The sequence below is a fragment of the Leptodactylus fuscus genome, chromosome 11, assembly GCF_031893055.1.
Source record: "Leptodactylus fuscus isolate aLepFus1 chromosome 11, aLepFus1.hap2, whole genome shotgun sequence".
In the NCBI taxonomy this organism is placed as follows: Eukaryota; Metazoa; Chordata; class Amphibia; order Anura; family Leptodactylidae; genus Leptodactylus; species Leptodactylus fuscus.
Window position 1 is genome coordinate 1,640,873 of NC_134275.1, and position 117,237 is coordinate 1,758,109.

Consider the following 117,237-nt stretch of genomic DNA (forward strand, 5'->3'; position numbering starts at 1 on the left):
AAAACACAGCAATACCAACAACAAGGGCCATCTATAAAGCCCAGCAGGAACAGGATCAAGAGGAACAGAGTAGTCACAGAACAAAATAAAATAAACATAGTGAAAATGTCCACCAACCGCGAAACAAGTCCAAGACCACTCAACATAAAAGGATATTAACACTGTCCTGTGGGCAGATCAAAGACCGGCGGTATGAGGGCTCATGCTTCAATGGGAAGCTGAGCTGAGAGATCTGGTTGGCGGAGTGGAGACCCAGGCGGATCCGGTATTGGAAGACGTCGTGGAGATGAGTTTCGCCGAGGTCTCTCTCTGGAAGCAGCCGAAGAAGAACGCCTGGAACCGCGGCCGCGCCTGGGTATAGTAGGGCGGGAGGAATCCAGAGCAAGCCAGTTCGGGACTGAGACAGGGCGCACATCCAGGGAGGCAAACAAATCAGGCAAGTCCGCCGGGGAACGGACAACAATCGAAGACGAGCCAACACGAACAATCAAATGGAAGGGATGACCCCACCTATAGGAACCTCCACAGTCCTTAATCAGAGTCAACACCGGCTGAAGGGCACGGCGCATAGCCAATGTGCGGGATGAGACGTCAGGATAGAGCTTGACAGAGGTATTCTCAAAAGGCACCGATCCCATATCCCAGGCACACCTCAGGATGTGTTCCTTGTCCGTGAAGTAATGTAGTCTACACAGAACGTCTCTAGGATTAGCAGGGTCAAGCGGGCCAGAACGTTGGACTCTATGCACACGGTCCATCATGAAGGTAGCATCCAGCGGGCGTTGAGTCGCCATATTGAAAATGGTATTAATACGGCTGATCAGATCATCCTGAGGGCCTTTTTCTGGCACTCCTCGTAATCGAATATTATTTCTGCGACCCCGGTTCTCCTGGTCATCCAGGAGCAAGGCAATTTGTTGAAGGCGGGCCTCAGAGTGGGTTTGATTGCTCTCCACTGCAGACAGGCGTTGTTCCAAAGAGGACAGTGTTTGATCAGTAGCGTCAGCCCTAGTAGTAAGTTGAGACACATCAGACTGGATCGCACCGAGGGCCTGTGCCTGGGATTGTTCCATTCGGGAAACTACAGCATCCAGGTCCTGTTTAGTGGGCAGAGCTTGAATAAGGTCCCGAAGTAGCTGAAAGTCCGCAGAGGCAATATGGGCTGCCGAGCAGGGCAGGGAGGCCGAATCCATGGATTGCACGTCATGTCCAGGGAGGGTGGCAGACAGTGAAGGAGGTGGCTGCGATTGGCGAAGCGGAGGAGATGGAGGAGCCATGTCATCAGTGCCAGACCCAGTAGCCGAGGTTCCAGATCGGGACAGGAAGGTAGAGATTGACGGTGAGTGAGTAAGAGAGCGACTCGGCGTGCGGGAAGGAGCAGTAGAGGTGTTAGGACGTCTTCTGGACATATCACAATGAGAAGCGACCATAGAAAGTAAGGAAGGTACACTCGCAGTATCACCAGGCCTTACATGAGGCGGTCACACAGTTTCATAATCAAACCTGGTACCCATGAGGTGCAAAAGGAGCAATGGGAGAAGTGCTAGTTCCGTGGGGATATACTGCAGAACGTGGAACACACAGCAAGTGGAGGAAGGTGAGGAGCCCCCCCTGATGGTGGAGTAGGGGCTCAGCACTCCCTTCACACCACTGCAGTGCACGACAACAACAAAAAAAAAAAAAAAAAAATTCCCTGCTAGAAAGGTCTCTGAAGAGGGTAAGAAAGTCCAAAAAACAGTAGGGAGTACTCACAGAGTTAGCAGAATGTCCCAGCAGAAAGTGTCAGGATGGGAGCCAAACAGCAGGGGGGGGGGGTGAGGTGTCTCCACTTCAGGCAATGCAGGGAGGCCAGGCAGCAGGTAGAGTAAGGGGTTCAGAGAGCAGAAGAGTTCCCTTACACACTGCATTAACCCCTTCACCAGTGGAAGTGTTGTCAGTTAGTCCCAAGGGACACTGTCTATGTGTGCCAGATGTAAAGGGAGGGGGAGGGAGGCTCACATCAATAGTGCAGACAGAGCAAGGGTTCTCAGACCTTCAGCTATGGCCCTCTAGTATAGCAAGTTTACTGTTGTCCTGAGTGGAGAAGTATCAGTCCGTACATCCAGGTTCCCCTCCCCCCTTAGGCTGTAGCTGCAGTGGCTCCTGGTGTCTGCTGCAGGTGACGTTTATGTAGCAGAGCCTTGTTAGTATACTATGCAGCCTGGGAGGATGGTGGTGCGTCTGTGTCTCTCCCTGTGTGTTACCGACCTGAGCGCTTCAGCAGGCTGGGATCAGATGCAGGTCAGAGCCTTCAGGCTGACACTTCCAGCAGGCCTCTCCGCAGGATTCCCTCTCTGAGGATGATGTCCCAGTGAAGCAGTGCAGTCTGTAGAAGGCCCACTGTCCCCCTGTCACTGGGCAAGAGAACGGAACAGCAAGGCAGTGCAGTGGAGGAGAGGTGCTGCGAGAGGACTCTCCGTGTGTGTGCAGCAGCCGGAATCAAGATGGCGGAAGGCTTCAATCCGGACAGGTAGGCCGGAGATTCAAAGACAGCAGGCTCTGTTCGGAGGTGCCTGAAGTCGCCCCAAAAGTAGCTGTAGGGTTGGGGGATGTCCCTTGGAGCACAGGTCTTGAGTTTAGTGGCTTGGATCGGGTAGATGGTGATGGAGTAAGTCTGTAGTTAGCAGAGCTTCTATCTAGCACGTCTGCTCGTCTTCTCCTCACTTCTTATACTGGTGTGTACATAGTGTGGCCGCCATTTTCCAGGCTCTCCTCCTCACTGCGGCCTTCATCACTTCTTATACTGGTGTTACATAGTGTGGCCGCCATTTTCCAGGCTCTCCTTCTCCTCATTGCGGCCTTCATCACTTCTTATACTGGTGTGTACATTGTGTGGCCGCCATTTTCCAGGCTCCCCTTCTCCTCACTTCTTATACTGGTGTGTACATAGTGTGGCCTCCATTTTCCAGGCTCTCCTTGTCCTCATTGCGGCCTTCATCACTTCTTATACTGGTGTGTACATTGTGTGGCCGCCATTTTCCAGGCTCCCCTTCTCCTCACTTCTTATACTGGTGTGTACATAGTGTGGCCGCCATTTTCCAGGCTCTCCTCCTCACTGCGGCCTTCATCACTTCTTATACTGGTGTTACATAGTGTGGCCGCCATTTTCCAGGCTCTCCTTCTCCTCATTGCGGCCTTCATCACTTCTTATACTGGTGTGTACATTGTGTGGCCGCCATTTTCCAGGCTCCCCTTCTCCTCACTTCTTATACTGGTGTGTACATGGTGTGGCCGCCATTTTCCAGGCTCTCCTTCTCCTCACTGCGGCCTTCATCACTTCTTATACTTGTGTGTACACAGTGTGGCCGCCATTTTCCAGGCTCTCCTTCTCCTCACTTCTTATACTGGTGTTACATAGTGTGGCCGCCATTTTCCAGGCTCTCCTCCTCACTGCGGCCTTCATCACTTCTTATACTTGTGTGTACATAGTGTGGCCGCCATTTTCCAGGCTCTCCTTCTCCTCACTTCTTATACTGGTGTGTACACAGTGTGGCTGCCATTTTCCAGGCTCTCCTTCTCCTCACTTCTTATACTGGTGTGTACATTGTGTGGCCGCCATTTTCCAGGCTCCCCTTCTCCTCACCTCTTATACTGGTGTTACATAGTGTGGCCGCCATTTTCCAGGCTCTCCTTCTCCTCACTTCTTATACTGGTGTGTACATTGTGTGGCTGCCATTTTCCAGGCTCTCCTTCTCCTCACTGCGGCCTTCATCACTTCTTATACTGGTGTGTACATTGTGTGGCCGCCATTTTCCAGGCTCTCCTTCTCCTCACTGCGGCCTTCATCACTTCTTATACTGGTGTGTACATAGTGTGGCCGCCATTTTCCAGGCTCTCCTTCTCCTCACCTCTTATACTGGTGTGTACATTGTGTGGCCGCCATTTTCCAGGCTCTCCTTCTCCTCACCTCTTATACTGGTGTTACATAGTGTGGCCGCCATTTTCCAGGCTCTCCTTCTCCTCACTTCTTATACTGGTGTGTACATAGTGTGGCCGCCATTTTCCAGGCTCTCCTCCTCACTGCGGCCTTCATCACTTCTTATACTGGTGTTACATAGTGTGGCCGCCATTTTCCAGGCTCTCCTTCTCCTCACTTCTTATACTGGTGTGTACATTGTGTGGCCGCCATTTTCCAGGCTCTCCTTCTCCTCACTGCGGCCTTCATCACTTCTTATACTGGTGTTACATAGTGTGGCCGCCATTTTCCAGGCTCTCCTTCTCCTCACTTCTTATACTGGTGTGTACATTGTGTGGCCGCCATTTTCCAGGCTCTCCTTCTCCTCACTGCGGCCTTCATCACTTCTTATACTGGTGTGTACATTGTGTGGCTGCCATTTTCCAGGCTCCCCTTCTCCTCACTTCTTATACTGGTGTGTACATAGTGTGGCCGCCATTTTCCAGGCTCTCCTTCTCCTCACTGCGGCCTTCATCACTTCTTATACTGGTGTGTACATTGTGTGGCTGCCATTTTCCAGGCTCCCCTTCTCCTCACTTCTTATACTGGTGTGTACATAGTGTGGCCGCCATTTTCCAGGCTCTCCTTCTCCTCATTGCGGCCTTCATCACTTCTGTTTATTTTCATCCTTTTTTTTTCCCTTAATAAACTTTATTAATGCTCTCTAGACTTGTACATAACAAGGGGCCGTTGTGCGCCTGCGCTCGCCGCCTGTGGCGTTCTGCTTCCTGTTTACAGTCCCTCCCTTTTCAGAATTGCACGTAGGCAACAGGGAGCCGCCGCCATGGTGGCCGCGCAATAACAACATACGCCATTAGTCTGGCAGCGTCACCGAAGCCGAGCCAGGCCGGCCCCCCCGTGTCACCATGAAATATAGTGCACGTCAGTGACTGAAGCGGGGCCAAGTGACCTAAAAAGCGTCGAGTCTCCATCCGCCGCGTAACGTTTATAACACCTCAGCGCCCCGGGTGAAGAGGCGCCGCACTGCGCCTGCGCGAAACGCCTCCGCCCCATCTCCCTCAGCAGCGAGCGCTTCCTATTAACCCTTTAGGGACAGAAAGGACGGCTAATACAATAATGGCCGCTAATCCCCGGGGGCATTGTGTGCGGCCGTGAGGGGAAGTGCTTACACCACAGACACTGCCCTTTATGTGTGTGACACCCCAGCCCCCCAGTCAGTGAACAATAAGGCTCCAGTCAGTCACAGTGCCAGAAATGGCGGCCATGGCAGGAAAGCTGCAGGGCGCCAGTTACTGAGAGGAAATAAGAACTTGTGAGGTGAAATCCTAGACGGCAGCCATGACAATAGCAGGGTGACAACCAATATGGTGGCGGGGAGGGTTGTCACCGAGCCAGAGGGGAGAGGTTACCAGAGGACGGCTCAGTAACATCTACGCACTCATCGTATTCCTTAAAGTTGCGGAAAAGGCGCGTTTTTGGCGTTTCTTATATAATCTTATTCACACATTGCAGAATAAACAAGGCGCACGTACATCAGATGGCGGCGTAATACTTTTATCCATGGACAAGGCGCACGTACGTCAGATTGCGGCGTAATACTTTTATCCATGGAAATGGCGCACGTACATCAAATGGCGGCGTAATCCTTTTATCCATGGACAAGGCGCACGTACATCAAATGGCGGCGTAATCCTTTATCCATGGACAAGGCGCACGTACGTCAGATTGCGGCGTAATACTTCTATCCATGGACAAGGCGCACGTACGTCAGATTGCAGCGTAATACTTTTATCCATGGAAAAGGCGCACGTACATCAAATGGCGGCGTAATACTTTTATCCATGGAAATGGCGCACGTACGTCAGATTGCAGCGTAATACTTTTATCCATGGAAATGGCGCACGTACGTCAGATTGCAGCGTAATACTTTTATCCATGGAAATGGTGCACGTACATCAAATGGCGGCGTAATACTTTTATTCATGGAAATGGCGCACGTACATCAAATGGCGGCGTAATACTTCTATCCATGGACAAGGCCCACGTACGTCAGATTGCGGCGTAATACTTCTATCCATGTTCTTGCCGCCAGATCTCGGCAGAGATTATGCGGATAGGAAAGGACTTCACAATCTACTCTCCTGTCCACATGATTCGTGCGGGCAGCGCGCGGCAAGTACACGGACCCCATTAGTCTATAGCAGGGGTAGGGAACGTACGGCTCTCCAGCTGTTTCAAAACTACAACTCCCAGCATGCATACTTGCTCTGCTGTTCTTGGAACTCCCAATGGAAGTGAATGGAGCATGCTGGGAGTTGTAGTTTCACAGCAGCTGGAGAGCCGAAGGTTCCCTATCCCTGGTCTATGGGATCCGTGTGCTTTTACTGCACACCGCTTGCAGTTGAGTTTGGTATTCTGTTTGGGTGGTCCAACAGAATACCAACGCAGACGTGAACGAGGGGTAAGTCGGCCGTGTCAATAGCTCCCCCATTCATATGGATGGGTTTTAATGTAGCCATGGTTGTCACATGGTAGATTATGATGTGGGTGCGGAGTCTGTCAAACGTGATTGACACCGTAGTGCACGGTAATGCGTCATCTAGTAACATGGTGGACCCACTGACAGAAACATAACAGACCCCATTATAGTGTATGGGGTGCGCAGTGCACCTGTAGCACCAAAATAATTTGCTGCTCGGACACAAAGAGAATCCAACACAATGTTAGCAAGCGAATGGTAGATTACTCACTGTCGCTGTTACGACTCTATAATTTTAGGAAAACCGTATGACTATTAATGATCAAGTTAACTCATTCAGGAAACGCCAACCTGAGGCTTCTGGTCAGATCTCGGCTCTGCGCCGACTACTCTGTGGAACACGAAGAGAATTGTATTGGATGTGCCTCGGCCCGCTTCACATCTGCGCATGGGTTTCCACTTGGGGATCCCCCGGAAACCTAATCGGCATAGATATGTGGTTACCCCATAGACTATAATGGGGTCTGTGTGGATTCCAATTGGTTTCTGCATGAAAAATGCGAAGAGAAAAGTGCCGCATACAGGAGAGGGGAACGGAATGAGCCGAACGCAGATGTGAACCGGAACTTATTGATGTTATTCATCTTGGGGTGTATTCACACTGAGTAAACGCTAGCTTATTTTGTAGAGTAAAATTACACTTGTAAACTTTGCTATCCCATTGACTTCAATGACATTTTACAGGCGTATTTTTACACTTGTAAAAAAATATCATTGAAGTCAATGGGATAGCAAAATTTACAAGTGTAATTTTACTCTACAAAATAAGCTAGCGTTTACTCAGTGTGAATGCACCCTCAGGGAGAGGCGATTGATGATCACATGAATTAGTGAAGCTTGCCCCATGGCTGAGCTGTATGCTTTAGACCTTGTGCACATTACAGAAGCATACACATAATACAAATCCATAGGACAGGTACACATGGATGTATAAAAGTCCATAAGGTTTGTATGTCCATTAGAGTGACGGCCTTACATATTAGATTTCCATCATCTGATGAATACCTGGCTATATGACATGCAGTTGTTTGCAGCTGGTAATGGCAGACTACAGCCTGATGAAAAAAGATCAGCCATGTTGGATTTTTCTGCCCAAAACTCTAGGATTTGTCATGTTTTAACAACTGAACTCCCCCTGATCGGGCAGCTTAATTGTTAATATCGATGGAGGAAATGTTGCTATATATAATCCCATTATTAACTGGGCAGCTCCGTGGTGGCCAACCCAAATCTAATCAAATAGCGCATGCCACAATTCATCTTACCCGTTGGGAAATAGTTATGAGACTTGCAGCCTGCGCTACTGCGGGACCACCTGCAGCCTGCGCTACTGCGGGACCACCTGCAGCCTGCGCTACTGCGGGACCACCTGCAGCCTGCGCTACTGCGGGACCACATGCAGCCTGCGCTACTGCGGGACCGCCTGCGCTACTGCGGGACCACCTGCAGCCTGCGCTACTGCGGGACCACATGCAGCCTGTAGGTCTGGATCAGGAAAATATGTCTGTGATTTAGCCCTGACTGTATATAGCCTGTATACGGCACTGTATTACAGATGTGTCCCAATAGAAGCAATGCTTCTCGGGGTACGGCACCAGGACCACTGTGGGCGCCATCTTACTACCCTGTAATACACCTTTGTATAGCACTTTATTAGGTCGCTTTGTGCATTGCTTAACTAATAGTAAGAAAACTGGATCATTCATTGTTTTGGAATCAAATTATTTTGTGTAAATGAAAAATAAAACAAAACCTTGTTACATTTGTGATAACGGGGAAGTGACGGAGCGACGAGCCCACACTGGATAGGACAGGCCATGAGCAGCGGCCTCGTCCTATTAGGAGGGGATTATAAAGATTTCCATGTAATATGACATATACGTGACACTAGAGTAATGGAAGGACCCTCCGCTCTCCCTGAACGTCTGGGGGGGGCCAGGCAGAATATGTGTCTGAATCAAGGCTAAGACCAGTTTCACGAAACACATTTTAGGCTAGGGCTATAGGCCGTGACCTGTCACATGACCAAAGATCACTGTGTCGGCTTGTGACTCCCTAACTCATGTAAATGCGTGGCTTTGCACTGAATCCTCATGATGCCGTGACCGCCAGATAAAAAGATTGAGCGCTAATGGATATTTTGTGATGATAGGTCACGGTCGCAGCACCCCTTGGGGTCATGGTCACACACCCCTTGGGTCACAGTTGCAGCACCCCTGGGGTCACGGTCGCACACCCTTTGGGTCACGGTCGCAGCACCCCTGGGGTCATGGTCGCACACCCTTTGGGTCACGGTCGCAGCACCCCCTGGGGTCACGATTGCACACCCCCTGCCACTCATGTACATTGGTGAAGGCGTCGTAGGGCAATCTTTGTTTATGCAACACTAGTTATAGACAAAGCTGCCGTGCAGCTTTTGCCTTAGGGTGTATTCAGACTGTAGTTTTACAGCAATTTCTGCAACATAGACAATAACTGCACGAAAAATGTTTATTTGATTCATGTAACTTCACACAGCTTTGCACTTTTATTAGGTTTCACCCGTGCATTGTCACTGCAAATCTAAATATTGACCTATAGCCTTGTCCTAAGCCGTGTATGCGCCTTCTACAGCTAGCCATGAGGCCCTGCTCACACCACGTGACTGTCCTGCAGATCCGGGTCCCCGTCTTATTCTCTCCCGCCTACAGGTCACCAAAACTTTCCTTCCTCTTTCCGGCAGCTGTAGAGTTAACCAATCCAAGCCTGAGGCCGACCGAAAGGTGGCGCTGCGCCCCAGCAAGAGCCGACCGCTCCCTTGTGACCACCAGGTGGCGCCTGCGCGCCTCATTCGACTTCGAGCTACCGAAGAGCGAACAACTCGAGCCGACCGTGAGCCGCCTCCAAAGCGCCTCTTATTAGTGCCGTGAGCGCGGATTCTGGGCCGGGGGCTCCTACTTCGGTGCTCTTCCGTCTGGGGGCCGCGCACGGCTCTTTGATTTGGGATTTACAGGAGGCGGTGGGACGAGGCCCTCCCCCGGGAGGCGCGCTGTGTGGGAGACGAGGTAAGTTGTAAAATGGCGGATACGTGTGTGGAAGTTTTCTCGGCGCGGCCTTGTTGTTGAGGGGCCGAGTTGCTGCGGGTGTTTTCTTCGCTTCCTTCTCCTTTCATGGCGGTGTTGGGAGGCGAGATGGTGCCGGGGCCTGGGCAGGGGAAGAAGCGGCGGTGATGGCCGGGGGTGGGGGGAGGCGGAGAGAGCGGGGTGGGGGGAGTGTGGAGGACGCGGCCTTCTCCTCCTGGGCTTTGCCCGCTTTCCCGCTGCCGGAGACGTAAACAGTCGGCCCCATCCCCCTCCCCGGTACTGTACAGGCCTATGGCGCCTTCTTCCCATGCTGAGGCGGGGGCGGCCTCACCACCTTGGGCTCTGCGCCCCCTGCCCGGAGCGCCGGCGGGGGGAGACCTCATTTTGGCGCCAGGCAGAGTCACCTGAGGGTCGCCGCTCACTTCCCGCTGGAGTTGGTGACTTGTGGTCATTGGTGGGGGTCTCCTTTAAGAATTCCCGCCCAGACAGAGGTCTTAGAGAAATCTGGGCCCCCCTCCCCCAGTCTGGCCCCATCTTATACATTAGGGGGGGATCTGCCCTGAAGCCTGTGACTACTCACACGGTATGTTTTGGTGGCCATATTGGTTGACTCAGCCTTCCCCGGTGAGGGGTACAAAGAAGTTTTTGCAACTTGTTAGGAGTCTATGAGCAGGACCTGGCCATGGTGCAGACAGGGGGGCTTGTACACTCGTGGTCCGGGCTATATTTGGGTGGTCTGCAGGCCTTGCCCTTACATGACGTGTAACCGATAGCCAGACTGTAGCTAGCGTATATATATATTTGCTGTGAGGGCTTGTGGTTATGTGGCCTGTAACCTGTGGCTCAGCACCTGTTGTGTCAGGACCTGCTGGGAGTTGTAGTTCTACAGCAGCTGCTGAGACTGTGTATAGTGCAATGGCCTCACTACTGTGTATTGTGTGTAGTCCCATGGCCGGCCATTGATATCTATCTACTGACAGTATACGGATGGCTCACTCTCACGTCTTATTCCCACTACTGACAGTATACAGATGGATCACTCTCATGTCTTATTCCCACTACTGACAGTATACGGATGGATCACTCTCACGTCTTATTCCCACTACTGACAGTATACGGATGGATCACTCACGTCTTATTCCCACTACTGACAGTATACGGATGGATCACTCTCATGTCTTATTCCCACTACTGACAGTATACGGATGGCTCACTCACGTCTTATTCCCACTACTGACAGTATACGGCTGGATCACTCTCACGTCTTATTCCCACTACTGACAGTATACGGCTGGATCACTCTCATGTCTTATTCCCACTACTGACAGTATACGGCTGGATCACTCTCACGTCTTATTCCCACCACTGACAGTATACGGATGGACCACTCTCACGTCTTATTCCCACTACTGACAGTATACGGATATCTCACTCTCACGTCTTATTCCCACTACTGACAGTATACGGATGGACCACTCTCACGTCTTATTCCCACTACTGACAGTATACAGATGGCTCACTCTCTCACGTCTTATTCCCACTACTGACAGTATACGGATATCTCACTCTCACGTCTTATTCCCACTACTGACAGTATACGGATGGACCACTCTCACGTCTTATTCCCACTACTGACAGTATACGGCTGGATCACTCTCACGTCTTATTCCCACTACTGACAGTATACGGATGGCTCACTCTCTCACGTCTTATTCCCACTACTGACAGTATACGGATATCTCACTCTTACGTCTTATTCCCACTACTGACAGTATACGGATAGATCACTCTCACGTCTTATTCCCACTACTGACAGTATACGGATATCTCACTCTCACGTCTTATTCCCACTACTGACAGTATACGGATGGATCACTCTCACGTCTTATTCCTATTACTACAGCACTTTATTGCTATTATTTATTCCCTCAAGGCTTTGGCCTTCTTCATTCAATGTCACTTTTTATTGTCTGGGTAAGTGAGACTTGCACATTTCTGGGTCAGATCCTGTATTACAAACCATTCCAGAATTGTATACCTATTAGTGATGGGGTCGAGCCCCTTCCCATACAGCCACACCTACGTGTTTAGGATCTCTCCTTTTGTTATGGGATTACACCATAGCCTAATAAATAGAAGTCACATCCCATACAAAGCGCCCGCACATGACTCACTGCTTGGTTGAAGTTGGTTTTGGTCATTTAGGCTACAGGTCATCTGTATGTACAAGCTGTTATTTTTTTAGGACTCTTGGTGTCGGTAGTCTTCAGTATCGCTGCTCCCACTGCATGTAGGGCCTGAAATGAAATATTGTTTTTCCGTTCACTTAGTATTACTTGCAGCTGACTGATGTTGTCAAAGGGAGGGGGAAGATCGGGCAACCTAACTGCGTCACAGTGCCTGACGCCAGGGCCTTCAGGGATGGTCTGCTTGTTTGCTGCCACCCTCCTCTTGTGTTGCTTCCCATTTGCTGCCTATATTGGGTGGGTGCGGTTACAAGTTTGTCCCTCTTCCACTTGCTGGCTTGGTCAGGTCTCGTGAGGCTTTGCATATTTCCTTGCTAAGGAGCTGAAAAAAAAGCAAACCTTTCAGGCGGTACAATGCATTCAGAATGAGGAGAGTAATCCGTGACTGTGTGTTCTAGTCTACAGCGTACAGAATGCGTCGCCCATCAGTATATCGTGTGCAAGTGAAGAAGATGCAATTGTAGGTCACAGCGCCCAGCTTTGTCACTTGTCTGAATTATTTTCCAGCGTCTCAGCATGGGCTGGTTACAGCGATGGCCGCCTTTAGCAATGCACAATCTAGTCACTGCTTTACCTGAGGATTGTCATCACTTTATCCCATTCTAAGTCTTTGCATTCATTGCAATATTTCACAAAAGTGATGCTATAGAAGCGTCTGATGGAGATTGTCATGCTTGGTTGTCTTTTGTGCAGTCTTACATTTTTAGAAGCAAATAAGAATTTTTTTTTTTTTTTTGTTCCCATGCTCAGACTTCACCTGCGCCCATAAATCAGGTTTGTTTGTTTTTTTAACAAAACTGTCTATTCATCTTGTAGCCAACAATCCTAACATATGGCAACTTGTCACCGGTGTTTGTCATACGTATTAGTATAGCAAAGACTGAAGTCATGTGATAAATGTTTGCTGATTCGCATAATGCAAGTTTCAGAAACATTTGCATTTTTTCTGGCTAATACTTGTTCACATCTGTGTTTGGACTATTCCACCCCCTCCCCCCGCATGAAAAATGAGTCTTGCAACTAGCTCTTATCTTTCCACATTTTTCGTGCAGCAACCACATGGACCCGATTATAGTCTATAGGGCCCACGGGTTTCTTTGGGTAACCACTTGTTAACACATATAGGTTTCCATTCAGGGGTCTCTCCGAATGGAAACCAGAATGCAGATGTAAACCAGGTCTAATCCATAGTTTGTTTTTTTTTTTTTTTTTAAATATGGAGATTGTGAGCCCCATATAGGGGTGTGTATATATATATATATATATATATATATATCTCACAATGTTCATTTTTTCCTATCAGTATGTCTTTGTAGAATGGGAGGAAATCCACGTAACCACAGGGAGAACATACAAACTCCTTGCAGGTGTTTCACCTGGCGGGATTTGAACCCAGGACTCCAGCGCTGGAAGGCTTCCATACTAACCAGTGAGCCACCGTGTTTCCCCCTAGATTTATCCATGTTTGACCCCTGCCTGTTATATTATGTGTTAGAAACCAAATTCTGTATTGGTCTAAAATGTCAACCAAAGGCAGTCCTTACAATCTTACGCTAGGTTCTTACCTGAGTTCTGGTTTGTGGGGTCCCCATAAAGGGAATCCTAATTTGCTTAAGAAAGCAGTAACCTGCCAAAACCCACAGACCCCATAAACTTGCAGGACTTTTCACTCTGCATTTTTTAAGTGGATTTGGAGACGGAAACTCCGAAATGGAGACTAAGTGCTAGTGTGAACCTGGCCTTAACTGGAAAGCTACCATTTTGTATGTGTCTCCATTATTACGGAGGGTATGAATGGTGAATAAAATGACGGCCCCTTGTATACACCACCACTCCATTCACTCCTAGGGATGTAGAGACAGTTTGACCAACACGGACTAATGTGTATGTCTGCGTCAATGGCACAATTGATCACCAGACAATGTTTTTTTTCTATTTATTTATTTTTTTCTCCAACGATCAATGTTGTTTCTATTCAATGTGTATGACCAATTTCATGGTATGGGAATATGGGGGCAATACTAATAAGGCCTCTGATTTTTAGAGTGATGGGAAGTGGTTGTTTCACCCACAGAACTACAAAGCCGTAACAGTTGACTTGGTGGAATTGGTGCTGACCCCTGACAGTATTTGCAGTCATCGGGCCACAGGATTTGCCCACGTTTCTGTCTCAGGGCCTGTGTTGCGCCTCCTTTAATGTCATATATTGATGGAGAAAAGCTGCAGGCTAAGGAGCGGTGATAATGCATTGTTTTTTTTCCGCAGCATTTTTCATTGCATTTTCACAGATTTCTCAGTGGACTTTCTGCCCTTATACCTTTTGGGAAATGCCATTATTTCCATATTCTAATATAATGCAGTTTTAATAAACAAAGCTTTTCTGCTGCAGATTTTTTCCCGCAATGTATGGATGGGATTAGCCAGAATCCCATTCACGTAGTAAGTTCTGTAAAACACCGCATGTTCGCGACATGAGGCTTCCTCCTTACAGAAGGTTGAATCCGGTGCATGGAGTTGGTACGTCGAATCGCCTATAAAACCCCTTGCAGGACGACCACGGGTGAGATCAGTTTGCGATCCATGTTTTTCTGGGATAGTACACTGACCCATTCATTTCTGTGGACTCAAGCACGACTGTGATTTCTACAGATCGGTGTGTGGGCTGTGAGTCCGTGCCGCAAAATATAGAGCAGGTCCTATTCTGTTCAGTGTTTGTGGAACAGACTCGCCCATAGAAGCCTATGGGAGACTAAAAACCATGTAGGGCACATGATGAACTCCGCGGTTCATCTGCGTGCCGTCCGTATTTGTGGACCAGCTATGGATCTCATCTCCCCCCTTCTTTGCGGATCACATGCTGATGTCACACGGTCCACAAAAAAGGAGGGCTGGTTTGCGGACCCCAAAATATACACGGTCATCTGCAACTAGGCTAAACTTGCACATCCCAAATCCTGCTCTGACTCCTTCATAAAAGGCAGACAAGATCCTCTGATTCATTAAAAAGTTCATATGAAAGTAAATCTAAGAAGCTAAGCATCTCCTTATATACAACACCTAAGACTGTATAGTAGCATGAAACAGAGTGGTTGTATTGTGAAGCCTGGAGTTGGTATTATTTTTCGCTTTAACTCCACAAGTTACGGGGCATCGAGGAGGACGGCGACTGCTATGACCTGAGTTCCATTTTTTCTTGGACGTGTCGGTCTGTTTTTGGCCTTACATAAAAGTGAAATATGGCAGGCACACCGCCAGACCTTTTACAAGCCATCACAATCATTGAATGTATGAACATGGTATAGGATAGAGCGTGTCTTTTAGGATGGCTTTGTAGAACCCGATCACGCCCCGTGGCAGGCATGCAAAATAATTGAGGTAAACAAGGTCACAACAACTAATTGAGCTTTCGGTTTCTGTTATTTCCCAATCACTTGCCCCGCCTGCAGACGTGCCTGAGAAAATGCTAGCAGGGTTTGTTTTTCCATACAGTTTCCATACTGTACATTGCGAGAACTCCACCCGACACTAAACATTCCTGAGCACTTATTGCAAAAATATCTGACCCAGACAGCGCATTATGTGCACAGATAAGTCAAAAAGTTCAACATGTGACCCGTTATAGGCCTCATAAAGTAACCAAAACTAGACAAGCCAAGTCTATCAGACGTTTGGCACCTGAAACCTCTGAAAAAGTAGATTATTGGGATTGAGCCTGGTTCTCAGTGGGGGAATCGGGTTTGTGATATCAATCCCAATAGGTGATGGATCCCTGAAAAGAAAGGGGGACGCACAATCCTGCGCTGTATGTGGCAGACCCTCAGCTGGGTCATGTGATCCTGGTGGTATGGCTAAGGGTTTGGGCTTTAATATGAGTCTGAGTGTTGGCTCTATAGTTTCATTTCGTTGTGCCCAAATGTGTAAGTTACTAGTGCGTGTCTTATATCTTTTGCTGTGAAGGGTCTTAAGCAGCCACATTGGCACCGGTCCAGCTCCTCAACCCCTGGGAAGTAATGTCTGGCCCTACGTCTTTCCTTCATATTCTCTATTCATCGCTTACTTATTTGGTAGGATGGAGATGAAAGGGTTTATGACTACAGGATCAGATTGTAGTCTGTAACCAGAGAAACACATTAGTCTGCATGCATGAGCCATTACCTCTGCTCTTCTCCCAAGATCAGAGTCATGGTAGTAGTCATTTCCATTCTTCTTTAGGATATAGGATAAATACCTGATCCTTGAAGGTCTGACCACTGAGACCCCCCCCCCCTATATATCCTATAGGCAGAGAATAAATACTTACTGTGTCATAACCTCCTTATACCAGACTCCTTTACTTGTATTATAATACAGATCGTTGTGTCACAGATGCCAATAGTGATCCTGTAGTAGGGGCAGCAGGGTCAGATCCAGGAGTCATATAATAATCTCGTTATAATAGTCTTTATGATGAGTCCCAATGGTCTGTTGTCACCTTCCAAGGGACAGGTTGTAAAATGAAGCCTGGAAAAGGTCAGATGTGCCTGTAAATGCTGTTAATAGCTGTGGACCCTCACTCATCGAGGTAGATCAATATTAAGACTATATTTTAGGGCTATGAGATTTCATACCTCCCATCCCCTGCACCCGGATGGGTAATATACGCCAGTATAAGGCTGCTCTACATCTGTGCCAGGTTTTAGCCTTCATGGATGTGACTGTATGTTCTGACTGAATAGCACACCAACCTATTTATTCTTTAGTGAGTTGGACCTATAAAACAGGTGACCCTCACACCCCATAGACTATAATGGGGTCCGCTAGGTGTCTTCTGGTTTTATACTGAAGCCTTCGTGCAGGACTTTTCTCTCCTGTTTCTGCAATGGAGACTCCTGCTCAAATCTGAACCTAGTCTGACCTCAAGCACTGAAGGGTCTGCGGTAAGCTTGGCCATACACGCTACCATCATTTTATTTCCCATTCCATAGAGCCGTACATATACACGGTTGTGTGCATTTAGTAGAAGCGGGCCAGACAAAAGCTCCATTGAATATTGCTGAGCTGCCATTCTAAGCACAGCGGCACGTACAGATCCACATGAAGGGTCGGCTCACATGAAACTCCTCTTGTGGCAGAAATTTCGTGCTATTCCTCTTAATGGAGCGTGCAGTATCCCATGTGCTGGCCCCCACTTATATAACTATACAACTCCTATTCAGTCACAGAATAGTCCCGGGTCTGAGACACTTCAGGATTTCTTCTGTAGAATATGTCTGACATAATGTAGATTTATAGCTGTTACTGTAATACACAGGAGATTGTACTGCACAAATCCAAAGCCACATCGGGTCACAGGACGTAAAATGCCAAGTGTTTATGGCATTGTATCTTCCATTGGTTTGGGGGTTTTTTTACCATATTTTGGGAAATTTTCACCAGTAAGACTAACGTGTGTTTCTGGCAGTGTTAGTCTGCGATGTGTGGATGACATTACATAAAATCTCATTTTGCACCCCCGCTGTGTTTCTGAACTTGTGACGTCAGACTGTAAAGCTTTTGCATGATGTAAAATTTTAGATGTGTGAAGGCGCCGTAAGACTACTGTTATGTGCTCAGTATTATGCATCAGTGTTTGTAAGCCAAACCACAAGGGAATCTATAACGGGATGATCTGTGCCCCTCCTGTATTGGAGACACCCATGGTTTGGGGATTCAAAATGTAGCGGCCTAAAGGCATCTTCCCGTGGGACCGCAGCTTTGTAGAGACTTGTGGCATCTAAGGCCTGGTTCACATCTGTGTTCAGGTTTCTGTTCGGGGAATCTGCTTTGGGAACCCCCAACAGAAACTTATCCGCATTAAAAAGCGGTCAGCTAAGAAACCGTACGAACCCCATAGACTATAATAAGGGCTGTGCGGAGAGACAGGTGCTGCTTGCAGGGGAACAGAATGGCCCAAACATAGATGTGAACCAGGCCTTATTAAAAAATAAATGTTGTTGTTTTTCTGCCTGGATTGTCTTTGTGGCTCTGGATTAGCCACAGATTTCACCATTTTTCATGCTTTGCAATGCATATACCTTTAAATTCAGCCGAGTATAATTCACACGCTGCAGTTTTCACATCATGTGTAGATTTTTTTTTCCTGCAGCGCTTGAATGGCCTTTTACTAAAATGTCATCCATATTTTGGTTTCAAAATTGTCAATTGCAATCTTGGGCTTCACCTTAACTTTGATGTTTTCCTCTCAATAGTATTCATAATATCCATTATCATTTACTGTCTATGGCAGGGGTTGTCTGAGGTGACCTCAATGAAGGAGTGGGCATGACGCTGATATTCATCCCTGCCTTCCCGGTCTCTCATGAACATTTTGAGAAGAAGGTGCTTAATAAAAAAAAATCCATTATGTGTAAATGTACTGACATCTGCATATACTGTACAGCTGTACAAGGATTTTCCTATTAGTAACATTTATCTTAAGGGAAGGGGGTAATTGTCTGAAAGTGGGTTTCACCCCCAGTGATCGTTGTCCATAGTTGTAACTACACTTTGAAATGTTGGCAATGTTTCCTTATTACATCCACAGATCCCAAACATGTCCCCTAATATATGGCAGCATGAATGCCGAGGACACTGCTTGCTCAGGTCATTCAGCTTGCCGTTGGCTTGAGATTTGTGGACGTTGCTTGGAGTGCGCCATGTGGATATGGCCGGCTGACTTGTAGACTGTGAGAGGGGTTTAGCCATAAAAAATGAGGTTTACATGTCCATGTACACATTGTGATTGACAACCACATCTCAGACCCGCTACTACTCACTGTGTGTGTATTTCTGATGTAGTCCGAGGCTATGAATGTGCTCGATTTATATTTATTAGTAAGCTGTAATAGAATAGCCGCGACTTTCAGAAACAGATGAATTAAAATAAGATAGAAAGCAACGTTGAAGGGAACGTGCTGTAAGTTTTGCTGCTCCTGTCAGGGGAGGACGCAGACACGTGGCGAGTAGACGGTCCGGCTGTCTTTTGAAGGATCTTTTCTTAAGCATGCATATTGAGATTGTCTGAGCGTGCATCCTAATGTTCATGTCGGCAGGAGGGGGAAGTGCAGCCAAGCTGCCGCAATGTCAGTGTATCTCCGGGAAATCCAACCTGACCGATATCTCCTACGTGAGGTGCCCGTCCTGGAGTAACCGCATCAGGCCCATAGGGTTCACAGGCCTCTGTCACTAAGGCTGGCTTATAGAACCGACATTTGTCACCTTTTTTATTTTCTTTAACTTGCAGCAATTTAGTTTTCATAAAGGTCAATTAAAGCAGGATTGAATACGACTTACCTTTCCTAGAAATGGCAAGATTTTCACATCCTAATTTTGGAGTGTCCAATACTGATAACATTGAGATCCTACCTGTACACCCAAGTGCCGCTGGTCTCTGTCTATAGGATATGGATGTCCCAAGACCTACACGTTTGGATTGCACTTTTTGGTGCTGCTTGTTAAGGTGAGGTTCAGAAATTGGGGTAGATTTATTGAGTTTTCTAGCAGGTTCTTGTTGTGTACTGCCAGTTTTGTGACTTTTTTGACGTATTTGTGGCCACCCAGAAATTGATGTCACTTTTTCCATTAAAGGGGACCTTTCATGGTTTGGGGCACAGGCAATTCTATATACTGCTGAGTTCAGCGTTCTGTCGGCTTTCCCGATCTGTGCCCCGGGTAAAGCGCTATCAGTCCCGATACCGTAGCTCTTCACAGTCAGAAGGGCGTTCCTGACAGTCAGTCAGGTACGTCCTTCTCCACAGCAGCGCCTATAGCGCTGTGCTGTGTGAGCGGGGAGGAAAGCCCCCCTCCCCTCCTTATAATAGTCGTCTATGGATGAGCAGAGGGAGGGGGCGTTCTTCCACGCTCACACTGTACAGTGCTATAGGCGCTGCTGTGGAGAAGGACGTACCTGACTGACTGTCAGGAACACCCTTCTGACTGTGAAGAGCTACGGGACCGGGACCGCTAGCTCCTCACCCGGGGCACAGATCGGGAAAGCTGACAGTGCGCTGAACTCAGCAGTATATAGAACTGCCTGTGCCCCGGACCATGAAAGGTCCTCTTTAAGTGATATGACCCTCTAAAAAAAAAAATTAGCCGCATCTTGTTTTGGTGTAGTGGAGATCAAGACTGGCATAGAGAATCTCCAGTCTTGATGGATCCTCCCCAATAGTAATTATTTTTTATTATTATTATTATTATTATTATTATTATTATTATTATTTAGTATTCAGCCTATTTGCCAGTAGGTTGTTCTTAGTCAGGCCTAGGCCAGCAGTGATCTTTCTTTTTATTCATTTAGCTGGTAGTCCTAGTATATGGTATATAACTTTGTCTCACTTGTGTTGTAAAGTTGGTGGAGTGTGAAAACCAAATCCTAATGGCCAGTATATCATGGTTGTGTTACTTATTATAGGAGTCCTGTGTTACTGTAGACAGTCTCAGGGATCTGCTGGATATGTTTTGGTGGCTGCGAAGGATTTTACTGAACATAATACTCAGATTGGATGTGAACTTGACTTTTTATTTTCTTGCGTTTTATTTAGAAAGTAAATCCATCTAGGAATAGATTTTTTGGAATGAGATTTTTAGTACATACCATTGATTTGGTAAGAGATGGATCCTTGACAGGCGAATAAATTGGAGCATTTGCTCCTTTTAGCACATTCAGGGAATCACAGATTTTATTTATTTTTATTAATGTAGATTGTGCGCCCCATATAGGGATATATATATATAGGGATCACAATGTACTTTTTTTTTTTTTTTTTCCTATCAGTATGTCTTTGTAGAATGGGAGGAATTCGACGCAAACACGGGGAGCACATACAAACTCCTTGTGGATGTTGTTCCTGGTGGCTTTCGAACCCAGGACTCCAGCACTGCAAGACTGCAGTGATAACCACTGAGCCACCGTGTTGCCCCTGATCACAGATTTTTGACCTCTTCAATGGGTTTCTATATTACCCATTCTAGTGGATGATGTCAAGACCCTCCTGACATGTAAAACAATTGGTGAATCTGGCAGCTTCCATATGGTTATTGTACAGGTGAATCTGGCAGCTTCCATATGGTTATAGTTCAGGTGAATCTGGCAGCTTCCATATGGTTATTGTACAGGTGAATCTGGCAGCTTCCATATGGTTATTGTACAGGTGAATCTGGCAGCTTCCATATGGTTATAGTTCAGGTGAATCTGGCAGCTTCCATATGGTTATTGTTCAGGTGAATCTGGCAGCTTCCATATGGTTATTGTACAGGTGAATCTGGCAGCTTCCATATGGTTATAGTTCAGGTGAATCTGGCAGCTTCCATATGGTTATTGTTCAGGTGAATCTGGCAGCTTCCATATGGTTATAGTTCAGGTGAATCTGGCAGCTTCCATATGGTTATTGTACAGGTGAATCTGGCAGCTTCCATATGGTTATAGTTCAGGTGAATCTGGCAGCTTCCATATGGTTATAGTTCAGGTGAATCTGGCAGCTTCCATATGGTTATTGTTCAGGTGAATCTGGCAGCTTCCATATGGTTATAGTACAGGTGAATCTGGCAGCTTCCATATGGTTATTGTTCAGGTGAATCTGGCAGCTTCCATATGGTTATTGTACAGGTGAATCTGGCAGCTTCCATATGGTTATAGTTCAGGTGAATCTGGCAGCTTCCATATGGTTATAGTTCAGGTGAATCTGGCAGCTTCCATATGGTTATTGTTCAGGTGAATCTGGCAGCTTCCATATGGTTATTGTTCAGGTGAATCTGGCAGCTTCCATATGGTTATAGTTCAGGTGAATCTGGCAGCTTCCATATGGTTATTGTACAGGTGAATCTGGCAGCTTCCATATGGTTATAGTTCAGGTGAATCTGGCAGCTTCCATATGGTTATTGTACAGGTGAATCTGGCAGCTTCCATATGGTTATAGTTCAGGTGAATCTGGCAGCTTCCATATGGTTATTGTACAGGTGAATCTGGCAGCTTCCATATGGTTATAGTTCAGGTGAATCTGGCAGCTTCCATATGGTTATAGTTCAGGTGAATCTGGCAGCTTCCATATGGTTATTGTACAGGTGAATCTGGCAGCTTCCATATGGTTATAGTTCAGGTGAATCTGGCAGCTTCCATATGGTTATAGTTCAGGTGAATCTGGCAGCTTCCATATGGTTATAGTTCAGGTGAATCTGGCAGCTTCCATATGGTTATTGTTCCCTTTGCTCTTTTAGTGTTATTTGGCTTCTAGATTTATCATCCTCCTCATTCTCAGATCTTGTATTGTTTGCACGCCCTATATTTTTTGGAAGCCTGCATTTTAATGGGAGAATCAAAGAAATACAGACGAAAAGTCTGACCATGCAAAAAAGATCCTATTAATGTGCTCCCTCCTCTCCTGCCTTTCACAGCCGTTCTAACACTCAGAACAGATTGCAAATATAGGAAAAAAATATCATGGTGTGTATCAGCAGGATTGGTGAACCTTTGTATATTGCGGGTTGGTGCTGTGCCAGTATGATATTTGTGTTACTATTCGGGTTCGGGATTTTCCAATATCCTAGAATTGGAACCGTAGTGTAAAGATCAGTCAGAGGATGCTGCATATGTGACCCATAGCTATGTTTCTTCATCCTTTGTCCCCTCATACTGCCGCTGGGTTCTTATTATGTAACTGATAATGGTTTGTTGGCTTTTTTTTTTTTTTTTGCATTTACAAAGTATTCAAAATGATCTTTTTGGACCAGCTTTGCCATACAAAATTATCTTAACTATAAGGGAAACCCGTCAGCACGTCAGGCAGGCTTATTGGTGGCCTGTTATGTCCTGGGATCAGATACAGTCCTATAGTCATCTCTCCATGTATAAGTGTATATACAGCCACTGCCTGGACCACCCACCACTAGCTGACAGACCAGATAGATGAAAGACAAGTTATACTGAATCCTTTCTCACAAAACTATATGTCAATTTACTCAGCGTCTCCTGACGTGTAACATGAAGGCTACAGGTTGCATTTATAGGTTGGTAGGTTTGCTTTACGTTTTGTACACGGCATGTTCTGTCATTGTACACGTTGCTGATGGCAGTCACTATGGCTCCTCTCTATTGCATAGAGCAAATGCTATACCAAAGTATTCCAGATGGGTTTACTTGTGTTTATTGCAAAACATAATACAACAATCCAGTAAATGCCAATTCACTGCACATTTAAGATGTGGATATTATAGAAGTGGTTATAGACAGGTTTTAGAGTTTATTCTGTTCTGCCTATATGCTTTACAATATCTTTGCGTCTGTCTAAGACCTATGGACACCATAAGGAAGTTTCCAGGTCAGACAATACTGGGTGGGTATGGGGGAATGATTGCCTGGGGTGAGAATAGGTAGCCCCATTGTGAAGGGGCACATCTCTGATGTTAAGGCCCCACGGGACAATTCACAGCGCTATAGCGCTGCAGGAAAAAACGCAGCAGGATCACATCGCAGTTCTTCCCGCAACGCTTTAAACAGAAAGTTTGCTGAGTTTTCCTCTGTGGACTTTCTGTTACCATTATATCTATGGGAAAGCTGCTGGCGTTTCTATAGATATAATTGACATTCTGCGATTTCCAAAACCACGTCCGATTTGGAAATCGCAGCGTATCCGTGCGTATTTGCATGAATCCCATCCACTTTGCAGATACTGTAAAACATCACGTTTTTTCCCCGCGTTGTTTCTCCGGCCCAACACTGCTGACAGTGGTTATGTTGTAAGATAGGACAGACTTAGACGCAGGTTGGGGCCGCAGACGGTTTACCGTAATAACCATCCTGTCACTTCTGGATATTTTTAAATATCTCACAAATTGTTGACTGTCAGCAGTTTCTTTCCCAAACTTGTCACTTTTGTATAAGTCAAAGGCAAATAAGTATCAGTCTGTCTATAAGAAAGCTGCGCTTTTCTGTCTGTATTTTTGGTGCAGTAACAGCACGGACCCCGTTATAGTCTGTGGACGCCGCAGGTTTCCTAAGGTTATGGCTTTTCTATGTGGATTAGGTTTCTGTTCGAGTGGTCCCCAAGCAGACGCATGTACGGATGTGCACTGGGCCTACGCCATACATGACTATGGGGGCTGCTATCACGTCTGAGCTATTCCTTTCCTCTAACAACATTTAGTGATTTCCTTTACTGCAATCTCGTGGCCATAGGTAACAATGAAGTGAAGCTGACTCATTGATGTCTATGGGAGAGTTTTGTAGGCATGCTTTGTGCTGGGAGCCCTGACCTCATCTGCTGTCAGTAGTGGATGTGATGTGGTGTTATTTATAGAGGTGTTCTCTTCTGTAATACGGCCCTGTCCTAGTGGCCAAGAGAGAGATCTAACGTGATAGGAAAATTAAAAAAAAAACAAAAACTTTAAAATATGTTCAAAATAAAATCTTGGTTTAAAAAACAAACAAAAACAATAGATGATTTTCTGCTGAGACCTTCCCTTTAATTCTCTTCTGGGGACTTAAGGAGGACGGGTGAGGCGTCACTAAGAAAGGGCCGGACTTACCTAGTAGACAAAGCAGAGGGGAACGCTGAAGGAAGCAAGGTGGGGGGATGGACGATCTCCTGGGAAACACAACCTAATGCAAAGCAGATCTCAATAGTGATGGAGGAAATTCTGGATTTTATTTATTTTGTAATTTGTGCTAATGTTTCCGTGTCCCTTTTACTATAGTGCCTATGTTAGCTGGTCCTCGCTATGGTGCACAAGGCGATCATGGAGGTTTCCGGCAGATACAACTTCATTCATTCTCATAGTGATGATCATATATTAGCCGCTGTCATAATGTTTCAGATCCGAATTTCTCCCCCCTTTTTCTAGGGAATCTGTTTCTATGTTCACACGGCCACGACTGAGGCTGTAAAAGTTCTGTTTCGTTTTCTGTCCTGTCTATGATAGATCACTACTGGGAAGAGGCCAAAGGGAGTCTGGCTATTGGACATTATATATATATATATATATATATATATATATATATATATATATATATATATATATACTAGAGTTACTAGGGCATTTATAGGGAAACCTGTTCTTCTCCTTTCCAGTAGTGGTGAGCTAATCACATACATGTGGGATCACTGACAGCACAGACCTGCTAAATACGGGGCGAACCATTGCTGTAGTGATCGTCCTGTCTTCATTCAGCTCGCATTGGCCCGTGTATATGGATTTATAGACACAATTGTCGAGGAATGTGTTTATTATTGATCAGGATTTGATCTTTGCCTCCGCGTTAACACTTTTCTAAAAGAACAATTTTCAGACTTGTGACAAACACAAGTGTCCCCATGTGCAGCCCGTGCTTGTAATTCATGGCAGGCCTGTTATAGCACAATTATCTGCAGCCAGCCTCAGTAACCCATGTAACAGACTGACCCCGTAGATGACCTCTGACCTCAAGTCTGAGGTGAACGTTTATTCCCCTCTTATCATTTAGACCTTAACAGTGTCATTGATCTGTGTGATACTGGCCTTAAAGAGGACCTGTCATGGTCCGGGGCACAGGCAGTTCTGTATACTGCTGAGTTCAGTGCACTGTCGCCTTTCCCGATCTGTGCCCCGGGTGAGGAGCTATTGGTGCCGGTACTGTAGTGCTTTACAGTCAGAAGGGGGAGCTGTACAGTGTGAGCCCCCTCTCTCTGCTCACAGTGCTCGTCCATAGACAAATATTATCAGGAGGGGAGGGGGCGTTCCTCCCCGGTCTCAGAGCACAGCACTATAGGCGCTGCTATGGAGAAGGACGAAACCAGACTGACTGTCAGGAACACCCTTCTGTCGGTGAAGAGATCCGGGACTGATAGCCCTTTACCCGGACAGTGCGCTGAATTCAGCAGTATATAGGACTGCCTGTGCCCCCCACCATGAAAGGTCCTCTTTGAAAAAACAAAAATGTAAGATTTTGTCACATTGTATAGCAGTATAGGGATATATATATATATATATATATATATATATATATATATATATATATATATACCTTCTATCTGTCTAAATGTAAAGAAGCTATATGTATAAAGTATAAGAGATATATGTATGTCTATAAGATGTACAACTTCCAGATCTGGAAATAAAGCTAACTCAGCACAAAAAAGACAGGTGAGCCATAGCGGCTGTATGCTACATATACCTGAAATATGTGATAGATAGATAGATAGGAGATAGATAGGAGATAGATAGGAGATAGATAGGAGATAGATAGGAGATAGATAGGAGATAGATAGGAGATAGATAGGAGATAGATAGGAGATAGATAGGAGATAGATAGGAGATAGATAGGAGATAGATAGGAGATAGATAGATAGATAGATAGATAGATAGGAGATAGGAGAGAGATAGATAGATAGATAGGAGAGAGAGATAGATAGATAGATAGGAGAGAGAGATAGATAGATAGATAGGAGAGAGAGATAGATAGATAGATAGATAGATAGGAGATAGATGATAGATAGGAGATAGATAGATAGGAGAGAGATAGATAGATAGGAGATAGATAGATAGATAGATAGATAGGAGATAGATAGATAGGAGAGAGATAGATAGATAGGAGATAGATAGATAGATAGATAGATAGGAGATAGATAGATAGATAGGAGATAGATAGATAGATAAATAGATAGATAGGAGATAGATAGATAGATAGATAGATAGATAGATAGATAGATAGATAGGAGATAGATAGATAGATAGATAGGAGATAGATAGATAGGAGATAGATAGATAGATAGGAGATAGATAGATAGATAGATAGATAGATAGATAGGAGATAGATAGATAGATAGATAGATAGATAGATAGATAGATAGATAGATAGGAGATAGATAGATAGGAGATAGATAGATAGGAGATAGATAGATAGGAGATAGATAGATAGATAGATAGATAGATAGATAGGAGATAGATAGATAGATAGATAGGAGATAGATAGGGAGATAGGGAGATAGATAGATAGATAGATAGATAGATAGATAGATAGGAGATAGATAGGGAGATAGGTGTGTGTGAGACGTCTCTCCATGTCTTCAGTCTTCCGTTTCTCCTTCTCCGGCCTCCTGTACGTGAATGATATTCGTGGCTTAGTGACTATTTCCCGGCTCTCAGCCGCCGCCGCTCGTGTCACTAGTGTAAAGTCTCCTTGTTACTCATGGCAACCGGCAGTGTTTAGCTTTCATATTGGAAATTACATTGAAATAAATTGCTGCTCTTGATCCCATATCAGTACATCTTGTTCAAAGGAGTTATTGGGGTGTTTTGTTTTTTTTTGTCAACTATAAAAACCCCTCCTCTTACAGTGTTAGGGGACACTCATGAATCCTATTTATTTGATGTGATTTTCAGTTTTGGTTAAAGCAAATCTTCAGTGCAGTGAATAAAGCTAATCAAGTGGACAAAGCGTTCAGGTACAGAGCAGACCAGGAATACATGTTATGGCTGCAGATGACCGCGCTGCTACAGGACATGGGGGGCACGGGGATGTCTCCGGCGTGTCGCCCCTGCACCAGCCGTGCTTTTTGCGGATCCTTTCATTCAATGAATGGAAGCCACGGAAGCACGGGCCGCAAAATCGAACAGGAATTGTTACTGTCTGCTTTACGGATTGTCCTTACTGGCCGCAGAGGCTTGGTCGGCACAAAGATGTACCCCATGTGCGATTCGATCAAGTCCCAGAGACACACACCAGTTCTATCACTCAAGGAAGAAAACTTTAGGGTGAGACCCCACTGAAACGTGTTTTTTTTTGGGGGGGGGTTGCAGATTTTGCTGCGGTTATTTGAGCCAAAGCCAACAATGGCTACAAAGGAATGGCTCCAATCTGCTCCACGCAGCCAAATCTTCAGCAACAATAAAGCTGCGTGTCCACCACATTGGGCCTTGGCCTTGTCTGCTTTTTTTCCTTGAGTGGACTCCAATAGTCTAACAATACTGCCAGATACTTTGTTACTGTGGGCTTTGATGTGGCTCCCGTCCCCTTACTTTCATTTCTTGTCCCCCTCACTTGCATATTGTGAAATAAATGAATATCTCTGTTCTAGGCATGGGAAGGGGGGAGTCAGGAGAGCAGGACCCACTGAATGGTGTTGCTAATTTATCATGTTTTTCCCGGCTGATAGACTCCCTTTAAAGCAATGAGAGTGGAGCGACCACAGTGGTCTGATCGAGGAATCTGAGCTTGGGTAAGACTGTGGGAAGGTCGTACTCTGGGGTGACTATGAAGATGTATGGTGGACAAGATCTATCCGTATATCCTCTACACGTGTAAACCTGACGCCTGTTTTACTGCCGCTGGTTTCACCCACAGCTTTGGGCCTTTGCAATGACAAGAATAGAAGCTGCCAAAAACCTGAGGTTTCTGCAGGTGGGCCACTGCAAAAATGGCAATTTTGGGTGTTTTTTTGCTACAGTAGATTTAGGAGTTCAGAATTTCCCTGACACAGCTTTAGGTTTATGTTAGGCTGGCGACCCCACAACAAGCTGCTGAGAGGGGTTTCCAGGTTCACTTTGCGGATGACCTTCTGAATAGGCCGTCTGTGTCAGACCAATGGACTTTCGGGCTATTGAGATTGGCCAAGCTCTGCAGCCTCTTCATGGTTCCCAAGAGTCCATTGACTTGCCTGCCGTCTACTTAGTAGCAATGGTGCAGAATGTGACAGCTTCATCTGTGTTTAGGTAAGGCTGGGTTCACACAGGGTTTTTTGGTCTGGACCAGGCTCTGGACCAAAAGATGGGTAGTCGTGACTAAATGCCAGTGCACTGCCCCGGCATCCAGCTGCGCACTCCGCTCCGGATTAGGCCCAATGAATGAGCCTAGTCGGGAGGAGGGAGTGTCTTCAGGCCGAATCGCAAGGCGAATCCACCTGAAAGCATGAGCATGTCGCTTTTTTTTTCCGGGAGCTGGTAGAAACGGCTCCTGGAAAGAAGACCTGAGCATCTCCCATTGATTTCAGTGGGAGCCATCTTTTGTGATCAGGATTTTTAGGCGGATACGGCCTCAAAATCCTGACCAAAAAACCCTTATACTGCAGAACAGCTGGTAATAGACCGGATGCAGAAAACACACTACAGAGAAGATCCCACTCAGCTCCGGGTCTTCTGCTATGGGTTTGCCCAGAGGTATCAGCAGTCGGACCTGCACCAATCGAAAATTGCTTTCCTATGGTATGGATAAGACATCAGTTTTTGAAATCTGTATAATCCCTTTAATGGCCTTGTTGTATGCCTTTATTTAAGCAGTGTTCATATGGACAAGTTTTTATTCCTGAAACAAAAAAAGGAGGATGAGGGGGGGGGGGGTGCTCACGAGTCAGTAGATGACATTTCTTCTTATTAAAAGCAAGTCCTTTATTAGGTGCAAGAAATGGCGTCTACTGACTGGTGAGCGCCCCCCCCCCCCTTCCCCCATCCTCCTTTTTTGTTTCATTTTTTGCTGTTTTTCTGGGGTTTGTCGAGCACCACCACCACATTGTTAGTCTGTACTTCCGATCCGGACAAAAGTTCAAAGGGGAAACTACCATCTTTCTGCGTACGCATTGGGAAATAGCAGTGCCGTCCTCGTTTTTTCTTTTGTTTTTATTTCTAATGATGTTTTTTTGCAATATGTTTTACCAGATAGTCATGTCACACCAATGTTTCCCACTATAGGAATATCTTATACCTCATGTGAATTATACTGACCGCCAAATGTGCTTCGATATCATAGACTGTAAAGCACAAAAATGTGAAAAGCAGCAGAAAAGCAGTGAATAATCACATTATTTCTGAAGCATTTTCATTTCTTTTCTTTCCCCGCCAGTATTAGTCGCTTTTCTCTGCGCGTTTTCTTATCTGATGGAAGTTCCTTTACCCTTTATAAGTTGGACGGGGCTATGTCTGTAAAGGGCAGCGAATGTTCAGTAGACCTTGCACTTACCTGGACCCACATCTGATGCAGCCCGATCTGGAGTTTCTGTATCTCAGGTGTATTTCTTTGGGTTGCTCTTATAACCCGGTATTGATGTTTTCGCCATCCGGTCTAACAATACGAAGCTGATTCTTGTTGAGATCCCATAAGAATCTAGAATCCAGTGCAAGAAATAGTCGGGAAGTAGCAAGAAAGCAGCGTCATGTGAAGGGGCAAACTATGGAAATCTGGTATAGGACATAGCGGGCTCTTTCTACTCCGAGACCTGAAACATCTGAAACTAGATCCATGACTCATTACATGGCTGATCTGTCATTTCGGTAACCTTAGAAGTGCCGATGATAAAACACTTGACGTATTTCTACAGCTTACACTGAAATCAATGGAGGAATATAAAGCTAGGCATGAAGCGCCCCCTCCTGGTGGCTGCAGGTCGCCTGCTTTCTGTAAGTCACTGAGATGAATCGAGGCTTTCTCTGACAGTCTGTTCTCTCATCCGGGACTGCTTTATTTATTTGGTTTTAATAATCATGAATTATTTTGATCATTTATTATTAAGCAGTATATTATATAGACAGTCAGGAGATTTCCGGTGTGTTATGTCTGTAGCAAAGCTTTATTTCCAGTAATAGTAAATCTATTTGCAATCTACATGGGATTTCTGAGTATTATACGGTTTTCACAAACGGAGGCGAATATCTGTAGTGTGTGAATGTGAGAGTCATGTCAGTAGTGAGGGGTTAACTGCTCTCCACCTTGTACATAGTGCATATATAGTGTATAGTGTGTGTATATAGTATATAGTGTGAGTATACAGTGTGTATATATAGTACATAGTGTGTGAATGTGAGTGTCGTGTCAGTAGTAAGGGGTTAACTGCTCTCCACCTTGTATATAGTGTGTGTATAGTATATAGTGTGAGTATACAGTGTGTATATATAGTATATCGAGTACATAGTGTGTGAATGTGTCATGTCAGTAGTGAGGGGTTAACTGCTCTCCACCTTGTACATAGTGCATATATAGTGTATAGTGTGTGTGTATATAGTGTGAGTATACAGTGTGTGTATATATAGTACATAGTGTGTGAATGTGAGTGTCGTGTCAGTAGTAAGGGGTTAACTGCTCTCCACCTTGTATATAGTGTGTGTATAGTATATAGTGTGAGTATACAGTGTGTATATATAGTATATCGAGTACATAGTGTGTGAATGTGTCATGTCAGTAGTGAGGGGTTAACTGCTCTCCACCTTGTACATAGTGCATATATAGTGTATAGTGTGTGTGTATATAGTGTGAGTATACAGTGTGTATATATAGTACATAGTGTGTGAATGTGAGTGTCGTGTCAGTAGTAAGGGGTTAACTGCTCTCCACCTTGTACATAGTGTATATATAGTGTGTGTGTATATAGTATATAGTGTGTGTGTGTATAGTATATAGTGTGTGTATAGTATATAGTATGAGTATACAGTGTGTATATATAGTATATCGAGTACATAGTGTGTGAATGTGAGCGTCATGTCAGTAGTGAGGGGTTAACTGCTCTCCACCTTGTACATAGTGTATATATAGTGTGTGTATATAAAGTATAGTATATAGTGTGTGTATATAGTATATAGCGTGTGAAATGACCAATACTTTAAAAAAGTTTTTTTTTGTTTTTTTTTGTAGTTACTAAAACATTTTTGATATGCATTTCTTCATCAAAAGTGCAGAAAAATGGCAAACAACCCCCCCCCCCCCTTAAAACGTAGACCCCACAGTGAGCCGTAGAAAAAAACACACTACAGAAAAGACCGTGGTAGAAACAGATCACATTTTTTTTTCTGCAGAGTTCTGCTCCCACTATACGGAAATCTCTAGCGTTTCCATAGGTCTGATTGATACGAAAACACAGTTTTTCTGCTGCAGATTTTTTTTTTTTCACTTTCACTTTGCAGGTAATGTAAAACACTGTGTTTTTGCAACATGGGGTCCCCAACCTAAAATAGCAAAAAGCAGCTTAAGGGTAAGTTCATACGGCGGTTCTTTGGTCTGGAACCTGAAACGGAGGCCACCTGAGGTTCTGGACCAAAAAACAGGCAGCCGCGACTGAATGCTGGTGCACTGGCATTCAGTCGCGCACTTCGCTCTGGATTAGGCCCAGTGAATAGGCCGAATCGTGAATGAGCAGATCCATTCTTTTTTTCCGTGAGTCAGAAGACACTCGCTCCTCCTGCCTAGGCTCATTCATTTGGGCCTAATCTGGAGCGGAGTGCGTGACTGGATGCTGGTACAGTACAGTACAGTGTATCGGCATCAAGTTGCGGCTACTCGATTTTTGGTTGGGAAACTGAGGCGGCCTCCGCGTCAGTTTCTGGACCAAAAAACCCTGTGTGAACTTACCCTAAGGCCAGGGCTATGATGGGACTTTTTGTTGCGTGACTAATTGATTTCAGCCGTTCATCTGCAGCCCCAGTGAATGCGCTGACTCCTGGGCTGACACTCAATAGCTAAAATCTAGGCGTTGTGCTACAAAAAGTGTCAGGGTAGTCCCAGCCTAAATCTTGTGCGGCGTTTTACACACATTTGAAGAGCTGGGACCACACGTGGTGCAAACACTGCTTTGTTTTACAGATTCTAGCGAATCCCATCCACACATTACAGTAAAATACGTGTGGTGGAAACTCTGCCATTCCCAAAATTGTTGCAGTTTTGAAAATCACAACATATCACTTCCACCTACAGAAATGCAGGCAGTTTCCCTATTGTTATCATGGAAGCAGAAAGTCTGCAGAGGAAAACTGGGAAAGCGAGGTGGGAAAAAACTCCATGTGTTGCAGCTACAGATCTTCCCGTTGTGTGGTTTGTTGTTTGTGTGTTTTTGTTTTTTTGCTGCAGCTGCTACATGTGAACTGAGCCCAAGTGCTTTGTTTTTATTTAAACAATTACTCACCAAAAGTGTGTGTTAAAAAATAAATAAATGAATGAATAAAAACCCCTCAATAAATGCCCCTCCCTTATGATGTTTCCGCATTGAGGTTTTTCCCGATTTTATTGTTTTTGCCACGTGGTGTTAACAGTTCCTGCCAAGCCCATCCATGCATTGCAGAAAAATAATCACAGCAGAAATGCTACAAAAATACTGGAAATGGCAGCATGTCCACTTATACCTACCGAAATGCTGGCGGATTCCTTATAGGTATAATGGAAGTAGAAAAACCACAATGTGTTTCTGCCACAATTTTTTTTTCCTTGCAACGCTTTTTCACTACACGGGTCTTTAGTCTAAGGGTGAGGCCACACATTGCCAAAAAGCGTTTTGTTTTGCGTTTCTCCGGAGCAGAGTCTTTGTTGAAGGCACTGGACTATATGGGGACGCAGAGGCACCAAATAATGTCTGTGCTGGGTGATTCCAGGCGGGGTTTGTAGGTAGGAGTTATATGTATTCTATAATGTAAGAATAATCACTTTACTTTGAAGTTGGAAAACTTTTTTCTGACTTCAGTCAAAGTTGTTTGTGACTCTTACTCCGTTCCCACAGCGCTGTATCCGGATGTACCCTGCACATCTACAGTATGTATTGTAAATGGTGGCCATGTGCGGGGACCTCAGGGAAAGAGACCACAGATTCCTGGAGATCAGTCAGTCCATTGACTTCAATAAAGAAAGTGGCCGACACATATACAGGGAAAGAAGGGCCCCGGCACTCCCCTGGGACCGTCACCTGTTAGATGCTATATCCCATGAGTGTCAGTGGACTAGGTATTGAATTGATCCTGTATCCCCCTCTGCAGGTTTATACAGCATATCATATACGATTCTGCTACTGGCTGATATGATACAACCTTGTACAGACGTGATAGTCTATATACCTTATATCTGTGGGCAAACAGGACAGGATTAGCCAAGGTTTTAGTAATGTGACCGGCATGTTCCATGGGACCTAGCTGTGAAACTACAACTCCCATCATGCTCCATTCACTTCCATGTGTTCTCCGAGAACAGCAGAGTCAGTATGCATGCTGGGACTTGTAGTCTGACAACAGCTGGAGTGCCGAAGGTTGCCACCGCTCTCACATCTGTACTACATAATGGGATCTTGGAAGCCGACAGCTTAATACATAGGATATCAGGACAAACATGGCGGCCTCTTCTGTAAGTGCGGAGTCTCCGGCCTATCTACTAAACTTATGTAGACCTGTATCGCTCTTTTGTATTGAAGGCACGGACTGGTTGTCGCTAGAAACAATGGGATTTGTTTTATGATATTGACTCGCCAATTCGGCCATCTTTGTGTGGCCTCCCTGTTTTACTAGCACTTAGTCTGTGTATGGGATGTTACAAGTCCTAGCGTATAATCCAGCGCGTGTTTTCTAGTGCGAGGCGGCCTGGGAAGGAATGCTGGTGGATAAATAAGTGGCCAACCTCTGCATGACCTGTCTGCAGCTTCGCTCTCCTTGGGCTACAGCTCCACCTTGTGATATTTACATAGGACCCAATCTCAAGGCACAAAAACACCTTTACTTCTCGCTTTTCTTAGATACTTTATGAATGAAGAAACAATGATTTGTATTTCCATCTAGTTTCCATCTGACTTTATTACGGACTTGTTAGTTTTCTTTTATTCTGAACTAGTCACATTTTTTGTTTGGTTTCTCAGAAAACCACAAGAAACAGCAAAGACCTTGGTGTGCGCTGGGAGGAGGTGGCGTTTGAGAAGTTGTTGTTTTTTTTCTGGGTCCCACGCTGACTTTCTGCTTTTAGAGATGAAAGAAATCAATTGTAATAATGGACTTTCCTGGAGACGTTGCGAGTCGTGTAGTTTGTACCTTATGGGAAGATCCGGAGAGATTTTATTTGTTCTTTTATTTACACCTGTTGTGTCTCGTATCATTGTCACTGGATCCAGATACTTGTTGACCATGTCTGTACACAGCAGGAGCTCTTTGCAACAGATGTTTCCTTCAGCTTCAAGATTTCACACCATTTAACCCTTTTGCAGACATACAGTTATATATATATATATATATATATATATATATATATATATATATATATATATATATATATTATAATTTTTTTTTTTTTTCTCCCAATTCCTTCCAAGAGCCATAACTTTTATTTTTCGGCCAATGTTGCTGTATATCGGGACTTGCTGAGCCAGTTGTATTGTGTAATGGCACCAACTTAAGGGGACGCACATTGATTGTATTTAAAAACAAACAAACAACTTTTATTTTTGTAGTGTAATAATTAGAGATGAGCGAATACTATTGGAAACTCCGGTTTTGAATAGCACGCGCCCATAGGAATGAATGAACGTAGCCGGCACGCAGGGGGTTAAGCGGTCGGCAAAGTCTGTGTGATGGCCACTTCCATTCATTCCTACGGGCGCGTGCTATCGGAAACGGGAGTTACGAATAGTACTCGCTCATCTCTAGTAATAATGACATTAACTTTGTTCCATGTGATTTTCGCGATACCACATTTTAGTGTTTTTGTTTTGTTTTTTTTTCACCCCTCCCCCCCCATGCTTTATGTAGCCCTATTATGTCACCTGTAAATTTTTTTTTTTTTTTTTTTGTGCTATTTTGCGGGTTTTGTTTAATTTTGTGTGTGTGCGGAAGATTTTATTATATTTTTTTTTTATTTATTTTTTTTAGGCTGGGGCCCCACATGGCGTAAACACCGCAGTTTGTCCGCGGCAGAAATGCTGTGGATAAAAAAAAAAAAAAAAAAACACAAAAATCATTTTACAGTCACTGCGAGGTGTGGATGGGATTTAGTGGTTTTGGAAATGGCCGCATGTTTATTAGACTTACGGAAATAATTGTAACACAAAGTGCACCGATGAAATTTCTAAGGACTTTCTGTGAAAACTGCTGCGGGACAAATTGCAATTTGTTGCCGCCACGGTTTTTCTCCGCAGCGCTTTTTTGCTGTGGCCCATTGCGAGGGGCCTCAGCCTCAAACTTTATTTTTAGCCTAGTCTGTTTAGGAGACTTGAAGATGTCTCTGGCTGTCATGATAAGCCCTTGGCTCCCCACAGTTAGGCCAGGTTCACACTGGGTATTTTGGACCGGAATCTGAGGCGTGGGCTGCCTCAGGTTTCGGTCCAAAATAGAGGGTAGCTGCGACTGGATGTCATTGTAGCTCACCGGCATCCAGTCGCAGAACTGTGATCTGGATTGAATGGGCCTAGTTGGGAGGAGGGAGTGTCTGCAGGTGGATTCGCGAGGCGGCTTCACTTGAAGAATGAGCATGTCCGGAACAAACGGCTCCCACTGAAATCAATTGAGGCCGAATTCGCCTCAAAATCCTCCATGTGACTCAGCCTTATGACAAGGGTGGGTGGTAGGGGGGTTCAGTAAGTTAGTGGGACCCTCCCTCTGTTTGGCCTCTCTGATGTTCCCGTCATTATCAGGGCTGTAGAGGAGGGGTCAGAGTTTTGGAGACCAGTTTTGGGTGAAGTAAAGAAAAATAAATATTTACCGACCCCGGCCTCAAAATTAGAATGATTGACATTTCTTGGTTGTTATATGATGGATGTGTTACGTTTCCTGGCTGGGCGGGTGGATGGGACGGCTGCTTATGTTTTATATGTTCTATAGACTCCACATTATTAGTGATACAGATTATTCTCTCCATCATTTTCATTGTGCGGTCCAGTATCGCAGCCTCTCGGTGCACGGACACAGTCTGGCCCACATGACTCACAGCAGAGATATAAAGGTCACGTTTTACTGAATTTTTTTATTGCATTTTTATTGTAAACTATCTGCACTAAGTGAAATATAAAAACTGTCTACAGGTAGCAATGACTTTGGTGTTTGCATATATTTTGGCCTGGACTGTTTTCAGTTGTAAAGTCACTTAAAGGGAACCTCTTTTTTAGATTTTAGGGGACTAAAGCAACTCGTGGTCTAGCACCCTAAAACCCAGTTACAGGTTCTCATTACAAAATTACAATATTCTCTGTTAGGAACTCTTATACAATAAGGGGAATTGTTCATAAAACACTTTGTATGTAATCCATTAAGCTGTAGATAACTTGTAACACATTGTTGTCCATTGCAGGAGGCCAAATCGGGGTTAATGTTTTGCATTTTCTCTCTTTTTAGGTTGGCGGTAGTTGTCGGTCACGGCTGCACGGGTTGGTGTATGAACCAAATATTTCAGGAGCGTTTGTGTTTCAGAAGATGATAAAGAAATGATAGCAGCTCCAGAAATCCAAGCTGACTTCAATCTCCTCCAGTAAGTCACCACCAAGCCCTCAGTTTCCCTTTTTCTTACCTCCTTTAAAGGGATCCTATCATACAAACCCTTTTTTTTCCCTTAGTAACACGTCGGAATAGCCTTAAGAAAAGCTATTCTTCTCCTACCTTTCCTTGTCTTCTTCGCGCCACCATTCCGTAGAAATCCTGTTTTTTTTTTTTTTTGTCAGTATGCAAATTAGTTCTCTCACAGCACTGGGGGTGTCCCTAATGCTGCCAGAGAACTCTCTCCAGCACCGCCTCCATCTTTGTCAGCAACGTTCTCTTCAGCCTCTTCTTCCGGCAGTGGCTTGTAACTTCTAGGACTCTGGCAGAGCAGACTCTTTTCTCGTAGCCTGTGGGCATGCTGCAGTCTGCTCTGCCTGAGGCCTAGAAGTTACAAGCCACCGCTGGAAGAAGAAGACACTGCTGACAAAGGTGGAGGCAGCACTGGAGAGTTCTCTGGCAGCATTGGGGACGCCTCCAGTGCTGTTTGAGGGCTGAGGCCCGCCCCCAGTGCTCTGAGAGAACTCTTTTGCATACCGACAAAAAACAGGATTTCTATGGAATGGCGGCGCGGAGAAGACAAAGGTAGGAGAAGAATAGCCTTTCTTAAGGCTATTCCTACTTGTTAGTCAGAAAAAAAGGGGTTGTGTGATAGGATCCCTTTAATGCAAGCAAGGAAACTGGAACAATCATAATTGTTGTGTGCAATACAAACGATATAGACATGGTGTACGTATCCGTTCACCCTAAATATTCTGACTGAGGTACCGAGCTGCAGCCAAAAAATGGTACAATTGATGGGGCGTTTTTGAAATCCCATTGATGTCAGAGGGCACCTGGCCGCTATACAGAGACTGGAGCCAAATAAGGGTCAGACCATAAATAAATACATTCCTGGCCAACCCGTTATAATGGTGTTTGCAGTTTCCCTGCACTGTTAGGGACTCTGCGCTGGGCATAAAAATAGCCAAATGGGAGACTTGCCCAGCTTGCCGAATGGTTGTATCTCCAGGGGATCCAAAAGCGATAATGACTCCTATAAATCTATCCAATGCTCCTTCAGATGGAATACGCTGATGTGGCACAAGTTGCTGCTGGTTGACTTCGAACATTAGACCTAAAGGGTTTTAACTAATTGTCAGTGACTGTAAAGGCCTGTTCACACAGTGGACTTCGAGTAAGTCAGAAGCATAAATTCTGGAAAAATCTGCTGCTGAATTAACAAATTCTATGTCAAATTCTGCAAAGGCGACATTTTCCCATTTATTTCAATGTGAGTCCCCGATCGGAATCCAAAGGAGGATCAACAATGAAAACAATCAGCTAGTGGAAACAAACGGCCTGCCTATGACATGAATGGAGGCCGAATTCAGATGACGTTTGGAGATGATTTTTACGTGGACTCCACCTCCTAATCAGCTCCAAACTCTTCTGTGTGAACAAACCCTGAGGATAAGTTCACACGGAGATTTTTGGTCAGGATTTTGAGGCCGTATCCGCCTCAAAATCCTGAGCAAAAAGAAAGATCCCATTGAAATCAATGGGAGACGGTCAGGTCTTTTTTCCAGGAGACGTTTTTTTCCAGCTCCCGGAAAAAGAAGTGACACGCTCATTCTTCAGTCCGAGTCGCCACGCGATTCAGCCTGAATACTCTCCCTCCTCCGGACCAGGCTCATTCATTGGGCCTAATCTGGAGCGGAGTGCGAGGCTGGATGTCGGTGCAGTGCATCGGTTTTGTCGCGGCTACCCGTTTTTTGGTTCGGAATCTGAGGCGGCCTCCACCTCAGGTTCTGGACCAAAAAGCCCCGTGTGAACTTACGCTAAGGCAAGTATTTGCAAGTAGTGGAAACTGCTAAATGATTATTATAAATGAGTGCAGAGAGCAGGTACGTGCGGCATCTCCACCAGGGTGAACTTTCCTCCTTGTCACAATTATGATCCTTATTTTATGGAGATTGTGGTAGAAATTAACACAATAGGACTTAGACCACACACAATCAAAACCTTGCTGAATGTCTGCAATCTGTGCACCCCCTCCCCATTACAGATTTCAACTTTTACATTGTGAAAAGTGAAATCCACAGGTATAACACAGCAAACATTGACATGCTGCGGATTTAAAACCCAATGTGTTTGTTTTTTTATATATTTACAAATCTTCTGGATGGGGTTTAGATCCCGTCCTCTATAGGGACACTGTATCCAAATGTGTAACTTGCAGCAATTTCTCTAAAATAAGTATTGTATATATTTTACTTAACAGACCCCTGGATCCTTCTCTCCATGATATGGGTCCACTGTCCTGCAATGCAGGCCCCAGGTAAGTTTCTATCCCTTCTAATACTGTCACAATGAGTTTGTTATTCAGGGGCTTTTCCCATCTCAGGGTTTCAGCCGCCTTTCTGTCTGCACTCCCCTAAACTTCTTGGTTTTCAACTCAGTCCAGCTCCTTGCTTGTTGGAAATTTATCCAGTCCAGTTATCTATGGATTTACATACAGATCAAAAAGCTTATCAGGGCTTAGCAACTGAAAGCAATATGCAGAAAGGAGGAGAGAATGGAATATAGATTACCCTTCTAAGGGTCGGAGTCATCAGCAAGGTAGATAAAACAATGTATTAAAGAGGGACCTGTCGTGTCCTTCTGCACATGCGGTTTTATAGTTTTATATATCTCTAGACTAGAAGGCTGACAGCGTGCTGAATTCAGTGCACGGACGTCTTTCCCGTTCTGTACCCCAGGGCTGGAAATATCAGTGCCATTAGTTTCAGCACCGATCTCTGCCCACCGCCAGAAGGGTGTTCCTGACAGTCTAGTCATAGTCCTGTACTGTCAGAGGGGGGCGTTCATCACAGCTCGGCAGCAAAGAACGCCCCGTCCTCCCAGTCCAAGGCTGATGACGAGCACTGTCAGGAGGGACGTTCCTCATAGCCCAACTAGACTGTCAGGAACGCCTTCTGGCGGTGGGGAGAGATCGGTGCCGAAACTAATGACACTGATATTTCCAGCCTCAGGGCACAGAACGGGAAAGGTCTCAGTGCACTGAATTCAGCACTGTCTGCTTTCTAGGAGGACACGAAAGGTCCTCTTTAAGTAGAACATAAACTACAAGTCTGAAAATGATTCTTGAGATGGGAATACCCTTTAGGCTGTGGCCCTACGTTGCAGAAACGCAGCCTCTTTTGTTGCAGATTTTGCTGCAGTTTTTTGAGCCAAAGTCTGGAGTGGATTGAAAAGGAATGGAAGCTATAAAGGAAGATCTTAGATGTTTCCCTTCTGTTAAATCCACTCCTGACTTTGGCTCCAAAATCTGCAGCAAAATCTGCAAAAACAAAAAAAAGCTGCGTTTCTGCAACGTGGAGTCTTCTCCTCAAGGTGCTTTCCAGGCAAACTTTTTTGATTTGCCATCTTTAGAATCGGTGAAGCTCTGACACCCATTAGCCCCACAAATCAGCCGATATACATAACCGTGGCTTTAAACCGAAGTGCACAGAAGTGGAAGCCAACAGCTCCACCTACTGTGTATGTGGCAGGTAGTGGTTACTGCAGCTCGGCTTCTATTGATTGGGATACGGATCTGAGCTGTAGAAATCACTTTTTGCCATTACAGAGTGGACAGACCTGTCTAGTGATATCACAATGACTGATCTTCACATATCAGCCGGACTGCATGGCGTTAGACCCTCCCCTGCCTGATATTGGTCATTTATTCTAGCGATAGATTGTCAAAAAAATATTGCCTGGAAATCTGATCTAAATAGAAAAACCGTTTTAAATAGGAAACCTTAGTTAATTTATTTTATGAAATTTTGTTTGTTTTTTTTCAAGCCTGACAGAACATTTGACACGTTGTGCACATTCATGGAGATTCACACAATTTGTTTCTCCTTCAGCCGTGCTACAAAATAACATTTTTGGCAGATGCTGATAAATCTTGTAAGGTTTAGGAAGAGAATGCATTTTCATTCTGACTGTAGTAATGGTAAAAAATCCGACTAATGATAAAAACCTAAACCTCTCCTATTACGGTATTATTTATAAGCTAATTGATGTAATTCATGGGAACTATTTTATATCCTTTAATTCATAGGGAAACAGAAACTCATTTCTCATCAGATACCGACTTTGATGACTCTGAAGGAAAAATCCCAAAGCAGGGTAAAGGGAAGGTATGGTGATGTTTGTAATAATTGTAAGACTATCCATGTATAGCTGTAAGACCTAGTGAGTGCGAGCCCGGCTTGTGTTAGAGATGCCATGGCCACTAAAGCATGGGAATTACCGAATGCTAATACATTACAGATTTGGTTTAAAATTATGTTTTGGGATGCAGAAATGTAAAACCGTATAGGACACATACACTGGTACCATATCCACAGGATACGACGGGGGTAGGCAACCTTCAGTACCCAGCTGTTGTAAAACTACAACTCCCAGCATGCATACTTGCTCTGCTGTTCTTGACACTGCCGTGGAAGTGAATGGAGCATGCTGGGAGTTGTAGTTTCACAGCAGCTGGAGAGCCAAAGGTTGTCGACCCCAGAGATAGGAGATAAGTGTCTGCCCGCTGCGGGTCTCACTGCCGGAATCATCAGAGTAGGATTCCCCACATTTCCTTTGTGAATAAAGGAACCAGCGCTCCATTCACTTCTATGGGACTGTCAGATTTGAGCACACTGCTATAGAAGAGAATTACACCCGACCTCTATTCACACAGGCGACTCCTATTGTCGATATTCCCAGGCATCAGAAACGTATTCCCTGTCCTGTTAGTGCGTCCTGAGGTTTCAGAGCAGAAGTCGTTAATTTAGGCCAAGTTCATGTTTTCAGTTGTAATGTCTGTTCCCCTGAACCATCCTAGATAAACTCTCTTCTCACCCTGATGCTGACAGAGCTTACAGCTAAACTGATTTTTGAGCCAACCTGTTTTTAAGTTCTGCCATAGTCAGGGAAGGAAAACTTAATCCATCATTTGAAAATAATTGGTGGTTAAAAATCTGAACTAATTTGATTGCGTTCTTTCTGTGGACTGTACAGTAACCGTGTAACCAAACGGCATTCATCTGTCCTAACAGAAAGGAAAGAAAGGCGCTGCAGAGAGAAATAAAGGCGCATCCCTGCGAGCTGGGGGTCCCAATTGGATGAATGGACACCATCAACAAAATGGAGTGGAAAACATGATGCTTTTTGAAGTTGTTAAAATGGGAAAAAGTGCAATGCAGGTGATTGATTTATTTATTACACTTTCTTGCAGAATATTACTTCTGTCATTCATTTGCAGTATCGAAAACATTTAGCTGCTTGTTGTTGCATGACCATCTATTCCTCACTCGAAAATATCTTGGGGGCAAAAGACAGGTGCACAGCGCTCTCCTGTCATCTAATGCTCCCATGGGTGTGTTTTATAATTATTTTAATTATAGTTCAATATTCTCTAGATCACTGAATATAATTTTAATAATTTTTGTCACACTTTATTTTATTTTTTTCAAATTTTTAGCAAGGGACTGGATAAATCCATTAGATTAGTTTTAATAAATAACCAAACACTAAAGGGGTTATTTGCTATCCAATACTGATGGCCGATTCAATAACCAAGAGCGGCGCAGAGATGCTGTTCAGGTAGTGCCAGGTGCTGTACACTTCCCATAAGATTTGTAGAGGTGGATTTGGGATTGCAACTCTACCCCATAGGCATTGATAGTGCAAGAACCTAAATCCACCCCTGCAGTTTATATAGAGATTGAGCAGCATAGCTCGATCTGATCTGAGGGGTTCTTGGGTGTTGGACGATCGCAGATCTAATATTGATGGCTTATCCAATATTAGTAACTGGGTAACCCTTTTATTACCTGTTACACTTTGGCATTGCCGAATAGATCTCAAGCAGGCACGCCATTGTTATTAATATCTTCCAAGGTAACTTGTTGAATCCTGCTGCACTGATAGGCTGACAAATAAGGGTTCATCTTGTTAGGTGTTGCTATTGACATTTGCATTTTGTGGGTTAGCACAAAACATTGCCACAAATAATGGTGTATGCTCAGCTACCACACTTACTGCTCTATCACAGTGAGGTCGTGCAGGAACTACTGGCGAGCAGCACACTCTGCTATGTTACATCTCTTTAAAGGGATCTTATCATTGGATACCTTTATTTCTGACACATAGGAATAACCTTAGGAAAGTCTCCTCTTCTCCTACCTTTAGATGTCTTCTCTGCGCCACTGTTTGGTAGAAATCCCGGTTTTCTTCTGTATGCAAATGAGTTCTCTTGCAGCACTGGGGGCGGTCCACAGTGCTCAAACAGCATTGGGGACGCCTTCAGTGCTGCGAGTGAACTCATTTGCATACAGAAGAGAACCGGTGTTTCTACCAAATCGCAGCGCAGAGAAGACATCTAAAGGTAGGAGAAGAGGAGACTTTCTTAAGGTTATTCCTACGTGGTAGGGACAAAAAATTCCATCTGAATGATAGGATCCCTTTAAGGCTATTCCTACGTGTCAGAAAAAAGAAGGTAGCCAATGATAGGATCCCATTAATACAAAACCTATTCAAGTGCCAATTTCGGCTTTCACAGATTTATTTCTTGTTTTTTCTCTTCTTTTTCAGTCTGTGGTGGATGACTGGATAGAAGCTTACAAACACAACAAAGATGTCGCCCTCCTCGATCTCATAAACTTTTTTATTCAGTGTTCAGGATGTAAAGGTATTTTATTTATATCTGTATTTTGGGGTGATGGAGGATTGAGGGGGCTCAGTTTAGAGACTGTTGCACATTAAAAGTACAAGGATTGTGTGAGTTCATGTAAGGATTCGGGGGTCAGATATACCAGTCCTGTCTCATGTTGTTATTGCTTAGTAGACTAAGGCCTAGTTCACACTGAGTCTTTTGGCAATGGATTTTGACGTAGAATGAGCCTCAAAATCCGCCGCCAAAAATGGCTCCCATTGACTTCAGTGGAAGCCGCTCACTACTTTTTTCCATTAGCTAGTAGCAGAAAAAAGAAGCGACATGCCCCTTCTACCCGCGGATTCCACGTCTGAATCAGCCGCAGCGCGAGGCTCTGGCCTATTCATTTGGGCCTAATCCGGACCGGCCTCCTTTTGCGACAGAATCGCATGCAGAATTCATGTAACTCCGTGTGAACTAGCCCTTAGACTGCGCAGATTATATATGCAATGCATCTTTAGATACTTGTGTCTTGCTTTACACCTCCTATTATTTGGCTCAATTTGCAAATCTATTTTGGTGAATATCGAGCCATTCTACTTCTTCTTACGACGCCTCGCCTCCTCTCAGTTGTACTGAATAAAATGATTACAAAAGATGGCTGTAAAGGTCTTCATGACGTATAAGTCGTGTTTTACCTCCAAGCCCATCCTCTGAAAATACAATTGAACAAAGTTCAGTAGCGCATTGAATTACTCGTATTCAAGGCACTTAATAATATGTCCAATACATTTTTTAATGTGAACAGGTGTCGTCTCTGGAGAAATGTTTCGTCACATGCAGAACTCAGAAATAATTAGACGAATGACTGAAGAGTTTGATGAGGTAAGTGTCCCCATGTAGTAACTGTAGGATCAATAGTGGCCTCACCTTTCCTGATAATCATAGATGGAGGAAGATAAGTTATCTGTGGACTATTCCTTATACAACAACCCTCCTGTCCACCCCTTGAGCACCTAAACCTTCTACTGGCTTTTAAAGGGATCCTATCATTAAAATGCATTTTTTCTCTCTAACACGTAGGAGTAGCCTTAAGAAAGGCTATTCTTCTCCTACCTTTGGATGTGTTCTCTGCGCTGCCATTCCGTAGAAATCCAGGTTTTCAGCGGTATGCAAATGAGTTCTCTCGCAGCACTGGGGGTGGTCCTACGGCGCTCAAATAGCACTGAGGGCGTCCCCAATGCTGCGAGAGAACTCTCCAGCGCTGCCTCCATCTTCTTCGTCTGGAACACCCTTCGTCTTCTGTCCTGGGGTTCAATATTCTAGGCTAGTGTAAGCTATTTTTTGTGTGGCTGCTTACACAGTAAGCTGGTGCAAGCTGCCATTTTCTTTTGGCCTGGACATGCGCAGTCTGCTCCCCCCGAGGCCTAGAAGATTGAATCCCAGGACGGAAGACGACACAGGGAGAGGGTGGCGGTGCTGGAGAGTTCTCTCGCAGCATTGAGGACGCCCCCAGTGCTGTTTGAGCGCTGAAGACCGCCCCCAGTGCTGTGAGAGAACTCATTTGCATACTGACGAAAACCAGGATTTCTACTGAACAGCGGCACGGAGAAGACATCTAAAGGTAGGAGAAGAAGAGACTTTCTTAAGACTATTGCGACATGGTAGGCAGAAAAAAAGGGTATCCAATGATAGGATCCCTTTAATAAGACCTCTTACAAACTGCACGATTTGCAAACTTGTTTATAAGTGTTTGTGTGCTGGTCCTGGTCATTGCAGCTCTTTCTGCACCACAGTCCGTGCTGATCACATTGCTGACACATAAGGCTCCCTTTGTCATTTGCCATTCTCTAACTCTTTAACCCTTCATTATAAGCCCCGCCACTGATTTCACTGCAGTTGGAATTTTTCTGTCTAGCCCTTACGGTACCTGAGCAATCAATGCTGATAATTACATAACCTCTTGTACTAATTTAGTCTCTGGACCAGCAGACAACACACGGCTGCCAAGTAATGCACGTCATTTGCCAATATCCCTGATCCTGAGGCTCATTTAGTCCTGTCACTAAGCCATAGGAAAGCTGTAGCGGGGAACGGTTACTAACGCAATGTCTTGTCTTTGTAGGACAGCGGCGACTATCCTTTAACGATGGCAGGTCCACAATGGAAGAAATTTAAGTTCAGCTTTTGTGAGTTCATTGGTGTTTTAGTCCGCCAGTGCCAATATAGCATCATTTATGACGAGTACATGATGGACACAGTCATTTCGCTTCTGACCGGCCTTTCCGATTCACAAGTTAGAGCGTTTCGACATACAAGTACATTGGCAGGTTAGTACAGAATCCTTACAGGAATAGGATCATGTAAGCACGTCACTGATTCTTTCTTTTTCTGAATTGCTTTATATTTGCTTCCCTTCTACCAGCTATGAAATTGATGACGGCCTTGGTTAATGTCGCTCTTAACCTGAGCATCAACATGGACAATACACAAAGGCAGTACGAAGCAGAAAGGAACAAGATGATCGGAAAACGCGCCAACGACAGGCTGGAACTTCTACTGCAGAAGCGGAAGGAGGTTAGAATGAACTAATGTACAGGGGCCACCTGCTTGTAGCCCGTCCCCATCTTAATGTTCCACCTTATTTAGGACACCATTTCTTATATCTGTATTCTGCCTATGAAGTGACTGGCGGTGCTAACGCTGTGCGTGTTAGTATATTGCCACACACTCTTAGGCACTTGTAGAATTGTCTTATTGTGAGGGTTTATCAGGAGCCGGCATTGGGAATACTAAACCCGTCATCTGTGTTCCTCAATGACCAAAATGGTATTTAACAGGGACAAATGCAAAGTTCTACATCTGGGTAACAGAAATGTAAAAAACATATATAGTATGGGAGGAATAGAACGAAGTGATAGCAGAGGGGAAAAGGATTTGGGCATAATAGTAGATCACAAATTCAACATGAGCCAACAGTGCAGTGCTGCTGCAAAAAAGGCGAATAAAATTCTGGGATGTATTAAGACAAGCATTGAATCTAGATGAAGAGAGGTCATTATTCCGCTGTACTCTTCCCTGGTCAGACCACACCTGGAATACTGTGTACAGTTCTGGGCGCCTCAATTCAAGAAAGACATCGATATATTGGAGCAAGTCCAGAGAAGAGCAACCAAAATGGTGGAAGGTCTGCAAACCATGTCCTATGAGGAGCGGCTAAAAGAACTGGGATTGTTTAGTTTGCAGAAGAGAAGGCTGAGGGGAGATTTAATAGCAGTCTACAAATATCTGAAAGGTAGTCACAGTGCAGAGGGATCTCCCCTATTCTCATTAGCACAAGGAAGTACAAGAAGCAATGGGATGAAACGAAAGGGAAAGAGATACAGATTAGACATTAGGAAAAACTTTCTGACAGTGAGGGGAGTGAGAGAGTGGAATAGGCTGCCACGGGAGGTGGTGGGCGCTCCATCAATGGAAATCTTCAAGCGGAATCTGGAGAAACATATAGCTGGGATGATTTAGGAAAACCTGCAGTCGCAGGGGGTTGGACCCGATGGCCCTTGAGGTCCCTTCCAACTCTACCAAAAAAGTAAAAGTAAAGTAAAAGACCATATGGTAATATAGATAATGGCTAATATACATAAAATACATAGATTTTTCATAGTTCTGCGTTTGATTCGGTCATATTTTTTTTTCCTTTACAGTTACAAGAAAATCAGGATGAAATAGAGAATATGATGAATGCAATATTTAAAGGTGTATTTGTGCACCGATACAGGTATTATTTTATTACATCTTCACTAAATGATTTTTAATGTCTTGTGTGGCCACTGAGTGCTTTCTGCTGTGTGCTTTACATGTTTGTACATTTACGGGTCTGTGGTATTGCAGGCAGTCATAATAAGTAGGATTGGAGGTGTTTAGGGGTTTCTTCTGAGGTCTGGGTGTACTGCACATGCTTGATGGTGCCATTCATGGCACGTGAGTATAGTGTTTTATATTGTATGTAGGCCTCTCCCGTTACCTATTGACCAAGGGGAGATATTTACCTATGGGGCGGTATTCTGGAGCAAATTCAAAGCCTGACAGCAGAAGTAACACCCCTAAAATATATCAATCCCCCATCCCTTCTGAACAGAATACCGAACGCATTGACAAGCAGTGAGCACTGAAAGCACACGGACCCCATAGACTATAATGACTATATAGACTATAATGGGGTCCGTGTGTTTTCTGCATGAGGCATGTGTAGAGGAAGGTAGCTCATGAAGTACTATTCTGTCTGCATGACTCGTGCGGAGACTGCATGTAAAACACATGGACCCCATTATAGTCTATGGGGTCCGTGTGCTTTCATAAGCTCTCTGCTTGTCAATGCATTCGGTATGCTGTTCAGGGCGCCCCCAAACAGACTCCCCGAATGGAATACCAAATGCAGATGTGAACCAGACCTAAGGATCGTGTCAGATGGCATCAGAAAGTATTTACAGCCATGAGATAATTTGTTTTAATTCTGATTTTGCAGCCTGTACATGTCTGTCTTTTAGGACTTAACTCCTTATAGCCACGGAGAAATTTAAGCAACTTTATTTTTGTTCTATCTTCATGTTCCAAAATTCATCGTTTCTCATGTTTCCACTGACCTAGCTATATTAGGGTTTATTTTTGGTGTGACAAATGATCTTTTAGATGTCACTATTTTGGGATAGAAAAATGTTTTCCTTAACTTTTATTAACATTTTCGTGGTGACGTGAAAAACCTCTGCTGTTTTGTTATTTTTCTCTGTCTCTAGCAGCAAACTAGGAAGCCTTGGATAGGCCTCCGGGCTTACACGGCAAACACTTAAAACTGCAGGATCCCATCACAAGGGGATGAGGGAAGGGCCCCCTTTAATCACTTCGGTGCCATAATAATAATAATAATAAATTTTATGTATATAGCTCCAACATATTCCGCAGCGTTGTACAATTTGTAAGGTGCAAATACAGACAGAAAAATGCATTATAAAGTAAGTCATTTCACACAATGGGACTGAGGGCCCTGCTCGCAAGAGCTTACAATCTATGAAGTAGAGGGGGTGACACAGGAGGTAGCAGGGGCGGCATTACTTATACAGGGGTCAGACACTTCTGTAATAGACAGACATAAAACTTTATGAGCTGTCACTAGTGGTGTCCTGTAACATGTGGATGGAGCTTGGACCTATAAAGTTATCGTGAGATGACATCATATCATGTGGGGAAATGTGGGAGCGGGGACAGAGGAGGGTTAGATTTTGGGGATTCTAATTATAGTACGGAAGGGTTTGCGTTAGGAATTGTGATAGGCCTGTCTGATAAGTTACAGTAGTCAAGGCGAGAATGAATCAGAGAGACAATAAGTGTCTTTAGTGTATCTCTGGTGAGGAAAGGGTGTATTCTGGAGATATTTTGAGGTGGAGGTGACATGAACGTGCGAGTGATTCAATATGAGGGGTGAAGGAAAGGTCTGCGTCAAACATGACCCCGAGGCAGCGGGCCTACTGCCTAGGAGTTATAGTAAGGCCTGAGACTGCAATGGATATATCAGGGACAGATCTATTAGATGGTGGAAACAGCAGTAGTTCAGTCTTAGAGAGATTTAGTGTCAGAGCGAGGACATGATATTAGAGACAGCAGAGAGACAGTCACTGGTGTTCTGTATGAGTGCAGGGGTGATGTCACAGGAAGATGTGTATAATTGGGTGTCATCAGCATAAAGATGGTACCTGAAGCCAAATCTGGCGATGGTTTGTCCAATGGGGGCTGTGTAGAGAGAAAAGAGCAGGGGGCTGAGGACCGAGCCCTGAGGAACCCCAACAGCAAGGGAAAGAGGGGAGGAAACAGAGCCCGCAAATGATAGACTGAAAGTGCGGTCTGAGAGATAAGAGGAGAACCAGGAGAGCGCAGTGTCATTGAGGCCGACTGAGCGGAGCAGAGTGAGGAGGAGATGATGGTCAACAGTGTCAAAAGCTGCAGAGAGGTCCAGAAGAATAAGAAGAGAGAAGTCACCATTGGATTTAGCCATTAGGAGATCATTGGAGACTTTTGTGAGAGCCGTTTCAGTAGAGTGCAGAGCGCGGAAACCAGATTGTAAGGGGTCAAGCAGAGAGTTAGCAGAGAGATAGCGGATTAAAGGAGAATAGACCAGGCGTTCCAAGAGTTTAGAGATGAAGGGGAGGTTAGAGACGGGTCGATAGTTAGCAGCACAGGATGGGTCCAGAGAGGGTTTTATCAATAGCGGAGTTATAACAGCATGCTTGAAGGAGGATGGGAAGATTCCAGAAGAGAGAGAGGTGAAATATTTTAGGAAGGTGAGTGGTGACAGCAGGGGACAGAGATTGGAGAAGGTGTGAGGGGAAGGGGTCACTACTGCAGGTTGTAGGGCGAGATGAGATGCCATGATCACTATTAATCACAGCATGTACGGGGTTAGTCTGCTGGAATAGAGTCCTCTAGGCCAGGGCTCCCCAACCTTCTTTGCACCAGGGACTGGCTTCAAGCAAGACCGGTGGGGTGGGAGTGGAGCAGGGGTGTTCCTTGGGGCATATGTGGGTGGGGTTATAGGCGGGCTCCACTGTGTGGGCGGGGTTATAGGGCGGGAAGGCTCTGACATGAGAATCTGAGCGGACGTGGCGAATCGTTAGACAGCGAGACTGGATACTTTGTGCTAGGCCACATTGCTATGGTGACGTGTAGACTATTGGGTCACTGCTACAGGACACTCCACTACCCAATAGTTTACATGTTGTTATAGCAATGTGACCTAGTTTGTAGTATCCAGCTAAGACTGAGGCCAGCCCACTGCTCCGCCCTGCGGACCGGCCAAAACCCCAGCGGCCCGTCCATGGACTGTTGGTTGGGGACCTTTTACTCTAGGCATCGGGTCCAGGCTATATAATACAGCTAGAAGCTAGCCGCATTGTAGCATTCATAGCTCCTGTACCTGCTACATGTCTGCACCAAATAGTATGGCGCAGAGTAGGAGGGGGTAACAGCTGCGCTAAAACCAAAATATTAAGCAATTTTATTTTATCTTTTGCCTTTAAATAGGGATGCGATTGCAGAAATACGAGCAATATGTATAGAAGAGATTGGTGTCTGGATGAAAATGTACAGCGATGCCTTCTTAAATGACAGCTACTTAAAATATGTGGGCTGGACAATGCACGATAAGGTAAGTCACAAAATTGTAGAAGGTTATTGATCATTCACGTCAGGTCAGCGATGGCAGGTAAGACGTTTACAAGGATACCCAATACAACCGCATAGCTTTATGAGCAAAGCTTCATTCTACAACATCAGAAGGCCGCACGTGCTGAACTGGTATTCTGATCTCAGACATTAAACTACCACAGCTTTATTCTACTGTAGGTGACGCCCATGGATCTAATCCTGTGCCGGACCCCGCACTTGTTATTGGCAAGTCCCAGTCACCCAAACATTTACTGCTTCAAAAGCAAATCTTTCATTATTGAGAGAGCCGGTCCTACTAAATCTGCTGGCACACTACTGATGTCAGCACAGCATACTTATTTCTGTACATTTCTTCTAACATTAAATGCAAGAAATCATGAAAATAAACCATTGCGTGCTGGGCACTTGTCTATCAGATCTGCATGCTTTATGTTTTGCATTTGTCCCCACTTAGGGCATTAGTTTATAATAGTGTCTATATATGACATGCTGGTAAGCTTAGAGTTTAGTAATATCTGCACATTCATCTCTTTCCAGCAAGGAGAGGTCCGTCTGAAATGTCTCACTGCTCTGCAAGGTCTCTACTACAACAGGGAGCTGAATTCCAAATTGGAGCTGTTCACAAGTCGTTTCAAGGTATTTGTTTCCTCCTCTGAGCACAATTTTAATTGCATTGGAATTGGTTTTTCTTGCAACTAAAGAGTTTGTTTCTCCTTTCAGGATAGAATTGTGTCCATGACTCTGGACAAGGAGTACGACGTAGCAGTGCAGGCAATAAAGCTCCTGACTCTGGTTTTACAGTGAGTAGAAATCCCCAGATGTCGCTGCTTTAGTAACGTGTTTTGGCTCAAGCACACAGTGGTTTTCTTCAATGTCCTGTCCTTGTTTCAAGTGATCTCTGACCCGTACAAGGTTTTTTTTTTTTTTTTTTTTTTGTTTGTTTTTTTAAATGTAGATTGTGATCCCCACATAGAGCTCACAATGTACATTTTTCCCTATCAGTATGTCTTTGGCATATGGGATGGAAATCCATGCAAACACGCCTGTCATGGGACAAACCCTTCATGCCAGTCTTAAAGGGATCCTATCATTAAAATGCAATTTTTTGTGACTAACACTTAGGAATAGCCTTAAGAAAGACTATTCTTCTCCTACCTTTAGATGTCTTCTTCGCGCCGCCGTTCGGTAGAAATTCTGGTTTTCGTCTGTATGCAAATGAGTTCTCTCGCAGCACTGGGGGCAGGTCCCAGCACTCAAACAGCACTAGGGGCAACCCCAATGCTGTGAGAGAACTCATTTGCATACCGTATACCATACTGTGTAAGCGGCCATTTTTCTTGTGGACGCGGGTATGCACAGTCGCCTCTGCCCGAGGCCTAGAAGTTTGAAGCCAACGCGGGAAGAAGAGGCCGTTCCTGAAGAAGATGGAGGTGTCGATGGAGAGTTCTCTCGCAGCATTGGGACCACCCCCCGTGCTGCGAGAGAGCTCATTTGCATAACGATGGGAAACCGGAATTTCTACCGAATGGCGGCTCGGAGAAGACATCTAAAGGTAGGAGAAGACAAGACTTTCTTAAGGCTACGTGTTGGTCACAAAAAATTGTGTTTTAATGACAGGATCCCTTTAACATCATGGCATTATGTGAGTTCTCTCCTTTAAGAGCAGACCATTAGACGTGGAGCAGTTATAGGTACACAATTGGTAAGATTCATGGCTAAGCACTCATTGACTGTTTTGATCACCGATTTACTTAAGTGTCTGAATTAATAATATAGATAGTAGCTGTGTCAGTAACGTACATCGATGTTATGAAGCTGTTGTTACTTGTGCCTATGAAAGGCTACTGGTGTAAATGTGTATTTGATGTTTTCTCTTGTAGAAGTAGCGATGAGGTTCTAACTGCTGAAGACTGTGAAAATGTCTACCACTTGGTGTATTCCGCCCATCGGCCTGTAGCCGTCGCAGCCGGGGAGTTTCTTTATAAAAAGTAAGACAAATCTCTTTTTCTTAGAATGTGTGACCTGTTGTACACGCCGGGCGCACGGTAAACTCTAGGCCTGGTTTTATGTTAGTGATAGAACACACTCTATTGTTTGTACTGACGGAAATTGTGAGGAATAAATTGTTTGTAAACCTGTTTTTTTTTTTATTAAATAGACTGTTCAGCTGTAGAGAGCCTGAAGATGACGGGATATTAAAGAGAAGGGGAAGGCTCAGCCCTAATGCAAACCTGGTCAAGACTTTGGTCTTTTTCTTTTTGGAGAGTGAGGTATGAAAATGGATGAAACCTATTGAAGGAGGTCCCAGTTTTCTATAGATAAATCGTCATCACTGTATAGGTGAAAAGTAATATAACTGTGTGGGTTTCCCACAAATGTAATGCTATTTCTTCTTGTAGACGGTGCTCAAATCACTGAGGGGCTGGGGAAGGTGTAACACACACACACACACACACACACACACACACACACACACACATATATATATATATATATATATATATATATATATATATATATATATATATATATATATATATATATATATACACACACATCCTGAGTCCTACTGATTCATGTTTTCAGTACAGCCTATGTGGCTAGAAGAGATAAAGCCTCTGTGGTGGCGTCATGGTCATACTCCCGGTTTTGCACCCTGGGAGTTTTGTGGGTGGTCCCGGCCATTTGTGGAATCCTATGGTCCTGGCGTGACATCCCGTGGCAGTATGCCATCACAAGCTATGTTCAGCTGCAGGTGCACAGTGATTGATGAGATCAGCTTAATCTGCACCCGTGCTGGTCTGTAATAGTGTGTCCTCACCTGTGGGACATCGGACAAGCTGCTACCAGATGACTCTTTGGCAAACCAAAACCTCCTCTTGGGTCATTTACCTATCAATGTAATATTATGATTTCCCTGATTTGATGTGTCTCTGTGTGTATATATATAATGAATATTTTTCCATTTATTTGCAGTTGCATGAACATGCTGCCTATCTTGTCGACAGTATGTGGGACTGCGCCACAGAGTTGCTGAAGGATTGGGAGTGTATGAATAGTTTGCTGTTGGATGATCCTCTGAATGGTGAAGAAGGTCGGTACATTACAGCAGTTCTCTCAGAAGTCATGCACACCTTGCTAAATTTTCAATACGTGTATAGTAAAAGAAATTAAGCCGCTAATAGTTGAGATATTTTGGGTCTGTCGCTCCTAGGCGTACTTCTGTGTATTGATGGTAACAAGCTGCAAACAAACTCTATTTTATTTAATGAAGTCTATTGATGTAACTGAATCAATAAAATAGGGTTGCAGAGTTGTACACCCCTGCACATACTGTAAATGTATTTAGGCCCTGTACGTCTTATGCACATAGATCTTCAACGTTCTTATTATTTTTCCCCTGCAGCGTTAACAGACCGTCAGGAAAGTGCATTAATAGAAATTATGCTGTGTACAATTCGCCAAGCTGCTGAATGCCACCCACCTGTGGGCAGAGGAACGGGAAAAAGGGTAAGAGAATTCTTCACTAGCTCTAATCTATCTTTTATATATGTTATTATATCTGCCTATAGGCCTATACACCTTCATATACAGCGCTGCACAAAAGTTATAGGCAGGGTGGAAAAAATGTGGATGAGCAAACGGAAGTGAAATGGAATCAGTACTGTGACATTCTTATATCTATCTGTCTCCCCCTCCTAAATGTGTATTTTACTTAATCTCTTCCTAAAATTCCTATATCCTGAATTACAGACAATATCTTTGCACTTCTAGGTGCTGACTGCAAAAGAAAAGAAAACCCAGTTGGATGACAAGACTCGCCTTACAGAACTCTTTGCCGTGTCCCTGCCACAGCTTTTAGCAAAAGTGCGTAGCTTAATGTGTACATGTAATCCCTGCAAACATCATTTATGAAAGTGTATGAAAAATATAAATTAACTTCTACAATTTTGTTTTTTACACTTAGTATTCTGTTGACGCAGAGAAGGTGACTAATCTTCTGCAGTTGCCGCAGTATTTTGACCTGGAAATTTACACAACAGGGCGTCTAGAAAAGGTAATTTTTTTTTTTATTTTTTTTGTAGGTCAGGCTGTTTCTTTACTTGGACTATTCTTATTTAACTGCTTAAAATATCCCAGAGAACCTCATATTGAGATATGTTTGACACTGAAATATTAGTGAGTTAGTGAACTTTACTAGTCCGGTGTAAAAAGGATCTTTCTAGGATTTTCATATAGATGATCAATCCTCAGGACATAGACCCACCAGTCACCTGACGTCAGGAATCGGAGCCACCTGAGCTAGCAAATAGGAGTAACGTAGAGCTGAGCTGCAGTAACTTGGCAGGGCCTCTGCATACAACTCTATGCACTAGTTCTGGCTGCAACGGCTCCCTATGTCAACTTATATGAATGTGCCTAGTGTCAGACTAGCCATGATTCATTATTGGGTCCTCAGTATGGAAATTCTCTATGTAAATCCCCTTTATACTTAGAGGTTGTCCACTTTCAGACAAATATTAAGAGACAAATGTTATCGTTTATATAATAAAAAGTTGTTCAGCTTTCCTATATACCTTCTGTATCAATACCTCATTGTTTTCTACATCTCTGCTTGCCGTCATTCATTAGTGCAGAGGTCAGCAATCTCTGTACTCCAGCTGCTACAGAGTTATATAATACAGACAGAAAGATACATTACAAAGAAAGTAATTTCACACAATGGGACTGAGGGCCCTGCTCGCAAGAGCTTACAATCTATGAGGTAGAGGGGGTGACACAAGAGGTAGAATCAGTCAATACAGTTCAACCTATAACCCTACAGTCCCCAGTGCTGTGAAACTACAACTCCCATCATGCTCCATTCACTTCCAAGAACAGCAGAGCAAGTATGCATGCTGGGAGTTGTAGTTTTACTACAGCTGAAGAGCCAAAGGTTGCCTAGCCCTGGTCAAGTGGATGAAATTCTGACCGTGGTCCTGGGATGGACACACAGGGGCACAGCTCATAATGGTCACAGCACAGTAATAGGACAGCTGCCTGGTGACGAACTGTGCACCTGTGTGTCCATCACATGACCATGGACTGATTTGTATCCACTAGTAGTAAGCAGAATGAATGACAGCAAGCAGAGATCTAGAAAACCGGGAGGAATTGATACATGAAGTATATTGGAAAATTGTACAACTTTTTATTATACAAAATATTACATCTGTCTCTCAATTTTGATATGAAAGTGGCCAACCCCTTTAACTAGTAAAACTACACGGCATGGGTATAAATCATCTGGTTAAAGGTATGGCTAGCACACTGACCATACATGTATAGAAGTCTAAGAATAATTTTCTCTTTCTTAAAGCATTTGGAGGCGCTGCTTCGCCAGATACGGAGCATTGTAGAAAAGCACACGGACACAGATGTTTTGGAAGCCTGTTCGAAAACCTACCATGCCCTCTGCAATGAAGAGTTCACCATATTTAACAGAGTGGACATTGCAAAGAGTCAGTTAATTGATGAACTGGCTGACAAATTCAATCGCCTTCTTGAGGATTTCCTGCAGGAGGTTTGTTCTATTTTATCAGTATTAGTAGGGTATGGGGGAGCTAGCGGCATGTAAGAAATTACAGGGGTATCCCCACTAAGATCATTCATCAATTATCCATGTGATCGATGATACATATGTGATTGCCGGGACCCCCTCGATCACTGCTTAGTCATAGAGGAGAAGTCTAATGGATTGGTAAGCGAGTGAGAGCCTGGATATCTCGTGGTGTCAAAGCTGTTGCAAGTTGTTTTTTTTTTTTTTTTTGCTTTAGTCTTCACTTTGCAGTTTGCTTAAGATACTGTTTACTCCTAGTAAGAACCCTAAATACAAGGCCAATCTTATTTGTGATATATTGTGTTAGATACGTTCCTGTACATGACAGATGACTATTAACGCAACCTCTTAGTACAAGTGTGTGAATTCATTAGTCACGAGTTTGATATTGTCTTCCCTAAAACTGTCAGGGTAACTTTTCTATACTTACTATTGCCCACAAAGTTCCTGAGAAATATTCGGTATTTGAAATGACAATAATTTTCATTTTTTATGGTTGTTTTTAGGAAGAGGAACCTGATGAGGACGACGCATATCAAGTACTATCTACACTCAAAAGAATCACTGCTTTCCATAAGTATGATTATTAGTTTAACATGTGAAGTTGTACATACACACAGTGTGTATATATATGTCTCTTACCTACCATTATATAAGCGCTGTTCATAGATGATACATGATGTGAAGAATATAAATTACTTAGAGATCTCTCTCGTTTGCCTCACACGTAAATCTCTAAAAGTAATCCAGCTCGTAAAGGGAGAAGGAAACTTACTACTTTAAGGAGAAATATTACAAAGTTTCTTCTATTCACCTACACTACTCATTTATTAAACATTTTTTATAATTGGTGTTAGACTTTAGTAAGCATGTATGTAACTGAATGGGTGACATAACTGCCCTTTATCTTCAGGGTTCAGCTCCCCTCCTTTGCATTCACTTAAGACATTTACTATTTTAGACTGATCCTTATTCATGAGTTGAGTTATTCCACACCACTGATTGTTTCGTATACCTGCGCCTGCTCCCTTAAAAGTTTGGGGAAACAAGCGAAGATCGCCGAGCACTGCACCCGGTGACTTCTGTCAGTCCCATAGACTTTGAATGGAACTGCCGGACATATACACAACTGGCACTTCATTCAGATGTGAGCCACATTCTCCTCATTGGTGGGAGCTCAGGGATCATAATAGTCAATTATTTAGAATCTTATGTGCGACCCTTTGTAAGGTTGTATAATTGTTGAGGATGTCATACTGAAGATTGCAGGGTACAAATTCTAAGCTCTTTTGAATATGAAATATATAATTTATATATGAGTCCTTTTTGTGTATTGCAGCGCGCACGATCTCTCCAGATGGGACTTATTCAGCAGCAATTACAAGCTATTAAAAACTGGCATTGAGAATGGAGACATGCCCGAGCAGGTCAGTTTACGGCACTTCACTTTTTTCCAATTATTTTTGTTCTTCGATTCTTCTTCTTCTTTAGTAACATCATCTGTGGCTTTTCTCTTTCAGATTGTCATCCATGCTTTACAGTGCACTCATTATGTAATCCTTTGGCAACTGGCAAAGATATCAGAGACTGGCTCCACTAAGGTATTTCCTGATTTATGTGCCATCTCAGCCCGGGCGGCTTTCTCTGCCGTAGTCACTTCACTTCCTCTTCTTTATTGTAATATATTTGCTTTTCTTTTTTAGGAGGAGTTGATAACCTTAAAGAGACAAATGAGGGTATTTTGCCAAATCTGTCAGCATTACCTTACCAATGTGCACACTGCTGTAAAAGAACAGGTAATCCTTATTTGTTTGAAACAACTCAATCCATACAATAGGTATTTGCTATGTGGATACCTAATATTCTGTAGTTGATGTTATTCTTTGGGAAGCCGTCAGTACCACCTTGTGGTCACACTAGGGAAACAGGTTCCTTACTTCAAATATGTGAGCGGACCTTCTAAGCACATTGATACTGCACAGACAGGCGACCATTGAGAATATGGAAGCAATAAAATCCACTATTGTTGGGAACAGAGTAAAGAGCGTATAAATGAGAGTCCACAAGTTCTGATATTATTCATAGCTTAGTTCTGAAGAAATTATATGTTATTGTATGCGATGCATTTCTTCAAGTACACCGAAAATATTATCTGTATGTTTAACAAGAATATTTGTTTCCGTCCCTTTATGTATTTTAGGCATTTACTATCCTCTGCGATGTGCTAATGATCTTCAGCCACCAGATTGTGGTTGGGGGCCGTGAAGCTTTAGAGCCGCTTGTCTATTCCCCAGATTCTTCCTTACAATCTGAATTATTAAGCTTTATTTTGGATCATGTCTTTATTGACCAAGACGACGACAACAGCAGTTCAGGTAAGATGCTACTTGGCGCCACAAGTTACAGCCTCAGGTTTATATGAGTTTTTCCTTTAAACTTGAACTTTAGCTTTGCCGTTTTTTTTTTTATTTTTCACAAAAGCAGCTATTACCGATCTGAAACCCTCGATGTGTGAACCTACGCCAAGGGTAGTTTGCTTCAGTCATCTCTTAAATGACTTATTTGGTTTAACCTTTATATGTTATCCTTGTGTGGGCCTCATTCAGCAAAACGGTGTAACACAAGGAAGTCTTCTTGCCAATAATAACCAACTAAGGCTCTGATAAACACAAGGCCCTAAGGGCTAGTTCACACGTAGTTATTTGGGCCGGATTTTGACGCAGGATGACTCATCAGAATTGCCCCCAAAATGCACCTGCTGCTGCTAGCCCTGACAGTCGTGGCGGCTTCTGACAGTCACGGGTTCTAACAGTGGAGGCTTCTGACAATTGCGGCTTTCCTCTCTGGACTAGGCCCAAATAAATGGGCGTAGTCCGGAGGGATTGTCTTGACATGGACGCCCACGCCAAGATAGAGCAGGTTGCTTCTTTGGCCTCCAAATTCCCCACATCTCGATATGAGGAAAATATCTGTGGGATGTGATTTGGAAAACAAACAACAACAAAAAAAATTCACATCCTCATGGTTGTGCGGTGTCATATATCACTAAAAAGTGAGGGGTGAGGTTTGTAAGGCCCGCCCTTCTGGCAGTGGGGAGATATTGGTGCCGAAATTGACCAACCACGAGGTGCATAACTGGAAAGTCTGCTTTCTAGTGGTGTAGAATACCGCACATCGATGGGGACTTAAAGACATACTGCTAACTTTTTGGTGACATGTACAACAGGAACAGTTTCAGAGATCTTGTGGTCCGCTCTATTTTGGCAGCGCGAGGGAGTATTTACACATTATTAAGGCAGGTGATTTTAATGTTATGTCTGATCACTGTTCCTATATAATATATGTACATTTTTCCCTTAGACGGTCAACAAGATGATGAAGCCAGTAAAATCGAAGCATTACACAAAAGAAGAAATTTGCTTGCGGCTTTCTGCAAACTCATAGTGTATAATGTGGTAGAGATGAACACTGCAGCTGACATCTTCAAGCAGTATATGAGGGTATGTAGAGAAAGGTGTCAAGACAACAGCCAAACGTCAATTGCAAGGATAATGGAGATGGACTCGCCCACTTAAATTTAGTTAGAAAAAGCCACCATGTGGATTGGACTTATTTTATTAGGCTGCAAAAATTGATGTTGTGGATTTAAAAACTGGTCATTTCCAAACTCTATAGTGTATGGAGAAGATTTAGGTCAAGAAAAATCACTTGGTTCTCCTGCAACTCCTAATATTACTGAATAGTAAAGCATTGCGACCACCAGTGTGCCGCGGCTGCAACTTCTCCACGTCACGGCACACTAGCGGTTGCAATACCGATCTATTCACTAACACTAGTGAAGGAGTTGTGGAGTCGCCTCATGAATTCGCTTGAAGACACTCCTGACCAGGCTCATTCATTGGGCCTAATCCGGAGCGGAGTGCATAACTGGATGTCAGTGCACCGGCATTCAGTCGCAGCTATCCAGTTTTGCTGCTGAACATCATTGTAAAGCCGTGCAGTTCTCAGCTATCTGCCATAAAACATTACGTGTACAGATACCCCAGCCATAGTCACTTAGGCAATAAAAACTCTTCTGCAGTCACCATTTCCACACAGACTGAAAAAAAGTAGAGCGACCCTCCCCCTCTCACATTTTGCAGCTTAAATTAGCGGTTATTATTTTAGCAAAATCTCTGTTGCTTTATGCGTCGTCGTCCCCTTCATGACAGCGATCCAAATATTTGCTTCCTTGCAGATGGTAATTACTGTGAATTATTGAGGCAGCAATGAAGACGATACTTCTTTTCATTTTACTGTTCTTCTTATTGTGTTGAGGTTACTAATAAAATCCTTTTTTTTTTGTAGTATTACAATGACTATGGAGACATCATTAAAGAAACCATGAGTAAAACCCGACAGATCGACAAAATCCAATGTGCAAAGACTCTCATTCTCAGCTTACAACAGGTATGCCAATGTGCGGCTCAGTCATCAATCCATGGAAAGCTAGCCTTTGGGTAAAGTCTCACAGAAAGTAAGGATTCGTAATGACAAGGTTTTTGTTTTCCCCCATCACAGCTTTTCAATGAGATGATCCAGGAGCACGGCTTTAACTTTGACCGATCGTCACCGACATTCAGCGGCATAAAAGAACTGGCGAGGCGCTTTGCTTTAACCTTCGGACTTGATCAGCTTAAAACCCGAGAAGCCATTGCAATGTTACACAAGTAATTATATTCTCATATTCATCTGAATTATCTTTTATTCTATTTCTTCTTCTTTATATTTTAATTTGATATCTAAATTTTTGAACTTGTTCATCAGAATTCTCATATTGCATCCATTTCACTGTATTATATATCACATATTGCATCCATTTCACTGTATTATATATCACATATTGCATCCATTTCACTTTGTTGTGTATAAGCTTATGTAACTTGGAGATTAGTCAGAGACTTGTTCTTCACGCTGGTTCGGGTTGCAGTTCTGCGCACGGCTTACACTGTCCAGTCACACCCAGTTGTCAGATTATTCAGAGTTCCAATAATATTAACAGTAGATCTAGACACACAGGAGTTTGGAGATACCTACAAGAGATGCATATGGTAACCAATCATAGCACGGCTCACATGACCTGTGAAATGAACGCTGTGCTCTGATTGGTTGTGATGGGCACCAGGGGAAGTCTTTTAGACAGATCCTGGGAAGAGTAATGACACTAAGAAACGCTGTCCTACACTTATTTCTTGACGTTTTAGACCCCATGTGCAGGGCCGAGTTTACTCTGTGTTATCCAAGTGTTTTCAGAGGGCATTCCTGATCTACTTACCTCTATGGGGGACTCTTATCCATTGTGTTCCAATAACACGGAGCAGAATAGAACGTGCTCTATTGGAAACTGAGAGCATATTAAGAAGTTGTATTACTTATTAGAGATGAGAGAGTACTTAAATACTCAATATTCGTTTTGAGTAGCCCCTCAATATTCCACTACTCAAATCAAATATCGAATCCTATTATATTCTATGGGGGAAAAATGCTCGTGTCAGGGGTAGGCAACATTCAATCAAATTGTACTAAGTCTACGAGTGAGGGTCGGGCTGGATCCTCCGAGAAGTCTTCTCCGTGCAGCGTCCCCGCGGCGTCATCCAGCAATGCATTCACTCTGCTAGGCATCGGGCCTGGGCAGAGCCGACTGCGCATGCCCGCACTACGAGAAAATGGCCGCTTACAGTCAAAGCGGCCATTTTCTTGTAGCTTGGGCATGCGCAGTTGGCTCTGCCCAGGCCCGATGCCTGGCAGGGTGAATTCAGAGCCGGAAGACGCCGCGGGGAAGCTGCACGGAGAAGACTTCTAATGGTAGGAGAAGAACCAGCGTTGATTGGCCGACTGTATAGCATTCAGCCAATCAATGCTGGTTCTGCATCAAATTTTTCCATTCGAATAGCGAGTGGTACTCGATCGAGTGCGAATATTTCGAATACTGTAGTCGATCGAATACCTACTTGATTGAATACTACTCGCTCATCTCTATTACTTATACCTGATACCCCCCTTAAGTTTCCTTGTGAATGAAGCCCCGGTGCCCTTGCGTGGCCACTGCTCCATTCACTACTATGGCTGCTGGAGATTTCAGCCACAATCATGGCGGCCTACATGGAATGGCAGCACCTTGGCAGTGTTGTAGCTGTCTAGGCTACGTCACCAGTAGGTCTCTATAGCTGAGCCTTGGACCTAACTCGTGTTTACTACTATTATCCGGCAGGTATTTTCTGACATGTGATTGACCATGTGCAGAGATCTGCCTGCCTTATGATTGTAATGATCTTACATATCAGTATTATTCACATAAAGTTGGACTTTGTGGCATTTTCTGGATCTGCGTTCCTAAAACGAGGAATAATTACTTTATAACTAAACATGAATATTGTGGTTTGATGTTTGTTCTTACTAATCTAAGCCTATTTCATTTTTTTTAGGGATGGTATAGAATTTGCATTTAAAGAACCAAGTCCACAAGGAGAGATCCATCCACCTCTAAACATGGCTTTCCTCGACATCCTTAGTGAGTTTTCATCTAAGCTCCTAAGACAAGACAAGAAAACAGTGTAAGTAGTGACTGATGTTAGTAATTCGTCTGTATTGTACACTAATCTATACCAAATCTGACCTGTATTGCAGGTAAAAACATGGCAAATCTGATTGATTTCTGCTCGATTGTTTGTTTTAATAGATATTCCTACTTGGAGAAGTTTATGACTTTTCAGATGTCTCTAAGAAGAGAGGACGTCTGGTTACCGCTCATGTCCTACAGAAACTCTCTGTTAGCGGGAGGCGACGACGACACCATGTCTGTGATGAGCGGTATGAGCGGCCGAGGCTCTTCAGTAAGGAGTAAAAAAACAAAACCAGCAACGGGCAAACGGAAAATACCAGAAGGTAGCCCACAAACACGACGTATGCTTAAGTCTGCCGGCTTGCTTCTTCAGTGCCTGTTATGTGAATGACTGATTTCTGTTTCATCTTAGCGGAGGAGAGCAGTAGCAGTGATAGTATGTGGTTAAACCGTGAGCAAACCATGAATACACCCGTCATGATGCAAACGCCGCAGCTCACATCCACCATCATGAGAGAACCGAAACGATTGCGGCCTGAAGAAAGTTACATGCCGGTCTACCCAATGCAGCCAGAGCATCACCAACCTCCTATCGATTATAAGTAGGTGACGCAATTCCTTAAGAAGCACATTCATGTTTCCCTAAGACGCAAGGGTAATAATAACATTAACCTGTATACATTTGTGTTCAGTACACAGGTAACGTGGATGCTCGCACAACGACAGCAAGAAGAAGTAGCGAGACAACAGCAAGAGAGAGCGGCCATGAACTATGTGAAGCTGCGGACTAATCTGCAACAAGCCATGTAAGCGCTCGCTGGCTGGGGACTCTTTAACATGAACACTAAAACTTGCCTCCATTGTTTTTAACCACTTCAGTACTTGACATTTTAGTTTTATTTTGTATGTGCGGTTTTGAGGGCTGTACATTTCATTCAACTAATTTATGTGTCTTTTTTTCGGGGACACATAGGGTTTTATTTTTTTTTATTTTCGAATTTTTTTTTTATTTTTTTTAATAACACAAAGTGCAATGGAAAAACTTTATAAAATAGGGTAGCTTTTATTTTATATGGTGTCGTTGGGGGTGGGGCTATAACCTTTAAAATAACAGCATTTTATTGGCGTATTTTACTTTTTTTTTTATTTGATTTTTTTTTTTTAAACTTTTTTTTTTTTAAATAAATTTTTTAATATTTTTATTTATTTTTTTTTTTATTTTTTTTTCAGATGGTGGCCCCATAAGGTGATAAGAGACCTTTGGGTACATCTGATCACTTTTTTTTTTTTTTGTATTGGAGGCTGATATCTCCTATAACTGGGGCTGGTACATTTAGCCTCAGTTGCAGGAGGGAAGAATCCAGCCTCCTGCACGCTGCTATACACAGTATACAGAGCTGATCTGGGCCCTGTAGGACCCAGCAGCTCTTGTAAGACGCTGCTCCTGGTGGATCACGTGATCGCTGGGTCAGAGGAGGGCCACATCATGGCGGCGCCCATAGCCGTGCATGCAGTGCTCATTGAGCACTGTATACACAGCGATCGAGAAGGCAGGGGAGGTAATAAACCTTCCCTGCCATCTCTCTGGGAGCTCTGGCTGAAGTTACAGCCGCTCCCAGCTTCAGCAGGTGCACAATCTCCGTGCAGCTGCTATGTTCTGATTGGATGTACCGGTATGTCCTGTCAGAACTAGGCAACCACTATCTGGACGTTTATAGTCTATGGGCGGTCTGGAAGTGGTTAAAGGAATGCTTCAGTAAGGTAATATCCCTTATTCATTACATTCAGGATAACGTCAGTGGAAGTCAGAGATATATTTTATGTATAACATAGAAGCAGCACTATATACAGCCCTGATTTACCATCAGTGACAATAGTCGTGTTTTATCAGCACTCCTCCGTCTAAACATCAGGTTGTGGAAATCCACCCATGGGCCTATTAGTGTCCGAATTTATCATCTTGTTCCTTGTCAGAGCTTGGTCAGGTCGTCCCTATGTGATCGCGTAGAACCAGCAATGACGACCCTATAGCTTGTGTAACTTTACAAAGTCTTACGTTACGGTAACCTTGGTGTTTTACTATTTTAAGACGGCGTAACCCTGGGTTAATGGAAGATGATGAAGAACCAATCGTTGAAGATGTAATGATGTCATCTGAGGGCCGAATTGAGGATCTTAATGAGGGCATGGACTTTGACACAATGGACATAGATTTAGTAAGTTATTTTAGAGTGTGTCTATATTAGATCTGTGAGGGTCCGATAGCTGAGCCCCCTGTAGATCATTTGTTTGGGGTGAAGTAACTCTCAGTATTGTATTCGATCAAATATCTCGCTCCCATAGGAATGCGTGTAAGCGGCTGAACACCAAGGGGTTAAGTGCTTCGAAGATTTGAGGCGCTTAACCCCTTACTGCTCAGCCGCTTACACGCATTCCTATGAGAGTAAGATATTTGATCAAATACTACTCGCTCATCTCTCTTGTTTATATACCGGCAGCCATGTTGCTCACTCGCTGTATGATTTGTAGCAGCAGGATTCGGTTTTGTTCGCTGCCCCGCAGACTGCGCAGTATTGAAACCTTTTGGCACAAATCGCATGGTTAGTCAGCAGCATGGCTCCTGTCATGTTAGGAGGACCGTAAATGTGTCAGGACATTCCGTGTAAACAGTAACCTATGGCTATCCTCCAGTACTATAGGCCAGACCATGGACGCAGCAGTATAGAAGTATTATCTTTACCCCATTTTCTTTCTTTTTTTTTTTAGCCGCCATCTAAAAACAGACGAGAAAGAACAGAGCTCAAGCCCGATTTCTTTGATCCCGCTTCCATCATGGATGAATCTGTAAGCTTAAAATACATAATCCCTGCCATTCTAAAAATAATGAAATGAATTATTACTTTGTAAATAAAAGAACTTGATTTTTGGGTTTTCACAATTTAAAATTACCTACTCAAAATTGTATCCTGCACAGGAACGTCTTGTCGCTGTATATTTTGTATCTGTAATTGCTAACCAGAAAACTTTATTCTGTAGTGAAGATTTTTATTTTTTTAGGACTTTAATGTTGTCTCTAAACGTTGCTCTGTCGAAACAGTTTGTGCCAAACAAAATCGGCTAGTGCTTGTAAACTTCCGGCTTTACTGATTTAAGTATAACAAACCGTTTGCCGCATTTACCTAGTTGAAATATTCACCGTTATCTATTGATAAAGATATTTGCCGTGGCCCAGAGGCCGTCGTGGCTCCATTGTCGTGGCTTTGCCTGGTTACTGCAGATCCGTCCCATGCAAGCCAATCAAATTGAACTGCACTACCTTTCACTGCCACTATGTGGTGTAGAGCACAGCGCCTACTTCCAGACTACCGCAGCCCCTTCAGTCAGCTCATTGGTGGGGATTTCTTACAATAGGTCATTGATAAGAGGTCAGTGGGGGGTACAACACCCACGCACCCAGCGGTTTGAGAAGGCTGCTTGTACCAGTGACAGGAGTGCTGCAGCAGATTGGGGGTGAAACCCGGGTGTCCCACTGACCTCTTACTGATGACCTATCCTGAGGATAAGACCCGCTTTACATCTGCACATGGGTTCCAATCGGAAACCTATACGCAAACCTGCGGACCCCATAGACTATAACGGTGACTGTGTGGTTTGCGCATGAAAAATGCAGAGAGAAAAATGCTGCTTGCAGGAGAGGGAAACCGAATGCAGATGTGCCCCGGGCCTACGGCTGATCTTACACGAGCGTATTGGCTTTAAGGTCCACAAGGTGCTATTAGTAGTGCTATAGATAGAGATGAGCGAGTACTATCAAAACTCCTGTTTCGAATAGCACGCACCCATAGGAATGAATGGAAGCAGCCGGCACGCAATGGGTTAAGTGGCTGGACACTGGCAAAGTCTGCGTATCGGCTGCATCCATTCATTCCTATGGGAGCGTGCTATTCAAAATGGGAGTTTGGAATAGTACTCGCTCATCTCTAGCTATAGACATTCTGCAGACGTCCGAGCTCTATGGGCGAATCCGTGCAGTGCCGTGAATTCATGGCCTTTGCGGACCTCGTCACAGCACACCACAGATAAAATATCCGGTAAGAGGCCGCACTGAATACAATGTGTCCGCAATTGAAAATCTGCAATTGTGGACTTCAGTTACGGTCGTGTAAGACCAGCCTAAGACATTAGTAGCAGCGAGTTGGGCGACCTATCTAACTACTTTGGCAGTCCACGAGTTAAGCTCCCGGTGCGATGCGATTTTCCGATGTGTCTGACATGATTTATAAAAGTGGTATACCTCTAAAAACATGGCGGCTGGTCGAGCAGATGGTGTGAGCTTGCGTGAGGCCAGTTCTGTCTTAATTTAAGTAGGAAAAACCTGATTTTATAGATAGCGTTTACTTAATACAAGTGATAGATCCTAAACATTTGCTAATACATTGGGGCACTTTGCCAAAAGTACACAGAAAAGGGTCACAAGAAAAGTTTGTTCCAGCGCATCCCGTAGCCTCACGCGTCCCCCAAACTGTAAGGGATTTATCCTAGAGAATATTGTCATTCACTAGATTAGACAGCAGATGGCAGCAAACATCTCCATAGGTGTAGACCTCGTACCATGACATTTCATTGAGTTTTTTTGTTTTGTTTTTTAACTTGCCTTTGTATTATTTCGTTCCGCTCCAACGTAAAAGCCTCTTTTCTTTTTTATGTTTTTTAGTTTTTCCATTTCTATCTACATTTTTACATACTCCTAACTTCCATTTGTTTTTTTTCTTCTCTCTAGGTTCTTGGGGTATCAATGTTTTAATACCAGGCCATCTATCAACTCTGTGGTGAAGTTTTTTTAAAAAAAAATAAAAAAAAAATGGAAGAGTTTTTAATGACAGATTTGTGGTAGATAAAAAAAAAAAAAAAAAAATTGAAATTCTGTACAGAATTTTTCTCTAAGGAGAATTTGATATGCTTACCAAGACTAAGTGCATTGAGGGGCAGTTTTGAATGCCTGAAAATAAAATAAAAAAAAAAAAACTAAAGGACAAGTAAACTGTTTGCAAATAAGCTACAATGTATTATTTTGGAAAAATAAATCTTTTATTTATATATAGTTTTGTCAGTGATGACGCCCTCTCTTTTATTTTATTCTGTCTATTTTAATAATAAAAAAAAATTCCCGCCAGTGAATAGATTTGGCTTTGTTAACACTATGAGGAAACTTAGTCTACATCTATGATCTGGTATGGTGTCATTTTTTTTAACCTTTTTTTTTGATGGGTATCCAAATATGTTGCGAATAGAGATGAGTGAACACTTCGAAACAGCCATTTCGAATAGCACGCTCCCATAGAAATGAATGGACGTAGCCGGCTTGCAGGGGGTTAAGCAGCCAGCTAATTCTGCGTGCCGGCCGCTTCCATTCATTTCTATGGGAGCATGCTGTTTGGAAGGGCTGTTCCGAATAGTGTTCGCTCATCTCTAGTTGCGAACAGTCTATAATTTTTTTAACATTTTTGTTTTAATTACGTATGCCCATTTTTTAAAAATAATTTTTTAATGGGTATCCAATTGGGTTGAGGGATTGGAAAAAAATCAGATTCTGATTGGCGATCCAGTAAATATTGTGATCAGAAATCCGACCCGATCTTTTCCAGCGGGATTGAGGTCGGAGGTGATCTCAAGATCGGCTCAACCCTAAAAGTGACTTTTCCCATAGAGAAGCATTGACTAAGGTTGATGATCGGGATCAGATTCTGATCAGTGATCAAGCAAATTTCACGATCGGCTGGAAAATGATCGGAAATTGGATTTTAAAATCGATCCTGAGATCTCAAGATCAACTCAACCTGAGTATCCAAACATGTTGTGAACAGTCTATAATGTAACAGTTTTTGTTTTAATAATGTATGCCCATATTTTTTATATTAAATACCGTGTTAGAGGAGCCTTAGTGATCGCCTTTATTCAGATACTACTTCAGATGCTTAACTGCCCGAAAGGTATCAGAGAACCAATAACCCCCCGCGCTTACTCATTCACCAACCCTAGAAACAAAAAGTTTGCTTGTCCTTTAAGAAAACCTGTAACGTCATGAGAATCCTTCCAGTAGTGCCACTGTATTTTGTCTCCAAATAATAATTAAAAAGAAGCTTATTGTAGTATGTTTGCAGAAAAAAAAAACAAGAAAAACAAAAAAAAAAACTTTAAACAGAAATTATACAGCTTATTAGAGTGTTGGGAATAGGGTTCTAAATTTTAAATAAAATGATATATAAATATATATATATATATATAAATTGGTGCTGATTTTATAATTGCGCAGTTTGTTTAGTTTTTTTTTTCTTACTTTTAAATTCCAAGTTAAAAAAAAATAAAAAAAATTGAGGTTTCAGAAAATTATATTGAAAGTTTTAACAATGTTTAAAAAAAAAAAATAGTCGAAGCGTGAATATTTCGCTTTAAAAATGATTTTTAAATTTGTATTTTATATTGTTTTATCTATTTGTCTTTGCAAGCAGTCTTCAGGTTCAGTATATACTTCCAGCAGGTTACAGAACATTTCTTCTATTTTTAACTTAGTTTGAAGAAACCTAGAAAAAAAAAAAACAAAAAAAAACACTTAAAGCTTCGTTTCCACACCTCATCCTTAGTTCACAACTAATAGTCCAATATTCACCATCAGACATCAACTCATTGTTTTTGGCCAGGCTTTAGGCAGCTAGACATTAAAAGTAAAAAATTTAACTTATATTTCATGTGTATATTTTTGTCAGTTGTCTTCTCATTATTTTCCTGAGGTTTATAGTCATTCCATGCCTTATGCTTGCAATACACAAACTTCTCTTGTGTACAATAAAAATAAAAAAAAAAATAAAAAAAAGTAACAATCACGTTTAGGCTGTGGTAGCCAAAAACCATAAATTATCTAGAGAATTCTAAAAAAATATAATTTTTTTTTTTTCTTTGAACATCTTAGTTGTAAGACAGAACCCGATTATGTCTAAATCATGTTCCATAAGTGCTCCGTGTCTGAGACGACTGCCTACCTACCTACCCCTCATCACACCACTGCTGAAAAGACTGTGTATATACCATTGTAAACCCACGTTGATTTCTTTCTTACTCTGAGCAGAGTCTATCTTTGTGAGCAGTTCCTACAGCTTTGTTTTCAACCAGCTAAAATGTTTTCTATATTTACCTGACCTGTCGTCCTCCACACTCTATTGTCCTCTGTACCGTTTTCTGATTTGTATTTATGTCTTGAGACAGTAACTTTTTGAATAAAAATAAACCTACAGTATATCAAGTTTAATTCGATTTTATTTTTAAGTACAAGATTTGATTTGCGCAAGTGTGAATTTTTATTTTTTATTTTTTTTGATGTTTAACTGTCACGGAATTGCTTCCTGGAAGGGGGTCGGGTCACACGAGGTTCGGGTCACACGAGGTTCGGGTCACACGAGGTTCGGGTCACACGAGGTTCGGGTCACACGAGGTTCGGGTCACACGAGGTTCGGGTCACACGAGGTTCGGGTCACACGAGGGTGCGGTCACATGAGGGTGCGGTCACATGAGGGTCTTCAGTTTCAGTAAATCCTCAGAGCATAGATACTCATTCCACAACATATCCTATTTAGAATAGTTCACACCTGCGCCCAGTCTCTGCTTTGTGGGTTTCCGTCCTCTGCCCCGAGAAACGGGACAGGAGACGGAAACCCGGCAGTCAGTGTCCGCCTGTGAGTGTCTTCTGGTCCTGCATGTCCGACTTTGTCTGGTTAAAAAAAACAAAACAAAACACAGTTTCGCTGCAGAGACCATAAAATGCTCACGGGCGGACACTTCAAATGAATGGGTTTGGAAACTGACCGCCGGTTTCCGTCTCCTGTCCAGTTTCTCGAGCAGGAAACAGAAACCTAAGGCTAAGTGCACACAGAGTTTTTTGGCTCGGAACCTGAGGCAGCCTCCACCTCAGGTTCCGATCCATAAAACGTGTTGCAGAACTGAAAGCTGGTGCACAGCCCCTGCTTCCAGCTGCGCACCCTCCTCCGATCAGGCTCAATGAGTGGGCCTAGTCCGGAAGAGGGTGTGTCTTCAGGCCAAATTGCGAGGCGACTTGGCCTGAAGAATGAGCACCTCGCTTTTTTCTGGAAGCCAGAAGAAATGGCTCCCGGAAAAGGCTCCTGAGCAGCTCCCATTGATTTCAATGGGAGCCGTCTTTTTGGTCAGGGTTTTGAAGCGGATACGGCCTCAGAACCCTGACCAAAAAACTCTGTGTGAACTCATTTTTTGTTCAACGAAATGTGAGCTAAGGTTCCACAATTCATTACTCCAGCATGATTGATATTTCATCTTTGGTATTCACATGGATTAAACATCTCCCCGCTGTGTTAGGAGTCGAGCCCAAGTTGTTCTTCCTTCCATTCTCCGGCCGCACTTCTAGTTCTGTATCGCCCACTTCCATATTTCGTGTTACTCCCTTCACCAGTTTGCTGGGCTCTGAGGAAGATCTTCCATATGCCAGGTTTTATTAGAGCCTCGTGAGTTATTTTACTGGAGATTTTGGACTACCTCCAATTAAATGTTAAGCCCCTCCCCTTTTAAACCACACCTCCGTCAGCCACCAATCAGAAGAGATTAGAGGACCATTAACCCAAGTACTCGGCAGGATTCCTAGGACACGGCCTAATGAGAGCACGGCAGGTCAATTTGGAACATAAAACCTGTTGCAGATCTGTACGGACCAAAGGAAGGGGGTTTAATGTCCCTAATTGTCCTGTTCTATAGCAGTCGGTGCCTTAAAGAAAACAGAGCTGTATACTTACCGAGAGAGGAGCGTCATTGGCCTCATAGATGGTGCTGTCAGAGCAGGTCTTACGTATACCTCAGCTCCATTATACACGTGCCCAAGGTCTGGTGCGTGCTCACTGAGGCCAGAGAAGAACCGCATCCATTCACGTCCATGGCCGAGAACAGCAGAGTAAGTGCATGCTGGGAGTCGTAGTTTTACAACAGCTAAAGTGCTGACCCCTGGTTTATAGCACAACACACCCCGGTGTCCCAAGACGGATTGTGTATCTCAGCACTTGGATGTGGTTAAAGGTGTTGTGCAGGACTTAGAAAACATGGCTGCTTACTTCTTCTCAGGACGTGACCTCAGGTCTGTCGGACACACGGCCATACTGCCGCTCAATCCCTTACATTGTAATTGGATGGGGATGTGGCATTGCCATGTGACTAGCAGATATGAGGTCACATGTTTTCAAAGTCCTGCACAACTCCTTATACCCCATTCACAAGAATATTGTAACCCACCAAACAATAGGAACCACGTTTGCAGGTGACCGCTGCCATCTTTGGTTTTGCACCCACCTCTCTGCCCAAGAATGTTTGTTTTTTACTAGAGCTGATTTACTATACGACCGTTCAGCAGATCCGGAGAGAGGTGACCTTGTCAAAATGTGTGCTGAGCTTTCTATTTTATGTTTTTGTTTTGTTTAATGTGGATTGTGAGCCCCATATAGGGATATATATATATATATTCTCACAATATACATTTTTCCCTATCAGTGTGTCTTTGTAGAGTGGTAGAAGATCCATGCAAACATGGGAAGAACATACAAACTCTTTGCAGATGATGTTCCTGGCAGAATCCGAACCCAGGACTCCAGCGCTGCAAGGCTGCAGTACTAACCCCTGAGCCACTGTGTTGCCCTTGATTTTTCTGTATACAGTAGGTAGAGTAGTAATGCCAACAGAAAGCAACTATTTTGTGCTTGAATAGAGTGGCCTGTCTGCTGGACCACCCCTCCAATGAAACGAGACACAGGAACACTGTTATAGAGATTAGTGGGGGTCTCAGTGGTTGGACACCCCCACCCCCACCCCCACCCCCCCCAGCATCAAGGCCGAGCTACAGGACCGAGTGTGTCAATGCAGGAGATTCAAAGCATTCTAGTATCTGCAAAGATTGTTGTATTAAAAACATCAAAGTTAAATAATCTGGAATGGCGTGCAGGAGCCTCCACATACTGACTCCTTTCACCGTAATCGGGGTTTTGTCGGAAAAAACTTAGATTAGAAAGCTCAGCAGGGAAACAAATACAAATGCACAAGTCTTAGTTACATTAGAGCCATGATATCTCCTTCTCCCTTCTGTGCCTGTAGCAAAATGCTCAGTGAAGCGCGAACACAATCCGAGGTGCCTTTAATCTCCCATAAGGTATCAAAAGGGATTCTAAATCTTTCCTTAAACCTCTCTCCCTTGTACAAATTCCCAGCAATGAGATTGCATGTTTTGTTGATGTTTTATGGAGTAAATTCCACATCTATAAAACATGATGGATTCTTAATTCATTGTTGGAGAGAAGATACTTGTCAAATATTCTTATTGTACTTCAAGGGAAGCCATGTTAAGGCTGCCAAACCAAAGGAGGGCTGAAGTAAGAAGGATGTGCGCTGTACAAGACAATGGCCGGAACTGTATTACAGGTAATGGAACGTAAATCACCATCTAGATACGCCATACAGTCATCTAGAGCAGCAATTCCCAACAGGAACACGTTGTGATGAGAGGCTTCTGCCCAAACCCTACAACCTACTCTTATACTCTGGAGTCTCTTCATAACCAGAGGCCCAGGGCTCCGTTACTGCTCCTCGAGCTCCGATTAGGCCTCTGGTCACATGGCGTAAAGACTAGAGATAAGCAAACGCTAAGCGACCGGCTACCGGCAAAGTCTGCGCGCCGGCCGCTTCCATTAATTTCTATGGGAGTGTGCTATTCGGAACGGCTGTTCCGAATAGTGTTCGCCCATCTCTAGTAAAGACACATAGCCTCATTCCACCACTTAGACCCCCAACATCAACTTTGGAGGCCAGAAGAGCCCCGAGAGCAGCAGGTCAGCCCCGGAGAGGCGAATTACACGGTTTATTCATCTTCCCTGGTCCTTCACTCATTATAATTTGTGGTCTAATAGTTTGTGAGAGATGAACCCCCAACATTTCAGGTCAGGTTGTTCCCGAATTCTTAGAAAATCCTTATGTAAGTGGATTTGTTTAAAAAAAAGAGCTCAACGGAAAAATGGCCTAAGTCCAAAAATCAATATTGTGAGAAAAACGAAATTTAAAGTTTTAGCCTAAAGCAAACGGGCATTATTATGGAATATATCTATCCAATGTAATCAGCTAATGAACACCGTTAATGCTAATCATAAATTGTATTATTTATTAAAAAAATTGCAGCTTCATGTATAAATATTATTTATTTAATATTATTAATTAATTACTACTATTATTAAACGATGAAGAATAATAATTACCTGCCTCCCTTTTCGGCGCTAAATATGTGCAAAAGTCGATTTAGAGCCTTTTAAACAATAAGACAAAGTTTTTACACTAATATAAACAACAGACCGGAAGTCACGATTTCAATGAAAAAATGACCAACGAGAGTGAAGTAAGTAATTTGTATTGGACTTAGGCCATTATCCCATTGAATGTAAATTCTTCTGCATTGAAATATATGGACTTAGGTCATTAATCCTAGGTACCTTGTAAACCCAATGCATAGAACGAGGTACAAAGAAGCTTTCTAGGTAATAATTTGAAATATGACAAAATGTGGACTTAGGCCATTTTTCCGTTGAGCTCTTCTAATGTAGAATTTCAGTCTCTCGCTGTGCAAAACTGCTAGAGACAAACCCCAAGCGACGAGCAGCTGTAACTGCAGCAAAAGGTGGCGCTACAAAGTATTAGCGCAAGGGGCCGAATCATTGTGCACTCCCCACGTTTCAGTTTTTTTATTTGTTAAAAAAGTTTAAAAATAGCCAACAAATTTTGTTCCGCTTCACAGCTGTGTCCAACTTGTTGATTCTTCCCCCAAAAAATTTCCTTTTGAAGCCTGAGATGTGGACGTCAATGATTTGTTTTTGATCTATTTCCCGGCCAATAAGAGATAGGAGAAATAAATGTTATAAACCATGAAGATGATATCGCAGGCACACAAGGTAGCGATGTACAAGCATAGAAAGGTCCAGAGCTCCTGAACAATGGCTTAGAGCAGGGGTAGGGAATGTACGGCTCTCCAGATGTTGCAAAACTACAACTCCCAGCATGCATACTGGCTCTGCTTTGCTTGGAACTCCCATGGAAGTGAATGGAGCATGCTGGGAGTTGTAGTTTCACAGCAGCTGGAGGGCCGAAGGTTCCCGACCCCTGGCTTAGAGTTTCTAGGGAGATCTTTAGAACTTGTTTTCTGCTAAAAGAAGGTACAATAGGTTAATAAAGTGGTAACGAAGGGGAAGCTGCTGGCTGTTCGTTATTAGAGCAAGCGTCCCCGATAAACACGTTAGCTTTTGGATTACAGTATTACCGTATTACACAAACTGCTTTTTCTTATGTCCTTGAGAGAATACGTGTAACAGCTGCTTCACAGTAACATTCGGGTCCACATGAGGGGCTCGAAGGATGGAGAGCCTGTCCACTTAATAAGCTTTCCTGTGGATCCCCTACTGTAATGGGATCCATTGGGTTTCCGTTGCAATTGGTGAGGAGAATAGCCCTCCGAGCAGGAATTTACAACGTAGATGCCAAAGCAGATGTGAACTTAACCTAAGGCCTCACTTATATGTCTATAGATAGCCCCATATAGGGCTCACAACATACATGTTCTTTTCCCCTATCAGGATGTCTTTTGAGTATGGAAGGAAATCCACGCAAACATGGGGAGAACATACAAACTCCTTGTTGTCATTGGCAGGATTCAAACCCAGGACTCCAGTGCTGCAAGACTGCTAACCAGTGAGCCACCTTGTTGCCCCAATGTGTTACAAAGTATACTCACCCTGAGCCTCCATTTATAACAGTTGCATCTCCGGTCTTCTGTATAAAGGTCCTCTGATGGGTGTCACCAGTGAGGAGATGTTTGTGCTTGGTGACCTCTTCACAAACAGGTGTGATGTTCCATTGTGAATAGGTGAGCACTGAGGCTTGCAACGGTCACCTGGCACAAACAGCACAGTGACCTGTAAACTGAAGACTGGGCCTGAGGTTGCCGGACACAGAGGCCTGGAAAGACTTAAATAAATGTGTTTGTTTTTATTTTCCAAATGAGCTGCAATACCAAGCACGACCACTATACATTGTACGGCGCTCATCATAGTGATTGAGAACCTTATAAAGGGCCCAGGTATAATATTAGTAAAGGTATATTAGGAAGGTGAACATGAACTGCACTGATACAGACACATTAGTAAGCAATACATGACTGACATTATTACATGCTCTTGCTTCATGTTGCTCAGGATCTGTATCATTTAGCAGATAGAAGAGTTTCCATTCTGATTTGCATGCTCTTTGATGCTCTTTGATGCTCTAGGTTTATGATTCATATAAACTGCTTTTTCACACTTCTTCTATCTCCTACAGCATCATGCAAATATTATGTGCTAAAATGTAACTACCCCCCTCTGCTGAAAGGGGCATCTGAAAATGGAACATACGATCTGATACTGTAATGACAATACATTGTGGTGGAGATGAGGTAAGTGAAGTGTAAAGAGCTTGTCCTGCAGCCGGTTGTATAACATGTGCAGAGGAGCCGCATACTAACACCTCCATAATCACACAATGGTATGAAATCCACCCGTGCAAAGGTACACGCTCACGTTCTCTTCTGCGTCCTGCTGCCATCTTTGTCTCCAATGGAAAATAATGGGAAGCGGATTCCAGGAGGGGAAAATAGCCAGGAAAATGCTACCTATCTGCATTGCTGAGACGGGATCATACCATGGCTTGTTTTTCATGAGTTGGCTTCAGCACGCCAGGACATTCTGGACAATTGCATAATTATGTGGGATAAGCTTGGGGAAGGGGCTATTCTGTATCATGACTATACCCAGTGCACAAAGCCAGGTCCATAAAGGCATGGTGGGTGAGTTTTGGTGTGGAAGCCCCGACCTCTTGTTGGCATAATGTATTGGCGTCCTGATACTTTTGACCATATAGTATCTACAGATTCACTTCCACCTCTTCACTTGCACTATTCTTCTCTTTGTCCAAAAGTGCCGACTGTCCATGTCCGTTGGCCATTTTCTTGTGGCCAAACGGGAGAGGCCACAGGAAAATGGCCGAGGGACACGCACAGTCGGCAATTTTGTTGCGGGACGTCCCGTGGGGCCTTCGCTTAAGGCTGAATTCACACCAGCACTCACTATGTTTGGGGATTAAATAACGCAAGCAGGTCTTTTCTCTCTCTGCATTTCTCAGGTAACCACTTTTTACGCGGATTGCGTTTCGGTGTGTTGGGTCCCAAAGTAATGGAAACAGGGTATTGGTGTGAACCTCGAGTAAGGGAGAGTCTATTATCTAATACAGTAAAGACCCACATTCAGGTTTGGTTGATGCAGTTGTGAAGCCAAACCCAGGAGCCCCATCTGTCATTTATCTGTTCTCACCTTTTATATGTCTTATACTCAGTTTTGGCTTCAAAAACTGCCTAAAAAACCTGAATGTGTGTCCTTAACCTGAGAAACACTTTGTGACATGACTGCTACGTATCAGAAGCTGTAGACAAGTCCTTTACTGTAATCTCCACATTACAGGTCACATCTCTGAAGTATAACATTGCTGGGAAATTACTGGATAATTCATAGTCATCCTGAGACTGACCAATGTGAACGCTGCACATAACGCAGACAGATCACCCTCCCTATTGTATACTTCATATGTAAATCTCACACTTCATACGTCAGCGCTTTAATGGCAGCAATAGGTCCTCAGAACATCACTCATACATATGAACAATCTAAATACAATAGTAACCTCCATGTTCTATAGAATGAGGTTTCCACTTTACCTAGATACACTGTATATCATATACTGATAATACTACCTTCACATCTGTGCCCGGGTGTCCGTTGTTCTGGTCTCTCAGAGGACAAGAAAAATGGCCACACAGAACGCTACAACAGTGGGCATCAATGGTGCCCGACAGACGATAAAAAAGATGGACAGCCAATGGATCCCATTAAACTGCTCATCTTCATGTGCCTGATACCCGTTACCAACAGACCCGCTGCTCATCCTGATACCTGTTACTGACAGACCCGCTGCTCATCCCGATACCTATTACTGACAGACCCGCTGCTCATCCTGATACCTATTACCGACAGACCCGCTGCTCATCCCGATACCCGTTACCTACAGACCCGCTGCTCATCCCGATACCCGTTACCGACAGACCCGCTGCTCATCCCGATACCCGTTACCGACAGACCCGCTGCTCATCCTGATACCTATTACCGACAGACCCGCTGCTCATCCCGATACCTGTTACCGACAGACCCACTGCTCATCCTGATACCTATTACCGACAGACCCGCTGCTCATCCTGATACCTATTACTGACAGACCCGCTGCTCATCCTGATACCTGTTACTGACAGACCCGCTGCTCATCCTGATACCCGTTACCGACAGACCCGCTGCTCATCCTGATACCTGTTGTCATTACTGACCAGTCTGCTTATTCAGATCGGACTAATATCTGGTAGTGACTCCTAGGCCTGTTCCTTACCATGATTTTTCTGTCCCATCAGGACTGTTCGCCGGTCTCTCTATGGTCCCTGGTCAGTTCCCACATATACCAGGACCACTCAGAGGTAGGAGATTGCTAGTCTCTCTGCAACGTCCATGTACAGGGGTTAAATGGTGAAAAGCAAGAAGGCTACATAGAGTGCCCATAGAAGTAGCCCTATGCCAAACAGGTCCACAATACACTACCTGTGACATGGTGCCATAGCAATATATATATATCAATAGCTTTGATGGTTACTGCTCGCTTATCCCGACTCTGTACCAGACTGCTCATTCTGATATGACTGATGCCCATTACAAACTCCTATGCCTGTACCCACCATGTTTTGTTGCCCCACCAATGGTGTCCATCTGTGGTCAGCTGCCACCTATACCAGGACCTCAGAGGTAGCAATCTAATAGACTCCCCATACAGGGGTTCAAGGCTGAAAACGCTATATAGATGATTTCAACTAAAGCTAGGTCATAAATATCACATTAGTGTCCAATTCTTGGAATCCTCACCAGTCAGTTGTTCTGAGCAGCTGATACACAGAGAATGGAGCAGGAGGCAGACAGCACTGTTATCTGTCATGGCTGAACTGAGTCATTGCAGCTTCGCTCAGATGTAAGGGAGCCAATCTGCAGTAACCTGGACTGGCCTCTAGGCAGAGAACGGAGCTGTCTGCTTCCTGCTCCAGTCTTGGTGTATCCGCCGTGGACCGCGCATTAGTCTGACGTTTATGCCCATCCATTGGTTGGGTTATCTATATTTCTACTCACTACAGAGAGAATGGAGCTGTCTGCCTCCTGCTCAGTTATCAGCTGCGGGCCACATAATGCTGCCCGTTACATGGCACCGGAGTAATACATAGGGTTACCGCTTGCTTGTCCTACAGTGCATTGACCTTTGGCTTTATTTCCGATTCTGCATCTGTCTGCTCATCCTTATCTTCCTGACACCAGTTGTTGACTTTGACTGAGACCTGTTAACAACTCCTACACCTCTACTATTGCAGGTTGTGTGCCCCATCCGTATCCCTGGTCACCTGTCCCAGGACCACTCTGATCGGTGGCAATCTGATGGTCTCCCCATAGCGAGGTCCATATCCATGTACAGGGGCTAGACTGAAAGCCGGGAAGTCCTGGGAAGTGGCCCTACCGCAAACCAGTGGCTCCAGGATACGTTGCCCATTACAATGTTGCTACTATTTGCTTCTATAGTAGAGCCTATAGGTTCTTCAGAGGTCGGTGCAGGGCTGCTCCTTCCAATAGCTACATTGCTTAATACACAATTTTCTAAAACCTGAACCTATATTTATGTCACGAATTTAGACTTTTCTACAAACTAAATAATATTCATAAATGCCGTCACCTACTGAAGGGAAGACACTGCTACGAATGGCGTCAGACACTGATTTATAACTCATAAATAGGAATCATAGAATCCTGCTGTTTGCAAAATAAATGACTTTTATTTTTCTAATTTACAGGCTGATTTAACAAGTCTTTCAATTAGTCTCTAATTGATCAAGTAAGCCTCCGTGCACACACAGTGTTCAGCTGATTAACTTTATGTTAATTAAAGAAACGCGTCAGATCAAGAATGAACAAAATGAAGAGTTCGGCCGTAATTGACTTTTCATTAAACACTTGTTCTTGTACATGTAAGCAGACAAGTCTATTCATATTGCAGTTGTGGTCACCGGTATCGGCATCTTACTAGGAGCCACCAGAGAGGCCACCAAGGCTCAGTCCTCCCCTGCCCTATAGGCCATGCTGTTCCACATGTACAATATTATCTACCATATAGATATTAGGAACCGGTTACATTGAAAAATAAGGGGTGATATAGTATCTATGGGAAAAATGTATAATGTGTAGGGAAAGGAGATCAAACCTTGGAGAGACGGCAATAACTTATCAAGACCCGACTTCCAGAAACATCCTAGAGGTTCTGCTGTAGCTGTTCCCAAATATCAGAGGGCAGCAAACAGAGGCGCTGTTTCCCTATTTACATCTTGGAAAACAGATTTGCATATTTTTCCCATATCCTCCCAGTGGAGTGAAAATAGCTTTTGTAAGTCTCCATATGCCTGAGAAGGTGATGTCTCCTTAAGGAGTGATAATATCCCCAGAACCCAAAGTGCAGGGTGCAATGGAAATCGTACGGCGGAGCTACATTGTTCCATAGCGTCATAACTAAATGCATTATACAGATTCCCTAGCTCCCTCTAAGGGAGTTACAGAAATGGCGTATAACACCGCTGCTCAACTGTTCCCTTAGATCCCACCCTAGGGGTCAGGACTTGGAAGCCGATATTTCCATCTTACCAGAAAGGAATAATGCTTTAAAGGGATCCCATTGTTAAAACATTTTTCTCAATAACACGTAGGAATAGCCTTAAGAAAGTCTCCTCTTCTCCTACCTTTAGATGTCGTCTCCGCGCTGCCGTTCAGTAGAAATCCCGGTTTTATTCAGTATGCAAATGAGTTCTCTCACAGCACTGGGGGCGGTCCTCAGCGCTCAAACAGCACTGGGGGGCATGCAAAATGCGCAAGAGAAATCTCCAGTGCCGCCTCCATCTTCTTCTGGAACGACTCTCCCTGTGTCTTCTTCCAGCACTGGCTTCAATCTTCTAGGCCTTGGGCAGAGCCGACTGCGCATGCATAAAAGTTTGACCCCAGCGCCAGAAAACGACACAAGGAGAGGGGGTTCCAGAAGAAGATGGAGGCGTCGCTGGATTTCTCTCGCCCCCAGTGCTGTTTGAGTGTTGGGGCCCGCCCCCAGTGCTGTGAGAGAACTCATTTGCATACCGAAGAAAACCGGGATTTCTACCAAACGGTAGCGCAAAGAAGACATCTAAAGGTAGGAGAAGAAGAGACTTTCTTAAGGGTATTTCTATGTGTTAGGATCCCTATAAAGGGAGTCTATCACAAGAACCCAGCATATGATGCCAGCCTTGCAGATTACAGTCACCTATATCAGGCCAATGGTGCACTGGCAGTCGCTGTATGGTAGTGGCGAGCCCTTAGGACGGCCCTGATTTCAGAGATGGCTGCCCCTTCATGTCATGACACCAACTCATCTGGCTTAGGCGCACAGGACTTGAGCCAGATGGAAAAAACATCTGTGACTTAGTTTTTTGGCTTCAGAATAAGAGCCAGGGAATGCTACTGTGACTCTAGAGTAACCGGCTGTAGTCCTGGGTCAGAAGTCTATATTCCAATATGACGCCATTTCTCCATTATTGCATTACAGATCTGGTAACGTTTAGTTTTTAATAGTTCCAAGTGAAATATTCGTGTATAAGTGTAAATTCTGACTCCTTATTTTGAGGAACCTGATGGTTTAGGAGGAATCCAAGTCTCCTGCAGTTGTATCACAGCGAGGGCTACTGAAGGTTTGCAGGCGGCTTCCATGATGGTCCATTTGTCCCCATGTTGTAGGGCAGGCTGCTGTGCAGGATTACACTCCCCCTTATGTTATACTACACAAAGCCGAGCTATGGCGGCCGCAAACCTATATCATTGGAGAACACAAAAGTTATTTGTTAGTGAGGTCGCTAATGCGTTTCCATTTAACAAAGACCTTTACCAATGTAATTGCAACACTGATTCTAATCACGCCGCGCTGTCACTTTCATTATGTACCGCTGGCAAAGCAATTTGGCAGACCTCGCAAATGTAAATGTATCCCTGCCCGTGTCCACTGCAAGACTTCAGATTGGACTGTCACATGTTTCCTGCTCTTAGTCATTTGGAAATGAAGGTTTTTACGCTTGTTCAAGAACGTAATTGTCTGCTGTCTCAAATATGCAAATTGGCCTTTTGGGGACGACTAGGACCAACTGAAGCCGTTTGAGCAATTTACAACATTTCCATAATATAGAAGTGTTGAAAGGATAATGTAAAGGACGCCGCGCCAAACGGTTCTTGGATGCAAAACGAGACCATAAAACGTTCTATTTTGCAGCAGCGGAAACTCAATTCGGCAGCCAAGAGTCGTAATCACTTCTACCGACACATGGCTGAACCAGAGAGACGACAGCGATGATCTGAAGATGAAATGGTTAACATAAAATGGCCAGAAAAGGTGCGACAAAACCTGCCGAAACAGCTGAGCTTCTTCTAAGACGTTTCCTGTTTATATCGCACATATTTGGACTTAAACCACCGATCTGTAGACTTACGAAACCACGATGAAGAAGATCTTCACACGTCAAGATCATGTGTAGTCTACCGCGAGATATACTGTACATTACGGAGACGCCCACATGGGACATGTATACGGTAAGCAGAAGTTGTGCAAATCTCATCCACATGCTGCAGAAATACATTGATTAATGTGGCTCTTCACAGCGGATTTCACCCATGTGATTGATGGGGATGAAAACGCCAAAAACATTTAAGGGTTGAGACAATTTGTTAATTTATCCATTCTATAGTTGATGGGACTCTGATGCCGCCAACCAGAGATGAGCAAGATGGAAGGCGAAATGTGGTGCAGATTTACGAAATCTTCCTAATTTGTAGCTAATTCACACCAGACAGTTTATCCGACTTATTAGTTGGTTTATATTGCAAGGAAAGTTGCGTCAATGTGCACATGGTTACATCTTCAAGAGGATCTTTCACCATCTCCAACAAGACTCTTTACATAAAATAATACCGTCCTCCACTGATTCTGGCACAGTTGGAATTTTTTCTCTAGCCCTCACCATTCCTGAGCAATCACTGCTGTTAGTTTTGGGGCCTAATATGATATTTAGTCTCTGTACTGTCAGGAGGGCGGGGTCAGGCAGGAACAGACAAGGGGGTGGGATTTTGAGCTCTGACACTGGCTGCCTCTGATTGGATCGCTGAATCACACCCCCGGCCTCACACCATCCACCTGACGTTACAGAACTTAACTAGCAAAACTACCCGCACTTGTAGCTCAGGAATGGTGGAGCATAAAGAGAAAATCACAACCGTGCCGGAATCAGTGGAGCAGCGACTATGAACCGATGCAAAGCACTTGAATTGGTGGAGATGGTAATAAGTCCTGTAAGTACCCCCTCCCATCACTGAAAACTGCCCCCTTTTTAGATGAGGCAGAAAATGTGTTGCAAGGCATGTAGTGCAAATTATTTTAAGATATATTGTTCATTAAAGGGATCCTCTCATAGAAGAAAAGTACTGCAATTCTAGTCCATGGGATGGCAGGTTTCAGCAGGTAGCCGCTTTTTAAGTGGAGCTGAAGAATGGAAACCCCAGTGCTAGTGTGAACGCAGCGTAAGTGGTGTGCTAAGGAAGATGAAGGGGGTCATATGCAAACCTTTACGTGGCAGCAGCAGTAACAATTCCCTCAACCTGCCAACCCCTTAAAGTGAAGGAAGATGGAAGCTTACCGCCCAGATTTACTGCAATAATAATAGAGATGAGCCCCTTCCATAGCAGTAGTCACCCCACAACTCAGGGCTGCCAACAGGAACTTCTAGGTTCAAGCCAAGGAATCTGGAGCCCATCAGCATGGATGGGGGGGGGGGGGGGGTCAGATCATAAAACTCATGAGATCCCCTACATTGATCAGACCCCAAATTAAATCAAACCCTAGATCAGAAAACAAAATGAACTCAGCCTACAATAATGCCAGAGTTAAAGGGGATGTGCCATTATGGAGACTTGTTCATACGACATGGACCTCGCCATACGACAATCATTCACTGCTCCGGGGGCCGATACTGCAGATTTCAGCAGGTTATTCCATACCATGTAGTAAAGAGGTAACATTAAAACTTCACCCAACCCCTTTAATTCAGACCACCAGACTGTGGCCCATACACCTCAATCAGTCCCTATATCAGAGCACTGCCAATCACTTTATACATATCAGCATCATTGCCACCAATCTCCCATCCACTTGTATAGGAGCAGGGCTACTTCTGGCCATATAATTGCTATATGACTTCCAGTGGCCGCATCAGCCAATTCATTCGGGGGTCGGAGTCTGAAAATTACGTCCTATCCGGCGAATACCAAAAATGTTCAGATCCTGCACAACCCCTTTCAGGCCAACTTCACTCTGTAGATGTTCGGGAAGCAGAGAAGTTGGAGCTCAGATGAGAACGTTTATGGGAGCACAAAACCGGGGTCAAGTGGAAAAAAGGATGTTATTAACCCCTGAATGTTTTACCAGCCCTCTCCAGTTCTGTAACAAGGTTGCACCGATGTATCAATATACTATATACCAGGTATTAACTCTGTACCCGCACCCTATCACATCGATATACACCTACACCCATCTGTAACATTGTTTCCAGCTTTCCTTACAGACTCCGCAGATGTAATCAGTGTTCTTCTACCTCTGAAATGGAAAACGACTTACAAGTGGGCGACTCTAGACGTAAGTTCCCTTTACAGTAACATGAAACATAACCAAGGCTCATCTCCCATCATGGAGATTCTTAAATTAGACTCCATTGTGCCGACAATCCAGAGGGAATTCATATTTAATGGTATAAATTCATTTTCGAACATAACGCCTTCTCTTAATTCTAAAATAAACCTGCGGAACAGCCATGGGCTCTAAGTCTGCACCTAATGTGGTCAATTTAGTGGAATCAGGAGGAATTGTACAAAAGATAAAGACTAGAGATGAGCAGTTTTGAATAGCACGCTTCCATAGAAATGAATGGATGCAGCCGGGGCCGGCGTCCTGCCGCTTAACCCCCTGCGCGCCGGCCGCTCCCAATCACTCCTACTGCTGTTTCGAATAATACTCACTCATCTCTAATAAAAACTATTCCGACGAGAGCAACATTTTAATACAATATTTTAAAGACAAACACTATAGCAGAGGCGAGATGTCAGTGGTAAGAGATTGAGTAAAAAAAAACATCAAAAACCAATTATTTGGAAGATAAGACTATAACAGTAAGAAACGACCATCGGAATTTACTACAACTTTCAAGTCATCGTATAATGTGATCATATCAGAAGAAATTTCTGGCTTCCCCTATGGGAGTGACCAGGGGTCAGCAGTTAGTATATTGGGGCTAACCACATATTTTATCATCCGTCAATCTTTTACACTTAAAGGGAAGCTATTCCCGAGACGTGTTGCGTGCCATGTGCTGCTTTTTGGATGTTTTTGATTTTTTTCCCATCTGGCTGCTGAGCGCAGTTTTATTTCTATATTTAAGCAAGTCACTCCTCCAATCACTTACAAGCCCTTCTATAATAAAAGCAGATCTGGAGAAGAGGGATTTTTATACTAAGATACAGTAAAGACTCCGCCCACTTGTACATTCCCGGCAGTGTTCACTAGGCTGCCACAATAATATCTAACAATGATCTGGTGGTTACATTTCCTTAAAGTTTCCAAGTCAGACTTTAGAGGTTTTCAATAAAGATCAGATGATAATCTTACAATCTTACGTGTGTTCTAGAACGACTATTTACAGCACGGAAAGTTCTATCGACTTCTTCCATCCAACTCATTTTTGCTGTTTCATCTTATTATAGAACATTTCAATCCCTTTCATTGTCAGTTGAATCTCGCCTTTGAAGTTTGCGCTCGGTCGTTCCGACTTCCTTTCTACGTCATTAATTTGCCTAGATTTTTCTAGTTGCCATTATCTCCTAATCTTTCATGTTACAAAAGTGCGCAGTCATAGCAAGTAGCATCAGTCAAAAGTATGCAAGGCGCCAAAACCAGGACCTGGTCAAAAACAGATGCATTAGATTTTATCACCGGGTGGGGTTTGGGTGTTGGTGGGACGACCTCCTATGACATTCATCAACATTTACACCACCATAATGGTTTACATGGTGAGAGAATCTGACTCAGCCCCAGGGCTATGGTGACTTTGTACCTAGACGGGCTCCAGGAGGCGTCATCTAATTCAGGATGTGTGAAGGAGGCGTCACTGGTCTTGGTGGAATCTCCGAGCCACCGACCAAAGCATTGATGAGTATGGAACCTTCTATTTCCACTTCTTCCTCCTGCACTCGTCTTCCAGACACAGTTTGACATATCTCAATTGTGTTAAAATGTATCTGAAGACATAAAATACAAGTAAAACATTAGTCTGTAAGGCAAAGACTGAAAAACTAAGTGTAACCTAGGAGGGGATGGTAAGTGGCTGGAATGTGTGCACAAGGCTGTGGTCAGATGGCTTCTGCATGTATCTGCTTCATATGGTTATTGGTTAGCCTCATATGAATTTGGTTTTACAATATCCAGGACAGACAAACCCATCATGATACTAGATTTCTGAGACAGATAAAAGGTGTGACACAATGATGCAACTATCAAATCCTACATTAAGACGCATGTTTCATTTTTAATTGAAATATTTGCAAATTTTTGCTGACTTGATGTGCATGTAAGGAGGTGAAGGATAACTGACCTATAGTGTAGATGGCTATATACAGTGTCATATACAGTCTCTGTCCAAGTCAGGTTAGCATTTCCCGTGTAGCTGTTCTGTAATTGTTTATACTGTTGTCCAGATATCTTGCTAGTGGTACAAAGTGTATATTGCTGAGTTTCCTTTGCAGGTGCAACGTGCACCAAGGTGTTATACCACAGTAGTTGTTGAGCACGTCCCATGGTATGACCTCTGCACTCGCTGGGGCGTAACGTTTAGTTGTGACATGCCAAGTTCTTGTTATAAATAGGAGAAACTTCAGGCCTTTTCACAGATATTGCCAGGCGAGTCCATTAGGTTGGTCCGTCCACATCATTCTGGAACGCTTGTACTGTGCGTGGGATAGAGAGTCTCCTGTGTGTGCAAACTCGGCTTGACTGAAGTTACTTACCAAGCTCTGCTTTATCTTGTCTTGTTTACTTACAAAAGAGATGAATAAAGTTTTGATTTTGGTGCAGAAGAGGGAAAGGACACAATCAGTCTGTGACTGTTCTCTGCAACAGTTTAATGTCTGTTGCTGTCATCTTATGATGAAAGACAGCAACGGACATCAACATTAGTGCGAACCCCAAGTGGACTCCCTGAACGCAGCTCTGGTTTATTGAGGTCTGGAGCCTTGGGCTGCATTCAGATGATCAGTCTGTATAGTGTCCATTTTTCAGCCGCCTTCTATCCAAGGGCATTTGTATGGCGTATATATTGTATTTGTATGGTGGGATCCATGAAAATGGTCTAAAATAAGACATGACCTATATTATGACCTCATTTTTCTATAATTAATACAAAACCAAAAAACAAAATTTAAACTGCACATATAGTTCTACATTTCACAAGAAAACAACCTCATGAGCACTTGAACTTGTCCCCGGGGGTTTCTTTCTACACAATGATCCAGGCAAATGACTAAAGAAAGGTTCGAAGTTCTTGTATAGATTTCAGACGCTCCTCATCCCTATGGATACAGGAATGAGCATATTGCCCTTTACAATGGCTGAATATACTGCAGGGCTGTTATTGCTCACTCCAGTATTACAGGGATATCCGTGCTTGTGGTCGGATTACAGGGGCATCAGTTCTTTCTGCAATAATAAAGGGATAGCATTTCTTGCTGCAGTATTAAAGGGATATTAATACAGGGATATCAGTGCTCATTGCAGTGCTGCAATAATATCAGGGCTCACTGAAGTGCTACAAGGATGTCAGTTCTTGGTGCAGGGTCACATGGGTAGCTATGCCTTCTGCAATAATACAGGGATATATCAGCGTCCCCTGCAGTATTACGGGGATATCAGCGTCCCCTGCAGTATTACCGGGATATCAGCGTCCCCTGCAGTATTACAGGGATATCAGCGTCCCCTGCAGTATTACAGGGATATCAGCGTCCCCTGCAGTATTACAGGGATATCAGCGTCCCCTGCAGTATTACAGGGATATCAGCGTCCCCTGCAGTATTACCGGGATATCAGCGTCCCCTGCAGTATTACCGGGATATCAGCGTCCCCTGCAGTATTACCGGGATATCAGCGTCCCCTGCAGTATTACCGGGATATCAGCGTCCCCTGCAGTATTACCGGGATATCAGCGTCCCCTGCAGTATTACAGGGATATCAGCGTCCCCTGCAGTATTACAGGGATATCAGCGTCCCCTGCAGTATTACAGGGATATCAGCGTCCCCTGCAGTATTACAGGGATATCAGCGTCCCCTGCAGTATTACAGGGATATCAGCGTCCCCTGCAGTATTACTGGGATATCAGCATCCCCTGCAGTATTACCGGGATATCAGCGTCCCCTGCAGTATTACCGGGATATCAGCGTCCCCTGCAGTATTACCGGGATATCAGCGTCCCCTGCAGTATTACCGGGATATCAGCGTCCCCTGCAGTATTACCGGGATATCAGCGTCCCCTGCAGTATTACAGGGATATCAGTGACATGTAGGACAACAGAACTAAAGGAATTCACCAACTTTCTTCAGATTATACTAACGAGCTCTCACATTTTTAGTGCCGGCTCCAGCTGTTTGGAAAGGCAAAGAGACTGCTGTGATAGGAATGATGAGAAAACAGAAAGCTTTGTGTAAAGACATAACAAGTGTGGGAACAAGAATGAAAAAAATAGGACAGAAAACCAGAAAAGTGAAAGTATCACATGAAGAAAATAAAGTAGGTCGAGAGATATGATCTCCACATTCAGAATCAAAGAAATATGAAAGGGATCATGAGACGACAAAACGAGAAAATGTATCTGAGTTACAGGAAAAAAGAAACAGGGGAAGGCGGCAAATACAAGTCGTGTCATAGAATTAGATTACATATGTTTTCCAAATTTTGCAAAGTTTTATATGTTCTAGGTTAATAAAATGAATATTGATTATTATATATATTGTATTACCTTGAAACAATACGTTGCATTTTTTTTTACTTTGTAAAGCCGGAGCTCCACTGTTTTGCAAAGTGGATGGGATGCTAAGCACTATAATGTGAAACTGTAGAGTTTCTTTATTAGTGCAGATGTAGCCTGGAATTACCCTATAGAGGAGCAGTCACACATATACAGGTTCTGTAACTACATAGGATGAATTGCAGAATATCACATGAATACACTGGAGGGGTCACATAGCGCCTGCAGTCTGGAGCTGACTCTTATAGGAAGATTCTAGGATCTGTGCGGGGTCTGGAGGGGATCGGTCACCGTTACCTATTGTGGATCCTGTTATTTGTGTATAGATGTTTCTTTCCATTATAATATTGTGATGATAATGAGATAATAAGGTCATGAAGATGCAATATTACAGCATTGGTATTCCCCATGAGAGTGGAGGCGGAGGACTTTAGGATGGATGACAGGTAATCATTTAGGTGAAGGCTACACGGAGCGAACAAGTGAAAGGGGAAGTTGAGCAGCCGGTGAGACTTAGTAACTGGAAGAAGAATCAGCTGCTGGTTACATTTATAAAACTTACAATTAATGAAATGCAAACTGAAAAAAAAAAGAATGTCTTATCCCCCAATCAATAGAAGAACTGATAGAGCTAAGGAGTGCAAAAGAAATGATCAGTCTTGAAATGCAAAAAGCCAAAACCAAAACCATTCTGTTACCAGTGGAGGAAACGCCCAGATTTCCTGTAGTGAGATAATAAAATCACAAACTCATCGTGAAAGACAATGGAACAAAACTCCGTTGTCTAATGGTGCACAAGCCTGGTAATCGTTTGGTATTCGTCTCCCCAGGCTCAATGCCCAACGGCCGTCCTGCCCATACACAGAGGATAGTTATCTGCAGATCTCTCACATCTTACTAAATTTGGTGAAGTTTGCCCAGAATGTGTTTGCTGACGCTCTTTATATTGTCCTCATTTTAGCGTAATAAGTGGAGGTTTTAGGGCTGGTTCACACGGGGGCAAGGAGGCGGACTTTTACAGTGGAATTCGCCTCAAAATCCGCCTCCATACAATGGTGGCCTATGGAGACCGCTAGCGTTTTTTGCTGCTAGTGGAAAAAAGAAGAGACATGACCTTTTTTCAGGCAGATTCCACCTGAGGAAAGCCATAGAAGTGAATGGGAGGCGAAAACTGTGTTGTGGTTTTTTGCTAAAAACGCGTTGTGGTTTTTGGTGCTTTTTTTTTTGCAAAAACCGCAACGTGTTTTTTTAAGGTCCATGCACTTTAGAGGAGGGGAAAACCGCCTGGCATTTTCTGAAGTGGTTTTTACCAAAAACTGCTCCAGAAAACAGTCCAAAAACCACATCAAGGTCCAAAAACCACTTCCTAATTAGGTAACTTTTTTTTCCGGACCAAAATAAGCCAGGCAGTTTTGAGGTGTGAACTAGCCCTTAATGTTGCCAATAACTCCCTGTTCTGTTACCCTTAGTGGTTACAATGTTGCCGCCGTCCCTTTGTTACATGCCCTGCAGTTATTGAATCCCTCTGTTCACATGGACGGTAATTGTAGTATTGCTTACATAGAAATATCTGCTGAGGTCAGAGCCGATCCCTGCCGCTCGGGTCAGATACACAGCAGCGGTCCGGAGACACTTGCACTGAACCCTGCAATACTAGGGCAAGGCTCAGGCTGTTTTGCAAGGTCAGACTTCTGCACTACTGGCAGCAGAACAAAGGAAAGTGCTTGTGTAAATTGTCTTATTAAAATACCTGAGGCGGCTCCTTCTGCGATTCTAATCCTCTGCCACTCAGCAAATAACGGTAACGTGCTCATGTATTTGCATGTGGTATTACGGGGTGTTTATCTATCAGCTCTCTGAAGTGGATGGAAGTCTGAGAAGACGTTTATTGTAGCCTTATATACCCGAAGTAGGAGCCTATGGCAGAGAATAGTAATAAGTGAAGTACTCAGAGCCTGGGATAGAGAGTGTAAAGATTCTGAAGACCTAAGGGGTAAAGTTAGGAAAAATATATAGTATTTGGAGCTCTGAACGGTATTGCAGAATCAGGTACTATAAATGGGTAGAGGTCCTGGACAAAGGACACAGAGGCAGCAATAGCAGATTGGGAATCTACTTCAAGGACTTCAAAAAAACAAACAAACAAAAAACTGGAGTGTAGATATAAATCCTTACATTTTGGGTATCTTCAGCAACCAGTAGAGGGAGCACAGGAGCTTACTGAATACGGCTATACATTGGAGATAATAGGACATGTAGGCAGTCAGCTTCTATAATCTCTAGTGGTAACTGCACAGTCACAATGGTGTGGGGCTAATCTGGAGCCCTGTATCAATAGAGGGGCACTCTAGGGGTGTGAAAATGAACAGTGAGGTCAGGTATGAGGCAAATACAAGATAAACACCTAGTTGTATCAGAGATTTTGATTCTACTGTATAGAGGTCAGGATTATGTCGTATTCTGCAAATTCTCCACTAGTGGCTGCTGTTGTACACTTTAAATAATTAAAGGGGCTCTATCAGCAAAATCATGCTGATAGAGCCCAACATATGTGTGAATAGCCTTTGAAAAGGCTATTCAGGCACCGTAAATGTTAAACTACCCCCCCCCCCCCGTTTTAAAATAAAACCCTAAAAAAGAATGTGATCTACTTGGAGAAATTGGAGGAAGAGGAGGCGTGGATGAAGAAGAAGACACACCCTGAATGCCCGCCCAGCGTGCACGATCCGTAAGTAGAGCACATTCTTTTTTAGGGTTTTTTAGGGGGGGGGGGTAGTTTAATATAACATTACTGATGCCTGAATAGCCTTTTTAAAGGCTTCACGCATATGTGGGGCTCTAGCAGCATCATTTTGGTGATAGAGCCCCTTTAACGATGATACTAATTTGCCCTTCTCCAGGACGCGGCAGCGCTTCTATATACTCGTATGTATTATAAGGAGAGACTTATTAATAACCCTAGGGGAACTATTATAGGAGATAATGGTGAGGGGGGAAGAGTTCATTAACAATAGATCCTCATTAACCCCCCCCCCCCCCGCATTTAATATACATACATATATAGGTGGGAGCTACTTAACAGTAGTATCTATTAATAATAAGGCTGGGGGGACTATTATATGAGGGGGGGGGGGCATTAGTTCCTCTAGCTTTATTATTGGGCCCAGTTTGCCCCCTCCCAGCTTAGTTCCCCCGGGGTGGGTATACATCTTTAATAGCCGACTCTTCAGGATTTGGATGGGATTTCACTTATTTCACTTTGCTATTCTAATTATATAATCTACATACACACACACATATATTATATATATATATATATATATATATATATATATATACACATATACACATACATATATACACACACTTTCTTGTAGATTTGTTTCCTCTTCTATTCGTTCTCTTTTCCACCATTCCAACCTTTACATGGGTTAGCGCCATCTTATGGGTACGTGACTATTTCTAGACCTCATGTATCTCTATTTGGGGTTGGCAATGTTAATTGTGTAATCATGTTTTGTCTGTTTTCAATAAAGATACTTTGTTATTTGCCCAATAATTTTGGTGTCCCCAGCCTTGGCTCCTTTGTGTTGTCTTTTCCTTTGGACGCCATCTTGCTTCCGGTTTGACGCTACAGTATTTCAGGTTATAGGTTGATCCAACCATTGCTGAGTATTGGGACTTACTGCCTGAGACGGTCTTTGCCAGATCATTCCTTCTCCTTGATGAGATACTTTATATACGGAGTCCACTCTTGACGTTGCGCCTCAGAGACTGTTCATCGCCTTTCTCTACTTATTTTTCAGGCCTTTCAACTTCCGTAGGGTTTCCCAGTATTGTATGAACAGGGCTCGAGTAAGGTCAGATTTGGAATATTGGGGGAGATTTATAACCAAAAACTGGAGGCTACATGGCTGCGCTTTCCCCCACATTTATTGTTTTATTACATTTTTGCCCTTTTTTCCCCTTTCTTGCACTACAATGGCAGAGCGGTGGAAAGAGGTTTTACATGACCGGATATTAATGTGAGTCCAGAAGCCGATGGCGGTGTACGGTGTGTAGGCGGCTCCCAGTCACGTGAATATGGCCAACTTTAAAGGGGTTTCTGGGCCTATTAATTGATGAGCTATCAGATCATTGAAAAGTGGTGGGGGTCTGACAATGAGGAGTTTGTAGAGACCACAGGGGTCCGAAGAATGTTAAAGACAGTAAATAGTTAAGGTCGCCAGACTGTAAAGAGAATCAAGTTCTGAAAAAATATCAAGTCCGACCTGTATCATGAGCTTCAGTGCAGACCCTTAGAAGAAACGTTGCCCCTTCCTCCACACGGTGACCGGTCATCCCATTGGAATATACACGCTTACTCATTTCACACCATTTTTTCTCAATGACATTTACCCCTGACGGAACTTTCCATCTTATCTGATTGTTACTCTGCGCAGCACTAAGATCTGTCAGAGCTCAGAGGAGATGATGCAAAGGATTTGTCACCTTATATGAGATCCTGTGCGAGGGTTCGAGGTCGTCTTGTGGCTCAGACGTCAGTGTTCACACAGTTCATTGCAGTTACTTCCCTATATCTTTAGTCAGGGCGACCCACTGCCCTTATTTTCAGGTTGCAACTTTGTAGAAAATGGAGAATATTTCAGTTTATCACGGGAACATAAGCCGCGAAGACGGAGAAAAACTTCTGTGCGAGGCTGGAAAAGATGGAAGTTACTTAATACGCGATTCGGAGACGAAACCCGGCATGTACTGTCTGTGTGTCCTGTAAGTACTTACTATGGTCCCTGTTGTATACAATGACATTAGATTAGATCTTGTATTGTAGATTCTCTCTCTGTAACTCCAAGTACTAGGTCAGACTATACAGTGTGTGTCTGATGTCCATGTCACCTGTTGTATCCAAGAATTAATCAGTAACCAGGAAATATCTGGAGGGCAATATAATGTACAAGGCACTAATATACAGTGAGACCTCTCATAAGAGAAGACCCCCCCCCTTAAAGACTGATTGTTTTTCCTTATGCCCTATGGACTCTTCCTCTCTATAAGCAGACACCACCTTGTCCACCAAAAGACCACTTTTTTGAGAATTTTTTTTGGTGGGAACTCCTTTGTAAAGACCACACACTGGAATTACATTCACTTTTCGACCAATATGGAGACTCAGTGCTGTAATACATCACCAGACTGCAGCAAACAAGGGGTTACAGCAGAGAAACGTGGGCCGCACCACGTAGAAGCAGAGTCCGTGTCATATTCAGTGCAGCTTCAGCTATCAGGTAGAGGGTATACACGACAAGAGTCCCAATCTGCCCAGGACAGTCTCAGAGCCTGGGTCACGAGAGGGATGGGGTATATATATACACCACAATGGCGTTTCTTGGGATATTCCCAGATGGGCTTTAAGGTTCAGATTTTGGCCTATGAAATGTCAAAAAGTGCCGGCGAGCTTCAGGGGTTAAGGATTGAAACATACTAGGAATGACGTGGGCAGCCATGCTGGGGTCCAGGACCGGCACCGAGTGGAGGACCAATATTTAAAGGGATATTATGGTGGGGGCTAGGAGTGAGGGGAACCAAGCCAAAGATGACAATTTAAAGGGATATCATACCGGGGACTAGGAATGGGAGGGAGAGGTATGCTGGCAATTAGGAATGATTATAAAGATGGCGTATTGGGGACCCAGAATAATTGGCCAGCTTAAATTAGGAAATGTGTCACCAGGGAAGAAAGAGAGTTTTGGCTCCCTTTGGTTATAGGTATGGGCGGGAGTAACTTGTGCACAGTACCATGGCGGTTTTATGAGTCCCAGTCTTGGTTCTGTATACTATACTGATGTGATACTCTATTCTGTGTAATATTGATGTGATATCTGGTTCTGTGTTATATACGGATGAGATCCCTGGTTCGGTTCTATGTATTATGCTGAGTGAAATAATACATGATTTTTGGCTCTTTCATCATCATTTGGTGCGGTTTTTTCCTGGGGGGGGGGGGGGGCTATACTTGCTTTCTCACTCCATTAGACACTTTATCCTGTATACTTTATTCTATCGCAGCACCACTCCTACATAATACCATAATCTGCAGGCGATCAAAGAGGTTTCATTGTAACATTTATTAGAAATCTTTAAATGATATTAACTCCTTATCTTCTACTAACGGGTTTGTCTTTAGGAATTGCCGTACATAGTAGAGCAGGGAAGATGGAACCATTTCAGGTTTTGTTACAATTACCAAATGTAATCGGAAAATTAGGTCAACAACAGAGAAAGATGAAAAGATGAGACTCATACCAATGGGTACAAAGAGCTAGACCTGGTATATTAATGGAGTGCAGATTAGGTGGAGAAAGTTCTTTATATAATAATATAGTTGTTTCATTATATGGGTTTTGCAAATATTAAAGACTAAAATATTTGACGTTTGCTTGTGCAATATTTCTAGATTTGATTATATTCCTACACTGTTTATTTTTACCATATATCTAGATAAAAGCGCAGGCGATACCACATCTGTTCCATGCAAACCCCTCACCAGCAGCTAGCAAAGCTCACACGAGGGCACAATCCAATGACCGAGCCAGATAACATACATGTGCTGCTGGATTGTTCATGTTCTCAGCAGTCACATTGTAACGCGCTTCCTTTCCATTCTTTGATGGCAGTTTGCAGGGGAAATGAGCGAGAAGAGATCTCACTGATAACTTCTTACTGTCATTGTGTGAACCAAAAGCAAGGTGTTAAATGAAGAATGTAAAATAAATGCTAAAACAGATGACGGTTCAGTGCGCCCTGGATGACCTAGATCTTACAAGCATTACGTGGTGGAGGAGACACTTTCTCAGACTGTATTTGCTTCTGCTGCCTTTTACTTTTATTGCATTGGTTTTTCTGCACGGACACCCAGTCCTGTATGTACGACTGCATGTACGGTGTCCAGGTGGAGAGGCCGCATACAGACACCGGCGGTTTGCTTTAAAAATCCATTCAAATGAATGACCGCCGGCAGGCCGCTCCTTGTCCAGTCTCCCCAGGGTTTAGGATGGAAACCCCTGGGCGGACACTGGTGTCACACCCGCTTAGTAGACATATTGATCAAGGTGTATAAGCCCACTAGCCACATGATCAATATGTCTACTAAGAACTTCATGTTCAGTATTGTAGAATATTTTCTTGTCTTTTTCTCTTTTTGAATATTTATCCTGAGACTACTTTGCAAAATTAAAGTATTTTTTATTATTCATTAAGTCACATCAATATTTGGCGTGAACGCCATTTACCTTCAGAGCAGAATCAATTCTTCTACGTACACATGCAGTTTTGGAAGGAATTGGGGGAGGATGTTCAAATCCTTCTGTCTCTTATGTAGTCCCAGACAGACTGGACATTGGGATCAGGTCTCTGTAGGAGCCATATCATCTATTCCAGAGAGTGGTCACACCCAATATTGATGGGATTTAGATTTTCCTTTTGTTACTTGCTAAACATAAAACTTATTTTTGAAAGCTTGCTTTTCCTTCACCTGTCTTAAACTTTTGCACTCGACTCAAAGTTTTTTGGTAGCAGAAGAACACCATGGCATGTCTGTAAATTTGTTTCATAGTTAAAGTACACCTGCAGTTATATAGAATAACTATTCTAGTGCACTGAAATACTTTGCTTGTACAGAGGAGCCTGGATCAGCCACAGACTGTGCTTGGGGCTGCTCATAACAGTGCATTAGAAAATCCAGTATTCTGCTACGTGTCCTGTGGCCAGTAGAATCGCATTACATCCTACAATGATGGCTTCTCTGCTGGGTGCAGGAGCCTCAGGGCTAAGCATGATGCTCCGTCCTCTAATGCAGGGTCCGGAGCATGGACTGTGGTTGGTCCATGCTGCTCTTTAGAAGAAAAATCTGCTATACAGCAAGACAAAAGATTATTGCATAAACTAGAAGACTAAGGCCACATGTTGAGAGATTGCACTGGGTCAACACAAGTAGTGGATGGATTTTAGCAGGTTCCATCTGCACCCTGCCCTTGTACCACATGTCCTGCTGCAAGTCTGGATGAGGATTTTAACTACTGCAATGCAAAACTTGAAACCTTGGCCAAGCGCCCGCACCAGTCACTATGGGCTGTTTTTGTCATAGGCGGGTCCAGAAACCGTGGCCCTAATCGTACAGAGTTACTACAAATAATTCTCATTTTCCTACAAACAAAACTTTTATCACTAGAGATGAAACTGATCTTCATTCTGCACAGCAAAACGTCATGGCCAATAATTTATCTGATCTTACAGAGGAAAGAGACCACAGAAGATGACCAAAGACAAGCAAACCAAACCTGTGGTCAGAATGCGCTCAGATATCACAGAACACAATCTCAGCGCCCCTGTAACGTCCCTACAAGCCTCAAGCCTAGACATATAACACTAGATCTCAAGTACTAGGCAGAAGCCGACAAACCCGATTGTTCAGATTGTCTGGTATGAGCGGAGAACGTTACGTCTTATGGCGAATGTGCAGCCCTTTGAAGTGGTCGCATAAAGTCACTGACAATATAAAGGGCTGCGGAGATAAGATCAATTCCGTTAGCAGAAACGACTCGACAAAACAGCCTAGCCGGTTATAAAGGTGATATAGCGCCTGCGTGTTACCGATAACTCCTTCACTGCCAAAATGAAACAAGCCAAGGTAGCGAGAGCCAAGTGCGGACTCTAATGCCGTAGTTCTAGACGTTGCAACAAAGTACGAACATTTCCATAGAAATAAGCTGGAACAAAAACGCCAATTAGTTGAAACAATGATTGGGGTGAAAGATGAAGATGCAGAATTTCTGGCACATTTGTGGCTCCTACTTATAATCTTATAGAAGATGTTCCGGCCGTCAGGTAGCGTTACCTGCTTTCTGTCATCCAAAACATAACATGGAACCTAGGGAAAGGACCAAGCTCTCCCAACATTAGGGATTTCAGGAGCTGATATAGATCAATGACAACATAGAAGAGAAGGGTAAGCAAAGGAGGCAGGAGGTGCGCTGCTCCAAGTCAATTCCTTTTAAGACAACGCGTTTCGAGTTAACCCCCCTTTTTCAGTACTAACAAACATGAGGGAGAATAAAAGATATCGCTTAAGTCTTATTCACAGTTAAGTCTTATTCTTCTGCCTCCTCACGTCCATCTTGAATTCAGCGCCTCTAGTCACACTTCCATTTTTTGATGTTCCGTTTTTCATGGCTGTCAAAAAAAACCCCCCAAAACCTGACAAGGGCCTTTAAAAAAAAATAAATAAATCCATGTATGCCCGATTACAATGGCCTTTAGATTGTCATAAACCTCACTGTTGTGTGTATGAAGCTATAGTCCCAGGGCGGTGAATAACGGCCGTGCAGCATCCATTTTTTTTAAACAGACATCACTTGGCAGCATTGGATTCAATTCAAGTGAATGGGGGCTACTCACATGACCGCCATTGTGATGGTGCTTTGTAATGGACCATCACACTAGAGGTCATGTCCTAATCTTGTGCATTTCCACAAATCTCTCTATGCATTATAATGTATGGGGGATCCATGAAAACTGTGGCTCTTCAGGTGCAAGACAACCATGAACATTGGAGGTTTGCAAGGGCTGTTTTGCATTTAGCCTACGGCCTTAGATTTTTTTTGTGATTGTTGGGTGCACTTCTCAGAAATGGACCCTGAGATCATAGAACAAGGCAGAGATCAGTATGTGCTTTATTCCATTAATATCTTCCATCATCAGATGTGATTCAGAAATCTCTAGTTTATGGCATTTTGGAGCCAGTTATAGACTTGGCTGAGAAAGTGCAAACATCATTATTGCTGCAAAGTTATGCGAGTGCTAAACCTTCCAGACTATCAAATCAATCTAAGATGGAAAACAGACAATGTGCAAAAAAGTTTTGCAACAAAATGACTTGTGACTTTCTTGATATGGGTTTAAAGAGAACCTTTCACCACCTCCACCAAATCCAACTATTGGCATCCTTCAGTAGATAGACGGCCCCTACTATCCTGAGCAATTGGTGCTGTTCATATCAATACAATTGGACTCTACTATCAGGTGGGTGGTCCTGACATGGAGGACATAGTCTGAGACCACCCACCTGACAATAGGGAGCCCAATTATACTGAAATTAACAGCACCAATTGCTCAGGATATAGCAGAGTCATCAAAGCGGCACCTACTGAACGGTGAAAGAATGGGGGCTGATGGAGGTGAAGGTCTGGAAATGTCCATTGTGAAGTGACCTGAAATGGAGGCTTCTCCCTCAGACACTGATGCATTAGATTCAGCTACATAGCAATGGAAGGGAGGAAGGGAGGAAGGGAGGAAGGGAGGAAGGGAGGAAGGGAAGGAAGGGAGGGAAGGGAAGGAAGGGAGGGAAGGGAGAGAAGGGAGAGAAGGGAGAGAAGGGAGAGAAGGGAGAGAAGGGAGAGAAGGGAGAGCAGGGAGAGCAGGGAGAGCAGGGAGAGCAGGGAGAGCAGGGAGAGAAGGGAGAGAAGGGAGAGAAGGGAGAGAAGGGAGAGCAGGGAGAGAAGGGAGAGAAGGGAGAGAAGGGAGAGAAGGGAGAGAAGGGAGAGAAGGGAGAGAAGGGAGAGAAGGGAGAGAAGGGAGAGAAGGGAGAGCAGGGAGAGAAGGGAGAGAAGGGAGAGCAGGGAGAGAAGGGAGAGCAGGGAGAGAAGGGAGAGAAGGGAGAGAAGGGAGAGAAGGGAGAGAAGGGAGAGAAGGGAGAGAAGGGAGAGAAGGGAGAGCAGGGAGAGCAGGGAGAGCAGGGAGAGAAGGGAGAGAAGGGAGAGAAGGGAGAGAAGGGAGAGAAGGGAGAGCAGGGAGAGAAGGGAGAGAAGGGAGAGAAGGGAGAGCAGGGAGAGCAGGGAGAGCAGGGAGAGCAGGGAGAGCAGGGAGAGCAGGGAGAGCAGGGAGAGCAGGGAGAGAAGGGAGAGAAGGGAGAGAAGGGAGAGAAGGGAGAGAAGGGAGAGAAGGGAGAGAAGGGAGAGAAGGGAGAGAAGGGAGAGAAGGGAGAGCAGGGAGAGCAGGGAGAGCAGGGAGAGCAGGGAGAGCAGGGAGAGAAGGGAGAGAAGGGAGAGAAGGGAGAGAAGGGAGAGTAGGGAGAGTAGGGAGAGAAGGGAGAGAAGGGAGAGAAGGGAGAGCAGGGAGAGCAGGGAGAGAAGGGAGAGAAGGGAGAGAAGGGAGAGAAGGGAGAGAAGGGAGAGAAGGGAGAGCAGGGAGAGCAGGGAGAGAAGGGAGAGCAGGGAGAGAAGGGAGAGAAGGGAGAGAAGGGAGAGAAGGGAGAGAAGGGAGAGCAGGGAGAGCAGGGAGAGCAGGGAGAGAAGGGAGAGAAGGGAGAGAAGGGAGAGAAGGGGTACATGAGGAGGTAGAAGAACTTGGAAGATTTGAAAAACTTTGGTAATGAACAAAGAATGATAGGAGATTTATGGTTGGCTTCCTTCTACAACATGGATGAAAATACACCTGGAGCAAATATCCAACACAAGAGTCATATGGAGGTATATAGACACTCTTCATTATCTTAGGGCTACTCAGCTTCATGTATGACTTCTAGTTTTACAACAGGGAATGACACCGACCACATATACCCTTAGAGACATGACACAGACCACTTATACCCTCATCTACCAACCTCAGAGACATGACACCGACCACTTATCCGCTCAGTGAGTAACCACAGACATAAGCCATCAGCCAACAAGACTTACCACACGACTCCAAACCAATTTCAATATATTGAATGTTATGTTATCCGAGGCCACAATTACTTACAGCTTAACAAAGTCTTGTTGAATGAGTTAAGAACTTCTGCATCTTCTCAAGAAAGTTTTGATAGCACTAGACTAACTGTAGAATAACAAGCAGAAGGGAAAACTACAGGCCCATGGTTCGGTATATAGAAAAAAAAAATACACAATGAAAGCTATAAATTCTTATCTATGTTTGTGGATTTTTTCAGGCATAAAGATATCATTTACACTTACAGAGTGTCCAAAACAACGACTGGGTCTTGGTCAGCAGAGGTAAGATCTTCCTATAAGAGCTGTCGGCCATTGTTGGGGGTGGGGCAGAGATTATTTTATTAGTGCCGGTTATTCAGCCTGCGCAGTATACGGTATATAAGTACATGAATGAGTCGCTATATTACTGAGACTATATCAATGCTGGAGAGTTTTCTTCTATATGGACTCTTTGGGGTTCTTTTAATCTATGTATTCGTCAGTATTACCAATAACTATTGTACTATGTGACATTATATGTTATTTGGAGGACTGGAGGAATGGTATTATGCAGGGAAAAAATATCCTCTCTCTTTTGAAACAATCGGATGGAACCTGCTACAATGTTTCAGTTTTTCTGGATTGTAAAATCTGACAAACGTTTGCTTCTGTTTTAAAACTGATCCAGATTTCTTAGAAAACGTATCTTTTTTCCCCCATAACGTTGCAAAATTGTAGCCATTTTAATCCATCTTTTTGCCTTTCTCAATGAAGCTGATACTGTATCCTGGTGTATAGTTGTCGATTTCCATGTTCCACATTCACTAGATCTATGTCTATCACATCTTGTGTTTCTTTCTCTACAAAGTCAGATTTTTCATTCACAATCAGACATTCCTAACCTTTATTCTTTGATTTCACGCGTTCCTGTGTAGGCAGCACCCGGGGTCCCAAAAAGGATGTTTAGGAAGATTCAGAATCTGATCTCTGCTTACACGAAACCGGGCCAGGGGATTGTGACCCACCTGCAGTACCCAGTGGAGAGAAGTATGTCCAGGCATGCACAAGGTGGTATTGTAGGACGTGTTCTGCCATATTAGATTGGGATACCTTCAGTCTACGATAAAGTCTCAGTTACAGTCAAGGTCTATTTATTCTTATGATCCTTGTAAATATCTTTATAGTTGAATTTCAGAGATTAATATAACCCGGGACAAGAGATCAGTGGGACATTAGTGACATGTTGACCACGGGTATCCCCACCAATCACTAGAACAGAAGACCCCAGTCCCATATCTGTCCCCACCATCATGTCCAGTTATATGGTAGGGTGGCCAGTTTTTAGGGCGGAGACCCCATTATAGTCTAATGGATTAGGATGCCATTCTTCAGGTCCCCAAGCAGATCCAAAGAACAGAATGCCAAACACTGGTGTGAACCTAGCCGTACCCTGTATGAGTGTGAACCTGGTGTAATTTCATCCATATCTATACAGCACAGCTAGTCTACAGTATATACACTAGTTCTATAATTCTATCATATTAGACATATCACAAAGCCCTTTGTCTGACCGGTTCTTCTTTCCACGCTGCAGGTTAACAAAGGCCACAGACTGTTTCGTCTTCTTTATGAGAAGATTCTATTTGTCTGAGATTCTTCTGATGTTCATTGTAAAGACGTCTGTGACTAATGTGACCGTCTACTGCTCTGTACTGCTCTTATTTAAAGCCATGTTGTCTTCTTAATAAATACTTTATTTAGGTAGTGCGAAATCTTATTAACATGCTGACACTTTATAGAACTGCTCATTAAAATAATGTATGCAAATGATGTCCTTTGTGCTATTCCTCATTAGTAAGAGCGAGGTCAGATCAGACTCCATACACTAAATGTCTCAGCTAGAGATGAGCGAACAGTGTTCTATCGAACTCATGTTCGATCGGATATTAGGCTGTTCGGCATGTTCGAATCGAATCGAACACCGCGTGGTAAAGTGCGCCATTACTCGATTCCCCTCCCACCTTCCCTGGCGCCTTTTTTGCTCCAATAACAGCGCAGGGTAGGTGGGACAGGAACTACGACACCGGTGACGTTGAAAAAAGTAGGCAAAACCCATTGGCTGCCGAAAACATGTGACCTCTAATTTAAAAGAACAGCGCCGCCCAGCTTCGCGTCATTCTGAGCTTGCAATTCACCGAGGACGGAGGTTTCCGTCCAGTTAGCTAGGGGTTAGATTCTGGGTAGGCAGGGACAGGCTAGGATAGGAAGGAGAAGACAACCAACAGCTCTTATAAGAGCTAAATTCCAGGGAGAAGCTTGTCAGTGTAACGTGGCACTGACGGGCTCAATCGCCGCAACCCAGCTTTCCCAGGATCCTGAATGGAATACACTGTCAGTGTATTCCCGTATACCCGATATATACCCCCGATACCCGTTCCAACGGTGTGCCCCCCCACCTTCACCTCAGAAATACCCTGCAAGTCCCCTAGCAATAGAATTGGGGCTATATACACCCACAATTTTTGCTACTGGTATACAGTGCCATTGTCTCACTGGGAATTCAAAGAATATATTGGGCTTACATATAACTTCAATTCCAGGGAGAAGCTTGTCAGTGTAACGTGGCACTGACGGGCTCAATCGCCGCAACCCAGCTTTCCCAGGATCCTGAATGGAACACACTGACAGTGTATTCCCGTATACCCCATATATACACCCCAAATCCCCGTTCCAACGGTGTGCCCCCCCACCTTCACCTCAGAAATACCCTGCAAGTCCCCTAGCAATAGAATTGGGGCTATATACACCCACAATTTTTGCTACTGGTATACAGTGCCATTGTCTGACTGGGAATTCAAAGAATATATGGGGGTTATGTGCACCCACAATTTTTAATACTGGTATATAGTGCCATTGTCTGACTGGGAATTCAAAGAATATATGGGGGTTACGTGCACCCACAATTTTTAATACTGCTATACAGTGCCATTGTCTGACTGGGAATTCAAAGAATATATGGGGGTTATGTGCACCCACAATTTTTACTACTGGTATACAGTGCCATTGTCTGACTGGGAATTCAAAGAATATATTGGGGTGACGTGCACCCACAATTTTTGCTACTGCTATACAGTTCCATTGTCTCACTGGGAATTCAAAGAATATATGGGGGTTATGTGCACCCACAATTTTTAATACTGGTATACAGTGCCATTGTCTGACTGGGAATTCAAAGAATATATGGGGGTTATGTGCACCCACAATTTTTAATACTGGTATACAGTGCCATTGTCTGACTGGGAATTCAAAGAATATATGGGGGTTATGTGCACCCACAATTTTTACTACTGGTATACAGTGCCATTGTCTAACTGGGAATTCAAAGAATATATTGGGGTGACGTGCACCCACAATTTTTGCTACTGCTATACAGTTCCATTGTCTCACTGGGAATTCAAAGAATATATGGGGGTTATGTGCACCCACAATTTTTAATACTGGTATACAGTGCCATTGTCTGACTGGGAATTCAAAGAATATATGGGGGTTATGTGCACCCACAATTTTTAATACTGGTATATAGTGCCATTGTCTGACTGGGAATTCAAAGAATATATGGGGGTTACGTGCACCCACAATTTTTAATACTGGTATACAGTGCCATTGTCTGACTGGGAATTCAAAGAATATATGGGGGTTATGTGCACCCACAATTTTTAATACTGGTATACAGTGCCATTGTCTGACTGGGAATTCAAAGAATATATGGGGGTTACGTGCACCCACAATTTTTAATACTGGTATACAGTGCCATTGTCTGACTGGGAATTCAAAGAATATATGGGGGTTATGTGCACCCACAATTTTTAATACTGGTATACAGTGCCATTGTCTGACTGGGAATTCAAAGAATATATGGGGGTTATGTGCACCCACAATTTTTACTACTGGTATACAGTGCCATTGTCTAACTGGGAATTCAAAGAATATATTGGGGTGACGTGCACCCACAATTTTTGCTACTGCTATACAGTTCCATTGTCTCACTGGGAATTCAAAGAATATATGGGGGTTATGTGCACCCACAATTTTTACTACTGGTATACAGTGCCATTGTCTGACTGGGAATTCAAAGAATATATGGGGGTTATGTGCACCCACAATTTTTAATACTGGTATACAGTGCCATTGTCTGACTGGGAATTCAAAGAATATATGGGGGTTACGTGCACCCACAATTTTTAATACTGCTATACAGTGCCATTGTCTGACTGGGAATTCAAAGAATATATGGGGGTTACGTGCACCCACAATTTTTAATACTGGTATACAGTGCCATTGTCTGACTGGGAATTCAAAGAATATATGGGGGTTATGTGCACCCACAATTTTTAATACTGGTATACAGTGCCATTGTCTGACTGGGAATTCAAAGAATATATGGGGGTTATGTGCACCCACAATTTTTAATACTGGTATATAGTGCCATTGTCTGACTGGGAATTCAAAGAATATATGGGGGTTACGTGCACCCACAATTTTTAATACTGCTATACAGTGCCATTGTCTGAGTGGGAATTCAAAGAATATATGGGGGTTATGTGCACCCACAATTTTTAATACTGGTATATAGTGCCATTGTCTGACTGGGAATTCAAAGAATATATGGGGGTTATGTGCACCCACAATTTTTAATACTGGTATACAGTGCCATTGTCTCACTGGGAATTCCACAAATAATTTGGGGATTCATTCACCCTACATCTCAGGCTCTTGCCATATTCACCCAGGTTGTCAGTGCTGCACCAGCTCGTTCCCAGACAGCTCGGCCCGAAAAACGCGTTACCTATATAGAGGATTTGGACAATGAAGACAACATGTTCTAAATCTAATGTCTGCACCTTCTCCAGAATTAAAATAAAGGCAGCGTTTAACTTTCAAATAGCACTGCACAAAGGAAGAGCTTATCAGCTTGTCTCATGACATGCTACTGAAAAGTTTCATTTGTGTATCTTAATGTAAATATAGTTGTATAAGCTTTTTGGGTTTTAGGCACTGCCAAGTTATTTATTACCACCCACTCCCTTATAATGATGATGACGCCAAAGTCACTGTGGGTGTTCAGAGCTCACAGCTTTGGGTGACATTTGTCTTGCTCTCTGTCGGTACCAGCTGTCTTTTTGGATACCGTAAAGTTATGTTGACTTTATTAACAGCTATAGAAGCTTTAGCCAGGTTGTGACGGTGTGTAACCCTAACAACACTAAGTGGGATACACATTAATAGTCAGTCTATGTACGCTAAACGTATCACTGAAGTAATTTTTTTTCCCTCTCCCCTAATATAAGAAAGGAACAGACATTAGACCTAGACCGGGGTTCGAGGCTTGAAAAAATCCAGTATTATTTGTTCTTCATGATGTGAAATATGTGTTGAAAAGCAACCCAAGATGAAGTCAGCCATGTGTGCCAGTGTGTTACTTGGCATGCCTTTGCTGGCCCCAACTGTAAGGGTCACTCTCCATTTCCTCCATTTTCCACTCCCCTTCACACCATTTGTGGTGAAGCAATGGGATGCACTGAAGTGCACCCTCTAGCCTCGTGTGGGATAGGGACATCAGATGCCACTCCAACCCCCTCGTCTTCCTCCGCCAGCCAACGGTGCGAAGATGAGAGGAGTGTGCTCTGAATGTTTTCTGCCTAGCAGAGGCTAGTTCTCACTTACGAAAATGGCCCCACTTTGACCTGTATATCAGGCACAATGGTGTAGGTTTCAAAGAAACATGGCACCAACAAGTTGGAAAACGTGGGCCATGCGTGGACCGTGTTTGAGTCTGGCAAGCTCCAGATCTGCTACCAGGTTCCAGCCATTATCACAGGCGCAAAAATGCCAGGCCCCAGGTGTAGCAGGGAAAAAAAAATGCCATCTCAGCCAGGATGGCATCCCTGACCTCGGAGGCACTGTGCTGTCTGTCCCCCAAGCTGATCAGTTTCAGCACGGCCTACTGACATCTCCCCATGCCAGTGTTACAGTGTTTTCCGCTAGTAGCTGGGGTGGAGGTTGCAGCTTCGTAGGGTTTCAGTCTACTCCTGCCATGAATTTTGGCCTGGGAGAGGAGATAGGCCACCCCAGTTTGCACCCGGGGAACAGACTCCACCACATTCACCCTGCCTGTCATTAAAGATAAGCACTGCAGCATCCCTGACCACAGGCGCTTGTCCATGTGTCGGTGGTCAAGTGGACCTTGCAGCAAAGCGCAGAGCTCTGGGCCCGACTGATGTTATGGGACACATGCAGGCGCAAGGCAGAGACAGCACACCAAGAGAAGTAGTAACGGCTAGGCCCAGCATAGGGAGGTGCCCCAGCTGCCATCTGCTGACGGAAGGCCTGGGTCTCCAGAAGCATAAACAAACACCAACATCTCCAGGGCCAGCAGTTTATCGATGAGGCTGTTACAGGCTTGGGCATGGGGGTGGGTTGTATTGTACTTCTGCCTGCAATGAAAAGCTTGGGAAATGTGGAGTGGCTGGGAAGAGGCGCATGATGGTGCAGGCCAAAAGGGCGCATGAGGGTGAACTCCCCAATGTGTCAGAGATAGGTGTGTAGGTGTCCTTGCATCATATACTTGCACCATATTTGGCTTTGGAAGTTAATTTTGTGCCAAAAAGTGGTTAAGACAGCGATCCCTCAGCTACTCCCGTTACACTGTCTATTGAAGTTACCATCTGTGGAAGTGGACCACCATTTCTAAGATCCCAAAGGAAGCAGGCAAGAGATGTGCAGTTCAGAAAAAAAGATGAGAAAATAAGTTTAGGCTGTAGAGCACAGAGGGATCGGAGAGGACAGAGCTGGTGTCGGCCAGGTATTCCCACAACATGCGCCTATACTTGTCCCTCCTGGTGACACTAGGCCCCTGAGTGGCAGTAATTTGTCCAGGGGGGCCATTAACGTGTTCCAGACCTAGGAATAAGTCTTCCAACAGGGTAGAGTTTTGCATGCCTTTGCTTCTACCCACTGTTTTTGCTGCTTAGCTTCCCTCCACATCTACTCTGCTTTCACCCCTAAACATCACCCCAGTTTATGCCTTTGCTTCTACCCAGGTTTTTTGTTGATTTAGCTTCCCTCTACATCTACACTGCTTTAGCCCCTAGACATCACCCCTGTCCATGTGGGGTCGGTGGCCTCGTCATCCACCAACTCCTCTTCCAATTGCGCACTGCCCCCTTACTGCAAACCGCACATGACCACAGCTTGCCTTGATGGCAACTGTGTCTCATGATCCCCACTTAGGTCCAGACAAGTCGGTGGCGGGTCCAAAACCCCAAAATTGGAAGGAAATGGCAGATGCTGCAGTATTTCTAACACCTGTTCCTGGTGCTCGGGCCTGGTCTGTGTTGTACCCTGCACCCTGCTTAACGCATCTGCCATATCCGAAGTTGTGCTGAGCGCATGCTAATGTTTCGTGTCCAGTGCAATGGATGGGATGGGATTTCACATAAGTCTGCCACCCATGGCCACTCATGGTTGAGCAACTGAGGGAGTTGACTTTGACGAACCCGAGGGTTTTGGAGTTGGAACTACATCAAAGGTCTGTGCTGCTCACACACTCTGCTCAACACATGATATGTTTAGTGCCAGCAGTGTGGAGACGTCGCACAACAGCCGTTGTTCCAGCAGGTACAGGCGTTGTAGGAGTGCATAGAGGCTAGCAGCGGCAACTATACACTTTAAAAACTATCCGCACAAGCGCCACACTTTCACCAGTAGCTCAGGAACATTGGGGTACCTTTTTCAAAAGATTAGCAGCAATGAGTTAAAAACGTGGCCCAGGCATGGAATATGTTGCAGGCTGCCAAGCTACAGAGCCAATCCCAGGTTACGGCCATTATCACACATGACAACATGCCTGGGCCCAGGTGCAGTGGCAAAAACCACATTGCCGTCTCATCGAGGATGGCATGACTCACTTTGTAGGCAGTGTGCTGTCTGGCCCCCAAGCTGATGAGCTTCAGCACGGCCCGCTGACGTCTCCCCACACCAGTGTTGCAGCGTTTCCAGCTCGTAGCTGGGGTCAATTTAACAGCGGAGGAGGGTGGTGTTTCAGCCCTCCTCCCAGGAATGTTGTGTGGGGAGACAAGTCAGGCCACCACATTTTGCGACCCGGTCCACGCCTCAACTACATTCAACCACTGTGCCCAAATTGAAAGGTAGCGTCCCTGTCCGCATGCACTTGTCCATTCGTAACTGGTCACATGGAACTTTAGGGCTAAGCGCTGAATTTAGGGACCGCCTCATGTTTGGGGGAAAGTGCTGGTGTGGACGGCACAGTGCGGTGGCGCAGTAGACACTCTGCCCAAAAAGGGCAGAGTGTCCCCCAGCCGGGATTCCAACATCTCCTGGGCCAGATTTCTTGAGATGAGGCCGTTGAAGCCTTGGGCATGTGGGTGGGTTGCGCTGTACTTTAGCATGAAATGAAAGGCTTGGGAGATGGGGAGTTGATGGGAAGAGGCGCATGATGGCGCGGGCAAAAGGAGAAATGGCAGGAAAAGGTGAGGATAAGGGTGAACTCCCCAAAGTGTCAGAGGCAGATGTGGAGGTGTCCTGGCTCCTGGTCTGGACTGCAGCGCCAGCCCTGTCAACAGTGGAAGAGGCAGTGGCCGCCAGGCCAAACGACGATTATCCTGCGCTTGCTCTCACCCACTGAGCCCAGGGCTTGCCTTCCAAATGATGGCACCCGCAAGAGGTGGTGAGATTCCTCTCCGCAGATCTCCAAACCATCTTGGACTTGCAAATTGCACTAAATTTGTCATGTAACTGACATGTATATGATGAGTCTATCCATTGTCTGTTCATTTTGGTGAAAGTCAGCCTGTCAGCTGACAGACAGCTGTGCTTGTCAGTGATGATGTCACCGGCTGCTTGTACCCCCAGTTTTTGCTGCTTAGCTTGCCTCCACATCCACACTGCTTTTGCCCCTACACATCACCCCTATCCATGCCTGTGCCTCTAGCCATAAGTCTGCCACCCATGGAAACTCATGGTGCAGAAAGTGAGGGAGCTGACTCTGAGGAACCCTTGGGTTTTGTAGCTGGTACTCCATCAAAGGTCTCTGCTGCTCACACACCCTGCTGAACATACGGTATCTAGGGTTAGAGCGTGTGGTGACCTCGCACAACAGTAGGTGCTTCAGGCAGATGTAGGCCTTGCTGGAGTGTATTGCGGCTAGCTCCAGGTACTGTAGACTTGGGAAAGTGGGTGTCCAAGTGCCGCACTTTCACCCTTAGCTCAGCTAATTTGGGGTATGTTTTTAAAGATCATTGCACCACTACATTGAACATGTGGGCCAGGCATGGAACGTGTTGGAGGCTGGCAAGCTCCAGAGCCCTCCAACAAGCTAAAAAACCTGGCCCCAGGGGCAGCGGGGATAAACAAATTGCCATCTCATCCAGGATGGCATCCCTGACCTCAGAGGCAGTGTGCTGTCCGTCTCCCAAGCTGATGAGCTTCAGCCCAGCCTGCTGACGTCTCCCCACACCAGTGTTGCAGCGTTTTCAGCTCGTAGCTGGGGTAAATCTAACAGCGGAGGAGGAGGAGGGTGGCGTTTCAGCCCTCCTCCCAGGAATGTTTTGTGGGGAAACAAGTCAGGAAAATTCTTGAAACGGGAGAGTTTTGCATCTTTGCCCTTGCTGCCTATGGACATCCCTTTGCCTCTAGCCACCATTTTCCCTGCTTTGCTTGCCTCCAAATCCACACTGCTTTTGCCCCTAGACATCACCCCAGTCCATGCCTTAGCTTGTACCCCCAGTTTTTCCTGCTTAGCTTGCCTCCACATCCACACTGCTTTTGCCCCTAGACATCACCCCAGTCCATGCCTTAGCTTGTATCCCCAGTTTTTCCTGCTTAGCTTGCCTCCACATCCACACTGCTTTTGCCCCTAGACATCACCCCAGTCCATGCCTTAGCTTGTACCCCCAGTTTTTCCTGCTTAGCTTGCCTCCACATCCACACTGCTTTTGCCCCTAGACATCATCCCTATCCATGCCTCTTCCCCTAGCCATAACTCTGCCACCCCTGGAAACTCATGGTGCAGAAACTTTGGTTGCTGACTTTGAGGAACCCTTGGGTTTTGTAGATGGAACTCCATCAAAGGTCTGTGCAGCTCACACACCCTGCTCAAGATATGGTATTGTAGGGTTTCAGCGTGTGTGAATGACGGACAACAGCCTGTGTTTGGACAGATGTAGGCCTTGCTAGAGTGTTTTTAGGCTAGCAGCGACTCCTGTGCACTTGCAAAAGTGGGCGCACAAGCGCCGCATTTTCAACAGTAGCTTCGGTACATTTGGGTATGTTTTTAAAAAACTTTGCACCACTAGGTTAGACGTGGGCCAAACATGGAACGTGTTGGAGGCTGGCAAGCTCCAGAGCCGCTACCAGGTTCCAGCCATTATCACAGGCGTAAAAATGCCAGGCCCCAGGTGTAGCAGGGAAAAAAAAATGCCATCTCAGCCAGGATGGCATCCCTGACCTCGGAGGCACTGTGCTGTCTGTCCCCCAAGCTGATGAGCTTCAGCACCGCCTGCTGACGTCTCCCCACACCAGTGTTTTAGCGTTTGCCGCTAGTAGCTGTGGTGGAGGTTGCAGCGTCGTAGGGTTTCAGTCTACTCCTGCCATGAATTTTGGCCTGGGAGAGGAGATAGGCCACCCCAGTTTGCACCCGGGGAACAGACTCCACCACATTCACCCTGCCTGTCATTAAAGATAAGCACTGCAGCATCCCTGACCACAGGCGCTTGTCCAAGTGTCGGTGGTCAAGTGGACCTTGCAGCAAAGCGCGGAACTAAGGGCCCACCTGATGTTGAGTGACACGTGCTGGTGCAAGGCGGGGACGCCACACCGGGAGAAGTTGAGACGGCTAGGGACGGCATAGTGAGGTGCCACAGTTGCCATCAGGTCCGGGAAGGCGGGAGTTTCAACAAGCCGGAACGCCAACCTCTCCTGGGCCAGCAGTTTAGCGATGTTGGCGTTCTAGGCTTGCGTGGGTGGGTGGTTAGCGGTGTATTTCTGCCGGCGCTCCAATGTATGAGAGATGGTGGGTTGTTGTAAAGAAGCGCCTGATGGTGCCTTTGATGGTGCAGGAGAAGGAGATAAGACAGAAACAGGGGAGGATGAGGGAGAAGTCAACAAAGTGGCGGAGGCAGATGAAGTGATGTCCTGGCTCGTCCTCTGGAGTGCATCGCCAGCACTGTGAGCAGAGGCAGTGGCATGAACGGCGGGCGACGTTTGTCCTGCCGTTGCTGCCTGCCACTGATTCCATTGCTTGGATTCCAAATGACGGTGCATTGAAGTGGTGGACAGGTTGCTCTTCTCAGGGCCCCTACTCGATTTCGAGAGGCAAATTGTGTAGACGACACTATATCTGTCCTCGGCGCATTCCTTGAAAAAACTCTACACCTTCAAGAAACGTGCCCTCGATGGGGGAGTTTTTCTGGGCTGGGTACAAAAGGGAACATCTTCGGACATTCCGGGTCTGGCCTGGCTTCGGCAAAGCAGCTGACCTCTGCCTCTGGACATGTCTCTGCCTCTAGCTACCCTTTTTGGTGCTGCACCTGCCTCAACATCCACACTACTTTCCCAGCTTGACATCTGCCTTGTCCAGGTGGGGTCGGTGTCCTCGTCGTCCACCACCTCCTCTTCCAACTCCTGTCTCGCCTCCTCCTCCTGCACAATGCGCATGTCAACTGGCTGCCCTGACAGCAACTGCGTCTCATCGTCGTCGATGAGGGTGGGTTGCTGGTCATCCGCCACCAAATCGACCGGAGATGGAATGGAGGAGACTCTAGTGTTTGAGCATCTGGACACAGATACTCGTCTGTTAGGTCCGTGGAATCGCGAAATGGAGGGGCAGGTTGCGGTACAGTCAAAGGAAGGGAGAACAGCTCTGGGGAGCAGGGACAGTTGGGGTTATTGTTCTGAGAAGATTGGGAATTTTGGGTGGAAGGAGGACAAGACTGTTGGGTAAGAGGAGGTAGAGGCTGACTGGCTGGTGGACAATGTGCTTTAAGCGTTATCCGACAGCCATTGCAAGACCTGTTCCTGGTTCTCGGGCCTACTAATCTTTGTACCATTCAGCCTAGTTAATGTGGAACTTTTGTGCAAAGCGCAGAACTTAGGGCCCGCCTGATGTTAAGGGACACACGCTGGTACAAGGCTCAACTCACCCTAAGTGCCAAAAACACTGCTGGTGCAAGGCTCTACTCATGCCAAGGGCCTCAATCTCTGCTGGTAGCTCAGCTTAAGGTCATGTAACTTTGTTTGGAAGGGCTCATGTTAAGGGCTAGAAAAGTGAATTTTGGAAGGTCTTACCACATCACACACACACACACACACACACACACACACACACACACACACACACACACACACACACTCAAAATGACAGTTAAGGGTGAGGGCTTTTGGAATTCCCATTGCCTATTCCATTTGTGGTTGTCATGGGGAACGTGATTTAAAGGGGTGGTTGTTACTGTTTGTTGAGCTTAAATTGGGGTTTGTGTCCATCCATTTGGGGAGTAAAGAAGGTTTCCAGGTATTTTCCCACTTTGATAGAGGTTTTTTTGAATGTGGAAAGTGTGTAGTTGTTAGGCAGTGATGTTGGGGTAATAGAGGGTCTTTGGTGTGTTAGATGCCCCCAGGCATGCTTCCCCTGCTGTCCCAGTGTCATTCCAGAGGTGTTGGCATCATTTCCTGGGGTGTCATAGTGGACTTGGTGACCCTCCAGACACGGATTTGGGTTTCCCCCTTAACGAGTATCTGTTCCCCATAGACTATAATGGGGTTCGAAACCCGTTCGAACACACGAACATTGAGCGGCTGTTCGAATCGAATTTCGAACCTCGAACATTTTAGTGTTCGCTCATCTCTAGTCTCAGCCACAATCAGAAAGGAGACAAGTACAGGCAAAGCCGCGTCTTATTACATTACAGCCCCGATGGGCAAGGAATGAGGTTTGCCAAGAGGGACATTGGAGTAGCGGGTACTAGTGGGGGTCAATGTCTATGTAAGACTGTATTGGTCATAACCATCTCCAAACCCCTAGAGGACGCAGATATTATTCTGATTCTGTTTTTTCACTACCAATCTTATAAAAGAAACATTTTCTTCTAGACTTCTCAGGCACTTCTGCACTTACTTTCTACATATTAGTCTATCCAAAGGAGAGGGGCGAGGAAGAGGCTGCTAGAAAAGACATTATAATAATGGCTGCTGCTACACTCTGCTACTTGTGCTCTTTTAACACGGCTTTGCTTGCAGATAAGAGGCTAACAATGCACAGAATGAGGCAAACCAATTGACTAGATAGTAGCAGCCTCCTACTCCATCCCTCCCTTCTCCATACAGAAGAGCAGATTAATAAGCAGAGAAGGAAACAGATTTCCTTAATAAGAAGATGTGTTACAAAGTTTCTTATATTCACATGTACTATTCATTTTCTTATTCTACAAAGATAATATTTTTCCATATGGTGAACGCCGTAGCAGGAAACAAAGAAAGAGCCTAACCGTAATTTTTTCGCCTTTCCACGTCTCATAAAAAATTTAACAAAAAGTTATCAAAGCAATAGACATTCCTCAAAATGGTATAGTAAGGGAATTGCTAGAAGAACAATTCCCCCAGTTGCTTCCAGTGAAACCTGGGAGGAAAGGAATGACAAGTGAATCCTAAGCTGAACCAGTCCTCTGTCCCTGTCTACTGACCCCAAAATGAACCATCATTCATCGCACGCCCTCCTCCGTACTTCTTACTGTTGTCATGTGTTCTATGTGACCAAAGAAGTCCAAAGCCATCCAGGGAGACAGGGTGCTGATTATTCCTCCATACTATCTTGCCATGCTTCCTTGGTATGGTATAGAATGGTAAAGTCTCCACAGGGAAAATAAATTCCAGTCAGCCGACCACAGGCATCTTCTAAGCATAAACAGTAGACACCAAAAGATTTCCTTGAAAGAGGAGTCCACAATTTTTATACAAGCTTCTCCTCCATACTATGTCTGCCTCTCCTTGTCCATGCTCCCTTAGCTCATGGGAGAATAGTAACAAGGCTATAACAAAGATACATGTACACAAGGAAGTTCCATTCAGCTGACTGCAGGCATCTTCCAAGCATAGACAATAGACTAAGAATAACTTAGAAAAATAATCCGCAGGTTTTTCCATTGCAAATAGTTAGCCTTGACAGTGGCAGGGTACTTAAGTAGAGGATTCTTGAAGATACAGACAAAAAGAGTGAAAAAGGGCGGCACCATCTTGGAAGTTTATGGAATATTAAATGGTACCATTACAAAGTACAATTTTTCCTGCAAACATTAAGCCCTCCTAGGTCATGTAAATATAAAGTTATGGGGTTTGGAGGGCGAGGAGTCAAAAAAGAATATCGCAAATCAAAAACTGATTTTCTGTAACCATCTTAGAGGCGAGTGTTTGTCTCCATAACTGGCCAATGGATATGACCATGAATGCAGGAACCTTCTATGATCTGAATCCCAGCCATGATTTCCTTATTGTGACCAGGTTATCTTTCGGTGCACGGACTGTCCCCGGCTACTTCTGTGTAAGGAATAAGGAAATCATGGCTGGGTTTCTGACAAGTACCAGAGCGTAGAAGGTTTCTGCATTCATAGTCGTATCCATTGGCCGCTGATCAAGAGTTTCAGCTTTCATAGGCTGCCAATATTAGAGCTTTAGCTATAACAGAAATCACTAGATAAAAACACAGTTGGGAATGTCATTCTTATATGATGGAGTATAAAAACAAAATAAAATCCCATTCCTGTCTTGTTTCTAAAACGGCACCAGAAGGAGTTTTCTGGGTGTTATAAAACTGGAGATACAAATATGTAAATGTTCCCTTTGGCCTCTCCCTATGTTACTGGTGGAAGAGGGTGAATAATGCCAGGAAGAACTATAGACCTTGTTAGAGCTTATTAACCAGAATGATGTGCTGACCTTGAGGATCCACGTCTTAGGACCCCCCCATGTGAATGAAGTGAAGTCACTGGTACATTCATCCCTTATTGGAGTGCCAGAGATAGCGGAGCCCTGTATTCAGCATTCCCTGGCAGTCCTGTATAGAATATATATAGCAGCAAATGCTCAAGCACACCTTGCCGCTCCATTCACATTCGGGTATAGGACCCTGTTCTTAGACATTGAGAGTATCCCAATGATTGGACACCTAAGATCAGCAAGTGGCGCCATTGAATGGGGGCAGAAGCCTTTACTAATATAAGGCCCAGTTGTGTGATCAGTGCATTTATTTTGGATGTAGCCCCTGTCAGATTGGACTTCTGCCGTGTGTGTAGAGATGACCGGATCAGCCGTCCATGCACTGCTAATATATTCCGTGTAGCTGCCAGTGAGTTGGCAACGATCACATCCTAGTCACGCCGTCTTGCTGAATAGAAGGTTTCTACAAACAGAACACAGTTTCATGTGAATTCTAATTAGCATCATCAAGAGTATTAAGTTTCCTAATTAGCTGTATGATCAACATGAACATAGGCTGGCCCATTGACTCATGAAAGACGTCTCTTGGCTAACAACAGATCCCGGATCAGTTCCTCCCTATATAATAATGAAGATTTGTAGGGAATTTGATTCCATCTGCTGGAGATGCCTTGTCTAGTAGCTTGAACAATCCATACATGAAGCCATTATAATTGCCATCAAACCAGTATTTCTCGCCGTCCAAACTTCACATGCACACTCGGAATAAGCGATAAATATGCACCTTATGACCGAGGCCACATGTCGCAGAAAAGTTGAGTTTTGTGTTGCAGATTTTGCTGTGGTCTTTTTTGAGCCAAAGCTAAAATTGGCTTCAAAGGGGCTCACAATGTACATTTTATTTCCCTATCAGTATGTCTTTGTAGAATGGGAGGAAATCCACACAGACACGGGGAGAACATACAAACTCCTTGCAGATGTTGTTCTTGGTGGCATTCGAACCCAGGACTCCAGCGCTGCAAGGTTACAGTGCTAACCACTGAGC

General features: G+C 44.2%; 2 protein-coding genes across 2 annotated transcripts; both read left to right on the plus strand.

Moving 5' to 3' along the window:
• The first annotated feature begins 9,338 nt into the window (after positions 1-9,338).
• STAG2 (STAG2 cohesin complex component) lies at positions 9,339-70,357 on the plus strand. The gene is made up of 35 exons (XM_075260619.1): positions 9,339-9,538; positions 36,841-36,973; positions 39,242-39,298; positions 41,069-41,147; positions 42,054-42,200; positions 43,591-43,687; positions 44,460-44,536; positions 45,777-45,981; positions 46,077-46,228; positions 47,356-47,429; positions 50,723-50,846; positions 51,404-51,502; positions 51,587-51,666; positions 52,747-52,854; positions 53,025-53,136; positions 53,843-53,960; positions 54,273-54,376; positions 54,641-54,733; positions 54,834-54,923; positions 56,226-56,429; positions 56,972-57,042; positions 57,805-57,892; positions 57,986-58,066; positions 58,169-58,261; positions 58,666-58,840; positions 59,826-59,965; positions 60,813-60,914; positions 61,026-61,174; positions 62,930-63,058; positions 63,184-63,389; positions 63,479-63,668; positions 63,759-63,872; positions 65,156-65,282; positions 65,833-65,910; positions 67,847-70,357. Exons 2-35 carry the CDS (start codon positions 36,930-36,932, stop codon positions 67,868-67,870), a joined length of 3,831 nt encoding a protein of 1,276 aa, XP_075116720.1. The 5' UTR covers positions 9,339-9,538; positions 36,841-36,929; the 3' UTR covers positions 67,871-70,357.
• Positions 70,358-94,078: 23,721 nt separating this feature from the next.
• On the plus strand, positions 94,079-102,289 carry SH2D1A (SH2 domain containing 1A). Its single transcript, XM_075259776.1, has 3 exons — positions 94,079-94,215; positions 101,429-101,492; positions 102,125-102,289. Exons 1-3 carry the CDS (start codon positions 94,079-94,081, stop codon positions 102,287-102,289), a joined length of 366 nt encoding a protein of 121 aa, XP_075115877.1.
• Positions 102,290-117,237: the final 14,948 nt, after the last annotated feature.

Excerpts from the sequence above, each read along its gene's own strand:
- STAG2 (XM_075260619.1), top strand. The coding sequence starts at position 36,930 with ATGATAGCAGCTCCAGAAATCCAAGCTGACTTCAATCTCCTCCA. Across the intron at positions 41,148-42,053 it reads CAAAGCAGGGTAAAGGGAAG|AAAGGAAAGAAAGGCGCTGC; the intron begins GTATGGTGATGT and ends CTGTCCTAACAG. Across the intron at positions 53,137-53,842 it reads TTTTCTTTTTGGAGAGTGAG|TTGCATGAACATGCTGCCTA; the intron begins GTATGAAAATGG and ends ATTTATTTGCAG.
- SH2D1A (XM_075259776.1), top strand. The coding sequence starts at position 94,079 with ATGGAGAATATTTCAGTTTATCACGGGAACATAAGCCGCGAAGACGGA. Across the intron at positions 94,216-101,428 it reads ATGTACTGTCTGTGTGTCCT|GCATAAAGATATCATTTACA; the intron begins GTAAGTACTTAC and ends GGATTTTTTCAG. Across the intron at positions 101,493-102,124 it reads CTGGGTCTTGGTCAGCAGAG|GCAGCACCCGGGGTCCCAAA; the intron begins GTAAGATCTTCC and ends GTTCCTGTGTAG.